Source organism: Alosa pseudoharengus, unplaced genomic scaffold (genome assembly GCF_046254945.1).
Source record: "Alosa pseudoharengus isolate Yale_2024_CS ecotype anadromous, Long Island Sound unplaced genomic scaffold, YU_APseudo_1.1 YU_APseudo_1.1_scf_8, whole genome shotgun sequence".
In the NCBI taxonomy this organism is placed as follows: domain Eukaryota; kingdom Metazoa; phylum Chordata; class Actinopteri; order Clupeiformes; family Clupeidae; genus Alosa; species Alosa pseudoharengus.
This window is the reverse complement of record NW_027468870.1, coordinates 27,505,398-27,617,173: the sequence shown is the minus strand read 5'-3', so window position 1 is coordinate 27,617,173 and position 111,776 is coordinate 27,505,398. Positions and strand designations below refer to the sequence as shown.

Genomic DNA, 111,776 nt, shown 5'->3' with positions numbered 1-111,776 from the left:
AGGTCATAAATTAACAGTCATCTGGTGCTGTGATTTCTTCCACCTTTGTAGGGAATTTAGATGGTGAAATCCCAATGTATCCTTGCATTTCTAATAGATAGTGTTGGTTACAGTCATAGTGTGGAAGACTAAAATGAAGAGCATTAGGTCCTGTTACAGATTTAACGACGAAACTCACTGTTCTCTAGCCATCATACAAAATATGAAAATTAACATCGACGGAAAATGTAAAAATTACACTGCCCGTGTGACACTGATGGTAAAACATACAGGTGATAAGCACTCGAGTGTTGAGCTCGTGCACAGTCCCAGATACACACACGCTCGCTCTTGTATCACGGTATGCGTCGCGGTCACGTGACTAAGTTCAGGAATCGAAATCAACCACCCAGTTGCTTCAATCGACTCTCTTCTTGATTGTGTTCTTGAGGTTTTGTTGGAAAAACTGTCCGGCAAAACAATGGCGATTATACGCCATCTCGTCTCATGGCTCACATAGATGGAGTCGATTGAGTATTTTAACAATTATTTATGTTTAGGGAATCATTGATGACATTTTACTGAAGGTCTATTTGCTAAACTGGAAAGTGAAGAAAGACAAAGGGATAGGCTTTCCAATAGCTAGAATGGTTTGGGCCTAAAAGAAGACAAGAGGTAAGACGACTATAACGATCTCGAGATTTGTTTTATTTGTATCTTTATCTTTGGTAAAAAGCATGTTTATCTGCATTCCTTAAAAAATATCTGTGACTGACCACCTAATCAAGGTGCTAACTTAGCTTGTGGGATTGGTTTGCTAATTTAGCTAGCTAGCTTGTTAGCCATTAGCTAGCTTGTTAGCCATTATGCTTCTCATAAGCAGCGATGAATCATAGAAGCTAATGCGATTTGTTTTCTTGCTACAGGCTACAACCAAAGCTATATGGGCTGAGTTCATCTCATTATTTACAAGGAATTGATAACCAACTTAACTAACATGTCCATTTGTGTTCTCAGTAGTCTTGTCCTGTATTTGGAATATGGTTATGCTACAGTTCTTAGGTTCTTGAAAGGGTGCTTCAGATTATAGGCTATAACGGCAAATGGCAATACCCCGTTAGTGGCCACCACAACTGTTTGTTACAGGTTAGCTTAACTAGCTAGCTGGCACGACGACCAGAAAATGCATTGTGTATGTATGTGTGTGTTACAGATTCCCATTAGTTGTCATGATTTGGTGTTTGACGCGAAGGTCTTTTTGACTATTTGAGGTTATTTGGACAAGGAATTCGTTTAGCACAACCTTATTAACTTAGCTACTGTTGTTCGTGTAAATTGTCATCAGAGTGAACTAACGTTAACTGAACACTGGCTGGCTAGCTAGTTACATAGATGTGCAACTAACACAGTGCACATCAGATAGGTAGCTACGTACGTTTTTTTGTATATGTGCTGGGTTGTCCATATAAATGGTTGCAATCCAAAATATGTTGTGGTTTGTAGCGTTGTTCAAAAATACAATAGATGGCAAACGATCGGAGTAACAGTGTTTGTAACCTATCTAGCTTCTACTGTTTTGTTTGTATCTAATCCTATTCCATCTACGAGTAGCTAACGATCACTTGCACCTTGCAAACAGAGTAAGTTGTCTTGGCAAGTTACCTGTACATATGGGCTGCCTACTTCAATAAATACTAGCACATGTAATGTTTATTTTCGTGAGTAACTTTATACAATTCAGTTAATGTTGTTGCAAGAGAGAAAACACTGGCAACAAAAACATAAACGCGCTGTTGTCACGCCATGCGGAAATAGGATGACTGATCAATACTTTTACAAATAACTTGGAATGGTTGATACCACTGAGATTGCAGTTTGAAGTGTTTACGACGTTTGGGTTGTTTCAACATTTTCAGTCATTGACATTGAGGATGCCCGTTGTGTTTCCAAAATGGCGAAAAACCAGGAAGTTCTTAGCTGTAATGGTAACACTATACAGGCCTACTTTTGCCCAGAAGAATTTAATCAAAGGCAGAAGTGTATATGCGTATGTCATTGCATTCTGTGCATTTGGTTATGCCACTGAAGTGCACTCTCAACAACATTTGCTCTTCAACATGCTTGCAAAGCCAGTAAAAAAATAGTTTCAGAGCTTGTACTAAAATTTTTTTTAGTCTGCATCTACTTCTGATACCAGACTCTGTCATAACCCTTAACCACAGCAAATCTAAGGCAAGCTTTACGGTGTTCCACATACTTATTCCTTATCTATTACTTATTTGTTATTATAGTGAACCCATGATGCAAGAATGCATGAGTTAGTTAGTTAATTTATTGTCCACTAATGTAAATTCAGTTTCACAGTCACTGTACATACAACTTGGAGGTTGGGTGAAGCTGGCAATGTGGTGCTATAGAATAAAAATATTTATATTTCATTATCATACCAGTGATGGTTGTCCCCCTTTCTTTTTTATGAATGCTGCTGGGTACTTAAAAGTTAGATTATCCTACATATACAGACGCTTGGTTGTTTCTCAAAGGCTAAGGGACTTAGCTGTAAAATGTTGTGGCATATATATCTTGAAAAGTTGTGGTGACAAAGGTGTAGGAGTTTGGGAAGTGTAACCTTTGGTGATTTTTAGTTTTTTAAGTAGTACCATAGTGCTGGGTCTAGTAAATGGGTACAGTGCCAATGTTAGGCCTGCATAGTTGTTGAGTAGGCTATGGTTTGTACAAAACAGATTTAGAATATTTTGGGATATTGCTGTAACAATAATAACGTTGTTCTCTTCTCTGAATAAAATTTGCTCCTTATACATGGTTGGAATTTTGAGCCAAAGCCTATTGTGGATTTTCCTTGTACCATGTTGGCATCAGAAGTTGAGCAATGAAGTAGTTGACTGGCTGTATAGGCTGGGTGATATGAGTAATGGGCTACAGGTTAATGGTGTACACTTGCTCTAGAGTGTAGTCACTCTCTTAATGTAATGTCAAGCTTCAATCAATTTTGTTTCCAATTGTCTGGTCTCCAGGCAAAATTTCTAATCCTCTAGGCTGACTTGGCCTATGTTGTTGTATTTCGACTCTTTTTGGCTCGGCCATGGTGTGAAATGGGTAACCCACATATATTTGTTTGTGTGATGCATGCACTTGGGGAGTAAATTGCCAGAGACCTCATTCAACATTTTAACAATATGTAGCTGCTGATTTAATATAGATAGATAGATACTTTATTGATCCTCAAGGGATATAAAGTTCAGGGTTCCCACGGGTCATGGAATGTCTGGAATATCATGGAATTTGGGAAAGTCTATTCCAGACATGGAAAGTCAGGGAATTTTTAGGGGGGGGGGGGGGGATTCAGGGAATTTTGTTGTAGCAGTTTAAAATTTACTTGCCAAAATACTTGAATACAATATATTTCCATGCAGAATTGGTGTATATCTGGTTATTAGCTTTACTGCTTGCTTGAGTAGCCCAACTTGGTGTATTCAATGCCCATTTATTCATCTCCCGATCTAAAAAAGTAAATGATTCTTGAACGCTACGTGGCTCCTCTGAAATCATTGGTCAGTATATTGTACTATTCATTAGTAAGTCATGGGAAAAAAAAAAATTTGCCAGGGAAAGTCATGGAATTTTACATTTGACTTAGAGTGGGAACCCTGAAAGTTGTTTGTACAAATTGTTTTGCTACATACAGAGCCCTTCTAGAGGTCAGAAATAATTTTGCATAAGGACCTGAAGGGACATGGTGAGTTTTTTTTTGAAATGGGAACAACTTTTACATTCCATTACAACAGTTTTGTGTTTCCTCTCAGTACGTTTTGCATTCCCAAGCAAAAGTAGGCCTGTTGCATTTCCAAGCAATAGTAGGCCTGTTGCATTTCCAAGCAAAAGTAGGCCTATTGCATTTCCAAGCAAAAGTAGGCCTATTGCATTTCCAAGCAAAAGTAGGCCTATTGCATTTCCAAGCAATAGTAGGCCTGTTGCATTTCCAAGCAAAAGTAGGCCTATTGCATTTCCAAGCAAAAGTAGGCCTATTGCATTTCCAAGCAAAAGTAGGCCTATTGCATTTCCAAGCAAAAGTAGGCCTATTGCATTCCCAAGCAAAAGTAGGCCTATTGCATTCCCAAGCAAAAGTAGGCCTATTGCATTTCCAAGCAATAGTAGGCCTATTGCATTCCCAAGCAAAAGTAGGCCTGTTGCATTTCCAAGCAATAGTAGGCCTGTTGCATTCCCACATAAAACTTTGTGAGGGAGCACAACACATATGGCGAAGGAGAGCAAAACTATTATTAGGGAATTTAAAAGTAACTTTCACTTCAAAAATGTACATTCTCACCATGACCATTGGGAAGCTCCGTACAAAAAAGCATCTGCACAATGCGCTAGATATTGTGGCATTGATAAGCTTTTTGGTTATTCAAAAACTGCTTGCATCAAGAATGATGATTTGTAACAGAATTGTTCACCCCTACCATGGACCATGACTATAATCCATAGAGTAAAGGGATTTACTTAACCCATTCGTGCTGGATGCTGCATGACGCAACATTCTATCTCCCGCCGGATGCTGCATAGCGCAACATTGACTCTCGCTGGATGCTGCGTAGCGCAGCATGCTTTTTATTTCATGTTTCTTGGTGCTACAGAGGCTTAGATATTACATTTTGGTAGACGTTGACAATTTTTAGTATGTTTTCAGAAAACCCTCAGGAAATAAGGTTATTTAGTCAAGAATGCCATAGGATTCTATAGGCGTTTTTTAGCAGGCATTTTAGGAGTAAATGGGTTAAGAGAGTGGCCATTTGTTTTAACAGCGCGTCCTGCTTTGTGAAGGTATAGCGTAATGATAGGCAAGTATATTGCAGGGATATGCTAAATATATTGTACATCCTCAGTTGTTTGATTGACCAAAAGCAATATAATTTTATTATAATTTTTTTTTTTTATTACACACAATAAGCCATACATTTCCAAAGTGTTTTACCGACCTTTTAGATAAAGACACAGGCAGAATTATGTGCTGGTAGATGACTAATAACTGAGTAACATGATGTAGGACAATTTTGTTTTTCCATTTCCGTTGAAGAAGAAGAAAAAAACAAAGAAATGGAATTTCTGCTTTATCTGCAGTTTTATGTAACTCAAAATCAAATCAACTTTATGGATTTTTTTGAGAATTCCCACCGAGAATTGTCACTTTTATCCACAACAATCACAAATCTCTCAAGATCCTTAAGGGGACAGACTTGAGAAGGTTTGCGTTATTACTGATGACTGATATAGCTGTACATGGGTATCAATGTCATCAATAGTGTGGTGGTGCTACTATGACGTGGTGTATATTCCCTCAGAAATGTGTTTGCCCTATTTTATGATCGTAATCATCATCTGCCAACTAGGCAGTGTATGTAGTCTAAAACATCAGTGGAAATTACCATACCTGAGTCGACAGAACGTCCAGATTTTGCACACGCCAAAGATCACCAGCCTAAGTGGCTCAAAGTACACACATGAAAGGCAGCGGACAGCCCTGCCCGAAGGCTCACCACAGTGACCTCTGATCCCTGTAATGTTTGGTTTATTGCCTCCATCCGCGATCATTCCCTATGCCTGTAGTCAAGTCCTGTTTGACTAAATCATAGGTTAAATATAATAAAATGTCATTTTTGAGCAGTAGCGATGAGTGTGGTGTGAGTCAATTTAATGGCCACCTGACCGGTTGTGTGTGTGGCTCTGGGTGTAGGCCTGGGTGATGAGTTTAAAAGTCAACATATCTGTGGCCTCTGCACAGATCAGTGATCATGTAAATGAGCTTGAGCTGTGCCTACTGAAGCAGCTCTTCCCGTTCGGTTAAAGAATGCACTCTACATTTGGTTCAAAATGGCTCTCTTATTTTGGCAAGTATAGCAACTATTGTACCTGTCAACATGTTGTCCCTGTCATAGCCATGGGTTTTCAATGAGTTTTGTATTTTTCTCATGTCATAAAGGAAATAAACTTGAGAGAGAGAGAGAGAGAGAGATATGAGGCAGTAGTAGACTAGTACTTTAAAGAACTCACTACAGTGTTCTAGCCCTCTGTGGGGGAGGGAGAATGTTTACTGGAACAGAGTCTCTGATTGGCTTGGCATTCCTCAGTATGATGAGATCACTAGGAGGTGAGGCTCACTTGCATAGAATAACATCTCCTTATATGGCGCAGCGGGACTGATCCATATCAAGGAAGGAGGTAGGTAGCAGATGATTGTCTGCCTCAGGCAAAGTTTGTGTAGCCTAATCTTTTAGAAAAGTTCTTAAAGTTGTACAGTCAGTTTCCCCATCTGTTTGACTTTATTTCAGATGTTTTACCTATAGGTATCAAAAGGACTCAAAGTGTTGATTGACTTCAGAGTACAAGGCATGTGAGAGATGAACACACTATTATTATGTGTCAGTTACTTAAATAATTGGATTAGTATTTTATTTGAAGTGCTCACAATGAAGTCTCACTTCTACTTAATCCATGCACACCAGAATGTACACATAAGCCTATTTAAGAGCACTTTCCCTGGTCTTTCACAAAAGTCTCCCATAGGCTTTATTGTCACTTGCCCCGGCACCCCCGCGGCTAGTTGAGAGTGGTGTCTTCCGCGAGCTATCCGTAACCACCCTTCTCAAAGTGAGATTTATCAGCACACCAAGGAAGTTTTGTGTCGCCGCCTCAGATGTAAGCTGCCACGGGACTCAAACCGTGACTCAAAATGAAAGCCCTCCGTTAAGGGAGAAGGGATTAGGGGAATGATTTTTTAGCAGAACACCATACTGTTAGGGTCATCAAACTCTGTCGGAGTTTGACTCGCACTCCTTTCCGATGGTTTACAGCCCTTGGCCATGGCCGCTCAGATGGGGTAAGCAACTGCAGATCACTTGCTCAACTCTCAGCACTCAGCCATGTTTCCTGTGTCTACTACAGATTTTAGTTCTTTACCCCTTAGTTATCACAACCAGGATTTGTCAGCAATGTGCCTTGTCAGAACTATCTGTCATATGTGAAATACACTTAACCTGAGTTTATGTGCTGATCTGTGTAATACGAGAGGGTTTGCATACAAAGCTAAATGAAGTGGCCCATATTGGGTATGTTTCTTCTAACCTACATGAATGGACATCTATCCATGAGCCATTAATTTCCAGACAGAAACAAGTGTGCGTGAGCTACACATGGTCAGTGTTTTAGTGAGATATTTTAAGTTGGCATGTTTGCATAGAATGTCAAAGTTCTATTCTTCATTCTTCTATTCTTCATTAGCCTACATAAAAAAAATCTTGGTCGTTGTCATGTGTCACTTTAAAATAAATGTAAAAGATTTATAGGACTGTCGACGAAAACCCCCCATAAAATAACAGTAGTCCACATCAACAGTGTACACAGTGGAAGTCGAAGAACTAAATGAACAGGCCTCTTTGAAACACCTGGAGACAGTTATACATTTTCTCTTAGATACAAAGGAAGGGGAATATTTAAGATGTTGTGAGCCAGAATCATTCATTTGTCAGCTCTAATTATGAAATGTGCTTACAGGCTTATTGAACCATCTGCACAGCAGAGAAATCCCCTCACCAATCTACAGTAGTTAGACTAATCAAAAGTTCACAGCTTCTAGGAAGTCCGTAAAACCAGGGTTCAACAAAACCAGGGTTCAGCAATGGCTAGTTGGCTCGGAGCAAGTAAAAGAGCATGTTGGACAAGTTTGTTGTTGGTCAATGTCAGTTTTTCCGCCGGTCACCATCAAGTCAGCTCAGTTCACCTGTAAGGTTGGGCACCGTAACCCGGTTCTAATATGTAACCGGTGCCGAGGCAAATGGTAGTAACGACATCGAGGATTTCGGTGGCTCATTACGATGGCATTTTTTTTTCTTTTTAAAAACGAGGCATTACTGCACGTCAGGCACCATCTGTAACACCTTGCTCTGAAAGCACCACATTATACAGTTAGCTTAGCTAACATAAACACTTCAAGATATAAGCTTAAACCAGAGGGGTGCACCACATAGGCTGGTGGGCCGTGTTTGACTGCTCGCATGAGGCCATGCCATTGCCAAGTAGCCTACTTTAAAGCAATATCACGAGCTCTTGGCGGTGGGGGGGTGGTATTATTATCTACAATTAATTGAAAATGAAAGCTTAATAGCATAGGCCACATCCCGCCTGTGAGCTAAACTATTATGTATCTTTGATGTCAATACATTGTACTGGTGGTGTGTAGGTCTAATTGAGTAATAAAAAGATACCCGCACACTGTTCTAAGTTCCCAGAGTGGTTTATTAACAACGCTTCGACCAGAGGTCTTCGTCAGGTATCAAATTAATTATAAATTTTGTATATGTGCGTGCACTCCACTCATTAGGTCTAATTGAGTGCCTCTCACTTTAAGACGTTTGTGTGGGAGGAAGGCTTGCAGTTTTAACAGTCTTACAATTAAACTCAATTAAAGGATTAAAATAGTAGGCTACAACAGAAAATTATTGTGTGACGGTCAGTGTTGATCTTATGGCGGGCCGCCACAGATTAGCCAATGTATGGAAAACACTGAAGTTATGGCAAGCCATTGGAATTATGCCTAGAAGCAATGAAACTACAGACTAGGGGTGGGCGATATATATCGTCTGCGATAACATCGTGATTGTTGTTTTAACAATGTGCAAATTGACATTATCGAGTATTTAAATTTACTTATGGGGGAAAAACACTCGAAATCACACATTGAAGACTCCTACATTCCCAGGAGGTGTATGCGGCCCCTGTGTCTAATTGAGTGCCTGTCACTTTAAGACGTTCGTGAGGGAACCCTTGCAAATTGCAATTGTAACACAGTTTAAAGGCTGCTGATGTGTGGATGCAATTCATAACGTTTTCTACATAGTTAAAATAAAGGTTCGTACTTCTCCTTGGGACAAGCATTTTTGAATTTTGGAAAACACTTTTCCATTTACATCGGGATTTTGCAAACATTCAGTGTCAGTCAATAAAATGAGCCCTTCAACGAAATTGACAAGCAGCTGTAAGTAAGCTAAGCATGCTAATTTCAATCCAAACAGTATTCTAACGTTAGCTTTGAGATACTGCTTGATTGCATAACTTAACTTAGTTTAGTCTCTTCAATGTAGCCTACTATGTTGTGATAAGACCTTAGCAGAGTTAACTTCAATGCAGCAGTTTTGAACAAATTTGCAGATTTAATAGCAATTTAGCCAGACGTCTTCTATGCAATGCTTCTATATGGCAACAACAATCCTTCAACAATCGTGAATATTTTGTTAAATGCACATACAGAGGAGGGGCAGCGGGCTAGAGAAAGAGCGGGGCAGGACAAGGAAAGGCTGCATGCGTAAAAAGCGCAGCTCAATGGCAATGCAAGGATTTGATCTTATATTTAATTTAAATTAAATTAAATTAAACATAGAATATTTATGTGTGGCGGCTGATCTTTATTTCGTGGCGCCCCACCACAGATTAGTCAATGTATGGGAAACACTGAACCCTATTTACCTGTGATGCTAACTGGTTGAAGCTAAATATGTGGCCTTACCCAGTCTTGAGTAGCGACATTCAGGCACCACACTATGTTTATGTTACACACACACACACACAAAAGATTATTTACAATGCAGTGCTACTGTCATGCATCATTTCTCAAGTAGAGCATCTAGGCATTCTGACAAGTTGTCATAACACTAAATGTCTTTGACCTTAAAGTAGATTAAGACTCATATTAAAGTGTAACTCCAGCGAAAATTGACCCAATGGTCTTTTTCTGCATTAAAACACATCAAATAAACCATGGAGACAGTATTTTTTGTTGATCAACCACTACAGAGCTCCGGTATACGCTATAGCCCTAAACAGGGCTCTACAGTGCGCCCATTTCACTCGCACATGCGAGTAAAAATGATGGCGTGCGAGTGCAAAAAAATATTTAGGCGCACTGGTGCGAATGACTTCTAACCATGTCAATGTTTGTCTACAAAATACACCGCAACATCGAGAAACATTACTGTGCAAACCATAGAATCACGTCGCGAATGCAGCATAAAAACTACACCTCCCATTAACGTTAGCAGTTTCACGTTGTGACTTGCTAGTAGTCGCTTCTATCAAATCCAAGAGCGCGCAGAAAAAGCGGAAAGTTAGACCTAGCCAGCCAAGATGCAAAGATTGAAGAAATTAGTTCTTCTATCCACCGAATTCATCGGATATAGGAGGAACAGGATGAGATTCTCAGAATGCAATGAGAGAAGGAAAGGTAACATGCCTTTTAGCCCAGTTGACATATTGGCTGCAATATGCAAAATATAGCTGTAGCGAACAGGCACAAAAGTAGCCTCCCGTAATACTCGCATTTTATTCAAAGGTAGAACGGTACTGACAACTCCAGTGTAAAAAATGTTAGTGTAGAGCCCTGCTAAATCACAAAAAGTGGATTAGCTAAGGGTCATGAACGAAAAATAGCATTTTTTAACCAGTGATATTGTTCAAAACAGCACCAAACCTTGTCAGTAGCTTGCTCAGGGTCCCTACACATAAAACGAAGCACCAACAACATAATTAGTGAACCTGGAGTTTATTCCTGAAGACTGTTAAGAACACTTACCAACTGTCCCCCTATCAGCTCCTCCAACCCCAGCATGAATAATAGATTAACCAAACGTGACGGTACAACGAATCCTTGCAATACTGGGTTGGAGGAGACTATAGCGTATACCGGAGCAAGCTCTGTAGGGGTTGATCAACAAAAAATACTGTCTCCACGGCTTATTTGATATGTTTTAATGCAGAAATTGACCCTGGGGTCAATTTTCGCTGGAGTTACACTTTAACTATGTAAAAACACAGTATTTCCCAAACTAGAATAAAACACCATGTGGTAGTTATTTTTTCAAACTAGTTTTTGGATAGAGTAATAAAAAAAATATTGTTTTTTTAGATTTATTTTGTGATCATAGCCTAACAGTTGCATTAAAATGATTTATTGATCCTTGTTTATGTGCTGTTCCGCTCTTCCAAGGGGCAGTTCAGACAGAATAGAGCCCAAAGGGCTTCCTCAAAATCAGGAACTGTGTCCTCTTCGCTCTAAATTAAGCTCTGTTTTGCCAAGCAGCATTCCGCTGGTTTGTATACACTGAGGCCCTGGTCCTATTATTTATGCCCCTGCTATGCTCTGCTTGTGCCAAAAAGGTAAAGATGTGCTTAAAGCTAGGGTATTTAGGGAAAGAGTATATCATGGATATGTGTTGTTTATTTGTTTGTTTATTTATTCAAACAAAAACAAAAATTGCTGACGTTGGTCAAACAGGACTTATTTTAGTGTACCACACAATGTGCAATGTTGTGGCAGTGCAATCATTGCACTAGCTTTTAAAAATATCACATCACATCTGTAAAGTCTGTTTCTTTATTACCATTTTTAGAAATGTTCTTGCAATACGTTTTAAATTGACCACTTGACCATCTTCGGTCCTTTTCTCACCCTGTTCAAAGATAACATTCAGGTCCTCCTGCCTTTGGTTGCTTGGTCTGTGTGTCGCATGTAGCTTCCTGTTTTTCTTATTGTAGTTATCTTATTTGACTATGTCTGTTTGTTTTAGCATTTGTGCGTGTACAAGAATGTGTGTTAGGATAGTTTTGGGATTCCTCCATGTTGGCTTGCTGTAGTTGCCTTTTACTGTCCTTCACGGGTATGGAGAGGTAGGCAATGAAGCCAAAAAAAATCCCCCAGTACTTTTGTAGTGATTTTTGATATCTAGTTGAGCCATCTGTGATTGTTCAACACCTTTATTTTCTCAGTGTGTAAATATGGAATGCATGACCAGGGTTTTGACGTAGAGTAAACAGGAATTTCATCACTACTGAAATGCTTATGTTAAGATTGTAAGGGACACGGTGGGCCTTACATAAGAGTGCCCTGGGTTAACACAAGAGTTCAGTGTCTGTTAATTCATTCCCTTTTTGTGACACTATTAAATCTACTTTTCACGCATACCTTACTTTTTGTCTGCTTAGGGTGTTGGGAAAATTTTGTAGGGCATTTTATCAGCCACCAGCCGTCAAGTTGAGCTTTGTAGAGTTTGTGTTTTCGTCCTCCAGGGATTTAATAATGCCGAAATACCCTGCCCCAATAATCTATTTGAGGGTGAAAAAGATGACTGTCATTTTTAATCTCATGTGATTGGTCGTCTGTGGCATTTGCCTTGCTGCTGCTGCTGTCGCACTGACTAGATTCCCACTGGAGTGGTTAGATAGGTAGTAGAGTAGTCTGAAATAAATAGGGCATTCGCCAGATGTTTAGATGTGGTTTCTGTTTTTGGGGGGAATTATGTTCTGTTACAAGTTGTTGTGGAGGTCTTCGATCCCCATGGATATATCCCTTTTCAAATATGACCGTCTTTGATTAGCTGCTGTTACGCTAAATTCATTTTCAGCTTAACAGTGAGTTTTTGAACTGATGCTGTTGTACTTTGTCTTGCTTTTACACTCTTATATACTTTGCCATCATAGAGTCCAAAAAGCTTTGGAAGTTGCAATTTTCTCTCCTCCACGCTTAGTGACTGTGTCTCTGTTGTTAGCAACATGAACCGTGAAGACCGGAATGTGCTCCGAATGAAAGAAAGAGAAAGGAGAAATCAAGAGATCCAGCAAGGAGGAGAGGCCTTCCCAGCTAACTCCCCTCTCTTTCCCGAGCCTTATAAAGTTGTAAGTTTGTTTTCTTCTTCCTTGTTGTTTTTTCTTTATTCTTCATTTCTTTATTTTGTTTTGGGTCGTCACAGGGAATCCATTCTGTATGAAATGGCCAGAACCTGAATGACCTGTTTTCTTTCTTTCTTTCTTTCTTTTATTTTTTATATAAATCTAGCTGACATTGTTGTGTATGCATGATTGTCTGTGTGTGTGCATGTATATGTGAGCGCGTGTTCTTGTATCTGTGTGTGTGTGTTTGTGTGCGTGTATGAGTCTCTGTGTGTGTGTGTTTGTTTTTGTGCTTTGTTTTGGAAGTGATTTAAGTCAGAGGTAAGTGCAGCCTTGCAGGTTCTCCCTGGCCTGGCTGCAAGATGCCTTAGCCAGACCCTGAAGCAGCAAGTGTTCAACTTGCCTCATAGCGGGGTCAGTGGGGGTGTTGACTAGTTCTCACTAGTCCTCCTTTACTGTGTATTCGGTCGTTTGTCTTCCCGGATTGTGTACTCCCCTTTTCCCCAGTGTAGGCCAGTCAGCTACGGTATGTGATGTGACCACCCATGGAAATGAATTATTGATCATCTCAAAGAGGAGTAGCAGTTCCTAGGTTGACCCTTAAGGATCTGAAGGTCATTTGGTCAGGTCATGCTTGGAAGAGACTGGGGGAGTGAGTCTGCACACTGTAAACCTGCTGTGTGCAGTGTCTTTTAGTAGGCTACTTGAACTAGACACCGGTGCATTTGATGTTGAAAAATCTGAAATGGATATTCTGAAGATTTTCTAATCGACAGCTGATTTTTTTTTTATGAAGATAAGGAAACCTCTAGAAGGGCATGTCCTCACCTGTCTGTTTTCATGTACGTGCACCCCACAGTAATGGAACTGAGCTGGACTGTTGTGATGGCTAAGTCTTAGCAAGACACAAATATCCAGCAACAGCAGCTTTTGTGGGCAAACAATGTACTGTTTTTATTTTATTTATTTTTTTACATTAAGTAGTCATCGTCCGTCTTTGGCCTGCATAATGTGTAGACCGACATTTTTGTCTACCGTGTGTAAATGAGCGCTGTGAACTTGTTACATCAGAGTATGACTGTAAAAGAGAAGACTGAAAAAGAGAATGCTTTCTGAATTTATCTTTGGTCTGTCTCAGTGATGCACGTTCACTTGGCGCACCACGGCGACTAACAAGACTGAGAGACTAGTCACTATGATGACTAATAGGATTGCTGTCTGCGCTGGGTAATCTTTGCAACTAAACAGCTTAGCACATAAGGGGTGGGGTGGGTTGATAAGTACATTTCAGTGGAAGGCAGCCATCATTGCGTGAGCACCAATAGGATGTGACAAGTGGAGGAATGGGGACGGAAGCATCAGAGGGCACGAGCAGTAGTGTGTGTGTGTGTGTCTTTCTCTCTCTCTCTCTGTCTCTCTCTCTGTCTCTCTCTCTCCCCCCCCCCCTTTCTTCTCTGAGATGTGTGCTCTGAGTTTACACAACAAACCTTAGGCCGCTACTGCCACCGGCCAAAGCTCTGAGCATTATGGGAAAACATGCCCTCTCTCTACGTTGTGTTAGTTAACACGGAGAAGCAGGGATGCTTTTTGTCCAAACTCTTCCCCCATGGTTTTGACAGACTCTTACACAAGCTCTGGCCACATTTGCCTGATGTGACCAAGAAACCAGGCTCGATAATCTAGAGCAGCTTAAATATCAGCCAACACATCGCCGTGTCGGCTCCTCTGAGCGCCAGTGTCATTTCATGACGATGCTCCGACCTGTCCTCAGTCAGCCTGTTGCATAACAACAGTGGAGCATGTGCACTTGGTGTCCCAGATAGACAGATAAATAAATATATATTTATTTATTTCATTTATTTATTTACTGAAGCGTAGCTCTGTATTGCACATAGCACTGTTCAAAATGGACATCAACACAGCTCAGAAGCTTTTGACTTTGAGTTTAACGATAGGGTGTCTGTCGGAAAATGATTGTTCTATTTCCTGTGAGGCTCCTAGAGGTAGTTGTTTTGAAGCCACTGTTTTTTTTCTCTCTGGTTGCGCCACTGTCTGTTTCTGAGGTCAACTGACAGGCTCTCTTGTAATGAAGATGACTTCTATCTACCGATGCACTACCTCTGTTGCCTCACAAGTATTGTCTGTTTGGCACATGTGTTTAAGAGCTCTTCCTTAGTAGTGTGATTAACAGCATATACAGTACATTTAGGCCTAGTACTAGCAAGAAAACTCATATGTTCTGTAGAGTCCTAAGTTTGATGATTTGGAGAAAGGAAACCTGATGAGGATAAATGTTGCTTACGGTCTCCCCTTTTCTCGTCGTTTCTCCCTGTCTCTCCCTGCAGTCTAGCAAAGAAGACAAACTATCCAGCCGTATCCAGAGCATGCTAGGAAATTACGACGAGATGAAAGAAACGATCGGTGAAACCCCCATATCTAAACTCATGAGCAAAGGATCAGGTTCTTCCTCTTCCGAGGAGAAATCAGGACAGTACAGCGAACAGAGAGAAAGAGGAGGTAGCAGTGGAGGAGGAGGCGGCGGCCAGAGCAGCAAATGGACTCCTGTTGCCTCGTCCTCGTCCTCCTCCTCCTCCTCCCAGATGCAGAAGCGCTCCGGGCTCCAGGGCAGCCAGCGCGGGGCCGGGGGCAGCGGCAGTAGTAGCGGCAGCAGCAGCAGCGGCCAGAGACACGAGAAGGACTATAGCGGCAGCAGCAGCAGCGGCAAGAAGTCCAGCAAGCACAGCAACTCGGACCAGTCCAAGGGACACACGTCCAGCCCGGCTAAGGGCTCGTCCATGGGCTCGTCGGGCCACTCGCGCTCCATGGGTGGCTCCGAGCACCACGGCAAGGACCGCTACCGCAAGTCGCCGCGGGAACGGGAGCGTGAGCCCAGCTGGGACTCGCCGTCGCGCGTCCACACCTCCACCTTCGCCACCGGCCAGCACTCCAGCCAGGCTTTCCCGCCCTCGCTGATGACCAAGCCCAGCTCCATGTTGCAGAAGCCCACGGCATACGTGCGGCCCATGGACGGGCAGGAGACGGCCGAGCCCAAGGGCTCCACTGAAACGTATGGCGGACAGTCGCACAGCAGCAGCGCCGGCGAGATGAAGTCCAACGGCAAAGCCTCGCTCGCCAAGCTCAAGATCCCCACGCAACCGGTAGAGGTACACCTTATTGTCTCACAACACCCAGATACAGACACTAATAACTAGTACCCGTGGGTTTATTTTATAATTAAGGGACAACACGTGTTCATCATCATGCTCATGTAAGTCAGTCATGTAAATGTGCCAGATTTTCCCATTCAGACTAGTTTTCTTCTGCAGTCCCTTGCAATAGTAGTATTGATTCTCTAGTAGTACTACAAGTATTGCCATGAAGATGAATTTATAAATAATAGCCTACTTAATTGGGTATTTAATGTTGTAGGGCTCCATGACCGGTGATTCAAGCTGTGTTGATGAGATCTTAAAGGTAAGGATGGTGCCATTAATTACTGTTGACTCACAAAGTGATTTATGGAGGCCATTTATAATAAATATACAATTATCTGACTGACCTAGCATTGCTGCCACTTTTGGTAATAAAAGCCTATTCGGAAGTCAAAATATATTCTGAGAGAACCACTTTCACCACAGCATCAAGTTTTTAGCCTTTTGACCATAGCTTGCCTGAAGACTAAACCGTGTATTGCTGCGGGCCTCCATGCAGATGTATGCATCTCTTATTCAGTGTCCCCACACACCAAAACAAAGTAGCCGATGCAAACCACTGTTTTAGTAGGCAGTTGCATGGCACAGTCGTTCCCAGAGGCACAGGAGATGCAAATCATCTCAGTAGTTAGTTGTGAACGCCTCAGTGTTGTAGGCTGGTGCAAAAATGACTCTGCAAGCAAAACTGCATGAGTGCTGAATTTTGGGTCCTGTTGTGGCCAGATATGACTATAGAGTGATATGTGTATTTCAGTTTCACGCTCTGATGCTGATGCCATTTACATCGTCAAGGCCTTGGATGGATAGTAATTCTCACATTGAGGGGGGGGGAATTACATCATGATTTCCATTTTGAGACTAAAGTGTTAAAAAAAACATTTGTCATTCTTTCCCACTGACAAGGCCTTTACCTTAATCAGTCAATCAGGACATAACTGTCATTCATAACTAGGCTATTACTTATGTCTTACTCATAACTGTGTGCTTTTAAAATAAGAAAACACATTGACATAGGTGCCCAGGTGTGTATCATGACACAATATAAAGGCAGTTGGTATGTTAGTAAGTGTATATATATATATATATATATATATATATATATATATATATATATATATATATATATATATATATATATATATATATATATATATACTGGGAGGCAAATTATGGTCATTCGGCAAGACTGGGATATTTGGGGAATGGCTTTCGAACCACCACAGCCAGGTGGTCTGTAGGAAGTGGTCAACTCTGTGGCAAGCACCTTGTGAAAATTGTGGTGTGTGTGGTGAGTACGTGTTTGTGTCCTCATGTCATCTTGACATCCCTGCAGGAAATGACTCAGTCCTGGCCTCCCCCACTGACGGCCATTCATACTCCCTGTAAGACGGAGCCATCCAAATTTCCCTTCCCTACAAAGGTCAGTTTGCGTCATCCTTACTAGGAAAGTTTTCGTGAACATGTTTTGCAATTGTGTTATAAGCCTTGTGATGATACTTACCCGCGGAAGTAATGTTAACCACGTACCGGGATAGCAGTTGTTAGAATGATTTGTATTATTATTTACTTTATATCATGTGTTAATTGTTTCTTTGTTTATTTATTTATGTATCTTTATATTTATTTACTTTTACATGTTAAAGGACTCCCAACACTCAAGTTTCAGTGGAGGACACAGCAGTAAGTGCCCATGTTCTGTTCAAGACGTGTGTTGGAGCACATTTCAGTGGCTGCTGGTGAGTCATGGTGCGCGAGGAGCCCACACTAACGCTTGCGGTTTTGGGTTTCAGAGAGGTGCAGCACGGGGAAGAGCTCCTCCAGCACACATGGCTCCAAACCCTGCGAGGGCGACCAGGCCAAGTAAGAGCACGACGACCCGACACATCTGATAGATAGAATAGAAACTTTATTTGCCACACAACAAAGGTGGTATATTTTGTAGCTCAGTCTGGTGTGTGTGTGTGTGTGTGTGTGTGTGTGTGTATAAGTATAAGTATATATACTCTTTTGATCCCGTGAGGGAAATTTGGTCTGCATTTATCCCAATCCGTGAATTAGTGAAACACACTCAGCACACAGTGAACACACAGTGAGGTGAAGCACACACTAATCCCAGCGCAGTGAGCTGCCTGCAACAACAGCGGTGCTCGGGGAGCAATGAGGGGTTAGGTGCCTTGCTCAAGGGCATTTCAGCCGCGCCTACTGGTCAGGGTTCGAACCGGCAACCCTCTGGTTACATGTCCGAAGCACTAACCAGTAGGCCGTGTGTGGGTGTGGGTGTGGGGGGGGGGGTGTGGGGGTGTAATAGCAGGAGGGGATAAAATAAATAAAAAATCTTCAGGAGTCTTAATTGCTGAAGGGTAGAAGCTGTTGTTGAAACATGTCATGTGACACATCTGATAGATAGACTGTTCTGTACAATCATATTATACCAATCGATTTTCACCATCTTCATTGTTACTGCACTGACTAGTTACAATTTCTCCTTCTGTTACTGTCACCAGTTGAGTATAAAAATGTTCTATGACTACCAGTGCAGCTATTGTTACCGTTTCTCTTCTTTATTACTAAAACTACAGATTGACCATGTGCCTTGATTTGTATGCACTGACTGTGTGTGTTGTTGGCTTTAATGTTAAATTACAGTTTAAAGTATATCTCGGACACCTTTGACCTAAACATCACTAGTGCAACTATAGTACTGAGATTATAATCCTAATAACGCACTAGAAGTAGTATTACTCGTAGTAGTAGCACTGGCGTAGTAAGGCCGATGTGTGGTCAGTTTTGCTGAGACTCATCATGCCCTGTGGTTACAGCATGCTGGAGAGTGACCTTGCAATTAGCAGCAGCGACGGAGAGAGTGACGGCGAGCAGGACTCTGCCAAAACGGCCCCCAGGAGCGCCCCTCAGAGGTACCCCCTGTGCCCTGTTACCTCCACACCCAGGACCACTCACTGGGCTTTACTCATTATGTTGTGTTGAAGAAGTTAACCTGGCAAGATGGATCACACACACACACACACACACACACACACACACACACACACACACGCACACACACACACACACGCAAAACTAACAAAAAAAGAAAACCTGACATTGAATGTAGGTACATAGGTGTCCAATAAGTATTTGGAAAGAGCCTGTCGTTTTCTTCATGCACACCGGTCTTCTGAAGAGCTGATATTGCTGAGACTGTATGGTGTTTTTTTCAGTTCTCATATCAGTGATATTTGTTTTGAAATGAAAGTCTATCAACAATGCTGTTGATACACACGACGGCAACTTCTTCATCTAGCTGAGGAATGTTCCTGAGTATTGTTGTTTGGGCACATTCCCATTGATATTTTGGAACAAATGCTTTTCATGTGGAGAGCTTTAATCACGATTATGCAAATCGTCATGGCTCATCACATGGAACTAGTTATGTGGTTGTCCAACAACATTGCTCAAAAAGTTGCCCTTTAGATTCTGAGAACTTGCGCTTGCCCTTTTGTTACTTGGCCAGCTTGCCTGCCTTGCTGAGGTTTTGGAACCCAATTCACCATTGCATTCTGACGTTCTAACTCAGCCGGTTCTACCCCTCAGCAGGTTCTAACCTTGGGCCTCCTGTGATTTGTGTGTTCCACAGCCAGGGTCCGGAGGTGGCGGAGAATTCTCGGGAGGACGCAAGCAGCCACACGGGCTCTGAGAGCAGCTCGGCGTCGGACAGCGAGAGCGAGAGCAGCTCCAGCGAGAGCGAAACCAATGAACCACCACGCGCCGCTTCACCAGAGGTCTCACACACACACACACACACACACACACACCAGAGTTTCCGCTAGAAAAAAATGGTTTCGTTTTCCGGACATTTTGATGATATGCCGGTCAAATATCCTATTAACGCTTCTTAATTAGTCAAATTGAGGAAAACTGAAGACAGGCTATGTAGCTTAAAGAATGACATAATCAGGCTGTATAGAATGCAACATGTTCATTAGCCTAACTTAAACATGCCTAACAAGGACAGCAAGAGTCCGCTTCGTTTGTTGTTTTAAAAAGGCGACGTTGTTTGTTGCTGCTACCCACGTTATCTCCAGTGGTGACTGTTTAACTTACACAGATGCGCATACACAAGAATGAGTGCTCACACCACTACCCCCTAATGCTATGCCTCTTTATTTGATAACAATAAATTAAGAAATGTTTCCTATTCTGGCCTGGGAAATGTTTAGTTTCTTTTTCTTTCGGCCGCTATTCAATGATACCGTTTAATTGTGCCAGAAATGATCCGCGGACCAGTAATCGCCTCGTCGAGGAGGCCCTAACCCTGCAGATCATAGACAGAGAACGCATAGGCCTACTGTATGCTTTGGGTAAAGAACACTTTGCATGTCCAGTATACACGGAGAATGACAGTGTCTTGGAGCGGCCGCACCCCCCGCAACTCCACTTCCAATTCCGATGTCACTGATTCCGACAGATACGCCCGACACTTCTGCTTTTAATCTGGTGGTGGTGGAGTTGACCGGATCATCCATCGCGTCTGGCCACGTTTGAACCGCCTCACTCATTTGTTCGTTGTTTAACATGGTCGTTTTAAGCATGCGCTTCCTAGGCCTATTTGAAATGCAGCATAAACTGCGCGTGTTGTTTAATAGCTTACTTTTCAAACGGTAGAGCCTGTTCATTTAAAAACATAGCCAGAGGACGTATAATATAGGCTTACATATTAAGGCTTATTCTCAAATTCAGATTGTGTTAGGGGACGGGATTATTAGCCAATTTCAATCGGACAATTTGACCGGAGAGATTTAATTTTGTCGGACATTTCATTTTTTTTTCGGCCAATGTCCGGTAATTACCGGACAACGGAAACCCTGACACACACACACACGCACACGCAGGTACATACCCACTTAAACACATTCACATGCACGTGGGAACGCACACACCCGTAGTTATTGGCCGCATTTTCTTACACAGAAGCTATTAAAATAAACAAATCCACTTACACACATACACATACACACGTCCTGGAGAGGGGGGTAGAAAGGAGCTGGTGAGATTATTACACAAAGCTTTGCTTGTGTGTGATTATATCTTTTCATCTTTACAGCCTGAGCAGCCCACTGCCAACAAGTGGCAGCTGGACAACTGGTTCAAGAAGGTCAACAAATTTTCCCCAGCGTCGCCCGTGGACAACAACAACGTGCCCACCAAGTACAGGAAAGAGAGCAGGGATCCGGGGTCGGGCCGTGGGTACGGTGGCCAGAGTGGATCGAAAGACGCCGGTGCGCCCACGCAGGGTCGTGACTTACGACCGGCCCAGAAGAGCTCGGAGAATGGCCGGGGGCGTCAGAAGTCGCCCGCGCAGAGCGACAGCGGTGCGGGGCAGCGGCGGACTACGGGTAAAAAGCTGCCCAAGAAGTCGGAGAAGCCGCCGGTGGTGGAGGAGCCCAAGGGGGGGCTGATGGTGGAGAGCGAGACCCCGCAGGACATCCCCACGCCGCGCAATAAGGCGCCCAGCAAGGGGCCTCGCAAGCCCAACATCAAGAAGGAGCCCAAGTCGCCGCGGCAGGCCCAGGACAAGCGCAAGGCCAAGGCGCCCACCAAGACGCCGCAGAAGTCCCGCGAGTTTGTGGACACGGACTCGTCGTCGTCCGACTCCGAGGGCAACGAGAGCATCCCGTCGTCGTCGCAGACGCCCAAGTACCAGGAGAGCATCCGCACGCCCGTCTGCGTCTTCTCGCCCATGGAGGAGAAGGAGCTGCTGTCGCCGCTCAGCGACCCCGAGGAGCGCTTCGCCACGCGGCAGGTGCTGCTGGTCAAAATCGACCTGAGCCTGCTGTCCCGCGTCCCCGGCCGACACTACAAGGAGCTGGACCAGATTAAGCAGGAGAGGGACGTAGGCGGCGGCGGTGGTGGCGGGGGAGGAGAGAGCGACAGCAAGGACCTCCAGAAGCCGCCCAGCGAGAAGATCGATCTCCAGTAAGGGGAAGAGGAAGCACATCAAGGTTTGCACGTCGCACACACACACACACTTCCTCAGTCTGTTCAGCTCGTCATGTCTGATAATTAAAATAAATAAAGTGAAAGCAAGAAAAAATAACTTAAGTTACACAGTGTAACACCTTTGGTACATGTCTGTGCATGTGCTTTCTGTGGAGTACTTAGTTTCCAAATTGCATTACCCTGACCTGTTTGGTTTGGTGAACAAAACCTATTCTGTTTCAAGACCAAGAACTGAAAGTTTTTTTTTTGCACTTTCGCAGTATAGAATCTGTTTCGATTTTGCTCCCTTTTCTTTTTTGTAGAATGAGGATGAGGGCATGAAGCCGGAGGGCAAAAAATCCAGAATGGAGGACAAGGCCTCATCACATTACAAGTCCAGCAGTAAAGAGTAAGTTTCGCCAAGCACACGTGCCTCAACCAGAAAGCTGTGCCTTTACTTATATCCGGCAGACGGACCTCACTATAATTATAATAAATACAGTATCTCACAAAAGTGAGTACACCCCTCACATTTTTGTTAATATTTTATTATCTTTTCATGGCAACAGTGAAGAAATTACACTTTGCTACAATGTAAAGTAGTCAGTGTACAGCTTGTGTAATTGCAAATTTGTAAATTTACTGTCCCCTCAAAATAACTTGACACACAGCCATTAATGTCTAAACCGCTGGCAACAAAAGTGAGTACACCCCTCAGTGAAAATGTCCAAATTGGGCCCAATTAGCCATTTTCCCTCCCCGGTTACAAGGTCTCAGGTTTGAATGGGGAGCAGGTGTGTTCAATATGGTGTTATCGCTCTCACATTCTCTCATAGTGGTCACTGGAAGTTCAACATGGCACCTCATGGCAAAGAACTTCCTGATGATCTGAAAAAAAGAATCGTTGCTCTACATAAAGATGGCCTAGGCTATAAGAAGATTGCGAACACCCTGAAACTGAGCTGCAGCACGGTGGCCAAGACCATACAGCAGTTTAACAGGACAGGTTCCACTCAGAACAGGCCTCGCCATGGTCGACCAAAGAAGTTGAGTGCACATGCTCAGCGTCATATCTTTTTTCCAGAGGTTGTCTTTGGAAAAAAGATGTGCTGCCAGCATTGCTGCAGAGGTTGAAGGGGTGGGGGGGTCAGCCTGTCAGTGCTCAGACCATACGCCGCACACTGCATCAAATTGGTCTGCATGGCTGTCGTTCCAGAAGGAAGCCTCTTCTAAAGATGATGCACAAGAAAGCCTGATAAAGGTGGGTAAAGGTGATGGACTGGCCAAGCATTTCTCCAGACCTAAACCCTATTGAGCGTCTGCGGGGCATCCTCAAATGGAAGGTGGAGGAACGCAAGGTCTCTAACATCCACCAGCTCTGTGATGTCGTCATGGAGGAGTTGAAGGGGATTCCAGTGATAACCTGTCAAGCTCTGGTGAACTCCATGCTCAAGAGTGTTAAGGCAGTGCTGGAAAATAATGGTGGCCACACAAAATACTGACACTTTGGCCACAATTTCGACATTTTCACTTAGGGGTGTACTCACTTTTGATAGCGTTTAAATGGAATGATGTTGGGTGAAGCCTGACGTGTGTTTTTGTGGTTTGTTGTGATCAGGTCGTCCAAGCGTGGCCCGGAGAAGGAGAAGGAGTTGGCACCCTCGCCCTCGATGACGGGCCTCCAGCGCACGCCCAAGCCGGAGCACCAGAGCCGCAAGCGCACCACCAGCCTATCGTCCAACTCGCTGTCCAGCGGAGCCAGCAGCGGCAAGGAGGGCGGCCACAGCACAAGGAACGGCCCCGCTTCCAAGCACCGGCGCGAGGACAAGCAGGGCCGGAGCACCAGGGATGGAAAGGTAGAGCTGGCCCTCCCGCATTGCACTTGACCCCTCTTGATGATCGTCACCTAGGGTCAGGACCGAGCAGTGTGTGCAATGCTGCAGCCCTGGAGCCCTTTCCCTTCAATACAGAGAACCCCCCACCCCCCCCTTTTGTGATACGATTCCACGCTCACTTTCGTTGATTGGGTGGGAGAGTGTCATGGAAAAGGTTCATAGATATATGGCCTTCATACACTTTGCACTTAATGCCTTTCTATATACATTACACTGGGCTTCAGTGACCATTGTGGTTGTGCTGGTAGATCCATAGCTTCCTGCCATATTTCTCTTCTGAGCTGGTATATGCTAAAAAAGCTATTTTAAGTGTTCTATGGTCCTAAACATATATATGTGTGCTTTGCAATACTGTGGAAATGGTGAAAACGTGCCAACAAGTTTCCTGAACCATCGTATGCATTTGACATCCATTTGTTTTGGCTTTGTAGCATTATCGGACAAATGATTAACTAAAGACATGTTAAACTTGTGACTTAAACAGATGTACATTGTGTTTATCCTTTTGTCTCTTTTACTTTAGTCGCTAGTAAAGATTAATCCGGTTTAAACTCGTATTTAGTTATTTATTTGTTTGTTTTCAGGAGAAGTCTTCTAAGATGATTGATGGCCAGCTGCCTGACTGCTCTAAGTCGAGATCCAAGCTTCTGTTTGAAGACCGGTGAGAAGCCCATGTTTGTAGTGGAATGAAAAGATGTTTGCTGTCAAAAATAAACATGTCAGTCATGTCAGGGAGGCAGGGTGGAGGATTGGGTGGGGGAGGGGGATGTTTAGCTGATGTGGCCTTTGCATTGTTCTTATAGCACCAGTCAAAAGTGTGGAAATGCCTAGCTAATGATATATTTTCCTTTATTTTTACAACTCTGAAATCCTATGAAATTGTAGAAAGATAGAATGGAAAAGGCACATTTTAAACATAACTTAATTAAAATATAGTTTATACAACATGCATGTCGTCAATTGTGTCTAGATTTTGACCTGTGACACACAGGAAAGAGTTTTATGGAATATAACTGTAGTTCCTAATTGGGTCTTTGCGCAAGAGGCTGTAAGGATGATGAGACTGAACAGGTTTGGGAAGATGGCCTAAGTAACAACAAGTTGAGTCACTGGCATTCTTCTACTTTTAGGGTGCATTCTGCCGATTACTACCTACAGGAGGCCAAGAAGCTGAAACACAATGCTGATGCTTTGGTAAGGCGCCAAATGGCTCACAGAGTTGTTCTTGAATGTCAGATGCAGGCCATATCATGTTTCTGTCATGATACCTGGGTGTGGGGTTTGTGACGGCCTAATGTCAGTATCAGAGCCAACACAGTGAACCTTTACTGAAACCTTTGAAGTAGAACCTTTACACTTGCATGCTTCTAAAGCTGCTGAGCAACTTTTTGTAACTGTTCATGACCCGAAGCAGGTTTAAGTTTGTAAGTGAAACGTGTGGTGTTCACAGGTCTAACCTGACAAGACATGCATATCCAGTATATTTTGCATTGACTGGGAAGTGTAGGTATAGGCTGACCACGGTAACAATGGTCTCCCCAATGGACTATTAGTAAGATGTAAGTGTTAGTATTTGCGTGTACGTGTAAGTAATTAGTAAGATTATGCTTAAAGTACAAGGGCATGATTTTCATAAGAACTGTTCAGTTTTCACAGAAATCATGAAACTTGGCATAGGTGGCATATTTAAAATCCAGATGGCGGTCACTAGGGGGTGCATTTTTTTTAGTTCACTTACTACCTCAAGTAAGCTGGAAAAAAATGACCAACCCCCCCCCCCCCCAAAAAAAAAAAAGAAAAGAATGTGCCCCCTAGTGGCCGCCATCTTTATTTTAAATATGGCAGCCAATATTTGGCATTATCTCTGTAATACTGTACTGCTCCAAACATCTGTAATACTATACTGCTCCAAACATAGAAAATGATCAGTCTATAACCACATGTTCAGCATTATGAAAGTAATCGCATAATCAGGACCTTTTACCGCGATCCTCCGATCATCGACCCCCACTGTAGACAGTAGAACTTGAGATTTAACCACAGATTTCACTGTGGCCTTCCATTAGTGGTCAGGACCATGCATGCTTCCCTCCATTGATGTTGAGCATAATTTGTCAGATGTCAAGGTTTGTTTCTAAAATTAACCACATATACCATACTGCCCCAGAAGGATGACCTCTAATTCACTGATACTGAAGCATTGAAATTAGATGATTGTGAATGATGGTTCCATCAATATTTTCTTATTCTGGTTATTGTCACCATCTTGAATTTCAAAAGAGGTGACACTAGATTTGCATGGAAACCTGATCATGTAGAGTTAAATATTAAAATTAACGGTTTATGTGGTTTTGTTTTGAAGTTTATCTGAAAAAAAGAACAGTTAAAAATGGAGGCTTTATTAGAATTTAATATGGCTGCCACTTGGAGCGCATTTTGGGGGCATTTTTTTTTAGTTCACTACAGGGTAGTAGTATGCCTGTGAAAAGTTCACACTTTCTGTGAAAACTGAACGATTGCTGTTCTTAGCCTTCTGTACTATTAGTATATATTATAATAAAATGTCCTTCTCCCCCTCCCCTACACAGATGGACAGGTTCGAGAAGGCAGTTTACTATCTGGACGCTGTGGTGTCCTTCATTGAGTGTGGGAATGCCCTTGAGAGGAGTGCCCAAGAAGCCAAGTCTCCCTTCCCCATGTACGCCGAGACTGTGGAGCTCATCAAGTAAGAGAATTACTTAACTTCCTTTGCATGTGTGTGTAGCAGTCTATTAACAAATGTACTTGATCAGTATAATAAATACAATTGAACCTTTTTATTATAACGGCAAAGCATCTTTAGGAATTTTGCATTGGATGGTAGAGTTCATGATGAGTGAAGTTGGCTTTCTCTTCTCAGGGGATGGCATGTATATATGCATGTTTGTGGTTTTTATCTGGACCGTGTTGATCTTTCAGTTCATTTCTGACCTCTAAGTTGTGTGTGTGTGTGTGTGTGCTTCAGATACACTATGAAACTAAAGAGCTACATGGCCCCAGATGCCACATCTGCAGACAAGAGATTGGCAGTGCTCTGGTAGGTCACCTTGCTCTGTGTGTCTGACTCTTTGTCTGTCTCAGGTAATCTGTCTGGCTACAAATTCATCCCTCTCCTTTTTCTCTTTGTCAAGTTGTTTCTGTCTACCTGTGTTTATACCTGTCAGTCATTCTCTCTCTCTCTCTCTCTTTCTTTCTTTCGTTCTTTCTTTCTCTCTCTCTCTCTCTCTATCTATCTATCGATTGCTCTCATTTCAAATCTGTTTAATTCATCACTGCTTAATTAGCATGACAGTTTAGATAAAGAATAGCCAAAGACCAATAAAACATTGTATTAACTGTCTCTCGGGTTTTTTCCCCCCTGATATCTCTCCTCTCCTCTTATCTCTCTCTCTCCATCTCTTTCTCCTAGTCTGAGGTGTCAGTCTCTTCTCTACCTGCGGCTCTTCAAGCTGAGGAAGGAAAGTGCACTCAAGTACTCCAAAACACTCACTGACCACTTAAAGGTAATGTGCTGTCTGATGGGCTCTGAAGTGTGTCTCTTTAGTGTGATGCAAGTGTAACCTGGTGTTTGTGATGCGAGTGTAACCTGTGCTGCTGCTGCTTGTGTTTGATTCACAGAATTCCTTAAGTAATACCCAGGCGCCGTCTCCAGGGTTGGGCAAGTAAGTGGACTTTCATTAATCCTCTTCACTTAGTAGTCTATTTTCTGTCTTACAATTCAGACATTTTCTTTCTTTCTCTTGTTTCTTTCTTTCTTTCGTCTCTCACTTATCAACAGAGAAATCTCTTTTTCAATGTTATTTTTATGATCAGGCTTTGTATTAAAGGAAGTGTCATTTTTTTCTTGTATTTATTTTTTGGTGAAATAACTGAACTATACCGATGTAAATATTGTGTAAAAGAGGAATTCAAATCAATTCCCTTCCCCCTCCTTCTCCCGCTCCCTGTCCTCTCCACAGTAAAGCGGCGAGCATGCCATCTCCAGTCTCCCCCAAGCTGTCCCCGGGCAGCGCGGGCAGCTACTCGTCCAGCAGCTCCAACCCCAGCAGCTCCTCCTCCGTCAACATCCCTCAGCGCATCCACCAGATGGCGGCCAGCTACGTGCAAGTCACCTCCAACTTCCTCTACGCCACCGAGGTGTGGGACCAGGCCGAGCAGCTGGCCCGCGAGCAGAAAGGTACGTGGGGTCAGTGCCAGAGGGCCAGACGCATCTCACTACGTCAGCACAGTCCTTTATTATTCCTGTCACTCACTGTCCCTCTCTTTGTCTCTCCCCCCTCTCTTTGCTTTCTTTCACTTTCTCCCTCTTTCACTCTTGGTCTGTTCCTATTCTCCCGCTCATCTCGTCTCTCTCTCTCTCTTTCTCTTTTTTTTTCTCTGTCTTCCTCTCTTTCCTCTTCTCGCTCTCATTTTCCCTGTCCTCTCCCAGAGTTCTTTGTGGAGCTGGAGAAGATGATGGGCCCGCTGATCTTCAACACGAGCAGCATGACCGATCTGGTGCGCTACACTCGCCAGGGCCTGTCCTGGCTGCGTCAGGACTCCAAGCTGAACCAGTAGAGGTGCTCTCCATCGTCTTCTCATGCTGGACTCCTTCACTCACTCACTTAACGCGACTCTCTTTCAGAGCCTGGGACTCATGGGCCTTTTGTTTTCTAAAGCCCAGCAACAAACACACACAAAAAAAAAAAACACTCATTAGCGTTGCGGGCTTGATCTGCCTCAGACATTTTGCATATCTTTCACTGTGTTCATCATCTGCACCAGCTTGCCAAAACCAGCAGCAGCAATGACAAAAACAAACCAACAAACAAAAAAAGACGCAAAAAACTCTGTCCCTACGGAAACCCCAGCTCCAAGTAGCTTTGTGATATTTATTATGGAAGGACAATTCAAGCTACCAAGAAGAACTCCTTCCAAACCCCCCAGCCTCCACCCGGATCCTGCGTGCTCTCCCATATCATTGGGTTGAATTGGTTTTTAGTCAAGTATTTATTCAATCCATTGTCAATGATGAAGGCATTTTAGTGCAAAGCCATTTTTATCGTTTTTAAATTTCTTTCTTTTTTTTTGTCAGCAGTAAGCAAATGTGCATGAAATTGGGTTTTTCATTGGCTTTGTTTAACCAAAGTACCTCCCACTTAACCAAATGTGCTTTAAAACTTAAGGTTTTGTCCTTTATCTGTTTTGTGCCTTGTATTTGATATACAGGAAAATAGGACGACACTTGTCCACATACTCATTTCCTTCATGAAATGTTGATTTTTTTTTCTTTTTAAACAAAACCGCAGCATCGTTCTGATGCCCGGTCCACTGGGTAGCACATCTGTATTTTTTTTTCAAAGGCACAGCAGAGTATGGAGGCCATTGCAAAGTTGTACTCTTGCAAAACAAAACAAAGTCCATTTGTTTGAAAGGTTTTGGGCAGAATTGGCCATTCAGAGGAAACATGCTAAATGGCTGCCAACGGACTCAGATCCTGAGGCGTTTTAATGCTCACGTTTTAAGGTTTGAGCAATAGTAATGTAGCATGCACATGGGGTTGTTTTTTTATCCAGTCACAGATTTATTTTTATGAATTGCAGGAGCATCATGCGTCTGCGCATCATCGTCACACATATGGCCCAAACTATATTTTATTTATACAAAGTAGAGCTTGCTTTGAGCTAAGTCCTACCTTCGCTTACAGATTTGAAAAGGCTTCAAACAGGGTTGAAACTAGAGCGCAGAAATGTAAAGTATTTCTATTGTAAATGGAAAGTATTTAAATATTTAATGTCATTCATGAATTTCCCTTCTTGGCATAATCGTCATTTGTGTATTACAGATCATTTAATGAAAAAGTCATCTATGGAATATATTTATGGTATTTGCTATGGATATTTGCATTGAGCGTGTGATTGTGTGTATGAGCGAGAGAGAGTGTGTGTGTGTGTTTTGTCGTTTCACTTCAACATCTTCCCCCTTCCCACCATTGCCCCTAATCTGTCTGATTTGATAGCAGTTTCATATCGTAGAGTTGTTCCAGCTCGTAAAGTAGAAAAGTAATAGAACAAAAAACAAACTAACATGGTATTGTAGGTTTTAGATTATTCAGGGCAGTCCTCTTAAGTATGTTGTATGCTGGAAATGCCTGTTATCTATACCTTGCACTAGAACTACTACTATTATTTTAATAGGCTCCATTGTAACTGTTGAGGGGGAAATCATTCATTTTTACTTAGTTCATTTGAATGAATGTAGTAGAGATCAGAACTGTTATGGTACATGCCTGCAGGGCATAACAACACAACACTGTGGTTAGTTGACAGTCATACAATAGTTGTTCTGTCTCCTTCACTCGGGTCAGACATGTGACCGGCTCACAGTCAGTTAAAAATGATTATATCAAACTTTGAGGCTGAGCAGAGTAAAGCAGATGTGTGTGTCTGGGCCACAGTCAATCTCTTGGACCTCCGGTGTGGTGTCCTTGTATTATTCAGCATCAGTGGAAACTGCTGGGAGACTCACTGTGGCGTAGCCACATAATCTGAATCGAGCCCCTTGTTTTGGCCTGTTCCTGTGGCCCGGAAGCGCTCCAGACTCGCCATGTTTTCTAGTCGTCTACTCACTTCAGCTGGTGAGGTAAAGGAGTGGACGTGAGCAGCGGACCCGACTTTGCCATCTGACCTCTGCCCTCTGTGCTGCTAGACGCGTCAGAGTTCCCATAGTTCCTTCTGTTCCAGTGCAGTACACACAGGCCTGAGTCCATGGCTCCCCCTCACCCGGAAAGCACTTGACTGGCACGGATGCATGGCAAATCAGCGCCAGTTGTGCGCCGGATCGGGGCCACATCCGTTTCACAGTCAGCTGCTCTCTGGGCATCCCTACCTCCTGATTCCATATGAGCATAACAATATGCACACACACACACACACACGTACATGTTTATCATCACATGCACATACAGATATATGCTTATGTATCACACAGGTATCTTTATATGATTAAACACAGGTATATGCATATGGTCACACAGACACACAGGTATACATGCAGATATACACACACAATCACACACCAACCCTTTATTTGACACTAGGCAAGTTGTCAGTTACCAGGCCGCCTTGTTTTGTCTTGGTCAAGGAAATCTGGTGTTTTCAGCTGTTAGGACTGTGGGCTCAGGCTTGATGTACACTCATTGATTTACTGGTAGTTTCCTCTGTGCGCATGTGTGTGAGAGAGTGAGAGAGAGAGAGAGGGTGTGTGTGTGTGTGTTTGTTTGTTTGTAGCTCAGCTTTTTTTTTTTTTTTAAAAAGGTGTTGCACATTTTAATCCCTGGAACAGAGCCCATTCACCTTGTAGATGTTTTTAATTTCGAGTATGCTGTCTGATGGCCTTTGCTTGCCAGTCTGTGGGGTATAACCCAGTGTCCTCATCAGTCCCTGCTTGATGAGTAGCAAAGAGAGGAACATTATTGATGAGGATAGTTGCTATTCAGAGTACTTATCTTTATGCTCTGGATATATTGCCAACAGATTTAAGGTGTTTACCTTACTGCCAGAAAAGGATTAATGGCATGCATTACTCTTTTTTTATATCTTGTTTAACACATGTTTGTTTTATGACTGTCTAGTTTGTCCATAGATTACTTCGATCAGTTCGTTTTTATACTGAGCTTGTAACATTAATTTAGATACATTTGTTTATCTCCAGATGAATATTATTAATAATTCTTATTAACTTGAATCCAGGGTAAGAATACTTTTATTTGACATCCAACAAGAACACGTAACACTCGCATGTCTATTTAAATGGCTAAAATGTATAAATGTATATAAACGTTTCTTTTGGGTAAATTTTTTATAGCAGTTAATCATTTATATGATTATGTAAATAGAACATGAAAATATATGCACATCTTCATCATTAAATCTTTTTTGTTTTTCTTCCAAACTTTATTTTGACACTTTGTACTTAACACTGTATGTCGTTTTCAATTTAAACTGTTGGCTTTTTTCTTTCTTTCTTAAGAATTCTCGACTATTTTTACACACCCCCTTTGTCTGTGGCTTTCTGAGCTCTTTGTCCTTCTCGCCAAACTTCCTAGAGTAAGATTCTGTTCCGTGCATGGTCCAGAATGAAAAGCAGCTTCATCAGTGCATATTGCTCATCGAAAAACAAATGTTCCACAAGATATCATTAAAATACTTTGTTTTTCTTTTGGGGCAGATGTAACCCAGTAACAAGTTAGAGATATCTTTCGAGGCAATTCTGTACTGTTGATGATGTAGATGTTTGTATGTCGTACTCTTTTTACAGTTGTCTCTAAAAAAGGCCATTGGCAGATGCAGAACAATATTCAAATTGGTTTAGTTTATACGTAATGACAAAGAGATTGATGAAAAATCTACTTATATATTATGGATGCAATATGATAATTGTTTAAAAGGTACATTTTAAAGATTCTGTTTCATTTATCCAGACTTGTTATAACTTGTAATTTAAAGCATTTTGTGAAGTGAGTGTTACTGGTAACTAATGAATTTTCTGAGTCTGTTGTGAATATTTGTATTTTACTGTATTGAGAATAAAAAATGTATATGATTATGTTTGACACCCTGGTCTTTTCTTGTCAAAATGCAAGAGGTACGTTGAGTACTTGGAGACTATTTGGGAGAAAATAAAAACTGCATGGCCATCTTACAATTAATAATATTAGAAGTTATACTGAACCTTAAGATTTGCTTCCCAGAAACCTTGAATTTAAACAGCTTGTATTCATTTTTTTTTCTTCAGTGGGTGTATTGCATCTCTTAATCATCTTATGCCTTCAAAGAACTACTGGATATTCTCTGAAAATGTAGGCTAAGGGTCTTCATGGTGACACAAGGGGTCCCAAATTCCCCATGGTAGAATTCTTATTCACACTCAGGTGGCTCTGGTCTTACTAGTGTCTTTTCTAAGGGCTATAAAGCTTTCTTGTCTTTCCCACCTGATGAGACTACTGTTTCTGCTTGGATTTCTGCATGCCTAAGGGATATGTCAAGTTGGATAAGATGGACACCTTCAGCTTAATCCCTCCAAAACTAATTCTTTATTTGAAACCATTATTTTATAATAATGTAGTGTTTATACTCTAAGTCACTTTGGATTAAAGCGTCTGCCATGGATGTACCATAGCCTACACATATAGCCATTTTTTAACCATTTTGGATGTACATTTTGAGGTTGTATCAAAACCCATAGCAGTGCCCTGTGCAGCGGTCTGCTCCCAAACCCTAACGACTACAGCCCCCTAGTGGACGTTGTTTTTCTGTGCTCACAACTTATATTTAGGCTATTTAATTCAACAATGAAAGTTAAAACTCAGCAACAGTAGGCTATAACTTTATCACTCTTATTAGGTCAAAAATGTAAGCTTCCATGCTTTGGGCTTTATTTGTATGAGCACATTTAGTATGGACGACTTCTTAAAGTCTAATGATTTCTGGTTTTCACATAATTGTGAAATGGTGAAGTGTTGACGAATTTCAGTGTCCATTTAGCTGCAACTAAGCCTCAGTAAACGCGTAGGAAAACCTGACTGATGGATAAGGAGTCCACCTTTGTAATGACATTAAGTTCTCAGGAAATAGCCTACGCTGGCATAAGCAAATATGACCTCGAGATGGCGTTTGCGCCAAATCCATATTTGCTGTAGGTCTACCTGCGTGCAATGAGAACAGGCCTTCTGTGAGTCCATGGTTTGCATGGATCTATTTCAGCAGGTTGTGAAACCTACGGAAGGCGGCGGCATGTACCTACGCACAGTTTTTGCTCCGCCTATTCCGTCCCATTGTTGATTCGTTAGGTTCGTTTCCCACCTCAGGTTACTAGTAAACTGAGGGGTCAGTTGCGCGTTCGAGCCGCCCAGTTGTGCAGTGGTGGAGGTATTTGCCCATTAGGATGCTGTAAATAAATGTTAAGAATGACAGTTCTGTCAATGAGCCGGCGAACATGACGCCCACCTCAGTTGCATGTTCCCATGGAGTATTCATACTGAACAATTAAGGTAGGCAATACTTTTTAATGCACTTGTTAGGCTAGCATCTGCGTCGGAGTTGTCGGAGTTTCGTTCGACAACCGTGTGACAACCTTTTACCCTCAAAATATATGTCACAGTCATCAATGAGGTCATATTTTGTACAAGCTAGGCTGTTGGAGACAAACACTACACAAGGGTGCTGTTTTCTGAAAAGACAAAAAAGTAACCTAGAAACATACTACCTAAAGCACCTGACCACTATTCTTATAGGCTAAATGGATGGAACAGTCCGTCTTAGAATTCAACTTATTGTGCTCCATACATACATTTCGGTACAACCTTTGCCCATCAGTTATTTTTTGATGGCGTAAATGCAAGCGTCAATCTTTAAGACCTCTGTTGCACCTCTGAACAAAGGCAAATTTCAGTAACCCCACCACCCCTAGTCCAAGCAATTTGAAGAAAGAAAATCTATAAGTAAACAATTATTTTCTGCCAGATACCATAAACATGAAGAATTAATTTGCGTTATGCAGCTCTTGACGTTATGTTTAATTTATATAGTAGATGGAAAGACTCCATTATCAGTTTGTAGGGGAAACCTGACACTACCCATTGTGGTTAGTCTGAAACTCTATAGTTCATGCATAGCTTACACTGTCACTTTGCACCCAGTCAAACATGGTGTATATTTTTAATTATTTCAGACCAGATACCTAGTCTACTAATGCAATGCAGCTTGAGTCTCCACAAGCCACAAAATGGCTGAGAATGATTTGTGTGTAGGTATTAGGTTTACCTTAATTAATGTGGAGGTATGTTTGCATCAGTAAATCTACAAAGTATACTTCTATCATTCCAAGATCCCTGGCCTGCAACTCTGCATTATGAAAGATTTCAACATGCCAACTGAAACTCCAGTGCACTGGCAGCTTAAGCAGCACGCACTCATGGCGACACTGTCACATGGCAAATATAATGATGAGAAACAGACCCTTTGTCTTTTAGTCCTGGTTTACTGTTGTGGTGTAGTACAGTAGGCCTTATCAAACAACTTCTAATTATGTTATCATATTAGTGTGTCTATAGTAGGCCTAGCCCAGGCCTATAATGCCTACCTTTTTTGTAACAAATTAATCAGTACCTGACACATGCTTACATTCTCAAGGAGCAGATTGCCCTATATACAGTATTTTCTTTCTCTGTGAAGTTTACAACTTGGTTCCAAATGTATGCATTGGTGTTTGGCTATTGGCTACGTAGCTTTTCTGGATGTTTCTAGCGATGTAAAAAATGTCAGTGATCTGAGGCGGTTTATGAATTTCCCCGTGTATCTATGATCTTGCCATATTCCACTAATGAGCATACATTTTAAGCAGCTTGTTTTGCAATGGAATGTGAATCATGCAGGATGCTGATTGGCTCTGAGCTGAACGGTGAGGTGTGTGTGTGTGTGTGTGTGTGTGTGTGTGTGTGTGTGTGTGTGTGTGTGTGTGTGTGTGTTGGTTTAGTATGAGGAGGGGGTTGGGGAAACTGTACATGGACAGGACAATTCAGAAAGTGAGGCTCTCTTAGGGAGACTGAAAATGCCTTAAATTCCATGCTCGCTCAGTTGAATGCACTGTGGGTAAGCTGCTGTGACTTAAGGGGTGTGTGTGTGTGGGGGGGGGGGGTGTTGCTAGGTAATACTCATCATATGGGGCTGTCAACTTGTCCCCATCTGACTTTAGATGGTATGTTGAAAAGAAATATGCTGCCAGTAGGCACTAAAACAAATAGGCCATGTGTTTGTGGAAAGGGTAATTCTCCCAGACAACCTGAGGCCAACCCTGGCAGTCAAGGGACTTTTTATGTGGACAAAGGTCTTCAGCAGAAGTAAAGGTAGTACATTACATTACATTACATTTAGCAGACACTTCTTGACCAAAGTGACTTACATATGTCAGCTATATTACACATTGTCCCCGAGCAACTTGGGGTTAAGTGCCTTGCTCAAGGGCACAACGCCCTGTACATATTTCTCCAGTTCCCAACTTGAGAAATATAGCAAAAGCACTTTCATATGTAGATTTAGACTGATATCAAGAGTTAAAGCAAATATCAGTTGACATATCATTTTTGTTTAATCTTCTGATTGCATAATTAGAGACAGTGTTGTGGGCTATACGATTGTTAGTCACAGCCTATGTTGTCAAATCACATCAGACACAATCCCAAATACAACAAGTTAGGTTTAATGAGGATGGAAGAAATGTAACTTAACGGCAATTGTGAGAAAACCATAAGAGTGATTGCTGCTAAAATAGCATCAGTGCAGTGTTGGGTTTCCTACACTTAGTCACTTGACTATCACTGTACAGTGGATTGAAATGTAGAACAAAATTGTCTTGTTTCTACACACACACACACACACACACCATCTTTCTCTCTCAGACACACTCTCGCAGACACAGACACACACATTCTCTCTCACAAACACACAGTCTCAAGAATCCCAGAACTTCTATCCTGATACTACCTGGAACATCTCCTTCACTTCTACTCTACTGAACTACTGTTTGTTCAAAGGGCCATAGAATGAGAGGTGCAGTGTGAGTACAGTAATCCCACTCTTCCTGTCCATGCCAAGGGCTCCAGTTTCATACACACTTCCTGCTTATGCCAAGGTACTCCAGTTTCATACACACTGATGAGAAAGTGTGTCTGACGACCTGTCACCTGGACTAAAGGTAGCTGAGAATCGAGTATTGAGGCATCAGGTGAGGTCATATAAAGCGTCATTTACAGTGCAGCCTCTCAAATGGCCTTTGAAATTGTCATATAACTCAACATTGGTAATTCTCCGTTGTAATGTTTGTTACAGTGGCAGGGCATAGCGACATAACATGAACTTTGGTCTTTTGTTGTTTTTCTCCTTTCTTTAAGGCTTTTGTTTTCATAATTGCACTGAATAGTTGCCTGCAGTTCAGCTTCACCTGTTACTCTCCCTGTCTCTCTTTGTGTCTCTTCGTCTCCTTTCATCAACACGCTTGCTTTTAATCTCATGTTGTCTTGCCTTTCACCCCTGGTTTTGTGTGGATTCCAGGTTACAAAGTTCAGGGTGTGTTGGTCTGCAGCAGTCTGTAAGGGCTGATGCCTAATCTTTCCCTGAGGTTTTCACTTGTTCTCTGAGAAGGAGCAGGTTTAAAGCAAGAGTTGACGGCTTTTGCATACTGCCGACTGTAAACGTATGAAGTCACATTGATTGATCATGGGCTGTGTCTACTAATCATCTCTGAGCTACAGCAGTCATGATGAATGTTAAGGAGCAGGATGATATTGAACAGCCACGCTCCTCTGACTTTCTGACTTTCATCGGACAACAAGGCTACAACGCATCCCTGTGCGTCATCTCAGAGCGGATGAGACAAGGTCTGTTTCTAACAGCATATTTTTGCAAGTCAAATATCAAAGAGGGTTAAACAAATTTCTGCTCATGTAATTTCTCTCTCTCTCCCTCTATCACAACCACCCACCCACCCACACACACACACACACACACACACACACACACACATACATACATACATACTCTTTCTTTCTCATCTCTTTTCCTGTTTCTTTCACTGAAACTGTATCACATCGAATAAGTTATCTTCCATGTTGTATTTTCAAGTTGAGAGAAGGATATAGTCTAGATCTTCATCAGGCAAATAAGAACTTCTTATTTGTTCTTATTTGCCTGATGAAGATCTGTTGAGATCGAAACGTTGCCTTTTTAGAATAAATTAAGTATTTCTTGGAGCCCATATACAGTGTGCAGACCATCTTCTCTCTCTCTGAAACGTTTTGTCTGGCATCTGTAAAAACATATAGGATGTGCGCACCCTTTTCCACAAATACATATATTCAAGTTGAGTAATTTCTTTTGATTCTTGTGATTTGATACACTTGGCGTGGCCGTAACACTTTTACCCACCCAGCGTGACCTGATTACTATAGAGGTCATTAGTCTGTCGACTGAGAACAAATATTGATCAATGCTCCATTTGGTTGGTGCTGGTGGGGTGAAGTAATGTTCTCACCTTCTACGTAAAAAGAAAAGTAGACCAAGGGTCTTGCTCTGTTTCACACGGCAAACAATAGGCAACAGGCAAATTCTCAGCACGTGTCTGTGGTCTATGGCCACTAACCCAAGGATTAGTCAGACTCTTCCTTCAGGGTCCTTATTCCCAGTCATCAGACTTGACTGGAGTGACTAAAGAATATGTGTTTAATTACTAAACTAAACATCACAACTAAGCTATTCACACCTGGGAAGGTGTTAATGTTAACACGTCAGTGTTAAAGCAATGGAATGGGTATCACTTGCACTCTAGCAACTCGGTGCTCACAAAACGGAGAATTAGCAGCAGGCCCTGGGCCATTTCAAATGGCTGAACCCTGGACCGGAGCATACAAATAGCTTTTTGAGACTTTAATCAGTGTAAATGACTAACGTTTCGACACACAGCGCCTTCCTCAGAGTCAGACTGTTAGTATTCATTTTTCTTGTTACCTGAATCATTAACACATTCAAATCCGAACAGATCAGGACATCTATATCAAAGTAGTTTTAATAAAAGGCTAAACCCACATATGTTTGCTGTGATTGCTGATTGTGTAGCTGTTGTATTGTTTTGCTAACACTGTGAAAATGACAGCGGGATTTTTAGTTTCCCAGTTATCAGCATCTACACAATAAGCTCAAGCTGGAATGTGTTTTTTTTTCAAGGAGGGTGTTTGGTTGTTGGTCGGTTGGTAACTTGATCGTGGACTCCTTAAAATGCCATCTGCGTGGGAGTAATATAACACCTACTGAGATGGAATTACCTGGGCTGTTCAGGTAGCATTCTTCAGGGCCACATGCAGTTGAATAGAAACCTGTGGACTAGGACTGCCATTATAGTCCGCCTTCAGGATATGAGGCTAACTGTAATGGTTTGCCATTTTCTCAGTATCCACTGTGCATTCTTACATGATTGGAAACACTAGTGCAACTTCAGGTGTTAAACCCTTCATTGTTGTAAGAAAACAATGATATTTTTTATTTGAAACATTTATACATATGTTATAGAGACAGATTGGAATAAGTAGATGTAACATTCCTATTTGTCGTCATCATTTTATTAAATAGTAAAATATTAATAGTGTGCAAGAGCATGTAAGTTAAGCTAATATTTGCATTTATTTTGGAGATAGTAAATCAGATGACAAGAACAACACAGTGTGTGCCAGTTTTATTTGCTTTGCCCAAAACAACTTATGATGCACTCTCTTAAACTAAAAAAAAGTCAGTTCATAATATCATGGCCAAAAATAACACTTTAAGGTAAATAGAGGCTTCATGTACATATCTCCCTTCCCTCCCTTGGTATGCAACTAATAAGTGTTTAATTTGATAATAACCTCCACTGGGAAGAGAAGAAAGTGTTTACGTATCTGCTCCAGTGGGTGTGAAGTTCAGCTGCCTTCCACCCATTTTTACACATGAATATGTGTTTGTGACCACACCACCACGCCAAAGACAGTTTCACTCAACACTTACACTTCTGAAAGGGCTACTGTGCTGGTATAGAAGCTGTCTGAAAAGGAGAGCCTAGTGAGGAATAGTCTGGATTTAAAAGAGAATCAGTTTGTCAAAGGTTTCTGGGTAATGAAGCAAGTTCTAGAATACACAAAAGAAGAACATGTGTTGGTTGTACTTTTCCACCACAGGGACCAATACTCTCATGCTCCTGTTTTACTGTAAGCCAGTAAGGAAATGGACAATGAAATCTTTAGTACAGGCTGTTTAGTAATTTAAGGAAGTTGTAAAGAAGCATTTTTGGGAAATCATTGAAATCATACTCGTAATCAAGGGCAAATAATGGTTTCCAGTTTTTAGTTTGCTGATGACACATACATCTAAGCATTCTCACAAGTCTGGAGATGCTGGTATAAAAAATCAAAACAATAACAGGAAAGGATCTGTCACCTATTCATCAAACATCTATCCTTATAGTCTCACACATTTTGTATCACATTTTGTATCTGTAGCTAGCATGACGACGATCAAAATACAGACAGCATAATAGCCCTGATAGATATACTTAAGATGATGATGCATGAGGAATCTTTGTTAAAAATGATCAAGTGTTGTTGTTCTGGGGTCCCATTGATATTGGGCAACAATATTTATTTTATTTTTTATTTTTTTCTGGATGATTTAATCATCGATAAGCAAATTTTCACAATCATCCAATTAGAACACATGGAACTGGTCATGGGGTTGCCAAACAACATTGTTAGAAAAGTTGACCATCTCAAGTTATCATCACCTTACATCATGGCTCGATAATTAAACAAAGCTTTAATGGTTAGTTACACATGAGTGACTACTCTGCAGTGTGTATAGATTAACCTAGCTCTGGGGGTGAGCTCTGCTGAATGCTTGGCCTCTCTGTCCTGATGTGTTGTTTTGTTTTGCTGCAGTAAAGCACCTTTTCCTAAAGCACCAGCCTCCAGGGATTGTGCTGGCCATTTCACCACGGCAACGGAATCCTGACCCAGTACAAGCGTTGCCTCATACCAGATTTCATATCCGACTTATCCTCTCAAAAAGCTCTCTCTCTCTCTCTCTCTCTCTCTCTCTCTCTCTGTGTGTTCCCCCTTCATCCATCTTTTCCCCTTTAGCTCTCTCTCTCTCTCATTTGTTCAATGCGTTTGGAGTCGAAAGGAAGTGAAGGTGTGTATTTGAACGGATGTTTAGTTGTGGACTGGTCAGATTTATCCCTTTGTGATGTTTATGCAGCTGTAGGTAGGAGTAGGTGTTTTCTTGAAGTTGGAAGGTAAACACAGTTTGAATTGTTTGAAACTAAACTAGGCCGGATTCACACCTTACAGCTGTCAAACTGAAACTGACAGGGAAAACATGTTCTGAGAAACAGGTATACAAAGCTGATGTGTGCTGTGCTCAGGGACTATTTATCCTAATGATGTTTCCTGAAGTGATGTCAAAGATGTTTGTGCACTGTGCAGACCCATGGTGCCCTTTTCAATGGCTTTTGTCTTTGTTGTTAGCTCTCAAACAGCTCTAACGAAAACAGCAGTCTGTGAGGCAGTTTCAACAGCCAATAAGGTGCACAGCCAATAAGGTGTATCATTAAAAAACCCTCTTGAGTTGTTTGCCAGGCGTAGTCCTTTGTCTCTATGCCGATAGGTTGGTGGGTTGGGCAGGTCACAGAGTTGATCCACAGAAAATGCATTGCAACTCCACAAAGCTTACAGAGGACAACAAAAAAGTCATAAATACCTGCCGTGAACCGAAACCAGAGTGGACTTTGAAGGATAGAGAGGAAATATTGATAAGTCATGGAATACCCCAGCAGCTTTCTCCCCCACTGCTCTGGCCAAGGAGGAGGAGGAAATCATATAGCCACTGAAACCACATGAGCCAGGCCATGCACCTACCATCCGTTACTCAGAAGGATACACAAGTCATTTTATCTAGAGTATACAACAGCATAAATTGACATTGTGGATTGTGTCTTTTTCATGGTTTGTTAACAGTAAAGGCAAATCGTTATCTCCCTTTAGTAAAGTTGGGGTGTTGGGGGCTTTTCTAATGTGTGAAGTCCATGGGAGTGCCCTGGTCGTCCTCCCCATTCTACCCCCACCCCTGTTGCCTCCCTCCACCCCCCCTTGCCCCAGCAGCTTGGCTGCGTTCCATGAGCAGAGGACCCTGGCAATGAATGGCGCCCCGGCCCTGTCTTTCTTTGAAGCTGGCCTGGAATGTGAGGCCTTTTCTCTCTCTCTCTCTCTCTCTCTCTCTCTCTCTCTCTCCCACACACACACACAAACTCTCTCTCTCTCACTCGCTCTCTTTCTCTTGTTCAGACGCCATTATCAACAGTGAAATATTCCCTCTGCGTGTCCCTATTGTGTTCTGGTGAGGAGGGAGACGTCACTGGGCTGTGTAACTGGAGGTCGCGCGTTCGTTTGCTCACTCACTGACCGTCCAGTGCAGAGGGAATCGGGTAGACAGGAGGAGGCTCGCATTGTCCTTCTGTCTCTCTCTCTCTCTCTCTCTCTCTCTCTCTCTCTCTCTCTCTCTCACACAGTCGCCGGCAGCGCTAGGCTGTGCTTCAGCAGGCCTCCATTTCAATAAAGTCTCCCTAAATCTTCCGCCTCAGTCTGTAATAATTTCATCACAGTGAGGGACAGCAAATGGAGTGGCGCTTACTGACTGGACTTTACTTTCATTACAGTTAAGAGTCCCTCTCAGCTTGTGGTAAGAACCCCCTCGGGGTACTTTGGCTTTTCTTGTTCACTGTAATAGATGCTGTTGTTCTTAATGTAGTGTGTGTGTGTAATTTAATGGGTTGTGTGGCATTGCTCCTGCAGGCCTCTGTGTGTGTTACTCTGAGTTTGTCGCTCGAAGACGGTCCAATTACTTCCACTTGAGCCCCACCATTTGTGTGTGTGTGTGTGTGTGTGTGTCTTTGTGCGCCCTCTGTTCTGTGTCACCTTTCTACACATGACCGTCCGTGTGTCCTCTTTGGACGTGCAAGAAACTTTTTTTTTTGAAAGGGGAGGGAAGCTTTTCTGAAATGTTTGGTTTGGATTAGTTGGACTTTGCTGTTTCTGAGATTGCCGAGGAAAAACACTTGTTAATCTTTAATATAGGCATTCCATCTATGGTCTAACTGTGGCAGTTAGTGTTATGTGACATGGTGAAGCTTCTCTGAAGTAGATGTGTATTACTGTAATACTAGCGTATATTATCCTCAATTGCAAAACATACATCATATTATGCATATTATAATGTGTATAATTCATATGATCAAAACATTGAAGTATACATTCATCTTCCACTCTTTATAACTGTGAGAATACACTTTTGCCCCCTAAGCCCAGTGCTAACAGGTCAGGATGACACCACCCTTTACAGTGCTTACTATGTGGGGGGTTTAGGTGTACAATTGTACAATGCCATAATAAAGTCCATCAGTAGATGCTGATAATTCACTGTCTGACATCTGCAGTCATTATAGGGATACTGTGTGTGTGTGTGTGTTTGTGTTTGTGTTTTTGTGTGTGTGTGTGTGTGTGTGGCCATCAGTCTTGTGAATAGAATATGCGTTGCCCTCAGACAGAGGCTAATCCATTAAGCATGATCACATGATTAATCCCAAAATATTTCTCCCATGTCGACAAGGAATTCCACACATTTTTGATCACCCTGACATGGACCTCAAAGACATTGAGTCTTATGTTTAATAAAAAAAAAGTTTAAAAAAATAATTTACAAGGCCACTCATCATTCATCTTCTAAATAAACATTTGTAATCAAAACAAGACGTTTAGTGTTCATTTGTCCAATGACAGACATTTGACAGATGTTGGATGGTCAGAGAGGGTGGCATGAAAACATACATTTAATTCATTAATCCCCAATTCATGGATTTTTCTCCTGATTCCACCTTTATCCAAATCAAACAAATGTTCTGCCCCCAGGCTCGACACTTAAGACTTTAAGTCATTCTGACAGGGAGCTGCATGGCACAAGTCGACAAATTGGGTCTTTTAAATTCCAAGCAAATTGAGCATGAGCTAAAATAAGATTTACATTCTAATTATTAGAGGAAGAGAAGGGCATTTATGTGTACTTGACTGTACCAAGCCCTGTGCTATGCAAGAATTTTCTGTTGAGTTTGTTTTAATTGAGAAAAAAATATCATATTGCGCCAATGCGTTTGATAATCCAAATATCCTGAGCACCAACAGAATCAGTGTTCCGTTGAATGCTTAAAATTCCACCAAAGAAATTGCTCCAGACTGGATTTGATCTTTTTTGGCTAATGGGGTTGTTCGTTATGGTTGCGGCAGACATGCACGGTTAGGAATCTAACACAAACACAGTTATCTGTTATTGTTAGTTAACACATATCCTGTGTCGCAAGGGTGGGGGAACACCTTATGTGGACAGTATGCATTACTGGTGTAAGTAGTATCAGCCAAGGCGTTGCCTCACCACCAGCACACATAGCCTGACCATTCAGTCTATTGTACTCAAGGAGATCCTATGGTTTGGTGCATTATTTATCCACGGCAAAGCCAAGCCTCAAATAACCATTAGTCAGTGCAGCACTACTTAAATAGTCAGTTTGAATAGATAATGAAGAGTCAGTTTGGGACTGGACTGACTGCATATCAGACAAAGCCTCTGCTTATAGGTGTGTTTTGGCGCTGGTACCTGGCCAGAGGGGAGGAGTGTGCTGTGGAGTGTGAGGAGTGTTTGTGTGGAATAAGGGTGAGACTGAGAGGAAGTTTCCGGCCATGCATAACAATGCGGTCGACTAGGAGATGAGATGAGGGCTATAGTGGAGCCGTGCTGACGGGAATTAGAAAAAGAAAGACCATTATTTTCTTTTCTTATTTGTAGTGCGTGTGTGTGTGTGTTTTGTTTGATTGTGTTTGTGTAGCCATGTGCCATCTGCCTAGTACCTAGGTGAGGAGATCAGGGCTATGGTGACAGGAATTAGAAAAAGAATGACCAGTATTATTTTTTCTTTTTTATTTGTTGTTGTGTGTGTGTGTGTTTGTTTTTGTTTGCGTAGCCATGTGCCATCTTAGCTTGCAGCTGACTTATGAGATCGTTGACAATGTTCTCCTTTTCTTTCTCATCTACAGGTCCAGGAAAAGAAAGAAAATGACCCAACTCTTACGTCAGCTGATTAAGTCAACTTCCTCCCGATAATCTCTCTTGTCCGGCAGTTTCACACAAGTCCATGTTTGTTCTTCCTGCGGGCCCCACATGGATTCGTTCAGCTTCCCCCTCGAGAGGATGAGCAACCTGGACATGCACCCCCTGAGTTTCCCCATCAGTAGGTTAGCCCCTGCAAAGTCCTCCAGTAGCATCGACCAGTACACCCACCACCACGGCAAGGGCGACTCTGCCTACAGCTCGTTCTCTGGTGGCTCCAACGCGCCCGATCTCTCCTCTCCCTTCTTCCCCGACGACTTTCACGCCCACGGCCTTCATTATGCAGACTTTAAGTACATGAACTCCACATTTAATTTGGCCGGAGAGTCCGAGCCCAAAAGCATGGACCAGCTGTACCGCTCCATGGAAGCCTTCACGACGCAGTGCAACCAGGAAGATGCCACCCACTGCAGCAATGGCAATCAGCAATGTAGCAAAAAACAAATGTCCCCCACGATGTCTCTCCCACCCCCACCTCCACCACCGCCTCCTCCACCTACTCGGCTTGAAAGCCTGGTCACCATCAGGAATATGGAGAACCTTCTGTCACGACAAGTCCCCGAAGGGCAAATAGCTGACAGGTCGCACCAGAGGGCCTATACATCGCCAGCACCACCACCGCCACCACCGTTTTTTCCCAGCATTGCTGGCTCAGGCCCTGACTCAGCATATTCCTTCCCGGTCCCCCAGACTATCCAGGGTGATCCAGTGAACCGAGACGCCTCTGGTCAGCAGAAGTCAGCAAACACCTTAAGCCGATTGGCCCAGAAGTACCCGAGCCCGGCGGTGGAGCATGACAGCCAACCGGCTGGTCAGCAGGGTCACGTCGCCCAAGGAGACGCACAGCGCAAGGGGGCACACTCTGCCCACGCCGCCCTGCCTCCTGTGCCCATACGGCCAGCCGACTCCTGGCAGCAGCCTCCTCATCCTTCTCCTCCGAGTACGATCAACGGGAGCATCCAGCACAAGGGGCACTACTACTTTGTGACCGGCGTTTGCAAGACGGAAGGACCACCCGGAACCAAGCCAGTGGCTCACATGTCAGATAACTCTGGTTTTGATTCGCGTAAGCCTGTGGAGAAAGAGAGATTCCATGTTCCAGATGGTGGTATGCAAAGATCCACCAATCATAGACGTAACAGTTACGACACACTAAGTGAAAGGGAGCATTTCCCCCGTGCCCAGGAGCTGAGTGTGAGGAAGCAAGATGCCGATGGGTACTTGGATAATGCTCTTCTCGGTAGCAAACAGGCGCCACACATTTCTGATGCCCAAGAGCCAGGGCAGAGACTCTTAGGTAGGGAGATCACAGGCAGACATCACAGTTCTGCCCATCCAATCTTCTACTGTGGCCCTGAGGAAAGTGTTCCACACGTGCAGCCAAGTGTCCCACAACCAACTCATATCCCGCCTCCTGTGGCAGAGCCGTCCATTCACACAGAGAAGCAAGAGGAGCAAGCGAGGAAGGTCAGGAAGCAGCCTTTAGATGTGGTGCCCCGTGAGAAAATAAGCAAAGAAAATACCCCTCTGCTCTACCACCTCACAGGGGCCAACAGAATGGCACTCATGAACAAGTTCAAAAACGATTCCGACTCCGGAATGAGCTGTAGGAATCCAGAACGGAACAGTGGAGCCCCACAACAGCCAGAGAAAGAGCGAGCCAACTCGAAAGAAGTAAAAGGCACAAGCATCTTCAGTGACCAGTGTGAAGACTCTAAAATGAAGACACCTGTGGACAAAAATCTGGACAACTTGTCTTATCCCACGCTGGACGATTCCTTTAAGAAATACTACAAAGAGAAGCTAAAGGACGTCCAGTCCAGAGTGCTCAGGGAGACTTCTTTCAAAAGGAGGGACCTGCAGCCTTACAAGACTAAACAGAAGCGTGAGCAACAGCAGCCTGTCCTTCAGGTATTCACTTCCGCCCAGGACCCTCTGTACACAGTGGACAAGCCGAGTCATCTGTGGTCACAGCACCAGTCACAGGTGTCCGATACCAAGAGTAGGAATGACAACCCCAGGGAGAAGACCTGGGAGCCAGCTGGAGGAGAGAGTGAAACAACATTTGGGAAGGAGAAAGAAAGTAAGTCTGCTCAGGAGAATGAATTGCATAGTGTGGATATAATGGTTGAGGAAACAAGGAAGGATGTAGGGGTTGAGGAATCGAGGAAGGATGTAAGGAGTGAGGAAACAAGGAAAGTCCCCAAAGTAGCCCAGCCACAAGTGGCGCGCATCGGAGGCCGAAAGCGGCTAACTCAGGAGCAGAAGAAGATGTGCTACTCTGAGCCGGAAAAACTTCACAAGTTGCTGGATGCGCCTACCCACAAGCCCTCGCACTCGCTGGGCAACGAGGCAGAGTGCCTACTCACGGACGATGACCTGGGAGACCAGGGTCTGGTGGCTGCCCGGAGGAAGCTGTTTGAGACACGGGGTCGCGCCTTGTCTGCATCCAGCCTGTCCAAGACCACCCTGAAGCACCTCCAGCACAAGGCCCTCGTGGCCTACATGGAGCGGAAGACAGGCCAGAAGGTGACTGAGCCCCAGCAGCCTTGTTCTCAAGTGACTAGCCAAAGGCACTCCACATCGGGCAGGACCTCCGACTGTGGCCCCAGGCTTCACCACGGCAATGGAGGCTCGAAGAAGAAACTCCACAGGCCCCTCTCTGCCGGGCGCATACTGGACTCTTCCTCTAGCTCCATCCGGTATGCCCAATTCGGTTCCACGTCTTCTGGTGAGCATTCCCGACAGTCTAGCTGGAAGGACGTGCCGTCGGCGTCTCCAAGTAAAGCCGCCTCCGTGGAGAGTCTGCTGGATCAACCAGAACTGTCCAGATTCTACCGCGCCCACTCCAAGTTAACACCTCATGCCCTCCAGGTCTGTTTCAAAACATAGATAAAAATGTAAAAACATTCCCACTTGTGTGTGAGTATGAGTGTGTGTCTGTGCATATGTGTGAGGGAGAGAGAGAGACAATTAAACACACACACCAACTTGTCAGCAAGCTTTTCACAGCTTGATGCATGTTTCAGTAATTATGATATAATTAATACATATCATCCTGTTGCTTGATGAACATTTCAGTAGTTATGGTATAATACATAGCATCCTGTTGTTACCAAACTGTTACTAAACTACAGTGTGTGCAGAGTTTTACAAATGTGTTTTTTCCCCTCTCTTTTCTAGGATTCCATTAGCATCAGTGATGCTTCATCAACAGATTCATCAAGGTGAAGGCATATCATTTTACTTTTTATCATACTATTTAGTGGACATATCCACATTATGCTAACCAAAACCATAAAAATGACCACATGTATGCATTAACAACATAAACTATATGTGATTATTTTGTGATTATGATCATGAACAAAATAAACTATATGTCATTTACTGGTGATTATGTAGCCTTTATATCAAAGGGTTGTAATTTAATAATGTTGATTTGGCTTATTTAATTTGCACAGCACTCTGAAAGGAGACGTGAACACAGTAGCGGGTGTCCCCCAGACTGCTGCTGTTGCTGCAGTGGTTCCCGAGGGACGTCGCCGGGTGATGGCCCCGCGAGGGAAGTCCATGGAGGAGCTGGGTGTGTCAAAGGTCATCAGGCCGGCGTGTCTGAGCCGGAGCTCAGAACAATTGGACCAGCTCCGCAGTGGCAGTGGCCGTATGCCTAGCTCAGCAAACCCCAGCTCTTACCAAAGCAGAGAGAAGAGGAGTGTAGCAGCGCCAGACAGGGTCCAGCTTGGTGAATGGACACAGAGGTGGACCGGGCACCAGGAGGGTTGGGCGGAAGCCATGCAGATGGACATCCGGCACAGCAGGGGTGATTCCACCTCCAGTGTTGGATCACTTCCTGTAGGTGCAGGGGCACAGCCTGACTTGGCACAGTCCTCTGGCCTGGTGTCGACAGGAACAGAGACAAAGCCCAGAGGGTACCCAGTGGAGGGCAAACCTCTGCCAAGGTACGCCAAAGAGTGCACGCAAGTAAAATAACCCAAGAAAAATTAGGTATTATAATAAACTCAATTCACATTTTTGCATTTCAAACTACATATTATATGAGCCATAACATGTTATTTATGTAAGGACTAGAAATGAGTACTTGGGTTACTAAACATTTGCAGTATTTTGAAGCATTGTTTCACATTGTCATGCCAACCCCCCACCCCCCACCCCCCACCCCACCCCACCCCAGTCTGTATCCGACAGAGGCTCCAGTGCCCTCTTGTATGAAGGAGTGGAGTGAGGTGAAGCAGCCAGGCTCCTCTCATGAGGTGGCCCTTAGTCACGGTGTGACCACCGACCCTAGTCTGTGGCCTTCTCCACCGGGTGAGGATGATGATGATGACGATGGAGAAGAGGAATACAACGCCATGGGAATGGAGACAATGCACAATGTCCGGTTGTCACAGTCCGAGTCTCCCAGGGCAACTCCGGTCACTGAGGCAAATGCGAGAGTGGGGGAGAAACTAGAAAGGGAGAGGGAGGAAGAGAGGGAGGAAGAGAGGGAGGAAGAGAGCCAGCAGGAGCGAGAGATGAAAGACAGGGAACAGGAAGTCGCATCAGTGGGGGGAAATCGGACAGAAGAACCAGTGAGGAACGCCCCTCCACCACCACCACCACCACAGCAGCAGCAACAGCAGCAGAAGACACAGTGGGCGGCTCTGGTAGAGGAAGTGGCCTCTGCCGACCAATTCCTGGCAGTCTTACTGCGCCCTGTGGCCAATCGCAAGACAGCTCTGATGCTGATGGAGCAGCTGCTATCTGAAGACACCCTGCTGATGGAGGAGCATTACAAGAAGAAGCAAGAGGAAGGGAGGGCCTCTGGCCTGGAGGAGAAACAGCAGCAGGAGGAGGACGAGGAGGAGAGAGCCCAGAGGTGAATGCCCACTGTGACACGCACACGTCACAGAGCACTTACATAACAATCACGCTCTGAGGCTTTCATGACATCTCACCATCTTTCCTTATCTTATCCTGCAGCCGCCGTTGTTTAATCGAGTGCCACAGAAACGGGAATAATAGCTCCCACTGTGGTGTCATAAATCTTATCACTCACTAGCCATGGTGGTGCTCCAAATGGCAGTGCAATGGTCATCTTTAAATTTGAAAATTTGAATTGTTTGCCGACATGAGATTGCAGTAGCCTATATTTCTCACAATCACTTATGCCATTAGGGTGAGGGCTGGAATGTATCCTGGTGTGTGTTTGTTAATAATCCTGTTTCCTCTCCTAAGGGCAAATGCTGTTGAGGAGCAGCCTGGCCTCTCTCCCAGTCCCTCTGAAGAAGTGTGCTCTGAGCCTCAGCAAAACGCTGCTGCAAGTCTATCTGGTGCTGATGTGATTGAGAAAAAGGTACTTTTGGTCATCACACGTTTCAATATTCTGTGTAAACTACACAATACATACTCACTTTTGGTTATACGCCAGTTGAAAATGTTACTCACCTGCTCTGTCTGTCTATCTGTATGTGTGTGTGTGTGTGTCTGTGTGTGTCTGTGTGTGTCTGGTGTGTCTGGTGTGTGTGTGTGGTGTGTGTGTGGTGTGTGTGTGTGTGTACAGAGGCAGCTGCTGGCCTGTGTGGAGGAGTGTCTGAGTGCTCTGGGGGAGCAGCGCTGTGTCCTGCAGCAGGAGGAGGAGGAGAATGGGGCGCGCGGGGCGGCCATCACGGCCCTGGTGGCCGAGCGCTGCATCCCCGCCGAGCAGGAACGCTACTCACTCTTCATAGGTGACCTGGAGCGCGTGGTCAGCCTGCTGCTTTGCCTGTCTGCCCGACTGGCACGCGTGCAGAACGCCCTCAGCGCAGTCACCGAGCACACGGACGAAGAGGAGAAGGTGAGTGAGGAAAGCAACACAATGCATGCACAGAAAAAATAAATATTTGGTCAGACTAGCTTGTTTTTAAATACCATCAAATGCCACATACACTATACATACATAAAGACTTGAAAGGGGTGAATTGGAGAAAAAATACATTTGAAGTGCGTAAATATTGTGTATGGTGTTATGCAAGTAGCCTACTCTTGAGTACATTTGTGATTAAGCTTATTTTTAAATAAAGTGTTTACCTATAACTTATAAATAAAGTTGACCTAAAACTAAAGACAGCCACTGGTTAGCATGGCTAGTAACCTGCTGCCTCAGTTTTTTTTAAAGTTGCCTCTGTAATCAGCACTTCTTCTGTCAACAATGAGTCATCGAAACTACAGGCCAGTTTCGGTGGGTGTTTTCTTCACCACACTGCTCTCTAGTGGCAGAAATCTGAACTTCATTTTAATTGCCAAATTCCACAGATGACAGGTCAACCTTCTGGACTCAATTACTGTGTGGAATGCTTTGTTCATATCCGCAGTAAACAACAGTAATAATGATCCTAAACATCAGTGCCACTATTGTCATAGGCTATATAAAGACTCTATTATCCAGCCTTTAACTTAGACATAATGGCAGGGTAGGGGTATTCCCATGGGTGTCCTAAAACTACGAGACACAAAAAGTATATTTTGGCTATGTAGCCCTTGTGAGAAAAAAATGTACCATAGATTTGATAGGTCTCAATGTCCTTAGTACAAATGACTCCCATGGGTATGACCGGAATCTCCCTGCTGATGATGTACTTAATCATTTCGAGGCTAAACCACTCTGCTCTCTTTCTCTTTTCTTCTTGTGCAGCAATCTCTGGACAACCGCCACCATCTCTTGTGCAAGCAGCGGGACGATGCCAAAGACTTGAAGGACAACCTGGACCGGCGCGAGCGCGTGGTCTCCACGTTCCTCTCCAAACACCTGACAGCTGCCGAGCTCCAGGACTACCGGCGCTTCGTCCAGACCAAGGCCTCGCTGCTGATCCGCCAGAAGGACCTAGACGAGAGACAGCGTCTGGGAGAGGAGCAGAGGGACGCCCTGCTCAACAGCCTCCCTCCTTAGATGGGATGGGGGGGGGGGGGGGGGTCAGGGTGTGTGTGTGTGTGTGTGTGTGGGGGGGGGGGGGGTGCTCACCTGGGGGGTCAGTCATGCTGCACTGTCGTCTCCCTTACCCCTACTGTCCCTGCATGCTTTATAGTGTGAAACTGTCGATAAACTTGCCTTATCGATGATAAACGATGAACATGCCTTATCGTGTGAAACTAGTCTATATACTGCAGCATGGCCCCTGTGCGCCTTCCTGTTTGTGGATGTACTGGAGTGTTGGACTTCTGTGTGGGAGGGGGGTGTCCTATTATTGCCTCATCTGAGTAGTTGCTGGTTCAGTTTGCATAACATTTCAGTGTGCACATTTTCAGAACAACGACAGCTTTAAGGCTTTAAGCGTAGTTTGGACGAGTTCTCCAGTAGTATTTTTGTAAATATTCATTTCAAAATGAAGTGAAGGCACTCTAAACAAAACCAAAAAAAGGAAGAATGATAAAAAAATGAAGAAAAAGCACTTTGATATTTACATGCACTCAAATACAAATGTCTTTCTGAGAAGTTTCCTCTCTACCTTTTAATCATTCAGTGCCTTTATTTATATTTCACGTTTTATGTTTTGAGTGGCTCTGGATGGATACTATGATCATAAAAGACTTGAATGTGGCACAATTCAATGGTCTTATGATGGTTTATTTACATTATTTTACCTTTAAATTAGTAAGTAAATATGTATCCTTTTATTTCAACAGTTGCCTTTATATTGTACTGTGCTCTCCAATCCCAGAGGGCTTGATGCAACCACAGAAACGCCAGTTTCTTGAATGTTGAATGTCGTCTGATAACTGAATTGACGTTTCCAGGTATTTCTCACTCAAACCCTACTGACAGAGGTGTTTACAAGTCTCTGTTAACACATGTAGACTATTTATCCAGACATATGTAGTCATTTCTGACTTGGGACACTGGAATGTCCTCTGTGTGTCATTTATATGTCAAACTACCTTAATGTATGGATGACCTTTAACCTGATGAAAGGTTGGACTAATGTTGCTTTTGAAATAAGAATAGATATGTGCTTGAGACCTATTCAAAGCTTTCTGGATTCACTGAATTTAGGTAAATGTTAAGATATTGCTTCATTTGAAGGGATTCATACTGGGCTATCGCCACCCTTCCTTTATAATAATCAAATTTTAGATTATCATCAATTGCAGCCATCGCTACCCAACGCACGTGGTTAGTGTGTTGTCAGAGTTTGTCGTGTTGTTTTTTAAGGCATTATGTACATGGTACATGAACTCATTCAGCTGAGCATTCTCTGCGGTGTCCCTTTTCTTTTTCACATGCCATATGTTACAAATGAGTTTTATAAAATATCTAAGAAATATTTTCCATTCAAACATTTCTCCTGAGATTTACGCCCACTGGCATTTCAGTTGGATAAACATAATGGATGTTTGTGTTGGCCTTTGCTCAGAGCGCGACCTCAAAGGTTAAGTGACCCTATGTCTCAGAGGGGTTGTGTTTATACAGCCTCAAAGAATTGAAAAAAAAAAAAACAGCACTGCATTACATTACATTAACGAAACAGCACAACCAACAAAAGATCACATTCTTGCTTTCAATAAGTGCACACTATTTCCTGTTATGCACATGTCTACATACATACACATGTTGCCCATTGATCCATTTCAATTTGAGCTGCACTTCACAATAGGCGTTTCTTTGTTTTGTCAGCATTTCTAAGTGTGGAGGTTTGTTGTTATGGGTTTGGATTTGGACAGTGCCGTGGGCGAGATTGGATTATGTAATGAAACTCGTGGAAGTGGTTTGTCACATGGTCGTGTCCCTTTGTTTGTTAGAATATCACATCCATATCACTGTTTCTGTGTTTGTTAGAATATCACATCCATATCACTGTTTCTGGTGTTTGGAATTGACATAAACAAGTCTACAACATATCTTTTACCGTCCATTTGACTGGTCTGTGTATTTTTTTACTAGAAGACTAGTTTTTTTGAATGTTAATGATTTTCTTTTGTTTTTGTTTTAATGTGAATAAATTACACATTTCAGTTTTGTGTTCAATTTAAGACAGAAGTTGCTTTAATTTCACTCCGATACATGTGTGCTGTGCCTTCTTAAATTAGGCAATGGTTGACCGTGCCTTATCTAATTCAGGACTGGCTATTCAGATCCTTGAATTACCTTGTTATCAATGTCCACACATTTTTTAGAAATGGATTTTGTGCAACTGCAATCAGATGCTTTTAATTTCCCTGTCATAACTTCATCAGATGATTGAGTATCAAAAAGAGAATGCTTGTGAAATAAATGGATTAATGCTTTCCCCAATGTTCTCTGCATGAAAACACCAGCAGAATGTCTGCAGTCCTGTTTGTGAACAACGTGTTTTTATGGTGACCTTGTGTCATTTGGGAGGGAACTCAGCAGGAAAGCAGAGGGTTGAAGTCCTACATTCAGATCTGTTGTTGACAGTGAATAATAACAGGAACATCATAAATTAAAACATGGAAGAAAAACAAGCACTCAGTCAATAAAATGACATGCAAAGCAGTTGGTTTAATGGTTCTTCAAGTTTAGAATAATCTTCCTCCTCCATCCTACGTCATACTGCATAGCTTACCATTCTTGTATCTGCTATGGCTGAAAGTGAAATGGAAATGTTAAAATGTGACTTAAAATATAATGTGTGTGTGACAATATTGTTCTCCTTTGCAAAGTAATAATGATTACGAAATGTACATAATAAATCTTCTTAGGTCAGCCTAGTAAACTTTCAGTTAGCTACTATCGAAAAAGCAGAACTCCTAGGAGAACTCAAAGGAATGCATTAACTCTCTTTCCCTGAATGGTCCCTGACTGGCTTAAAATGCACTGTGAGGTAACGGTTGTTTGTGCCTAGTTTCTGGCAAGCAGCCCCCTCCTGGCTCACTGCCCTCTTCTGGTTGGGTGAGAGCAGGAGAGAGACATGTTCTACCGCTGGGTGGGAGAGGGCACAAGGCATGTGTGTGCACGTTTGTTATCGCCTGGGTAGAAATGACATCATGGCAGAGGGAGTAGTATAGATGCAAGGGTGTGAGAGAACACGACAAAAAGACAGGAAATGGAAGTTATTTCAGGCTTCATCACTTCTCACTCTATATCAAGACAGTGACACTTTATGTTGACCGGAGTAGTTAACAGTAATGTGGCATTAACTGCAACACTTAATATACAGCCCTTAAGTTAATGGCTCATTAATATACTACATGAATAATGTTAGATATAACGTATTCTGAATGTAAAGTATTCTCCATTAGATGGGCCATTCACTAGTCAGAGTGTTTATTCATCCATTAACTTCCATCAGATAATGGGACATTTATGTAAGTGTTTCCACCCAGTTAAAAGCCCAGAGGCTGACATCTGTCCAGTTAACCAGATTTGCATTGGGCTTCAATTAATAATGGGCATCAGGAGGACTTTTCTGGTTATGAACCACAATCAAAATCTTCAGAATGTATTACTTGTATGTACTGTGCTTATTTATGCACATGTTCCTTTCTGTCTCTTACGTGTTCATATGAAATTTCTTAAAAGTATATTCACACAACTTTAGTAGATGATCAGCAGCACAAGTCTAATGGCCATTGGGTATGATCACACAAAGTGTCCAAAAAGAGGAAGTGAATTGAGTTCCTCTATTTGTATGAATATTGCACTATATATTAGTGTACCTTCCTTGTTCCAGATGAGCTCAGAGTAACATGAAAGTGAGTGCATTCATTTATTTATTCATAGTCTGCCTCTCACATCAGACAATCATCACAGGGACAAACACATAATATGTAACGTTTATCCCCTCACATTGTTTTACATATCTCCATTCTAAACATGTCAGCCTCCAAAATGTGCTCCAACAGTTTTGAAAATAGCCTGAAAGCCTATGATTTAGCAATGTCAGTATCACTAAGCATTTCCTAAGAAGCAAACATAGATGTGGCCTTTCCTGTAAGTTGCATTGGATACAATGATCTGTAAACCATGTAGCCTATTCAGTATTCATTATATATTCATCTGTAAACCATGTAGCCTATTCCGTATTTATTATCTATTCAGTAAATCAAACATGCTAATGATTCAGTTCAGTGGAGGTGCATTCAAAAATCACAGATAATCAGTGGACACAAACTGCTGTATGTCCTGAACATTATCGAAATGGAAAACACTGAATCAGGTAGTACATATTCAATCTTGCATAATAATACAATTTGATTACAAGTATACTGCTGGATCATTGGATTTCACATGATTGCTGATTTACAATTGATAAATGTAAATGTAAATCAGGTTTCTAGGCCAATACTTGTGTATATAAGGAATTTAGTCTCTGCATTTATCCCATCTGTGAATTAATGAACACACAGAGCACACAGTGAGGTGAAGAATACACTAACCCGGAGCAGTGAGCTGCCTTGCTACATCGGCGCTCGGGGAGCAGTGAGGGGTTAGGTGCCTTGCTCAAGAGCACTTCAGCCGTTCCCACTGGTCGGGGATCGAACCCGCAACCCTTCGGTTCCATGCCTGAAGCCCTAACCAGTAGGCCACGACATCCCCATAGATGTCATAATAATAACTAATGCTACTATTACACTACTATACTGCTGCAACTACTACAACTGTTACTACTACTATTAACAATAATCATCATCATCATATTCATGATTGCCGTCATCATAATTACAATAATGAACATCGAATGCGGCATTCATACATGGCATGCAGGTCAAAGCTCAAAGAGCTTTTCATAACTTCCATGACGGAAAGCAGAGGCTCTGTGGTGGTTCTGAGGGGTTTCCTGCTTCACACCTCCAGTGGCTCCTCTGTGACTGAGGAGAACACCTCCCTGTGTCTGGGCCTCAGCATGAGGTGACCGATGGTGTGGGGCTGGAACATGCGGGTGAGTGTCGAGTGGAGTGTGCCCTCCGCTTCCTCCTTCCCCGGGGCTGCCACCACTGCCGCCGCCTGTTGGATGGCCTTGGGCTCCCCCAGCAGCTCCCTGACCGCTTCGGCCACCCCTTTGTGCAGGTAGTGGTACGGCCTCTTGCCACAGTTGTCCCTGATGCGTGCGTCTGCCCCATACTCTCGCACCAGTAGGGTCATGATGTACTCCTGATCATGTATTGCTGCGATGTGCAACGGTGTGTATCCTCCATGGGTCTTGGCATTGACATCGGCCCCACTGCCAACTTTCCTGGACACCTCAATGATCTTGGTGACCATTTTGCTGTTGCCACACTTGACGGCCCAGTGCAGGGCAGTGAAGCCGGACATGAAGTCCCTCTTCTGTGCAAGGTGGCCATCGTTAAGCAGGAGGCCGTAGACCAGGTCCCAATGTCCCGCGGCTGATTTAACCAGCCACTCGTGTTCATTACGCTCCAGTGGCACCAACACAGTGTGCTTGGGCTCATCTGAGGGTCTGGCATTCTTAAAGCCGCGCCTCAGCAGTGGAGAGCTGAGCACCACACCCTCTGAGTCCACAGAAGGTCTCCTCTTGTTTCTTGGGGTGTTGTCACTGTCTCCCTCTTGACTACTAGTGTTTTCTGTGATTTGACTCTGGGGATCAGTTGTTGCCTGTGTAGCTGGTAGCCTTAATGGAAGTGCACAGGGCTTGTGGGTGTTTGCGGTAGCCTGGACAGGAAAAACCTTTTGTCCTGATGACTCGTTTAAACTAATCACTTGTTTTCGGACAAAGCTGAGACATTTTCTTGGTTTGATGTCAACTGGGCCTAGGCCTACGTTGGACCTGTGTAGTGCCAACTGTATAGGTGAATGTTCATTAGATGAGGAAGTATTTCTATCAGTGTTTGAATCAGAAGAATGTTCCGCGTCCTCACGATCAAACCCATCCGAAAAAAATGAGTTGCGCTCTTTGACTTTGTCTGTCTTGTCTTTTGAAGTCGGTTCATGTTCTACCTTCAGCTGGTCATTGCCACTGTCGTCATTTTCAGGACTAATTTGTTTCAATAAATACTGATGTCTCTTTTTAAGAACTACATATTTGCCGTCCTCCAGCTCCTTCACGATTGCGACATTGTTGATAAGTGTCTTAAATAGATCCCTTTTTTGTTTCTTTTCGACTGGATCAGTACAATTAAGTAAAGTTTGAAACTTACTCAGAATGTCTGAATTCTTCACCTTTCCACCCTCCTCTACCAATATGGACATAATGGACTCTTGCGTTAGATCCATTTTCCTGAAGAGCAGCAGACGAGTAGCCCTGTTCCCAGCTGATAAGTCTTCAGCAAGTAGCCTATACCTGTCTACCTGACACTCGACCTACCTGCCATTTCCGGGGAAAATGAACACGTGGATAGGCTATCATTTGAATAGCATTATGCATAGATAGACAGTAGCCTAGCCTTTGGCCTATGCAGGCGTAGACTATTTGCAAGGCCATAGCCCTTAGATGTTTTAATGTTAAGTTTTCTTTAGCCCGTTTAAATAGCCTAGGTTAGCCCTAAACGTATGTAGGCTACATAATTTTGTTAAATGTAGTCTGGCCCTGATAGGTTCCTGTGTTGTAGGCCAATGGAGCAATAAAATAAACTGCCCTTCGTTCTGGCTATGATGAAAACACAGAGGCTGAAAACAGGCAACGTCGATGTCCATGTTGTTCTACTGCAGGCTAGGCCTATAAACTTTCCCAATAACGTCTAATGCGTGATATGACCGAGGGCACTTGAAGGCAGTGGCTTAAAAACTACAACTCCCAGTTGCAGTAGCAAAGCATTAGGATGGTGTGTGCAGTGGTAGCATAAGCTGTGCGCTTGTCATTTAATCATTACATTGGTTTACACTTGATTATTAAAATAGATTTAGACATTTGCAGTTTGGATTTACTCGCTTCCCTCTTCTGGTTTGCATAGAGCTGAGAAGGGCATTCCTGAACCGCCCTGGACCAAGTGGGAGTTTCCAGGAAGTAGCCATATTGAATCATTTCAGCTTGTTCCACTCCGTCAGTTTACAGACAGTCCGATAGAGACGAGAGAGGAGCCCCCTCGCCCAGCTCGGCAGTAAAATACACACATTCCGCAATATGGCTGCTACCGACGTTGACATATTTTCTGTAAGTGCCTTGTGATTTACTTCGCTTGTAGGGCAATGCTGGGAACATGAATTGCATCGCTTTGCTGTGAATTTATGGTAGCACTATGTGATTTCCCTCGGAAAGTGTACGAGACTGCTAGCCAACTAGCTAGCATATGAGCTAGCTCGAGGGAGTGTACCTTCAGGTTTTAAGAATGGAGTTGTAAACCCAGTGATTGAGATTTGTTTCTCACTATACCTTTCTGCCCAGTTGACTATTGATCTCGTAGGCCTACTGTTTTTTTGAAGTCACTTACACTGAAACACAACCGCCACCTGCAACTTGGAGTAACGTTATCGGTAATTTTCGGTGTCATTAAATGAAATGCACCATCAGTGTTTTCTTCATAAGCTAATATCACAGCTATCTTGGTCATACAGATAGCGACAGCTGTTATTATTCTAACGTTGATAATTTGTGTTCAGTGTAAATAGTAATAAGTAGGCTAACTATTTACACTAACCTAGAGTCCTAGACGCTTTGTTCGTTGCTGTGAACAATTGATGAGAGTTCACATCCATATCACTCCAACCTAAGTTTTTTTTACTGTAATTAAGGAAGTAAGTTGGCGTTGATTGCAATAAAATTAATTTACATAGTTTCAAAGGCTTAATGATAATTCAAGTTCTCCCAGTGGGACATACGATGTACTGATCCTTGACGTTTCAGCATATGAATACCAAATGACCGGTTTATGTGGAGATGTGGTATGCTAGCATTTCACCAGAAATATGGTGCTATCAATCTGAGAAAGTTGTCCTTCAAGGTTGAAGATTGCAATGAAATCCCTCTTACCGCGACTGAATGACTACAGATAAGTGTCAAGGGCTGGGGGGAGTGTGCATGCACTCAAGATCAAGGCTGATTAACTTTTGGTCAGCCAATGAGATATTCACAGAGCTGTTGAAGAGGAGGGTAAGTGGTATGTTGCAGGATAAGTGGATTAGGCCTATCTGTTGGTAACAAATCCTTTCTCTGGTGGACAGAGTGCCAGCCACACATTGCGTGTTAGACTATCCACTGAATTTTCACTGAACTAGATGCACACACTATTCATATCTTAAAAGGTGAATCTGTTTGTAATTAGACTACTTTGTATTGTCTTTGAGTAAGAATGGGGAAGCACTGGATAAGTGAATATGGTGTGCTCCACGATTTGTCTTTGGATGCCTTTGAAGAAGAGTTCATGTGGATTTGCAGCCTCTCTGTGAAGTGCCAGCCATAGCACTGTCCCATTGTCTGCTGCTGTTTGTGCTTGGATTACTGATCCACCAATACAAACGAGTCCCTGTTTGTCTGACAGTTTGTTGGGACGAACTGTGCGGAAAGAATCGCTTTGGCTTTGTTTGTTCCGACCCATCAGAACAGTTCCCAAGCATTCAGATTAAGTTTTAACATGAAATTTGGAAGTCTGCTTTTGTTCTAGGATGGATGAGAGGATGCCATGTAAAAGCAACGTGTCTAGTGATTAATTTAGTTCCACATAGGCTTAGCAAACTCTTTAAACACGCACATGAGGAGTGCAAACCTCTTCCAAATGCCCTATGCCCTGTGCCAAATGCCCTTTGACGGAATGTTAATGAGATAATTAGTGAATCTGCCACATTACTCTGATCTGCTCCAGAATGTAATGGGTTCTTTTTGGACCCATTCTACACCCTTACACCAAGTTTCATGACAATCGGGCCTGTGTTTTTTTTTCTTTTTATATAATCCTCCTGAAAATCAGACAGACAAACAACCCACACTGCATAAGCAGCGATAATGATTTGAGACCTTTTGCGTGTTTCATGTTTCTATCCCAGAAGGGACGGGAGCAGTGATGTTCCCTTGCAGTGCATGATGGGTATTGATCAGATGTTTGGTTGTTTTATTGTTTTTCTATTGACATTTCACTCCCTGTGAGTACTCCACCAGACCCTGATGTTGATCAGGCCATTTTGATCGGCGCTATTGATCGCCCTCAGTTAAAAAGCTCTATTTTAGTTTCTGTTATGTAATCCCTTGCAGAGATCGTTCAGCCGTAGTGCACAGAATGGCAGATTGCAATCACACTGTGTTATTCCATTGTTTTTAATCACCATTATATGTAGGCTATACGGTGCCCAGTAGTAGTCCCTAGTAGTCTTCAAAATACGACAAGAGCCTTTCTGATATTGTATTAGTGTGCTTGCGAGTGCACTCACCCGGACAGAAATAGGTTGGTCGAGATGCTGCCTCTCCGCATGACCTGATGCTTATGTCATAAATGACATTTACCATGCATGCATCGTGAGAAGCCGCAAGGGATGATTCATGGCCGTTAGTGGCTGACAACGCACACCATACGACTGGGTGGATGCGCCTCAGCCTCATGTCCTATGGCCGTCTTATATAATTTCATGTTTTCGGAGTCGGCAGACAGTTTGTGGCCTGATGGTGTTGAGGGGATTTGGCCATGTGTTGACCAAAGAGACTCCATTTCCAGTGTTTCAGTGCTCATGGTCGTCTCGCTCACTGAAGCCTGTTAATCTGCTTCTCTTGTTTTGTCCCTTTGGATTGTCTTGTCTTGCATCAGTCAAACAGCTGTGCATAGCTGTCTTTGAAAGCGTTTTTGAATTCCTCTCTCTCTCTCTCTCTCATTCCATTTCTGTTTCTGTCACTCTTTCTTTCCATTTGCCGATGTCTTTATCCCTCCCTCTATGAGACTTTTTAGCTGTCCCTTTCTCTTTGTGTTCCTATCTCTTGTATTTTTCCCCTCTTTGCTTCTCTGTCTCTGATTTTCTCTCTCGCTCTCTTCCTCCCTCTGTCCCCATCTGTTTGTCTCATGGGAGAATTGAAACTACCTTTGTGTGTGTGTGTTAGAGTGTTAATGCCATGGTATTCTTCCAGTGTTATTCTTGTCCAATCAATGCAGGGGCAGATCGGCCGCTCAGGTGTGTGCTCTAATGGGCGGCCAGGATGGACAGGTGCCACTGAAGGCCCTCCCAGCCATCTGTCTGAGAGGAGGAGAAGGCTCCCTCCATAGTAACCCCCCCCCCCCCCCATCTCCATCTATCCCAGTTTTACTGTACCACCCCCCCCCCCCCCCCAGGCACGTAGGCTTCCACTGTCCAATAAGCTTCATCCTCAGTGCACCCCCCTGCTATCCATCCCAATTCCTCTCTACAAGCCCCCCTTCAAGCCCCCCCCCCATTTCTCTTGAATGCCCACCCTCCCCACACACTACTGATCAAGCTCTTTTTTAAAGTCCATCTTCAGCAGTCTGTCAGAGCGCTTTAGTCACAAAGCGAATGAGGTTGACTGTATTCAGGCCGGCGCTTAAAAAAATATTGGTCTGTACCACAAAACACGCAGCCATTTCCTCTCGACCTAGTGACTCCCCTGAGAAAGTTTAGTGTTTCCTCACCAGGGGGAGGGCTGGGGGACGTTCAACTTCTGTCGACTGAAGACATCCCAGGAATCCTCCCTCTAAAAAAAAGAAAATAAAAAAAAAGTCATGGCTGCTTGTTGAAGAAGTGTTTTAGCCACTTAACACATCCCTTCTGCTTTGTCAGTTGGGGGTTCTAATCCTTTCATCATGTCTGCAGTTAGCAGTGCCCCCCCCCCCCACTTCCCCCAGCCCTTGTCGCCGGGAGCTCTGTTTGATGAGAGCCTTAGCCCCTGTGATAACACTGGACTTGCCCCGGTTCTCCTGTGATAACACTGGACTTGCCCCGGTTCTCCTGTGATAACACTGGACTTGCCCCGGTTCTCCTGTGATAACACTGGACTTGCCCCGGTTCTCCTGTGCGCCACATTCCTCTTGTTCCCGGCTCTGGGGTCCTACAGCCCCCTTTTTGCCTGAGTTGGCTGCGTTCGACTGGCTGTCTGCACACGTTTGCTGACATCACCCTCCAAATATGCAGCCGTACGGGAGAACAAGCCCCACTCGCCTTTATGAGGAGGAGGTCTGGTGTAGGCTAGTCTGTGGGGTTTAGATGGGTGATCTGATCTGTTGGCCTATAGGCTACATAAAGCTGAATTCAGTACAATGTTGGTAGCCTATAGGTGGTTCATCTGCTCTGGAAGCCAATTAAGGCTACATGTTGATGTCCAAGGCCCTATGTGTGGATTGAGCCTAAAATGGAGTTTGATTGCGATTCAATATGTTAGTATTATTGTTATTTTAAGTTTTAATGTTTCAAACTGCTTTAATACGTTTCAGCTGTTGTGGGTGTCATCAGAGAATAACTAGAGTGTAATGATATAGTTTCTAGCTGTGACATACCGAGCACAATACACATTCATATTCGAACTCTAGGGTCGGCCTGTGTGTGTTGAGATTGAGAATGAGGCAGATCAGTGTATTCAGTTCATGCTTAGTCACTCATGACTATCGCCTGCCTGTACTCATCAGATGCAGGTGAGAATGTGTCTATCAATGTGGCCAAACAACATTTTAAAACTTGAAAGTGTAGCCTATACTTTGCGTTCCCCTTTAGTCCTAGACGTAGGCTGCACACCTGTGACTGCTCGCACCCCTCCCCCCCCCCCCCACCTCCCGGAGAGTTACCCATTCCTGACGTCATATTGTATTATTTGAATGTTATGCTCAAGCCATTAAGCTAAAAGCCATAATGCAGCTTTTTGTCTTTTTTTTTTAAATCAGTACCGAGTCATTGTGACTAAATAGTCATGTCCGTTAATGTTTGTTTTTGGTATGTGTGTTAACAGAATGAAGAAAAGCGCAACCTGAATTTGGGTGGCCATGTTGGCTTTGACAGTCTGCCCGATCAACTGGTCAGTAAATCGGTGACACAAGGCTTCTGTTTCAACATCCTCTGTGTGGGTGAGCATCCTCTCTTTTTCTTCTAACTCCTCCATAGGTGTCCGTGTACTTGGCGTGGACGAGGGAGTGAAACTACAAGCTGTGAATTTAATTGTCTTCCTGAGGTCATCTCCTTTCTTTATCTGTTTCTTTGTCCAGGGGAAACGGGTATTGGCAAGTCCACGTTAATGAACACACTTTTTAACACAATGTTTGAGAATGAGGAGGCGAGCCACTACCAGAATGGCGTGTACCTGCGACCCAGAACGTACGATCTGCAGGAAAGTAACGTGCACCTCAAACTCACCATTGTGGACACAGTCGGGTTCGGCGATCAGATCAACAAAGAAGACAGGTGAGATGTTGGGCTCAAAGTTAACTTCAGTTATGTTCAGTTCATGCAAAATACTCTCTCTCACCAAGTGATCACTTGTGACTTACTCATGCTTTACTATGAAAGTAGAACTTCCTCATAGAAGAAGTTGATTTATGAAATGAATTTGTTGTACTACTTTGATCATCATATTGTTGACATTGTTGAGTAATCATTTTGTGGTAAACCGATCCTTGGTTTTCACCAGAATCGGATACACTAATGCTAGTTGGTTGCTGTGTTTTTGTCTGTGCCAAAGCCTATCTAGTTGTGAGTCGTGGCGAGGATCTTATCAAGGCCTTTTTGTTGCTGTAGCCTAAAGCCTAATATGCAATACCCGCTAATTTTATTACTAATTTATTTTACCTTCTTCGAACTGATTCATTGGCTTGGGACTTGTGGGCTTCTTTGGGGAATGAATAGAATATAATTAAGTAGTGTCTGCATGGCCTGGGGACATGGCCAAGTGCATGTAACGGGGACAGTGTCGCTGATGGGAAAATGTCACTGAGCCAAGGGAAAGGTCACACAGTATAATAAGGCTCTTGGCAAGTATGCACAAGCAACATTTCTTCTCATTGAGAAATACATGAAATGGATTGTCACTAGTGATTACATATACGCCTAATTTCCGGCTACAACAAATAATTGATTAATCGATTAGTTGTCAACTAATTGGTTTGTGTAATTTTTGAAGAAAACTGCCTCAAAATGATCTGGTTGCAGCTTGTGGATTCAATACTTACTTTTATACTAACACAGAGTACGGCAATGAACAAAATATCCGATTTGTCTTCTGTTTTGCAGTTATAAGCCTATTGTGGATTATATCGACACACAATTTGAAAACTACCTTCAGGAGGAGCTAAAAATCAAGCGATCTCTCTTCAACTATCACGACACCAGAATCCATATCTGTCTCTATTTCATCGCCCCCACCGGCCATTCGCTCAAGTCTTTAGACTTGGTCACCATGAAGAAACTGGACAGTAAGGTAGGAGTTCTGTTCAGTTCATTCCTCTTTTTAAGGGTTAATGTCTGTAGTGGTCCTACTCATAGAGTAGCACAGCATGCCACTGATCCATATTTGTGAATTAAGTATTGAGCGGTCCCTAATTAGGCGCTGTACGGAACTGTCTGTTACCCATGTGAAAAGTGTTGGTGTGAAGCGAATCGATGGATGCGCTAAAGCGTGAAGGGTGAGAATGCCAGAGTCAGGGGAAAAGAGAGAGAGAGGGGAAGGGAAATGACGAGGGGAGAGAGAGAGTGTCTGTGTGTGTGTGTGTGTGTGTGTGTGTGTGTGTGTGAGTGAGAGAGAAGAGGGTGAAAATGTCAGAGTAGTGTGTGTGTGTGTGTGTGTGTGTGTGTGTGTGTGTGTGTTTGTGTGTGTGTTTGTGTGTGTGTGTGTGTGTGTGTGTGTGTGTGTGTGTGTGTGTGTGTGTGTGTGTGTGTGTGTGTGTGTGTGTGTGTGTGTGTGTGTGTGTGTGTGTGTGTGTGTGTGTGTGTGTGTGTGTGTGTGTGTGTGTGTGTGTGTGTGAAAGACAGATGGCCTAGCAATAGGCAGGGAACTCTTCCAGCTCCGAGCGCTCCCTGGTTGGCTTCAGACCCACTCTCTTGTGTCATGTGCAAAAATCATCTCTCAAACATGCCAGTGGGTCGGTCAGTCAGTCGTCCACTGTTGTGCCCTCTCCTCTTGAGCACGGGGAGAGTAAATTATAAAGAAGGCTGTTCATTTCACATTCGGCCATCTTTACTCCAGTCCATGAGCTGTGCTGGAGTGCGCAGTCAGAGTAGACAGATTGAGATTTGCCCTTTGCATGATTGGTGGCCCAGAGCTATGGAAATGGCAGCCTTTATCATCATGATCACTAGGGAAAGCCAAACTCTGTGTTTGTGGTCCGGGAGCCACATTTCTTTTTCTCTGCAATAATGAATGACATGTCTTGTCTGTGGTTGGTGTGGCTGTGTGTCAGTGACCTGTTTAGATAGTGATGGTAGGAGGTATGTATGATGTATGTGTCTGGTTACATGTTCTTCCAGTATAGGTGTGTGTTTGGGGGGACAAAAGATGTGTTTGTTACATGATTTACGAGCTTGCTACACCCATGCCTGCAGGCTTTGGTAAATTAAGTAAGGGGACATCCATTACAGCCTTAGTCATTGGTATGTTTTGTTGACTGTATAATAAGATGAACTAGCATCTCACCATTGTGTTCTTGCTACATCTACAGTCTGCTTGATGTATTATTAAAGAAATGATGATGATGACTACTGCTGACGTTGTGATTGTGTTATCTTTCAGGTTAACATTATCCCAATCATCGCTAAAGCAGACACAATTTCTAAGAGTGAACTGCACAAGTTCAAGATCAAAATCATGAGTGAGTTGGTGAGCAACGGAGTGCAGATCTACCAGTTTCCCACAGATGACGAGGCGGTCACAGAGATCAACTCCTCCATGAATGTAAGTGACCTTTCATCCTTCCTCAACGCTAGTGTCATATCTACGTTTATACTCGTTCTTTGGACTTTTAAGGGAGGAATTTGTTATTCATAGAAAATTCTTTTTTTTTTTACTCTATAGATATTGTGTGATTTCCAGCCCAGCTTTGAGAAAACATAAAACATTTTTTTTGCAGACTATTAGGCGCACTGCTCTGTAAAACCAATCATTGGAGGTTATGTAAATGTATTGGCAGGATGTGGAGTCATAGACAGACTAATCAGTTGACCAGACCTTCGCCGTCAGGCTCCTCCTCTCCCATCAGAGGCCTCTCTTTCGAGGGCAGCCATCTCTCAGCTTCTGTTTGCTGCGCGTGTGTGGTGTGGCTTTTGTGGTTGGGTGGACAGGATGCTTACGTCACCGTGTTGTTTACTCGGCCATGGATAATTCTTTGCTCACGCAAGAAGAAGTAGAAAAGAAGAAGAAGTGTTGTATTAAATTCAGCTCATGTTGAACTATGGCTCCCTGCATCACTGTGCATATATAGCCCTCGGCTTGATTCTCTCTCAAGCGCTCAGCTTTTTTTGTTTTTGATAATGACATGCAGTTTTTGTTATGCAACTGTGTAGATACGAAACTCCAGGCACAGGCCCACATCGTTCTGTGTGTGTGTGTCTGTGTGTGTGTGAGAGAGAGAGACAGAGACATACTTTCAGAGACATACTTTCCTTCCGCTCAGTGAGGTTTTTGCTAGTGTGTGTTTGTGTGTATTGAGTTGGGTTAAAGCACCTTCTGCCTTGTTCTCCTCAGGCACATCTTCCTTTTGCTGTCGTTGGGAGTGTGGAGGAAGTCAAAGTGGGCAACAAGACCGTGAGAGCCAGGCAGTACCCATGGGGAGTGGTGCAAGGTTGGTGTCACACCATTCAACTCCATTCAACACCATTAAACAAGAGAAATATAGGGAGTTGTAGTGAATCAAATCGTAAACGTACAATGGTTACAACTCCTTCCTTTCCAAACCAAGTAGGTCAATAACATATGGTAGGTATGCATGCATGTATACCTGCTCTCTCCTACTTACACAGACACTCACACACACCCTTACTCTCCCTAAATCTGATGTCCATGATTTCATATGCATGTTATATATATTACCTTCTCAGTGGAAAAATGTTAGGTGTAAGAGATTACTCGTTACATAAAACAATAGAGGAGGAAATCTGGACATCCCAGTCCAGCAGTGTGTATGTCTACGCATGTTGTTATCTTTGAATCTGAGATGATTCTGGCAGATTGCGGTATGCTATTCTGGCCATGGCTGACGATAATGGAGCCTTGGCCCCTTCCACTTCTCTCTCAGACTCCCCAGGGGACCTCAGGCTGGGGTCAGCTAATTGCTCTTTGAGACGCAGCTGGAAGGCGCCCGCATACCAGAAGGCCCATCTCCCTTAACTTTTATCTCCATATGTGGACACACACACAGACATACATATGCACAGGGAGAGGCCCACACACACACACACATACATGACTTTGATACCTAGATACACACACACACACACACACACACACACACACACACACACACACACACACACACACACAGAGGATTCTGTCACTAATTAGCCATCATTAGTTTTTATCTCATCAAACAGTCAGTCAAATTGGCTCTGTGTGTTGGACACAGCTGTGATGGGCTCCATAAAAAGCATGGGTGGATGGTGTGTGGATGGTGTGATGTTCACCATTACTGAACTCTCCCCTCTGTCCTAGTTTAATGTGTAGTTGTCTTGCTTGCAGCCTCGTATCTTAATCACCAAGAGTCTCAGTTGTCATGCTCTGATAAGTCCCGAGGATGTCGCGAGCAGAGGGAGTTGCATCCTCCTGACACATTCAAATGTTAACACAATGTGACAACATGCAGATATGATGGCGTAGTAGCCAAAGTCGTCCATAAGCACATAGGTGTGCGCATGTGTGCGCACGTCTGTGTTCTTGTGTACACTACACATGTTTGCATGCACGTGAGCTTGTGAGAAAAATAATTATGCAGGTCTAAATGCACTGATAGATACCATTACAATAACACAGGTCACACATATGTGACACAATAACATGATTATAGTGTTTGTGTGTGTGTGTGTGTGTGTGTGTGTGTGTGTGTGTGTGTGTGTGTGTGTGTGTGTGTGTGTGTGTGTGTGTGTGTGTGTGTGTGTGTGTGTGTGTGTGTGTGTGTGTGTGTGTGTGTGTGTGTGTGTGTGTGTGTGTGTGTGTGTGTGTGTGTGTGTGTGTGTGTGTGTGTGTGTGTGTGTGTGTGTGTGTGTGTGTGTGTGTGTGTGTGTGTGTTTTCTGCATCTTTTCATGGTATTTGTTTTGGTGTGAGTGGGGAGGGATGAGTTATGTGGCATCTTGCGTCCCAGGCTGTCCAAACAGGAGTCTGTGGAGATGCTATGTGAACGTGTCAAAGGTTGTGACTAACCCAAACCGCCCCCTCCCCTCATCCCCGTCCTCCAGCAGCTGGTCTCTGCACAACTCCCCCATTAGCCATCTCTCTCTCTCCCTCCCACAGTCCACTGGATAGGGAACACTTTTTTCTAAACATCATGGCTTTTGGTCATCAATCTTCCTTTGTCATGTTTATGCAGTCTATTTTTTGACTGACGGAGCATGCATGATATGAGGTATAGATCATTTGGGGGACTCCTCGGACTGACTACAGATGCCTGTGTGCTCTGGTCAGAAGAGAGAAACAGTGTTTCACTTATCAGAGCGTTGGCAATCCACAGACACAAATCCAGCTGTCTGGCTTCCTTGAGAAAGTGTGTGTGTGTGTGTCTGTGTGTCTCTGTGTGTGTGTCTCTGTGTTTGTGTTTAGGGGGATGTTAAGCAGAGGAATGTGAAGAACGAGTCCGACTCTCTGTTTTAAATCTTCACTCATCCTCATTCTTCCTCCAGAATGAAAATGGCTTCTGGGATGCACCACGCTACAGAAAAGCTTTATTTCCCTCTTTCATCTCATAGTGATCATCAGACGGCCATGAGGTGTTTTTTGACAGTGCTGCAGGACTGAGAAAGTCGTGTGTGTGTGTGTGTGTGTGTGTGTGTGTGTGTGTGTCTGGTGATCAAAAGCATGTCTTATCCTCTTACTGACATCATTGACTGTGAATGCAGGGAATACTGTCAGTCATCATGGCAGACTTGAGTTCTTATCCTGTCGGGGAAACTGGGCTCCTGCCCTACCGCTGGTGTTTTTGTAAGACGGTGACGACTCATTAGGCAAAAGACCAGACGTGAGCTTTGGAATCCTCTTCCTGTCTGGCGCGGATCTGCTCCGCATCAGGGCCAGAGGCAGCGGCAGGTCTGGTCCCTACTGGTCAGTCACCATGTGGAAAGTTTTTTTTATTATTTTTAAAAAAATTTTAAAGTATATTTTTTTGGGCTTTTTGCCTTTATTTGGACAGAACAGTGGAGAGTGAGACAGGAAGCAAGTGGGAGAGAGAGAGATGGGGTGGGATCGGGAAATGACCGCAGGTCGGACTCGAACCTGGGTCCCCGTGGGCACTCAGACGGGCGCTGTAGCCTGCTGCGCCACAGTGCGCCCCCCCCCCCCCATGTGGAAAGTTGAATGATTGAGCAAGTAGACTGACTGTAGCTAAGTAGTTAAGTTGTGTTGTGTTGACTGCATGCATGGGTTAGAGAGAATTAAAGAGATTGATGTAACTGACTGTAGTGGTGTTAAGTTGTGTGGGTGGACCTGTGCCAATCAAGCTGCAGCCTTCACCAGAATCAGCCGCTGTCTGGAGGGTTATAGAGAAGTTTTGTTGACTTTGTGTGTGTGTGTGGTGTGTGTTTTGTGCAGTTGAGAACGAGAGCCACTGTGACTTTGTGAAGCTGAGGGAGATGCTGATCCGCGTGAACATGGAGGACCTTCGAGAGCAGACCCACGCACGCCACTATGAGCTCTACCGCCGCTGCAAACTAGAGGAGATGGGCTTCAAGGACACCGACCCCGACAGCCAGCCCTTCAGGTGGGGAGAGTAGTCAGGTCTCCCCCACACACACACACACACACATGCACACATACACACATATAGGTGGAGATGTATACACATGCTCACACACACTGAGAAGTCAGAATAATTTACAACCAAAAAAAACACCTTGACAATATCTTTTGTACAGTTGTGTCTGAATTTGTTGGCACCCTTACAGATTTTTGAAAAAATGATTTATTGCTTCCTTAAAAGTAATCCTTAAAAGTCCTTGGAGGACTCCACAGCTGAAAGTAAAACATAAAAAAGCCAAATTGGCTAAAATACTCCTTCCTTCTAGGAGAAATGTCCTTTTGACTGATGAGACCGAACTGGAGCTTTTTGGCAAGTCACATCAGCTCTACATTTACAAAGACAAAATGAGTGTGTCCAAGAAAAGAACACCATACCCATTTTGAAAAGTGGAGGAGGTTCAGTTATGTTTTGGTCATTTTGGAGGAGGAGGCTCAGTTATGTTTTAGAGCTGCTTTGATGTGTCTGGCCCACAGCACCTTGTATCTGTGCAGGGCACAGTGAAATCTCAAGACTAGATTGTATCCTGGAGTAAAACATACAGCCCAGTGTCTGAAAACCTAGTGGCAGGTCATGGATCTTCCAACAGGATATTGACCCAAACACAAGGAGCTAAAAGCACCCAAGAATAGTTAAGGAATAAACAGTGGACTACTCTGAAGTGGACTTTCATGAATCCAGACCTAAATTCCATTCAATATCTCTGGAAAGAGCTACAACTTGCAGTCTGCTATGAAGCTAACCTTCAAACCTGAGACCGCTGGAGCAGTTTGCTCAGAAGCACGTCTCATTCAGAGCTTCAGAAAACGTTTGTTGGCAGTAATTGATTCTAAAGGTCGTGGAACACTATTAGAATAAGACTACCATCATTTTTGTCAGAGCCATTTGAATTTGTTTTATTTTTCAAAATATTCTGTTGAATGAAGAGTCCAAATCTAAGTCTAATTTGCATTAAACAATGAATGCTGATTACTTTTATCAGTTTCAAATGATTTCAAAGATAAATGTAGGGTTTTTGTGGAAGGTTACCAACAATCTTGACTATATGAATCTGTTTACATTTATTTATTCAGTATTTAGTAGGCAATTTAATCCAAAGCTAGATTGTATGTATTATGTGCAGCACTTTAAGCATGTGATGGAGATGCGTTCTGAAGAGGGAACTCTGTTATGATGGAGACTAGAGATGCGTTCTGAAGAGGGAACTCTGTTGTGATGGAGACTAGAGATGCGTTCTGAAGAGGGAACTCTGTTGTGATGGAGACTAGAGATGCGTTCTGAAGAGGGAACTCTGTTGTGATGGAGTAGAGATGCGTTCTGACGAGGGAACTCTATCTCTGTGCAGCCTACAGGAGACCTACGAGGCCAAGAGGAAAGAGTTCCTGGGCGACCTGCAGCGCAAGGAGGAGGAGATGAGGCAGATGTTCGTCAACAAAGTCAAAGAGACGGAGGCCGAGCTCAAGGAGAAGGAGAGAGAGGTGAGGTGTGTGTGTGTGCGTGTGTGTGCGTGTGTGTGCGTGTGTGTGTGTGTGTGTGTGTGTGTGTGTGTGCGTATGTGCGTGTGTGCGCGCATGTGTTGGGTGGGCTAGACGGTGGGTGGTTGTTTCAGAGCCGATGTTTAATGAGATTCCACAGCTCTCTCATGACTCACTGGATTCTGTAACACAAGATCATTTACATGCATCAGGAGCTGGATTGAATGCACTAGGATAGACTAGAAGAGGCACTGGTCATAATACCACATTGGCTGGTGCTTTAATCCAAAGTGACATGCTCTGTAGATAAGGCTTGTATTTGTGTCTGTGCTAACTAGAAAACCAACCCATGGCCTTCATGTGGTTTGCATCTCACTCAGCCAGTTGGTCTCTTTCACAGCACATATTCCTTGAGCGTCATGCAGCCATTTATAATAAACAAGTGTTAAAGATGCTTAGTGGTCAGACTGCTTGGCAGTTGGTCAGAGGTGTTTGCATGTATGAAGATGTCTGAGCCGTCTTGTGTTGTCCCCTGTTGGCGCAGCTGCATGAGAAGTTTGAGCAGCTGAAGCGCATGCACCAGGAGGAGAAGAGGAAGGTGGAGGAGAAGAGGCGAGACCTGGAGGAGGAGATGAACGCCTTCAACAGGAGGAAGGTCGCCGCCGAGACACTCTCCCTCTCACAGCCACTCAAGAAGGACAAGGACAAGAAAAAGTGAGTCTGTCTCTCTTTTTTTTCTTCCTCTCTTGCTAACCCTCTTTGTTCCCTTCATTCAATCAGCCTGGTTCACAGGGCTGTTCTTCTATGTTGTGGAAAGCAATTTTACAGCTCACAGCTCATAGTTGAAATGCTAGTGAATTTTACTGACTGACTGGCTCCATCTGGTGGTCATAATTGTGAATTACCAAAATAGCATTCTAGATCTTTACAAAATCGGCACATCTTTGTACATATTTCAGTTTCTCATATACAAGTCACCTGTAAGACAGTGGCATTCATTATTTTGTAAATAATTTGAGGAATTCCTGAAGAGTAAACGCTCCATTGTTTGTTTGGTGTTTTGTTTTATTGATGTTTAATTTGCTAGTTTATTTTTATGCATGTGGTTGTATTATGGTTGTATTAACTGTGGTAAAGTCTAAAGCATACCATAAAGCACCAAACTGTGATTGTGCCATGTCATCTGCATGTTATCACTCCTCATTTTTCTTCGTTTGGTCATTATTATCTTTCTGTTCTTGTCCATGTTTGCCTTGTTTTCTTTCAGTTAATTTATGAGCACAGCACCCAGGCCAACCGAGGATTTGTCTTCCATCGCCATAGCCACATCAGCACATGCGTTCTGACATTCCTGTGACATTTGTAAAGGACCAAAGACACTTGTGGGGGAAAACGAGACAGAGGCCAGCGTCGCTGGTGCTGCCAAGCCGAAATAAAGTGGCCATGCGCATCTTTAGGATTATCCAGGTTTATTATCTCGTTTATTTGACAAATTGGGACTTTTTATACATTTTATTTTTTATTACCTTTGTCTTGCTTTGAGATGCACCGGTGACTTTATATAACTAGAGTACAGAAGCGGAATAGAACAGTAATGGAGCTCCAGCAAATATATACAATGATGTGTTAATCTGTGTGCAGATTCCAGCCATGTTGTTTTTTATTAGGTGATGTAATGCTAATTAATTTGCATTTGTGTCTGTCTGCATTTAGAGTTGTCTTAAACTGAGCCAAGTCAGGCCTGAATGATAGTATACAAAACATACTAGCAATAATATCACAACATCAAATTCATACACCTGGGTACCCATGAATAAACAAGTGTTGTATAAGAGGGCGAATTACCTTGATGGTGTTTTTAAAATGTAAATATTTCAACCCGCTATGACTAATTTTTGTTGTAGCCGTTGTTTTATTTTATGCATTGTAAAACCTGTCAGGCACATTGTGTTTAAAGCTGTCTGCATTACGCATGTGATGGCCTCCAGCCGGTGTGTGAGAGGAGCAGCTCACAGAGAACAAATGGACACAGGAAGCTTTTTCTGTCTTATTGCTAAAGTGACCAGAGCATTTGCATACGAGATGTGAGATGTATTGACTTTCGTAAATAAACTAAAAGCAGCACACCTGACCCTGTCCCATTGTGAACCGAGATATCTTATACGGGCCACATTGTAGTGAAGGAAGACCGTAATTGTTTGGATTTTCCAGCAGGACATCCATTATACAATGTAGGTATCAGTTGGTGTGTAGTGTAAGACTTGCTGAAAAGAACCAGAGATGAGAACACCACACAAATGTGCCACCACATCTCTATATCACTAGATTCTGAGATCTCTTCTACAGAATACTTTGCTCTTTTAATTCAAGAAGTCATTGCTCTAGGAGCTAATAGCTCTTCACATAACCTATTGATATTTGCCCTTTATCTACCACTTCACACACTGCCTGTGCATTGAACAAACTATTATAAGGATAAAGAGTACACAAATTACATTCAGGGATCGAAAGAGCACAGAGAGCTACAGTGTAGATTAAGACAATGGGCAGTGGTTAGCTTCACGACTATAGAACTCTGCAGTTATTTGAACTTAATGTAAGAATGAGAATTTTTATGTAAGAATTTTGTTCAGTCCTGATTGTGTTTCATACAATCATGAGAGAAGTTGGCTGGAGATTCTGGCAATTTTCCTGAAATACTTCTAAATAGTGAAGAGTCAGTTGCTAGAGACAAACATCAAGTTCCTACCCTGGAAATCCAGAGTTCTCTGCGAGACACTCTGGCAAAGAGCAATGATGCACGTTACTTTTACCCCAACATTCCGGGAAAACAGCTAAATTGATGAAGACAGCGCTGCAACGTTGGAGGACAGTACACATTGGTCGTAGTGTTATCAAATTGCGTCGAAGTCCGAAATCATTCAGAGTAAACATGGTCTAGTGTTATCCAATTGCGTGCAGTGAGATTTTTAAATGCATGCTTGTTGCTGCCCCTCGAGTTGGGCCATTACATTGTTCTTTGCCAGACCCTTAATCTTTCTAGATTATCAGGGTCTGGATTTTCCAGGCTATCAAGTTCCCACTCTACTGGAAAAAGTAAAGGTGTAATGTTTCAGAACACTTTAATGGAAAATAAACATGTGAGTGAATCAAAACCAACAACGAAAAACACAGTAAAGAAACTCTCATCTTAACAGTTTCTCTCAACCGTAAGTAGCTGCCTTTAAAAGTTACTTTTCAGACATAACATAATATCTTATTAGAAACATGATGTGAAATTATTGATTCAGTAACTTCAGTTTTTTCAAAAATATAACAATGCTAAAAAGTGCAGTAATCAAAAGGAACATAATAAAATTAGTTGCATGTGTACAAAACTGAAAGTAGAAAAAAGCTTAATCTGTTAACATACCATGTTCAGTATAAAAAAACATCACAACTAAAAACCGCACACGTACACACACACACACACGCCACACACAAAGCAATCTAAGTGTATGTAATAAAATAGTATGCATTTTCAGTGACAATAATTAAGAGAATAAAATGAGAATATTTGTAAATAACAAAATGCATACATAATCAGGCAAGAATGATGAAAGTGCTGTATTAGCATTAGTGGGGTGTGAATCCCCTTCATGTTAACTGACGTGGGGCTGCAACGGTGGGCAGGGCGAAACTTCAACGCCAACATTCCTAGAATCCCCATAGCATTCGCCTTCAGAGGCAATTCCGTCATAAAGGCATCGGAAACCGTCATAGTACTCGTCCACCTCCCTCTCCCCATGGCTTCCGGGTCGGTGCCCGTTTCTCTTCCCTCTAGGCTGGCCCTTCGGACGCCAGCGGGCCACCTGGGTCGGCTCTAGGCCCAAAGGTTGGTACTTGGTCACACAGGCACTGTTGAATATGTACACAGCATTGGCTGGCAGTGGGGCCTCTAGGCTGGAGAGATATTCATCCACCATCTCCTTACACTTGATGAACTCTGAGCTCTCAATCTGTGAAGGATGACAACATGGTAAACCAGAAATTCTACAGAGACAAAGCCACAAAAACAAAGTTTTAAAAACGTACATGTTTACACACATACATTTTACAATCAATAGGAGAAATGGGCTTGATCATAAAGAAAGCAGTGAAAGCTATAGTAAAACAAGCAATGATGTTTCGTGACCTGTCTATAGAAACAGTAGTAGAATAGTACAGTTCCCATTCAGTGAGTGAAAAGGATTTAAGCATGAACATTACATAGTATGAAATGAACATATGTAGACAGCCCCACCACAGTTGATTGTGTGCCCCATCTACCTGTGCTTTGTTCAGCAGCTCGATGAAAACGGAGAACCAGTCGGGGGTGAGCGCCTCCAACTCCAAGGTGATGATCGCCAAGGCCAACGTGGAGCCCTTGCACTGCCACAGCTGGTGGCACGCCATACAGTGCTGCACCTGCCTGGTCCACAACTCCGCCTGGAAGCAGGGCCTCTTCTGAGCGTCCGGGAGCAGGAGGAGGTGGGGGTGACTGGTCAGCAGCAGGGAGTGGAACTGGGGGGAGGGGAAGGGGTGCACAGAAACGAAGACCAAAATACATTAAATCATCTACTACTCAGACATTTCCATTCTCAAGTGATGACGACGATGTGGACAGGTTAGTCCATCGCCATGACAACACGTTTCTCCATCTGCTTGTTCGTGATGAATCCAGATCCTCTCCATCGTAACGGTGATGCAGGTGTTTTAAACCCTCCCTTCTTCATGTGTGCAGAGTATGTGAATTTCCTTCATACAGTACACGACTGAAGCTGTATGTGAAAATAGTGACAGGAAAGTTTGATAATGGTCCAGGTTCGTTGTTTGGGTGTGATGTTACCATTTTGTCATCGTCATTGCATAGCACTGAACATATTAAGGCTTACATTTTGTATGTTCTTCTTTAACCAATGAGCCATGTTGTTTAATAAGTGTTGATGTTCAGGTTGTAGTGTAACATAAGGGAAGAGGAGGATAGAGCGCTATGATTTTTAAGATGTCCAGTTTTATAGAGTATTATTATTATTATTAGGGAAAATATGTTTCAACACAGACCTAGCCTTCATCACTGATTATCAGAGGTTGTAGTTATATTGACTCAAACTCCACTGAAAGGTGCAGTAGTATACATTTTCTGTTATATAAACATAATTATTATTTATTTATTTTACATTTAGGATTATATCATCAGGAACAGTTAGTATTATCAACCGCAATACCAATATATTATGCATATTTGGTTCCTTGGTGTCTGGAGTTCTTGCATTTGTCTACTTTTTCAGGGAATGAAATGCTACAAAAAATGCAATCAACCCCCTGAAACAGAGAAACAAAATGCATAGATTGCACTGCACATTTTGTAAACCATGACCACCATGCCTCTGTCATGAAATACAACTATTTTTACCACAGAACCACATTATATATAGACTACATACATTGCACCTTTCAATGGATTCTCACTGGAATGTAATAACTTTAACATATGTTGAAATATTTATTTAGAAAGAAAAATGTTTTATGGAATTTATTTTTCTACAATATTAGAGTTCACATTTCATGCAACACATTTTATTTGTGAATCTAGGGATTTTCGTTACATTGTGGCTTATCTTTATTGAAAGTTATTTTATTGGAAGTTATTGACATTACACCGGGTCAATAACTATTTTAACACTACATTACTGCAAGAAAATGTGGATGGATTATTATACAAGGAAGGGTTTACCCATTTAAGTCCCATACTTATTCTTATTCATTCACAAGAAATTAATTTAGACAATGAACAGTGTCTACAGCTACTATTAATTGGTAGCAGTTCCGATTTCAGCTGTATGACTTTACAATACATGCCATTACTGGCAAGTAAAAGTAGGCCTAACTCTCAAAATAGCAAATGTCATACTGATATATTTTGTAGTAAAAACCTGTACTATGAAAGAGCAAACATGTATTTCCTTATGAATGCCCCAATTTGAACAGGATTTTACTTTTTTTCCTGCTTTACTCCTGGAGCTTAAAAAGACAGATAAGTGCCTTGGCCAAATATGCACCGCACTTCACCAGCCATGCTGACAGCTTGCTTGTTGTGTTCAGTGTTTAATTATCAACTCTGGCCAACTGTTCAGTATGAACACACTTAGAATCAATGCACAATATCTAGGACCCAGATAATTTGGCTATCGACTGCAACAGCCAGGGGCTTGCAAACATCCCCCTCTCATACGCACGCACACACACGACACACAACAAGCACGCACAGACACACAACGGTTACTACCAGTACCTAATTTCTTGTGATTTTTTGTACAAGTGTTGTTATAGCAAGAGCAAAGACGATAGCCCCTTTGTGTGAAATGACTTACAATGTGGATGAAATCGATGGGTGTTGATGTGTAGAGATCCCACTGCAGCTTGTCCAGGATGATCCGCTCCATGCGGTGAATCTCGGCTGTTGAGAAGCTGCAGCCACTCTGTGCCAAAAGGTCTTTAACTGATGCAATTACCTGTTGTTACCAGAGATCATGGAGGAGACCAATAAAATGTAATGTATTGAACTTCACACAGGCTCTAGACATCTCTACATTAGTGTTTTGGACTTTATTTTAATAACCAGTAAGTGAATTAATATCAGCACAGTGCAAAGTATAACTTTTTGCATTAAACATCATGCATGTAAGCTATATTTTGCAGTTTCTTTAATAACCAGAAAAGTTAATGAATTATGCACAGTGCAATACACAACATTGCATTAACCATCATGCATTTAAGCTACAATATTTAGCAGTTTCTGTAATAACCAGAAAAGTGAATGCATATGCACAGTGCATACATCAATATGCTTATAAATACCTCATCCTCTTCATTGATCTTTGCAGCAAGAATAAGCGTTGTAATTGCAATACACTTCAGGTACTTCGACTGTGCCTGCAACAAAGACGACATGTAGCCAACTGAGATGCATACTTGGTTGCCTTACTTCAGTTGAACGGATTTCATCACTTCAAGCTGACTGAACTGATCCTCACCTTCACTGTTGCCAGCAGTCTGTTTAGAACACACACAGCCAATGCATACGTTTCCTGGCAGAACTGAAACGCCGTGTTCATCTCGCTCAGCCACAAAATCACTTCCTGGTGTTGTATAAGGCATATGTCTGTGCCCTAGCAATCACAGAACAATACTGTTGAGCAACATTACCTTACAATACGAAGATGCAAAATCCATCCCCATTCTACAAATTATGTGACATGTTCGAATTTAGAGAGAAACTAGTTAGAATGGAAAGTCTTAGTGAGTGAGTGAGAGCTAGAGAGAGAGAGAGAAAGAGAGTGAGTCTCAGAGAACTTCACCTGTATCAAATCATTCTCCAGGACTGGCGCTTTCCACAAGCGAGCCTCCCGCGCCAGGGCATCCTCCAATAATCTCTCCAGTCGCTGACTCTCCTCTGACACACACAACTTCATCGTTGCGTCCGCCAGCCTTTGTAAATCGTGTAAATGTATTATAGATGTTAACAAACTTAGTCGGCCAAAAGTCGTAAAGTCTTGAATAGTTATTTGTGCAGCTAGTTTTTCCAACGGTAAAATGATCAGAACACATCAAACAATTTTCAATGACTTCAGCACATTTAAATCGTATGAAGTTCAACAAGTTTAACATAATTAGATAAGCAGTGTTCCTGCATATTAAACATTGCAAGAAGACTTTTTTTCTGAACAGGCCAAATAAGAGACAACAAACTCGGCGCCCTTTTAGTGTTATGGCCCTCGTGCTGCAAAATCACCAACGACAAAGTTTGTTTCAGCAACTTAGATTATCTTGAGTTTTTATTGGCAAATGTGGAATAAGTACACAATTATCTGACAAATAAATGGGTCGACGGTAGCTGTAGCTAGCCTACTTTAACTGAACTGTAGCCTGTGGGCGGGCAATTTGGAACAAACAGCTGCACAAAAGACAGCAGCGAACAAGAACAACCACATAGAACTCTAGCCTGAAGTTGTTTCGGTAATCTTACCTTTGCAGGAGGTGAAATGATTTCCTTTCGGTACGAGGCACATAGGCAATTAAATTATCCGTGTTTTTCAAAATTGTATTACATTTCAAACACCAAGAGAGGTGAATGGGTAATTTTGCCTTGAGATAGTTATGAGGGAAAACGGAAAAAGTAACAAAAGAAGTCACGTATTCACATTAATTTTAAATAGTTGCACTACCGTGGCGCATCGCACGTTCTGCAAAGGGACTGCAGAAACAAAACAACTATGTTGTTCAACCTCTACAGCCAAGCCCAGTCTTTGAAAAATATATTGTATTTTTGAACGCCCCCCAGCTCCTCCCACATGTTTCGTCATCCTACAGGAAAATGGAAAATGTGTTAGTGGGTCGAACATACGGGACTTTTCCGTCAAGCTGGGTGATTAAAGGGGTCTAATGGCTCATGCAACAAATCCACTGGTTATCTTCACTCCGCAACGCTTGATTTTTTGTGTTGAGCTATTGAAATGGTCCTGGTTTGTTTGTTTTTTCAAAACAACTCCAAAAGTGTGTATATTTTGCTTAAAAAAAACAACATTTCTAAAGGGGTGCCAATATTTTTGTCAGTGACTAGCTGTGCAGGCTTACGTAGCCTAGTGTGTTAGTTAGGCTAAACCCTCTCCTGGTGCCTTAAAGGAAAATCCATACATTTTTCACATAGATCTCTGTTTCTCAAAGTCACTGAATACTGTCGTTACGAGAAAACAATCAGCGCTACCTAGCTCGATGCTGCAGCCAACAGTTAGATTAGCCAGGCAGGTACAGTGCTATGGGGGGCATGATTTTAAATATGCCCCCAGAGTGTAGCACTATAGCATGCTTGCCAACTCTAGCTGTTGGCAAGTATGGCTCTGTTGATTAAGTGGACAGTGTTTGAGAGCAACAGCTTTTCTCTGCCTACTGTATGAGACATGCAATTCCTTCAAACAGTCAACAGATCAATATGCTGACTTGCCTGTTAGGCCTACATCTCATAGCCTCGGAGATGCACTCAAAAAGTCACAACTGGGCCCCAGCTGTGGTGCAACTGGCTGGGGCACCTGCACCGTACGCCAGCGACCTGGGTTCGATTCCCGCCCTGTGGTCCTTTCCGGATCCCACCCCTGCTCTCTCTCCTATTCGCTTCCTGTCACTCTCCACTTTCACTATCATTAAAGGCATAAAAGGATTTTTTTATATACTTTAAAAAAAAAAAAAAAAATAATAATAATAATAAAAAAAGTCACAACTGAACACATTTTCTGTGTTTGCGTTTTGTGTTTATGTCAATTTTGATTCAATTTGACCGCTTTGCTATGTTGCCCACCCAATATTTCTATCAGCCCACCCAAATGTAGTAGGCTAAAACCAGCCTTGTACCTGAAGCTGTTTGGAGGTCTTTTTAGGGAAACCTGTGAAAAGCCCAGTAGTCAACCCTGGAAATAAATGCACAAATGAGTTTTGTGCATGTCATGTTTTGACATAAGGGGCCCTATCATGACAGTCAAAAGCGTCAAAAGCTTATTCAAATTTAGTAGGATGTCCAGTCCAAATTGGGAGGGTTTTTGTTATCAAACGTCGAGTGCATGGCGCAACAAGGTGTTCCTAGGTTTTTTAATCAGTCATGGGTGTGTTTGGGGCGTATAACATCATTTAAACCAATGAGAATGACATCTGCCATTCCCTTTAAGGGCGCAAAGCGCGATGTCAAATAAATGCATCGGTATTTTGACATTCAGCGGCGCATTTAAAGGAGGCTGCTTGCGAGACCGTATGGAATAGTCATTCCACTAAACCATGCTTTACTAAAACCTAGCATAGCCTCCATGCATTTGCACTCCTCTATTATTTGAACTCATTGGCAAAGTGAAACTAACTTCACCATGGTGTCAGTCAACGACAAGACAGTTATATGCAGTTACTTTCACTATTGACTGACAATGGGTTACCATCGAAAGCATAGGCTGGGGAAAGCAACACTTACCCTGATATTGTTCAAATGACTGAATAAAACAACATTTATCCTGCAGAGGAGTTGCTTATATATCGTGGCTGTGCTCCATATGTGTCTCTCGCCTCTCCCCTAATCACTTTTAACCGTCATTACCAAATTGCAAATGATGGCGAATAACAACTTATCATGAGATGTACAGTATTTCGTAATATCTTTATTCTAATTATGTTTCCCATTGTAATCGTGCAATTTGTAATGTTTTGCATGGACGTTCGCTGGTGTGCGTTCATGGATGATAGAAGGATGGTGCATTGTGCACCCGCCAATATGACTGTTGACAATGCGCTCTTAAAATAACATATAAACAACTCGCCATAGACTTCTGACCAGGTGTACAATAGCGATTTTTAGACAATGCGCTAAGCCACTCCCTAACTTGTTAATTGCCACACCTCTGGGCGCATTGTTTAAAAAATAAATGTGCAAAATAAGGAATTCAACTTTGCGTTGGGTGGAAAACGAGTTTTACGCCATGCGCCAGGGTGCAAAATACAGCCCAAGATCTCTAAGGTTGGCAATGTTTTTGAGGTGGTGAAAAGCTGAGTTATTGTCTTCATGGCTGTTGAAATTTAGATCACTCTCCATTATGATAGTGATAGTTTAAAAATGTGTCTGTCAATTTATCCACAGTTTGTGAACCACTGATTTAGAAGACATGTTTTATAAAACCTAATATGTTGCACAGTCACACAAAGGTGAAACGGTAAAACGGTGAAATGGTGTGTTGTGCGCATGCAGCTCTTTTGTGAATGCAGAGTTGAAGTCGAGAAGTGGTCTATGCCTTGTTGTTACTGGTGGGGCTTGATGGCATGTGTGCTTGATGGCGCTATAGGGACAGAGTGGAAGCCGACTTTAGTGAGGGTGATCCAGCTCGTGTTTGGGAAGGACTGAGAACCATCACAGGCTTTGAAAGCAAGTCTCCTTCAGTGATGAGTGAGTAACTCCTTTGCCAACGAGTTAAATGCTTTTTATGCACAATTTGAAGACTCATGCACCCTTACTATAGAAGCGGATGAGAACGATGGTGAGGAAACTCCATTCACTGTCTCCGAGTATGATGTGAGAAATGTGTTTAAGGCAAATTGCAGGAAGGCTGCAGGACCAGATGGCATTTCTGGGAGGGTACTGAAATCCTGTACTAACCAGCTAGCCCCTGTGTTGTCATTGGCTCAAGTTACCGTTCCAACATGCTTTAAGAAGTCCACTATTGTACCTGTGCCAAAAAACAAAAGCCCATCATGCCTAAATTGACTACCGCCCAGTGGCCCTGACATCAACAGTGATGAAGTGCTTTGAAAAGCTTGGGAAGAATTTCATTTGCTCATCTTTACCAAGCTCCTTCGACCCCCTCCAGTTTGCCCAACCAACAGGTCCAGAGATAATGCCATCTCCAACCTCCTGCACACCACCCTAAACCACCTGAAGGGAGGAAAGGGAAAGTATGTGAGAATGCTGTTTTATTGACTATAGTTCAGCATTCAATACCATAGTCCCCCACACTCGGATTGAATTAAACAACACCATTTGCAAATGGATTCACAGCTTCCTCACTGACCGATCACAGGTGGTCAGGGTGGGTGGTCTGGCATCTGACACCTTAACCAACCAAAATCTGTGTTTTGAGTCCTCTGCTGTATAACATCTACACCCATGACTGCAGAGCCAGCAGTAGTCACACCTCCATCATTAAATTTGCAGATGACACAGTGGTGGTGGGCCTAATCAGCAACAACAATGAACAGGGCTATCTGAACCAGGTGGATGAGGTAGCACAGTGGTGTCAGTCCAACAACCTCACTTTGAATGTCAGCAAAACAAAGGAAATGGTGGTGGACTACAGGAAACAACAGAACAGAGCTTACACTCCACTTGGGCTGCCAGTGGAGAGAGTGACAAGCTTAAAATACCTGGGAGTACACCTCACTTACGATCTAACATGGACTGTTAACACCCAGCACACACTGAGGAAATCTAGGCAAAGACTGTACTTCCTACGCCAGCTAAGGAAGTTCAAAGTATCAGCACCCATCTTGAAGGCCTTTTACTCCTCAGCTGTGGAGAGTGTCCTGACAAGTAGCATTATTTGGTATGGGAACTGTACAGCCCGTGACTGCAGTGCCCTACAGAGAGTGGTGCGATCTGCCGAACGTACCATCAGAGCACCTCTCCCTACCCTGCAGGAGACCTACAAGAAAAGACTATACCAGGGCCCAAAGTATTGTAAAGGACTCGTCACATCCTGATCATGGACTTTTCAAAAGACTGAGGTCAGTTATTACTTTAGTTTTTTTAACAACGATGGACGACCGCAATGATCAGAACTTCAGGCTTCACAACCCAGAGGTCTTGTGTCTGGTCTCTCTGTTAAAGTTACACCAATAACTTCAATCTTTCCAATAGTTTTTTAGGTCACTCTGTGGGAAGTTATAGGCCTAACCTTTTTATAGCCTAACAGCCTTTCCATTATCGAGATTTCAGTTGTGCCTGCCAGCTACAGCATGCTGGGTGATTAGGTGCCAGGCTAACACACCAGAGGAGCTCAGAATACCACTGGACCCCTGAGGGAAGAAGCTCACAGCTGCCGCAGTGAGTAGCCAATCACTGCCCCCTTGTGAGAATACAATCATGCCTTGTATTTAGAGTGGCTACATGCACAAAAATGCCATCCTTGGGTTTTGCAAAACTTGGCTGTGGTGCATGTCATAGCTGTTGAAGCTTTCGCGAAATGTATTCATGCACAACACATTCAATGTTTTATGTTTCATTTAGAACAGTGATTCTCAAACATTTCACAATGAGTAGTACCACCTCAGAAAACAATTGGCTCTCCAAGCACCACCACTATGACCGGCATTAAAATAGCGTAGGCCGTAAGAAACTTGAAATTGAAAAAGAAACAACGCAAAACAGTATGTACAATGTAAAATAATAGTTAAATTGGCCAACGCTATTTTAATGCCGGTCATAGTGGTGGTACTTGGAGAGCCAACTTGGAGAGACAAAAACTAGTTTAAATTTAACTTCAGTGATCGCATCAGTTAAGGACTTTCATTATATATTATATATAATTTGAAGTGACTATTTAGTCTTTATGAAAAAACACCTTGGAGACTCCCAGAGTACCATTAGAGAAAGTCTGTGTACCAGCAGTGGTACCCGTACCACAGTTTGAAGACATCTTTGCTGTTTATAAAACCTAATGTGTTGCACAGTCACTCAAAGGTAAAACGGTGTGTTGCGCATGCAGCTCTTTATTGAATGCAGAGTTGAAGATGAGAAGTGGCCTATGCCTTGTTGTTACTAGTGGGGCTTGATGGCATGTGTGTTTTGTGAGCACTCGTGGGCTGCATCTGAGAGACGTTTAGGACAGCTGCATTACCCTTGCGAGAGGCAGCAAAAGGAAACACCTGCGATCGATGCTGATGGGTACACTGAACCTGTCAACTACTGCAGCTCTCTACAGTTACAAACTCCCCAGATATAAGCTGGCTTTGGAACAGGTCGGGTACGCACCAGAGGCACAGAATCATGGCCGACCCTGTTCCATAATCAGCTCATGTCTGGGACTGGGTGTGTAATATCTGCAGCAAGCACCAAGATAGCTGTAAGCTCTAATGGATCAATCCCAAATCACATTCAGACTCACTCAAGAATTGGCTACTGTCTGTGTTTGGGTCTATTACAGAATAAGGCAATGTTTGCAGGCTAAAGCTACAGGTGCATACAAATTGAACAAAAAGAGACACTTAGGTGGCAACGAGTGCAGACCTTGTATTCCTCCCAGTTTATACAAATAAAGGAATATTTTTCAGTCATAATTTGTCTTTAAAAAAAAAATTGTGAGAAAATCATATCGGGAACTTAAATTTGCACTGAATCGTGAGTTGAGTGTATAGTTGCATTCCTAGTTTAAAGCAAACAACTCACAATTTTTACACAAAACCGTTCAAATGTACAAGAAAAAAGTCAAATTTTAATTTCTTCCTGGCTTGAGGCTTAACATACCTAACATACATACCATCTCACTTTGTAGTACTGATTATGTCTGGATCCATTACAGTAAGACAATGTTCCAGATCTGGACTGCTTGCTGTATGTGCCAACCCTGGAAATCCAGAGTTCTCGCGAAAGCACAATTAAATTGTCTCTGCGAGACACTCTGGCTATGAGTAATAATGCACGTTAGTTTTACCCCTTGCATCGCGAGGAACCAATCACATCAATGTATCTGATATAGGCGGGCCATGAGGCGAGCTAAACAGATGACGACAGCTCTGCCACAAATCAGTCAGTAAACATTAGTCGCAGTGTTATCCAATTGCATCGAAGTCCGGAATCAGTCAATAAACATTGGTTGGAGTGTGATCCAATTGCGTGCAGTGAGATTTTCAAATGCATGCTTGGTGCCGCCCCTTGAGTTGGGCCATTTTCATTATTCGTGGCCAGACCCTTAAATCTTTCTAGATTACCAGGGTCTGGATTTTCCAGGCTAGTATGTGCCGGGGTGATCTTGCTCTTTGGATGCATTGAAAAGGTGTTTTGGGGCTGTGTAAGTTCAAGACTGGGGAATCGGAGAACTAAATACTCTTTGGGGACTATTTTTTGTTTAGTGAAATCTCTATTTCTTCTCACCTCTTCTCAAGCTTTGCATTTCTGTGTTCAACATAGCGCCAGAATTCTAGGGAGAAGACCACAAAGGAGACTGTGGGAGTGTTGCTTTTCTTCCTTCAGCAGTGCAGTGGTAACACACTGGCAGTCACTTACACACAACTTCACATCTTTTGTGTGTGTGTGTGTGTGTTTGTGTGTGTGTGTGTGTGTGTGTGTGTGTGTGTGTGTGTGTGTGTGCGTGTGTGTGTGTTGGAGGTGTGTTGGCAGCCTGTGGATATCTGGAGGTGAAACGTGGCCTTGTTGGTAGGGGTCACATTCTCACAGGTTGTGATGGAGGCAGGGGTCCCCTGTTTGGAGGCCTCTGAGGGTGTAGACTCATGGGTAGCACTCCTTGAAGCCTGCTGCAACAGGGAGTCTGAGCCCTGGGTGACGGAGGCTGGCGGAGTCTGAGGGTGGCGGGGGCCGGTTGAGTTTGACATTTCCGGTGTGCCTCGCGCTGTGAGCCAGGAGGTGTCATGCTGACAGCTCCTGAGCGGTGGAATCTGAGACTTGTCTGGGGTCCTGAGGTAAGTGTCTCTGAATAGGTAGAGACAGCTTTCCAAAGGTGTTACAGTGTGTCTGCAGTAAGCCCACTGGCTGAAGGAGTACTGGCAGTGTAGTGCAGCAGTCTCCACTGGCTTCTTAAAGCTGCCTGTGTTTGCACCTCTACCATACTTGTGTACATTCATTAAGAGGTTTTACATTTTTAGGGTAATTATTACATTTAATCATATTTGTATCATGTTTTTATGGTTTATTACATTTGCGGAAAGGTTATTACACTTGTGAGTACTTACAGTAGTGTACTTTTTATCATTTTCTGCCTTATGAGTTAATTATATGGAGAAAAACAGTGGAGCTCAGCAATACATGTGATTGATGACATATGTCAGCATGTCCTATTTCATTCACTCAATAAAAAGCAGGCCAGCAAAAATCTCTCCTTGAACATAAAAAATGTATTTTAATGATGTCTTTGATTCATGCATCTATCTGCCAATACACAGTGAAGCATATAGGGACTGAGTGTTCCTTATCTCAAAGTCCACTGGCAAGTTGCCTGGTTGAGAGAGAGACAGAGAATGACCGCAGGCCCAAGGCAGGGCAGAATTAAGCCAGTTCTGCTGGTGCACTGCCCCTCCAGCAGTGAAACATGCCCGCTGGCTTGATCACCAGGCTGTGGCTGTCGCTGAACCCCACCGGATGATTCAGTGTGCCGAGACGACTGGTCCTCCATTAACCGAAAAGGGCACCCGTCACATCTCTTCTCGTCTCTCTCTCTATTGGTGCTCCCTGTGGCTGTTCACATCAACTTCCAGACCCTGACGCCAGCTTTCATAGCAGCATGCCATGTTTTTTTTTCTTCAGTGTAGACCATAGAGGCTGAGATTTGTCTGGGGCGCCACAATTATGGCCTTTGATTATCTTGTAGTTTACTACCTCAATCTGCTATGCTACTACCAATAAAACACTGGATACATAATATCTATGAACTCTATGAATCTTCTTCTCCCTCAACCGTCACTCTGTCCTGTCCAGTGTGATCTTGGGATGAACAGCCTGCGATGCTATACCATCAATGCATAACACAAGGCCTTAGTCCACACAGTCCACTTCCTTAATCGGTCCGCAATGGTTGAAAAACCAGTTTTCAGACTTGACTCAAGTCTCAAGTCCCTCACACTATCCCAGTTATATCTGCACCCCATGTAGCTCTTGTGGACGACCTCCAAAATATCTGATCTGCTGCCACCCTTTGTCTGATGGAAATGGAATATTGACTTGACACTTGATTTCCCCCCTGCTCAACCTGTCAATACATGGCTCTCAGTATATGTATGTGAGGGGTTTGATACAGAGCAAAATGTTGCTGACTTATTTTCTTTCCAAATCAATGCCTGAAGACCCACCTCCTACTGGGTCCCACTAGCTCTAAACACCTTATCTGAAAATAAATGAATAAACGGTACCATCTTACTCATCATCTCTGCTCATGTTTTCCTCCTTATACATTGTAACTGCACTTGTGCACTGCACATCCACGCTATGTTGCGCTATTGCACAAATTCTGCAGACTGTAAAGTTCTTAACATTTGGATAAATTGGAAATTTGACTTGAGCCTTGATTCTGAAACAGTGTTCTCAGTTAAGTTAATGAGAAGTGTGCAGTTTAAGTTAATGAGAAGAATACCCATTCACTCTCATGATGGACCATAAAAAAGATGAGCATGTAGAAATTATATAAGATGCTTTTAGCACTCCACAAAGATAAATAAAGATAATGATCAACAATAATTTCAGTAGCTGCATACCATTGAAAGACCTGCATTCATATATTAGATCTGTTTTAGTGTTTCTAGGCTTCACAATTTCATATTTGCGATTAAGGCCAATGATAAGGTGTAGCTCAGTCATGCTGTGGCAGTGCTACCAGTTGTGTGACAGTTAAATAAATATTACCAAATGATGCCAAGTTAAGTGTTTGGGTAAAAGTCATTCATTGTTTTGAAGGTTTTACTTTCATTTTTTTACCAGACTAATCTCTAAACAGCAGAAGCCAACAATACAACTCAACAGCGGATATTGGCAGATTATGAGCACAGCAACCATAACTAATGTTGTTTTTTGCAGTATGTGATATTTAATGTATGATGATTGATGTCCTTGCACAATCTCACCTCATCTTATCTCTTGAAAGTACTTTCTCTGGGAAACTACATCCCACACCATACATCCAAATGTGGTCTCTTTTGACCAGCTGATGCATTCTGGGATTCTTTAGAGGACATAGCAAACTGAGACAGTTGCTGTGCAAACTCTGCTGTTCCACACTGCAATTCCCCTTCCCCATGGGTCGACCGAGACAACCTGCACACAGTCCCATGTTGTCATCATTTTGTGCCCCTAAGCAAATCCACCTGGCAGTTTTGTTCCATTTTCGTCTGCTGATTGCCGGATTATATGGGCTTGTTTCTGGTGACACCCCCAAACAATTTGTGGCTGGGGTCCATAGCTCTGCCTCATTGAGAGCAATAACAGCAGAGCAAGGAGGTTGGGAGGATGATTGGAGTGGAGTGAATTTTGAGTGGGCTGAATACTAGAAAGAGGTGGCAGAAAAAAACAGAAGGATGAAGGATGAAAGACAAAGGATGAAAGACAAAATGTAAAGAAAAAGGAAAGGTGAACCTCAGAGAAGACTTCCCACATCTCGTTTCATTTCTTGACAGCTACGCATTCAGTCAGTTATTTTCACAAATGCTCTGAAATATTATACCTCTTCCACTCCAATCCATACCAATTCACTCTCTTATTCACATTGTGTGAACAGACAAAGGTAGGAGGGCACTACAAAATGACTTGCTGTTTATTTTTACTGGTTGCTTTGGTTTTCGTGATTATCCTGATTGTAGAAAAATGGACCAATTAGCTGGCACAGAGATGACTGCCGATCAATCTGCTCCTGTTCTGAAACGTCTTCATTTTCTCATGTTTAATGCATGGGAGGCAAAACTGGCTTTTCATCTTTTTCAATCGAAACGTACAGACATAGCTGGCTGTGACAAACTTCAAAGAAAATGCATGACAGGAAAGTGTCTATTTGAAATATCATGTTGAATGATGACATTTAAAATTAGCGACTGGCACCTTTTGAAGGTGCTCTGTGTGGATGGCTTTTAATCGTCAGGGGTTAACAGGAACATAACACTGAAATTTACCCAGCATGCTCTGCTGCAGCTGTGAAGCTCTGCATACCCAATAGAATACAGGTCTATAGAGAGGCACAAAAGCCAGGCACAACAGAAACTAGCTTCAGAAATACATAAGCAGACATACACACACACGCACACACACACACATACATACTAGCTTCTTGTAAAGCGACCTTGAGTTTCTTGAAAGGTGCTATATAAAACCAATTTATTATTATTATTATACATATTATATATATTATTATTATTATACATTTTTTCACCCCCCGCCCCCCCATGTGTATGTGTGTACAAATACATTGTTCCAGTACTCAATAGATCCTTTTTTAGATGAGATGTCTGATAAATAACCATCTCACCCATCACCCCATTCCCAATTCTAAGTCTGTTTGTATAGGCCTTATACCCTACCCTCTCTGTGCTTGCTGAAAACATAGACCTCTCACTTTATGTGTCTGACCTGATACACCTCACCTTTCATTATTTCATGCAAATAAATACATACATGGATATGTAAATCTCTGACCATATATTAAATGAAGAACAGCCATCATGTCACCGATATTTATGCACAGCCTAGTGGCATGGAAGCTGTTTTATAGGCTACCAGTAGATGGAGACACAAACCGTAACATTGCACATCACATTCCTGTCGAAGGGGACTGACATGCAGAGAAAAGAATGCATAATATGACAGGCTTACTTAACCAAAATGTCCAGCTATTAAAAATCTAAGGAGAAATGTCCATCTAGAATAATACAAATAATATGAAAGACGTCATATACCAAAGCTCTTTATCTTTTTTCCCCTTGCACAGAGTGGTAGGACTTAAAATATGACTCACACCCTGTCAGTGCAGGCAACTGACTGCCTTGCTTTGTGTTTATGGTGTGTACGCCTGCCCTGGGATCTCTGTAGCCAGATGTAAAGCACAAGGCTTCTGATGTTAATATCAAAAGATTCTCCTTGGCTGTAGGTCTCATTCCTCGGCACATGGACTTCACACATCTCGCTGTAGCCCTAATCAGTAGCAGGAGCCCCCATGTGTCTGGAACACGTGTCCTGGCAGTTCCACCGTTCCCAGATAGGTGGCAGTGTTGCACTAACAAATGATAAAAAAAAAGAAAATGAGGCCCCTGTTTCTTAGTTATCATTGTGAGGACATGTCTCGGCATTCAAAGGCATTACATAATCACATCATGCTTAATGTTTGAAAGCAGAGACAGGGAACTCATCAAATGGTAAATGATTCTTTTGAACTGTCCAAGCTCTGGCAGTGGCAATGCATTACAAAAAGTGCCCCGAGGTGTCTTTCAAAAATCATTTAAAAACACTGTCAAGAAAGCATTTAACCACATCATGCTCAGTGGGTGTACTTAATTAATCCACATTGTATGGCTTAAATCTTGCAATGGTGCGTCTTCGCCAGCCGGACATTCAAATTATGTTCTGTGAAGCTTGAAAATGTATTGATTTAATGTTGGCTGAGAGCCTGTCTTGAGAGGCAGTGCAGGGCGTGGGTGCCAAATGTACAGTTTGTGATGGAGATAATGTTTATCTTTCGTATGCAACATTTTCCCTTGCCTTTTAAAGCGATGTCTGCCCACCAAAGGAGAGGGAAGAAAAAAGAAATGGGAGCAACTGTGTACATGAGTCAAAACACTTTGTTATGCCCGCAAGATTGAATTTCTGTCATCTTGGCAAGTCCTCTCTGATGCTGACGCTTTTATGCTGCCTGTGACACAAGTCTGGTGAGGAATAGGGGAGAGGCTGGATATTTATCCAGAGGGAACTTCAACACTGTTTACCACCCCAACTCTCTCTTCTCTCCTCTGGCCGCTCTTGTGTTTATCAACACAGAAATAAACTTCAGTCAACTTTTCATGCTTATTCACATGCTCACTTGGGTAATAATTTGACCATTGCTACGGTGACAGTCTCTTCACACTTCATACTTAGCTGTGTATGTCATATAAAGCTGATTAAATGGTTAACTCAGGACCCAACCTGGAGTGTCACAGTTTGACCCAGAAGACCAGGATATCAAAGGCTCAGATCCCAGGGCAACAGCAGCACACTCTATTATGTTTTGAATAAAAGGTTATATTCTAGAAATAAGGAGCGATGTGCTTCAAATTGAACCTGGCAAATGTTAGGTCTCACATCCAAAGAGGTTTTGCCTCAGCTCCACTATAGTGCATCAATAGTGGATTAGTGCTTTCCTTAATACAATGACAAACAGCTCTACATCCTTGACGATGAGTTTAGAATGTTACTCTTTACTAAAATATGCATAGTCTAGACAGGTCCATCTTATCTGCCTTCTGCCCTAGCACTACATGTCAACATCACAGAAGCACAAAGACTGTAAGTAGTAGCACAAAGACAAAGTAGTGTAGCATTCATACTATATCCAACCAAGCAAGATAAATACACCTGCCCACATTAACGGTGTATCCTGCTTCCTTGTGTTTGCTTAGCTTCACACCAAGGAACTGAAGGCCATCTGTGCTTCTCTCATCAGGCTGGGCTGGTGCTCTGGCTCGCCTGCTGGTGTCTGACCGTGCTGGCAGCTCTCTGGGCCTGATATATGGAGCGGGAGTCTGGCCCTCAGTGTCTCCTCAAGCAGCCCTACTCAGGTAAGTCCTCAGTGTCATCTAATGGGGAGTTAAAGAGCCAAAGAGCCAGTAGTGACTCAGCTGAAAGAGCCCAAGCCAGCCAAGACTCAGATTAGAATGCTGAAGTAGTCATGGTAGCCTTATTTGGGATACACTTTTAAAGATTTGAATTTAAAAGGCAGTTATTAAGTTTAGCACTTAAGTACTTAAGTATAAGTAACTATACAGTATACTTAAGTTATTAAGTATATCATTTATTATGAAATAAAGCCATACTCTAAACATTCAGAACAAAATAATTTCATTATTAGTAAAAGAGTAGGATACATCCATTTGAACAAACTGGACCATGATAAAGGTTGTCCCCCATTTCTGTTGGACATCATAGCAGATGAAGGAAACAATAAAGTAAACACTGGATCTCTCTGGCATAACATAGTGTTCCATCTGTACCTTCTGTAAGCCATGGCCTACTGGATCAATGCATGCATCCCCTCGTCTTAGTTTAGAAATGCTTCTGGTCCACGTGGTCTACCAGGAATCTTGTCTTCAGGCTATGGCTGGTCCTGATGTCTCAAGGTTCACTGTTTTCTGCCACAGGGCAGAGGCAGACAGTCAGGGGTAGAAACAAGGGCTTACTCATCTGCCAACCTCCTACAGAACCGTGGTACTGTTCAGTGACTGACTCAGCCCTTTGCGGTTCTGGGGAGGGGGGGGGGGGGGTTCAGTTTGTTCTGGTGCAGTTCTCCGGACCAGTCTGCCCTCAGGGCAGACAGGAAGATTGAAGCTGTCCATAAAACAGCTGAGGAGAGGATGCTGTAGTTTCCGTCATGATTTTCGTTTGTTCGTCTCCTGCAGAGATTTTGTCTCAATAGCATACCCTTAAGAGGTAAGCTAATGGGAAACACTTAGCTCGCTTCTCACACTTTTCATGGCTGAAAAGCACTCCTGGAGTGGCAACCGTTTGAGAGGGTAACACACAATGCAATAAGGGTCTTCTCTTCAAAGGATAAAAACAACCAAACTTTCTGCACTCGCCTGGAAATGCCCATCGCTGGATGGTGGCCATCTTGTGCTATAGCCCCCAGCTGCTGTAAGAGCTCACTTGACCATTATCCTCTCATAGGAGATGTGGACAATTTGTCATCCTCAAAGGCATTCTTTCAAAACTCATATAAACACAGATAGAATGTGAATCCCCTGTACAGGTTGCTTTCAGTACACTTGTAAAATATGCTTTAAGAATTGACCACCGTTCCCTTTTAGTGTAAAAAGATAGTGCCACATTTAACTGCAAATGACCAACAAAACATGCCATGGGCTTTTTCTCATCCTTACCCCAAGTATTATTGATTTTCAATAGTGGGTGCTCTCCTTTAACAAACCCCATGAAGCCTACACTACATCAAGGATCCTTGTTTATAAAAAAAGGAAATGGGAAAATGGCCCCCTTTTTGTATATAGGCCAAGAAAGTCTACATGGCTGTGCTGTAGGGGAAGAGGAGCATTTAAATCTTCCCAGAGTTCTGTTTATGGCCAGTTAATAGTGTGCTCCAGTGACTTAAGACTCTTTATCGCTTTCACACTATTCAGCATTGAGCCTCACTTCAATCTCCACTCAGAGAATGCACTGGGTGAACAGCAGCTATAAGCTCTCTGTATATTGACATTTGTGGTACAGAGCTCAGACAAACAGGATGGAAGACAGGGCACTGTAAGTTAACTGGGACTGAGTGAGGATATGCATCGACATGACTACAGGATTTCAAACAACAACTCCCTCTTTCGTATTTCTATTGCTGAAGGCTGGACTCAAGATCTACTCGTAGATCGATTTGAGGGAGACTCACCTTTTAAAGGCCAGCACTCATGGGTGTGTTTCAGGGAAAGGGACATCTCCACATTTGGAAGGGCGAGTCTGAGACAACATATAAATATTTTAAGTTATATTTTGGGCTTTTCAGTCTTTATTTTATAGGACAGTGAAGAGTGGACAAGAAGTGAGTGGGAAAGAGATGAGGTGTGGGGTTTGGGAAATTACCTCAGGTTCTGGGTCCCCGAGGAGTCTGTGCCTGGTATGGGTCACCGATTCTACCGCTGCCCTCCCTCTGAAACAACATACTCAACACACACATATCTGCCTGACTGCTCCTCTGCCTTGTACAGCAAGGTGCTAACAAAGCCAAGATGAAACTAAAAAACCAAGGTGATTACAACTTCAAGGTCACAGGATTGATACCCTGGGAGTATATATACATATGGGAAATACGTTTGTGCTATGCCTCAAGTCAAATTGGAAAAAGTACCTCCTAAATGAACAAATTCATGAAAATGACAATGGTTGTGGTAATGAGCTGATGGCCACTTGACTTAAGTCCCTTACCAACTATTGCCTCTCAGAAAGTCTCTAACAAGAACATCATGTAGGTTGACCTTGGCACTCCCACTGTTGCACCACACATGACCTTGACATAATCTTATGGTGAGTCTGGACTTCTGAAGCCATAGGCTTGCATAATTAGTGGTGGCAGTCAAGGCAGTCCAAGTAATGTCATTTATTATTAAAAACACGCATGGGTTTGTTGCCAGAAATTATTTATGTATATTACAAAAGCTCCACTAGTCACAGTAGGCACACATGTGTTCCAGCAGTGACACACACAGCAGGAAGGGCTACCTTCAAACAGACCCACCCAATGTTAGGCTTGGCATTGTGATAATAACAAACACCACAAAAAGGATCATATTACATGTTTGCCCTGCTATTTGCCACGAGTGCAGTTTGGATGGTGCCAAAGCACCCCCCCCCCACACACACACACCATACCGAAATGACTCAGACCCAATGGCAGGGCACCAAACCAGCTCATGTAGCTGTCCTACTGGGTGCACAGCCTTCATTCATCTCCACCCATGCACCACTAATGCGATTTACTTGTGTTTGTCTTGGCATTGCGTTTTTTTGGAGAACCCTACATGCATGCATCAATCCATTTATCCACTGTTTGTTTTCTCGCCCAACAGAAAAGCGACGCCAGGTGCAGGACATGCTAACAGGGCGTGTAATTCCACATGTGTTTGACATGCGGGTTCATATTTATGCGGGGCTCATTGAAAAACAAATTCATTTAGACCTGGTAGTGGATTACTTTCCCCAGCATCACCCAGAGACTGCACGCGGTGGAACAGGAAAGCAGGAGATGCCAATCTGCAGCTTGTAGGCATGGGGCTGCCTTGGGCTTTATGCAGAGTGCATGAGGACGCCATCAGAGTTAGATTCACTGCATGGGGGAAAGACATGTGGATGTATAGCCTAAGTAATCCAGGGTGGGGAATACAGTACATTTCATGACACTGTTGGTTGGATTGTTGCTTGGTTGGTTGCTCAGTTATTTCCAAGGGATAGGGGGATGGGGGGGTCGGGGGAGGGATGGTCGCTCCGTCATCAGTGTACATTTAGTGGGGAATGTGTGCCGGCATTATTGTTTAATGCTCCTGAACCAAATTAAACATTTAAAAAGTGCCAAGGAACGTGAACCAAGATAAATATTAATGAACAGTTCAAAGTTTCTAAAGCCGGGCAAATTAAAAGGAATCTCGCTCCATATGGAAGATTTTCTTTATTTTTTTTGCTATTGAGGTCAGCCATGCAAATGAGTGTTGCATCAGTGGGTAGTGCTGAGCAGGCATCGGTCGGCCTGAGAGGAGGAGGAGGAGGAAGATGAAGCCTCACGTCTGATTGCAGGCAGCTTCCTTCTCTGCTCCACATACTTTGCACGCTTTGCACTCCTGCCTTGGTGATTGCAAAGATTTTCAGTATTATTTCTGGTTGTAAGTGTAACCTACATGTAGGTACGATCAGGAAAAAAGGTGTGTTCTCTGGAGCTTGTCTTGACAGATTCAGTGTGGCATTAAGGAGTCCTCAATAATGCATTGTGTATGCAAATTTAGTAATATACTGTCACATTAAAATGACAGAGCATATCGTTGACATTTATGGGGAGGGGAGTATGTAGTTTGTTCTAGAATATGATTCTATAAGGAGCCTTTTACAGTATGTAAAGCTATGAATGTATTATGGATACATGCAGGCACATATGAAGTACATCAATAAATGGTTTTATAATACTGGGGCCTTGGCAGTACATATTGAGAAATGTTATGTTGCTCCTTGTAATTTCCACCTTGTACATGCAGGCCTCGCAAACAGGGCTTCTGAGCAGAATTCAATTAAGCACAACAGTGTGTGCTTCATTCGTGCAGATTCTACAGTAGCTGTTCAACATCTGTCCTGTCTTGTTAGATTTTGGTCCTTGCTACCCTTTCTTGGGTGGAGGAACTAGGGAGGCTGTGTTGCCATGGAGATCTCTCAGCAGGTGTTCTAAGCCTGAGGCGGTACTGGTTGAGAGACACAGGAGGTCACCGACCCATCACTGAGACTACGCATTTTGACCTCCAATAAACAGCTGTCATAACCACCATGGATCTGGTGGTGGTGCAGAAAGCCAGAATTTGTGCACACACAGGAAATTATACACCTAAAATTCAGCAAGATGATGCAATTACTAAAAACATTGTGTGTGTGTGTGTGTCTTTCTGAGAGAGAGAGAGTAATAACCAGCTTAAATGGGTGTATGGGTAATATTTTATCAATTAATTGGTGCAGTGTACTTCTAATGAATTGATAATGTACTCCTGATAAAGTAAATTCACATCCTTGTAAAGTGGACTCAATATTAGCTGTAACCTACAATATGTTCTTCCATATGAAATAATTTCCCTTAAGATTAAGTCAGCCGCATGTTTACATTTAATTCTACCCCATGCGGTTGGTGCTTCAAACATTGATAAAAACCCTATACGAGTATTGATCAGTTCTACCATAGTTATCTAGCCTGGCGAGCCAGACCCACATTATAATGTAGGGTCTGGGCACTCACCGTTCGCAGTGCTCAGTCCGAGGGTCGGAATAATCAGTTGTCTTTCAAATTCCCTCTGCACGCAATAGGACGCAATAGGATATTTGTTTTCAAGTAGCAGGGAATTCAAGCCAAACCGTTGCAACTCTGCCATCAATCATTATGTTAAGCCCAACAAACGACTCTATACACGATTTCAATGCCAGATTAAGTTTCGATTTCTAGAGCTCACAAGTCAACGGAGAGTTGCTAGACTAGCCCTGGCAGCAAATGTAATTTGCTGCCGCTAGGGGCGCGTCTAGATTTCTAGGCTAATAGTTATCCTCAAATACCCTCTTTATGTTTGTTCCACATCCGATGTGGCTGTTGAATCAAAGGAGAAAGGCAGGGGCATTTGTGGTGATGAGGCAGTTCATATAATAACAATGAGGAGAAATGGCCTGGCCTTTGAAGAGGTGAACAGAAAGTTCTGCATAGGGAATGTCTTATTGAATCAAACACGGGTAGTCTTATTAGTATTTCATTATTTCGTTTAGATGGAACATAAAATGTAGTCTACCTTTTGCTGTTATCAGACAATGGTTTGGATGTGCAATGTGCATAATGAATTGCATTACATTTTATTTTATTTGCATTTATAGTAGTTTTGAGACGTGAAATTTAATTTCAGCCTCGGCTGTATGCATAATTGATTCATCTTTTTGGAGTTCAAATTCATGATAATGACCGTGGCAGCAGCATCTTGATTTTGTACATTTTTTTGCCTTTAGAGTTTGGGCTTGTTTACACTGCCTTTATCTCCGCTTGCTTCCCTGACATAATTTACAAATGTCGCTGAAATGAAATTGCAGTGATTGAATGTCTTGTCATCTCCACAATACTTTCATACTGGCTAAGAATTCCTCTGAATATATCTCAGGACCTCATTCTCATGGGTGTCCATGTGCTAAAGTTTTCTGCCAGTGCGCGGACAGGCTGTGTAATTATGGGGGGTGGTGGGGGGTGGTTGTCGTAAGTGTTGTGCCAATGGCTGTGTGCTGTCTGGATTTGTCAAACCCCACTGATGCTTGTTCTAAGTGCTGTAGCGAAGCACCCATGCCAGCTTTCCTTATAGTGTCTCCTCAATTTATATGAAGAATCATCCATTTCCCACTGACGGGCTTTAGTTTCTGAGTATTGTGATATGAGCCTAGGAAGGCTCTGAAGACAAATTATCAAATAAGCTAATTATGTATTTTGGAAAGTCGACGGAGAGCGTTTCAGATCAAAGGGCAGATGGCGATCCTCACAGCTGAAGGAATGCATAAAAGCTGTTTATGTGTGAGTTCCATGAAAAAAAAAAACATTTACTGCTTATTTACAGATGTGTGCAGGGTACCAGCCGGAGAATTTGTGCCTTTTGTTAGTCACATAGCCAACACTGTAGAAAATTATCTTGAAAAGCAAAGTATGAAAAGACAACACAAAATGAAAGAACATGAAACAATGAGTTTTCCCACAGGGTGAGTAAAAGCAGTAGATAGTTATTTATTCAGGCTTTTTATTAATTCATCAGGGCGATATATGGTTAATGTACTATGGATTTTCTGTCCATGTATTTTTCCACAGTATGAACATTATATGGATATACATTGTCTGCTGTGTGATAGTTGAAGGCCTTGAAGGTGTCTTTTGGACAGCTATGGCAAATCCATAACAGCACTCAAGTGGGAGACTTTCTGTTAAGTTAAGCCTATTTAAAGAAATACACTAACTTTTTGGAAAATTTGCTTATTTGCCGTTTACCATGAGGACACATATCCTTCTCTTCTCTCTCTGTGCAATTGCCCAGTCTAACACTGTTAGCTTACAACATAATCAATTGGAAGTAGGTCAGACCAGTTAGCCTATAGCTAGCCTTTTATATTTATTATATTTAGGTCTGATTAGTTAGCCTATAGCTAGCCTTTTATTATAGGGAGTTTTGGGAATATCCTTAAAATTGCATTGAAAGGCCTCTATTTATATATTTTTCACAATGATTATGTTTGAATAGTATTACATGACCACAACAACACATTACAGAGATAACAGCACTTTCAATAAGTTAAGATATTAAAAATCTGTGTGGGCACCTAGCCACCCACCTTCAATGGGCACAACACCTCTGTTTAACAGTTATCACTGTAGTAAGACTTTGGGGATACACACGACCCACGACTGTCACACAATTATCTCACATCTATCACATGGCCCATTCCACTTCTGCTGCCATGGGTGCGATAAATCATGTCATGCCATGCTTTGCACAGCCTGGAACCACTTGTTGCCCAGCTGCGCTCAGGTAGCAATGGCATATTTGCTTTGCACGCTCCAAACAATCTAGCCCCCTGATAGCACCCTGATGAATAGCACCCTGACCTGTGAAATTATGATAATATCGCCACATGGAGTGAGGGCTTCCTGGGAAGAAATGAAACAAGTTTTACACACAACAGTAATTTTACCACTGACTGAAAGGCATGTGACACCTGAGTGAAAGGTTGTTGATATTTGAGGCCAACAGCCTATCAAAATACATCCCTCCCTTCCATTGTCCTGGAGCAACCTGGAGCAGTAGAATAGTAGAAGCTCTTTTGGGTGCACACACACACAGAACAGACCGCTAGAGGACAGTGAGGAGAAACTCAGTGAATCTGACAGAAAAAGTGTATTCTTATGGGTTAGAATTGTGGACTTGCCTTAAAATCGCATGCCATTGCCTGAGTAAACAGACATGAAAGCATTTTGCTGTCATTACGGGATGGATCCCAAAGTGCTAAACTTACAAGCCCTCCTGCTCGTGTAAACACATTGTGTGCTGGGGGATTGGCCTTGTATAACCCAGTTCTTTGCCATGCCTCAAGTCCTCTGGGAAAGACATGCGGGGGTCATCCAATGGTCAATTTCTAAAACATCACGATTTAATTTTTTTTTAAATCCAAAGTCCACTAGTTCAAAGTGTCCATCCAAGTAGAGATTCTGCCATAATTGTTTGAATTTGCATGAGAAATTACATCCATACTGGTCTGAGACTGTCGCCCTCAGGCCTGCTACGATCAGCCCTGTAAAATGCAAATGAATTCCGTTAAGTTGTAAATGAGGCATGTATCTCAAAATAAGACACAGCGTGATGCTTCTCTCCATATTTTGACTGGCACCAATAATCGTGTTATAAAAACATCTCAAGGTCTAATAGGACATTTTAGATCTCATAGACACAAACATGCTATCTTAAAACATTTTCAGTCTTCTTTAGAGGACAAACAGTGGTGTCTGGTATTGCAATTAACTAAAGCCGGTAAAGTCTTGATCCCAAACATACAAGAACATTAGGTACCACTTTATAATAACTACACACAATTCATCATTTATTAAGCCTTTGTTACTTATTAGTTAATGGTTTGTTCATCATTAGTAATTTATTGTTCATACATAATTAATCATCAGTAAAGCATTTGTTCACACAGTTATAAATGGTTTGTTCATAGTAAATAAGCCTATCCAAAAATATGTTTGTAAGTACATGATTTATACTTAATAAATAATGAAACAACCACTTATGAATGAAATTATTTCCCCATTATACACCACTTGCAAACTATTACAAAATACTTTGTTCATCATTTGTAAAGCATTGCTCCTATTTTAAATCTCATAAATAAAGTATTTGTACACACAGTTATAAAGTTATATAGTTTGTTTATAGCAAATAAGCCTATATCTAAAATATGTTTCTTTTATTACACACTGTTAAGAATTTATTAAACATCTGTAAACTATAATTAAATGCTGTATTCTTTGTTTGTAAAGCATTATTCCTGCATTAATTCTCATCTGTAAATCATGTTTACACGCAGTTAAAAATGGTTTGTTCATAATAAACACGCATATCTATATTATATTTTTGAATGGACTGTTGTGATACCACTGGGCAGAAGTAGTGTAGTGGATAAGGAGCCGGGTTAGCATGCAGTAACCCATAAAGTTGGGGGTTCAAGCCCCGGCGTCCACCAATGTGGCCTTGCCCTTTAATTTCATTGACATGTGTAAGTCACTTTGGGTGAAAGTGTGTTCTAAATGAATAAATGCTAATGTGAACTTTATAACTCATTTGTAAATGTGTTGCAAAGCATAAAACGTCTAGCCTGGGTGCCATTCCGAACTTAGTCCCGCCCACAACGTTTGAGGTCGGGAAGTTCGGTCTGGCATTGATCAATAGTGGCGCGAGTATGCTCGCCCAAATACTGGCGGGCCAATCAAATGGTCAGGGCGGGCTTTATACGATGATGGACAGATGCTCAACAGTAACGTAATCCACCACGTCACCAAAGAGCGCTTGGGTTGAATTCGTTTACAACAACGATGGCTGCCGCTGGAGAATTGAGATGTGTAGATTCTGCTATCAGGTCTGTTCTAGAAGATATCGACAGCGAATTAATTTTAAAAGAGGAACAGAGTAACGGGATCAAGGCATTTGTTGATAAGAAAGATGTTTTTTGCCGAAGCAACTGAAATGGGCATCATGGCGATGCAACTCGGCGTGCACGACGAGGTGGATATAGCCAGCGGTCGTTGCCAGATCCTTTTTTGAAGCCCGGAATCCTGGCTGCTGAACAAGTGGAGGGACATGCTAGGCTCCGATGTTTTTCAAGCCAACGTAATGGGTATCGTCATGGACGAAGTTCATCTAACTTACAAATGGTAAGAGAGTCTAACTGTCTGACTTAGTAAATAACTCCCAATGTCGTGATATGAATCCCATGTTGTAAACATAGTAGCCTAGGTATCGTTGTACGTTCGCTAACTCAGACTTGGTACAATCATAACGTTAGTGTGATTGTAGCGAACTAGCTGTTAAAACATTCTAATGTAGGTTACTGTTTTATTTCTATCAGTGGTCAGGCTGCAAAAGGGCAGAAGGGCATTTGGGTGTTGCTTTATGTACTCAAGCACCATACCCATATTGGTAGGCTAGTCACTGTACCCCTTATAAGTGATGTATTCTTTTTAGATGTCAGTACAGTCATTAAAAAGTACTAAATGATACTACTCATAATTTCTTATTTTTAATGTTACTTATTGGTTGCTTTTTGTACTGCTATATATTCCAGGTACACCTGTGCTGACATTGACCGCTTCTGCTGATCGGGAATCCAGAGCCAGGGTTATGAAACAGCTTCAGATGGACAATCCAATAAATTTGGCCCTGAGCCCAAACAGAACAAACATCAGAGTGGGTCTGATTAAAGTACCTGGCCATACACTGGAGTGCCTACACTGGATTGTGAGGGATGTTAGTACAAAGCTTGACCCAGCAGTTAAGACGGTACTTTAATGGAGTCACTAGTTGTCTGCGGAAAGCTTTGTACTGCCATTTTGAGGAACACACCACATCTGTTGATCTAGGACATCTGTGCTGCACTCACTGCCATTCTGTTTGTTCTTGTGAACCTGAAGGTTGTGGGGAGCTAATCCCCAAATATGAACACTTTCAAGGGGAGGTTTCATCACACCACAAACACAGAATAGTCACACCTAAGGGCACACTTTTGATCAGGGAACTGTTACAAACTTACAGGAGTAGTTTACTTCAGGACCATAAAAACATACCACTTTACACAGTCGACACAGCCTGCACTGGTTTTGGAGATGAACTCATTGATCAGTTTTAGAACAGTGCACACAGATATTTGACCTGGACTTCATTATCCATAATCTCCCTACATACAAGCTGGAACATGCAAAAGAGATACTATGAATTATGCATGAGGTTTTTGATGACATCGAACAGAGTCAAACTAATTTGTTTGATGACTGTGTTGTTCAGGATGACCGTGTTCAGGTTGACATGGATTACACTGGTTACTTTGATGACGAGGATGAGGATGATAAGATACAATCATCCCCAAGTAACTTGGAATCAGGCTTGTCAATGTTGAAGATCTCAGGCTAGCTTCAAATTCAGGCTCAAATTTGTAGCTTCAGGGTCCTGTTGTTGTGCAAATGCCTTTTTTTTTACCTCTGTTACATTAATATTTTTGAATAAAATTAAAATGGTTTATACTTCTCTACTGGTTGGTGATGTTTCTGCATTTAAAGACAAACAGTAAGACATTTCAATAAAGATTTTTAATATCTACACATAATAGGTAATGTTTGAAGATATACGCTGAACTTTGAACATACAACCAATAAGAAAACACAAAAATGTTTTCAAGAATGTGGATACTACTAAACTATTATATGAAAACAATTATTTACATTGTCATTTACGAAAACAATATTTACAAATTACCATCACCATTTACATTTCACATTTACTTAATTATTTAAATAGGCACATTTTGCCAGTCCATTATTTTCTCCTGGTAATTCAGCGTTGCCAATAAGTTTCTCTTGAAATTCGGGAATGCATGAGACTGCCTGCCTGGGTGATTTTTGTTGGGAAAGTTGTGTCTCCCTGAAAACGTTTACCAGTGTTAAAACGTCCTGTTCTCGGGCCACATGATGAATGCCAGCCGGCCTTGTCAGCTCCAGCTCTGTGTCCGTTTTGTCCATTAGCTCTTTGACGATGCCAATGGACCTACTGATTCTGGCTGCTGACATTTCTGACATGTTTGGTCCCAATCCTCTCATAAATGATTTGAGAAAATTGTTTAGGTGTTCCAGGTGGAGGTCAAGTGGATGGAAAATGGGTGACAACCTGAAATATAAGTGAACACATCAGTGTGAAGAATTACAGTATAGCCTAATAAGTATAACGTGCATTGACAATACATTGGAAAATACAGACTGTTAAATATGGTGACACCAGATGCAATTGCTGAGCAGGTCAGAGAAACACTGCCCACCCCCCACAGAGGTGCAGAGCACAGAAGTGGGGGTTGGATAACATGCTAGTCCATTACAAAATGAAGTTTCTACATATTGACAAAGTGACAGAGGCCAACTTACACATCAGGTACAAGTTTATCCTGGTAACATTTGCTCACACTACACTGAAATTCGGGCTGGCTTCCAGAATACTAGGCATGTCAAAATATGACTAGATGATTTAATCATAGATAGATTTCACGGAAATGAGGAGTGTGGGAATGCACAGTGTTTATCACATTGGACAATAATCACGACTCACTATTAACTCATGTGAAACGTGGCAATCGAGGTTATTCTCATAGTCATATCATAAGAAGTAGAAATGTATTAACAAGCTTACCTCTGTAATGCTTCTTCGCGTTTTTGTACCGGTTGGAGTTGACGGATTGGGGCAGAACTTCTTCAGAGTCCGGGGCGTCTCTGATGCCTCAGATGAACACGGTTCTTCAGGCTGGTCTCCTTCGTCTTCTGTCCATTTTTTAAACACGGGCATGTCGCGTTCCAACCGTGTTATAAAGTTCTGACAGGACCGACAAATGCGATGCGATTTGTTTGCAGTGTTGTGGAGTTGTAATCCTAAACGGATAACTTGATCGTATATGCATTCACCTTTACTGTTTCTCTCAAAAATGAGGTTCGTGTGTTGAAGAACTCCGTGTATCCTTACATTATTTTTACAACACCTGCGAAAGTTGAGTTCTGTCAGAGAATGTCTAGGGCTCTGGTTCTGTTGACATCAACTATGCGTCGCTTAACATACGTCACACACTCCGTTGCTCTGATTGGTTGTAGGTCTATCCAATTGAGTGCAGAGGCATTTTTTTTCCTGGTTCGTTTGAAACACGCCCCATAATCACAGCTCTATGGAGCAGTATCAGACTCAAATTCTGACTAGAATTGAGTATGACTACGTCAGGCTATAAAACGTCCTCACTTTAGATGAACTCACAAAATATCATTAACTAACCACTTGTAACTCCTGAGTTAATCATGAATTACAGTATTAGGAAGTGGTTTATAAAATATGTATCCTCACCCTAACTAATCATTAGTGCATGTGAATGTAACAACTGTTAAATAATGTTATTATTATTATAAATATTACTTAACAATAATGTATAAACATATTTTAGATATAGGCTTATTTACTATGAACAAACCATTTATAACTGTGTGAACAAATGCTTTACTGATGATAAATTATGTATGATCAATAAATTACTAATGATGAACAAACCATTAACTAATACGTAACAAAGGCTTAATAAATGATGAATTGTGTGTAGTTATTACTTGGAAAGATCATGGAAATCGTCTCGTCTAAAAGGATTTGATAAAAAGGTAGAATGGGTTGAAGTGATTACAAAGGAAACTACACAATATGCCTCAGGGTGAGATCCATGGAATGGAGTACTTCATCCACTATGTGCTCTGTGGGTAGAACAAATGTTCTTTCTAGTGCGGATAGAACATTTATAGTGTGTGTAGTTCGCTCAGAACAATATTGCATGTAAACAATGTACTGTAAGAGAACCCTAAACTGTACAGAGCAATACTGTGTCTCTGTGGGATGAACTGACCAAGTAATGTTTAGTAGAGCTGACAGACACAGGAAACATTTTGTGATTTTGTGCAGAAGATGTCTACGGATCTGAGAGAGGACGTTTCAGAGAAAATGCAGAATGTGCAATCACTGAATAGCCCACAGTGTGCCCAAACCATATATTAAATTCCCTGTGGGCCTCCAGAGAAACATTTCAAAACAAAACAAAATCAAGAGTTAAAGAACAGAGGGGAAAAGCATGACAATATGGCACACACGTGTTTGTCTTTCTTTTAGTGTTTCAAAGGCTTAGTGGAGATGACGCAACTTGTTGAAATAACTGGGGGCATCAGCATTGTAACAACATGCAAAGGTGACAATCAGGCGCGTAGCAAGCGTGGGGGATGTGGGTGTTATAACGTACACACTTTTGCTGGAACATGATTCTATCCCCCACACTTTTTGTCAGATTAAAATGAAAGTAAAATATGGAAATAAACGCTCCCGTAAAGAGTTGGAACCGTATCTACCATAACGCACACACAAAGAGACACAAATAGGTCTGTTGATTTGATTGAATGGTCATCCAGCCAATCACATCAAGTTAGCCAGTGAAGAACCAGAGCCGCTCTGATCAAATTCAAAATTGTGCATCTTTCAAGGTGCTGCTGCTTGGGTCTGCATTATAAAGTCTGCAGTGAGCAGATTTCAGGTAGAATTGAAATGATAATTGTTACCGCATTATGCTAATTTAGTAAACCAAAATTCACTGTCTGACTGACAGTTTTTGTCACAATGTATAAATGCAGAAGGTCATAGTGAAAGCGGGGGTGCGCACACCAAGGCACTTGTTTGTGCAGAAAGACCTTGGCTACTATACTGTTCTCAGAGCACTTTGCTTTCTCTGTCTATGATCTGCAGCTTTTCTCGAACTATGTGTGGCAAGTGGTAGGTTAGCTTTCTAATAGAAATGTCGACTACGCCATCTGAGGCCCTGCCCCTCAGAATCTTCAATGAATTGGACTATAATTAGTGATCTGAAGCCCAACCAGGCAACACAGGTCCGTGGACACAGAAAACCAGAGGCGTGTTTCCAAAAATAAACTCTGTCTTTATTAACAAATATTAAAACATATAGGGAGTGGGTTCTCTCCAGACAGTAGAACTTTTGCCACTAAGGCACTGACACAAGTGGCCTACAAGGCCTGGACACACATATACACAGTCACACACACATACACCAGAAGGTGTGTATTGGATTACTGGCTGAGGGGGGATAGGAGGAGCCAGGAACAGGGCTGGAACTTACCCAAGGCTGGAGAGCATATCCGAGAGTGGGTCTACAGACACACCACACGTGAATATGTCAATAGCAAATTCTCAAATGCACCACAGCAAGAAAAGTGAAGGGACACCACCACCTCGATAGTCCGCCACCACAGTTGGCCTGCAGCTCCTGTCCGACAAGAGGAAAATCAGAGGAGCCAATCCTTCCAATACACACACACTGCACAATATATGCACTCACAAATATAGTCAGTTTAACACAAGGCGTTCAAGGCCACTTTCAGACAGAATAAAACTGGACGAGAGCGTCCGTTGTACAGTTCTCCCGTGTGGAATGTTTAAAATTGACTAACACAACTTGGGCGCGGACAAAACAAAACAAAACAGCAGCATTCGGAACTTGAACCAAGATGCCTTGATGTTGCCGCTCCTTGTGTTACCGCAAGCTCTGCTACACGAAAAAGATACAATTAAAAACCCACGCAAGCTACATATTATTTTGAAGACGGTTAAAATTACATACCAATCAGCTGAGGTCGGCTATGAGGCCCATGTTCAGCAGCCGACAGCAAATCCTAAAACCCCCAAAGTTTGTGTTAGCTATACTAGCCTACAACATTTAGGAAACGTTACTACTCACGCAATTCCACGATAACCTACCAGGAATGTCACTGGATGCATGCACAGTGAGCAGGAGGCCAAAGGGATCCCGCGGTGAAGGCAGGAGTCAGGTGGACAACCAACAGTATGCAGCTGTGACGTCAGCCTTCAAATTAAAAGTTACAATTTAAGTAGCCACTTCCCTACGCTAATTGGCTCACCTCCGAATGCAAAGTAAAGGTGTTTGAGTCGTGACTCACTCAGATCTTTCACCCGTGTCTTTAAATTAACCCATGAGTCGCGAGTCTCTAGTATCATTAACTCGGATCAGTTGAGTCCTACTACAATTCAATCTAAAACGATAAACAGCGCCACACACAAACCTCTTGCAACATTAGCTAGCCTCCTAGCCCTAGCCATCGTAGCTGCCAAAAATGTAACAATTTCGTAGGCAACCACAACTCCACAAATCAACTCAAGCGACTGAGTGAGCAGGCAGTCCGAGATAACTGGTTAACTTCCCGCAGAGCCGGAAACATTGCAGACTCACAGACCATGGGACTCAGATTGGAGCGGCTGAGTAGCAATCCGGATTAGTCGGATCAGCTGGCCGGTTAGGCTACGTTGAGTACGAGTCAGTCGAATCAGCCGGCTACGTTGTCATGAGTGGATCTGCGAGAGCGAGTAGCTCCTCCTCGAGGTGAAAAGCAATTCCACAACAAAAGCCATTTCTTTCACTTCTGAAATAACATTCAATGTTCTGCATGTAGCCTAGACATAATTAGATTTGGTGTATAGATGTAGCATATTAAAATGCAATTAGGTCGTGCAGACAGTCCGAACTGCACGCTCATGGAGCTGCTTGAGTAGCCTATCTACCCGGGTCTGTCGAATCAGCCGGGCGGGCCGGTTAGGTTGTTATGAGTGCGAGTCAGCCGAATCAGCCGGCTACGTTGTCATGAGTGGATCTTTAGAGTAACTCCTCGTCAAGGTGAAAAACAAATCCACAACAAAAGCCATGCTTTCACTTCTGAAATAGCATATGCTCTGCACGCATAGCCTACTTTAAAATGCAATTAGGTGGCGAAGACAGTCCGAAACATTGCAAGCTCTGTATGGAGAGTAGGCTAGCCAGTCGGATCAGCCAAGCGGGCCGGTTACGTTGTTGTTATGAGTGCGAGTCAGCCGAATCAGCCGGCTACGTTGTCATGAGTGGATCTTTAGAGGAGCGAGTAACTCCTCGTCAAGGTTAAAAGAAAATCCACAACAAAAGCCATGCTTTCACTTCTGAAATAACATATATTCTGCACGCATAGCCTACTTTAAAATGCAATTAGGTCGCGAAGACAGTCCGAAACATTGCAAGCTCTGTATGGAGTTGCTTGAGTAGGCTAGCCTACCTGGGTCATTTGGATCAGCCGGGTGGACCGGTTACATTATGTTGTTATGAGTGCGAGTCAGTCGAATCAGCCGGCTACATTGTCATGAGTGGATCTGTAGACGAGCAAGTAGTCTAGCCTAGTTTCTACTCGTGTCAAGGTGATAATAATAATAGGCCTAATGAGAATAGTAGTAGTAGTAGTAGTAGTACTAGTAGTAGTAATAATAATAATAACAATAATAATAATTTATTCACTGCAGGGCATGTCCTGTTTCTATGTCTACATTGAAAGTCAATTGCTTAGGCTAGGTTAAGACAATAAATAAACAGTCTGGCTCAAACTGCTTTCTTTCCCGTGAGTGGGTGGAGGTTTTGATGCTATTATATTAGGCTATTTTATATTATATTATATTATATTATATGATATTATATTAGGCTACCTAACATGATATATATATATATATATGTATAGCTATGATTAATAGGCTAATAATATTAGTTGCCTAGTATCACCTGCCTATAATACCTATTAGAATAGATTCCTAGTAGCCTACTTTTAGTATATAGTAGTGGTAATAAACATAGTAGCAGAGTAGCATTAGACCTAGATAAATTTTCTATTGTTAACAAAACAACAACAAATAATGAATTATTATAATATAGGCTACCCTCTCTGTCAATAAGATCAAAGTTTCTGAACATGAGCACCAAAAAGATGAACAATGTGTGGATGCACTTTGACCAGGAGAGCAAAACTCTTAGGCTAAATGCAAGTACTGCAAAAACCTGGTTTCAAATCATGAGGATCCACATCCATCATGAGAAGGCACTTAACGAAATGAAGCACCCCACTGCACTGCTTGAACGTAGGACTGAATTTCTTTGCGATTTAGCAATACTGACTCAAGTGACTCAAGGGACTCGTTCAACCCGGATCAGTTTAGTGAGTGACTCAGAATAACCCGGATCCTTAAAAGGAATCGAGTTTGACAGGCCTAATGCAAAGAGCCACTCGCAATGGCACTACTGGGTTAAGCAAGGGGTGTGGACCTTGTCCTGTTACATATGGGCCTCCTCAACAATTAACCTACTGGTCCACGTAGCCGCGACATTAAGTTATGGCCGGTGCTGGAGATCTTAAATACGATCGCGTTCCATTTAGAACATCTTATTTTGATCTTACAAACGGAGGCGTCAAGACACATTTGAGTTCTACATCTGAGAACTAAGATTTCCAGCATGTAGAACTCAAATAGAACGCTTATGAGCGCTCATGCAATGTGTGTGTCCCTGCAGCAAGTGAAACTAGGTAAAGTGGGCTAGAAGCAACAATAGCTTAAACAACAACGTGGCTTCCTGTAACTATTAATGGAAAAAGAAACTGCTAATCATAATCTTTAAATTGACATGAATTAAGCTGGCTATATGCAACACAATTTATTTATATTCCCTTTGCATATGTTTGGGTAGACTTCAAACGTTTTTGAATTTGAGCTTACAGTTCTGTATTCTTTATTATTATATTTATTTAGGTATTAGTGATACCTCGAAATTAGGCTGCTGTCTGTTAGGGCAATTTATTGTAGCCTGCTAACCTATATGCACAAAACATAATTTCTGAAATGATTTCTTGATTTATAACATGAGATATGTGTCCATGTAGGGTAGTGTCAAATAGTGAAGTGATAGGTAGATCATGTAGGCCTACATGTCACATGAGCCACACATATGAGGGGCGCTGCTTCTTCTGTCCCTCCCAAACTGCATTAAAATGGTGTTTAGCAATCAGAATTTATTTTTTTTTCGGGGTAGAAACTGCCGGACACCAATATAGTCCGCACCCCTCTCAGAAAATACTTACAACGTCCCTGTAGGGAGTTATTTATAATTTGGCAAGATTGTTTCATTTTCCTATCCCACAACCCCCACACTTTTAAAAAGCGTGATACGCCCCTGGTGACAATGGAAACTTTTTAATAGTTTGAAGGCTTGGTGATGTGTAGTTTGAAAAGCTTCAACCTAACATGATAATGAGAGTAGGCATTCAATTTGTCTGGGAGCCTTTTGATATTTTGAGTGTTTGTCAGTGCAACGAAAAGCTGATGTCAAACCATGACAATAAGAATATAGGCCATTCATTTGGTAGAAACGGCAAGAACCATCACACATCAAAAAGCAATTTTGGTCAACAAAAAGCAACAATATGACCAACAAGACAATCTGCTGGAGTTTTTTTTTTTTTATTAAAACAGAATACTTTTGTTAAATCCTTTTTGTTGTTACACTTTTGTTTTCT

At 42.7% G+C, this 111,776-nt stretch overlaps 5 protein-coding genes and 3 long non-coding RNA genes across 10 annotated transcripts; 4 read left to right on the top strand and 4 right to left on the bottom strand.

Moving 5' to 3' along the window:
• Positions 1-6,360: 6,360 nt before the first annotated feature.
• On the top strand, positions 6,361-32,422 carry aff4 (AF4/FMR2 family, member 4). The gene is made up of 21 exons (XM_076274653.1): positions 6,361-6,877; positions 12,594-12,720; positions 15,060-15,878; positions 16,144-16,188; positions 17,260-17,346; positions 17,570-17,606; positions 17,717-17,786; positions 18,746-18,841; positions 19,561-19,705; positions 21,028-21,816; positions 21,848-21,925; positions 22,226-22,311; positions 23,521-23,758; positions 24,382-24,458; positions 24,928-24,991; positions 26,386-26,522; positions 26,802-26,873; positions 27,246-27,339; positions 27,455-27,498; positions 27,796-28,013; positions 28,266-32,422. Exons 1-21 carry the CDS (start codon positions 6,861-6,863, stop codon positions 28,391-28,393), a joined length of 3,468 nt encoding a protein of 1,155 aa, XP_076130768.1. The 5' UTR covers positions 6,361-6,860; the 3' UTR covers positions 28,394-32,422.
• Positions 32,423-33,712: 1,290 nt separating this feature from the next.
• shroom1 (shroom family member 1) lies at positions 33,713-51,532 on the top strand. 3 transcript variants are annotated; one of them, XM_076273919.1, is made up of 8 exons: positions 33,713-33,866; positions 44,532-47,478; positions 47,788-47,831; positions 48,069-48,566; positions 48,800-49,483; positions 49,843-49,960; positions 50,168-50,440; positions 51,278-51,532. In XM_076273919.1, the coding sequence occupies exons 2-8, from the start codon at positions 44,656-44,658 to the stop codon at positions 51,530-51,532; spliced, it is 4,695 nt and encodes a 1,564-aa protein (XP_076130034.1). In that variant the 5' UTR covers positions 33,713-33,866; positions 44,532-44,655. The 3 variants fall into 3 exon arrangements, with proteins under 3 accessions (XP_076130034.1, XP_076130035.1, XP_076130036.1); XM_076273920.1 differs by lacking the exon at positions 33,713-33,866 and adding an exon at positions 35,808-37,250; XM_076273921.1 differs by lacking the exon at positions 33,713-33,866 and adding an exon at positions 44,014-44,349.
• A 3,762-nt stretch (positions 51,533-55,294) lies between these two features.
• Positions 55,295-57,827, bottom strand: sowahaa (sosondowah ankyrin repeat domain family member Aa). The gene has a single exon (XM_076274056.1). The coding sequence runs from the start codon at positions 57,770-57,772 to the stop codon at positions 56,384-56,386; it is 1,389 nt and encodes a 462-aa protein (XP_076130171.1). The 5' UTR covers positions 57,773-57,827; the 3' UTR covers positions 55,295-56,383.
• A 712-nt stretch (positions 57,828-58,539) lies between these two features.
• septin8a (septin 8a) lies at positions 58,540-73,938 on the top strand. Its single transcript, XM_076275168.1, has 10 exons — positions 58,540-58,649; positions 63,366-63,480; positions 63,619-63,814; positions 64,640-64,826; positions 66,135-66,296; positions 67,086-67,182; positions 70,135-70,303; positions 71,685-71,817; positions 72,359-72,528; positions 73,082-73,938. The coding sequence occupies exons 1-10, from the start codon at positions 58,620-58,622 to the stop codon at positions 73,083-73,085; spliced, it is 1,263 nt and encodes a 420-aa protein (XP_076131283.1). The 5' UTR covers positions 58,540-58,619; the 3' UTR covers positions 73,086-73,938.
• A 981-nt stretch (positions 73,939-74,919) lies between these two features.
• Positions 74,920-80,127, bottom strand: ccni2 (cyclin I family, member 2). The gene is made up of 7 exons (XM_076275169.1): positions 79,862-80,127; positions 79,194-79,323; positions 78,870-79,004; positions 78,694-78,768; positions 78,207-78,347; positions 76,123-76,356; positions 74,920-75,812 (listed from the first exon to the last, which is right to left on the bottom strand). The coding sequence occupies exons 2-7, from the start codon at positions 79,305-79,307 to the stop codon at positions 75,456-75,458; spliced, it is 1,056 nt and encodes a 351-aa protein (XP_076131284.1). The 5' UTR covers positions 79,308-79,323; positions 79,862-80,127; the 3' UTR covers positions 74,920-75,455.
• A 21,812-nt stretch (positions 80,128-101,939) lies between these two features.
• On the top strand, positions 101,940-103,860 carry LOC143111588 (uncharacterized). Its single transcript, XR_012984554.1, has 2 exons — positions 101,940-102,494; positions 102,905-103,860. It is a non-coding gene; the product is annotated as an uncharacterized LOC143111588 (long non-coding RNA).
• A 47-nt stretch (positions 103,861-103,907) lies between these two features.
• Positions 103,908-105,319, bottom strand: LOC143111589 (uncharacterized). Its single transcript, XR_012984555.1, has 2 exons — positions 105,010-105,319; positions 103,908-104,496 (listed from the first exon to the last, which is right to left on the bottom strand). It is a non-coding gene; the product is annotated as an uncharacterized LOC143111589 (long non-coding RNA).
• Positions 105,320-107,891: 2,572 nt separating this feature from the next.
• On the bottom strand, positions 107,892-108,183 carry LOC143112340 (uncharacterized). The gene is made up of 3 exons (XR_012984718.1): positions 108,160-108,183; positions 108,023-108,074; positions 107,892-107,947 (listed from the first exon to the last, which is right to left on the bottom strand). It is a non-coding gene; the product is annotated as an uncharacterized LOC143112340 (long non-coding RNA).
• Between the last annotated feature and the right edge of the window lie 3,593 nt (positions 108,184-111,776).

Coding starts and splice junctions, on each gene's coding strand:
- aff4 (XM_076274653.1), top strand. Junction 15,879..16,143: donor TCCCCACGCAACCGGTAGAG/GTACACCTTATT, acceptor TTAATGTTGTAG/GGCTCCATGACCGGTGATTC. Junction 17,607..17,716: donor TTTCAGTGGAGGACACAGCA/GTAAGTGCCCAT, acceptor TTTGGGTTTCAG/AGAGGTGCAGCACGGGGAAG.
- shroom1 (XM_076273919.1), top strand. CDS start 44,656: ATGGATTCGTTCAGCTTCCCCCTCGAGAGGATGAGCAACCTGGACATG. Junction 47,479..47,787: donor TAACACCTCATGCCCTCCAG/GTCTGTTTCAAA, acceptor TCTCTTTTCTAG/GATTCCATTAGCATCAGTGA. Junction 48,567..48,799: donor GAGGGCAAACCTCTGCCAAG/GTACGCCAAAGA, acceptor ACCCCACCCCAG/TCTGTATCCGACAGAGGCTC.
- sowahaa (XM_076274056.1), bottom strand. CDS start 57,772: ATGGATCTAACGCAAGAGTCCATTATGTCCATATTGGTAGAGGAGGGT.
- septin8a (XM_076275168.1), top strand. CDS start 58,620: ATGGCTGCTACCGACGTTGACATATTTTCT. Junction 58,650..63,365: donor CCGACGTTGACATATTTTCT/GTAAGTGCCTTG, acceptor GTGTGTTAACAG/AATGAAGAAAAGCGCAACCT. Junction 63,815..64,639: donor CAGATCAACAAAGAAGACAG/GTGAGATGTTGG, acceptor TCTGTTTTGCAG/TTATAAGCCTATTGTGGATT.
- ccni2 (XM_076275169.1), bottom strand. CDS start 79,307: ATGAAGTTGTGTGTGTCAGAGGAGAGTCAGCGACTGGAGAGATTATTG. Junction 79,005..79,193: donor TGGAGAATGATTTGATACAG/GTGAAGTTCTCT, acceptor TGTGATTGCTAG/GGCACAGACATATGCCTTAT. Junction 78,348..78,693: donor AGATCAATGAAGAGGATGAG/GTATTTATAAGC, acceptor TGGTAACAACAG/GTAATTGCATCAGTTAAAGA.